The following is a 141824-nucleotide window of genomic DNA, read 5'->3' on the forward strand; positions in this document are numbered from 1 at the left end:
TCCTGTCATAGTAATCAGTGCGATGCAATGAAAGGGAAATTACCAGCATATGTGTAAGAATTTAAGTATAAGAATCTCATTTACCTCCTTAACATCTGCTTAAATGTAACCTGTTCTATGAATGATTTTTCGAAGAATACAATGGAAGCTCCATTTAAAGGAGTAACTATCCCACACTACATTATTATTTCATGTAGACAGTCATAAACTTTATATGGGATCTTTACATGGGATAATAAGCTTGGCAGTATTTACATTATAGTGCAAATATGTTACTTGGTAAAAAAACAGTTTGATGAAGCTTCTGTATCTTAGCCCAACATATTAACAAAAAGCGCTCCAGTCCTTCTTATCCACTAGGTGGCATCCAAACTCCTCATTTCATTTTTTGCATTTCCTATAATTAAACTTAGTTCTGGTCATTCGTCTTAGTAAACACATATAATTTGCAGCACATTTAACTAAATCCATAAACTCTGACACTACAATTTCTGTGGTAAATGAATAATTTATGTACTTGTATTTCTAAAGATCACCTCTTTTGCATTCATTACGTTGTTTATACACAATGTGTAAGTGCATGCTGAGTGATAACATTATAATGCACCCTTATGTCATTATGATATAATATATAAAGATTATTAAAACATAATACATATAATACATAGAAATTAACCAATTACAATATTGGAATAAATCATTCACATTATTATGACACTTGAAATACATTTTATTGTATATTGTTTTGAGCTATTTTGCATTTCCCTTCCAACAGTGAAATAGGTCTGTAGAATGTTATGAAACCACTGCTACACAACTTTATATACATATGGACATTTCCATGTTTATGGAACACTTCCTGTCTCTCATTCAGTGCCAGGTCCCTTCAGGTCATTATTTTTAACTTCTTAATGGGATTTTCCCACAAGGAATAACCCAAGTGCAGAGAGCATGTCATTGGTGGACTGTAAAGTGAAAGTGAATGATGTATTTCTATAAAAAATAAAGCCCTATCCTACTTACTACCCTCTTCAACTGAGTGTACTTTGTCCTCCTCGTTAGCAGCTGAACTCCACAATGAAAAGTACCACTCTCATACTGCTTTTTTTGGTCATCTTTGGAATGACTGCCACACTGTGTGCAGGTAAGATCATATGTACCTGTATCAACATGCTTGTGTATACTAGCTGTGCACATTTAAAACATTGTTTATGATTTTCTAAGATGGGAGGCTGGTCAAGTAAAAAAAAAAGTAAATGCTTTTTTTCTGGAATTCACTTCATGCACTAATCTGGGAATCTGGGGTTTAAACAAAGTTATTTATCCACTGAGCTACTTATTAACTCACTACATTTTGGCCGTTCGGCTCTGCAGGGCGGGTAGGGGGACAAGGAGAGCGCTGTTTGTGCAGAGGGAAGATCCAGAAACGTGTGAGACTTCAAAGTGTCAAGACGATTGAGCGATTCTACCCAACTGCCTCTTGTTCAAAGACCGAGATATTGTGAGTTTGCACCATTTGTTTTCTTTTGTTTTTTTCATGCAGAAATTACCTCAGTGATAAAGAAAACAATGAGAATATACAGTAAATATAAAGTAATGTGCTTGTTTACTCACTATTGCTATTTCTTAAGTAAGCTGATGCTCTAATGTATGTTAATAGTTGAAGTATATTGTCATGTTATTGCAGCTACCCATTAGTTATGGGAGTACAGTTGGATAAATGGTGATATTAAGTATCCACAAAAAGGAGGTTTTGGGGCCCAGTCACCAGTGCAAAAATCAAAGTAGGAACACACTTCGTCAGATTACAGTTAAATTAAGAATGGGTTTTTTAATTTGTCAGCATCAATGTACATAAAAATATATGTATTTAGTTACTTGAATTCTACTTAGCTTTCCTATAAACAGCTGAGCTGTGTCACGATGAATGATAAACCACAGTTACGTGTGCATTTAGCAGAAAGAAGAAGAAGTTGTAGAAGTCAGACAGACTGCTCAGCATTTGAACCAAAAACCAGAAGTAGTCCAGAATAATCCAAAAGTACTGATATTAGATTACAAATTTCAGTCTCCTCAGCGATTACCTGACAGATCACCCTGTTCTCAACCAAAAATGAAATGTTATGTCACTGTCTGAGATCATAAACTGAACACAATCATCTTTTCTACTTTTTCCAGAATCTCACTGAAGAGAGGAAGGAGAGTCTGTCTGGATCCAGATGCAAAACAAGGAAAGAATATTCTAAAGGGCAAAATGTGAGCACCAGCCACCACTTGTAACATCACTGGATTTTAGCTCGCCTGACAACTTTCACCTTCAGCTTACTCCTCTCCTTCTCTGAATGTGGAAAGTGTGATAAGCACATAATTGGCATTAACCTTTTTCCCCTCTGTTTCCAGGCAAATGAAGCTCAAATCGCAAGGAGGTGGGAAGAAGCAGTGAGACCATAATACACATGCAGGGGCATTCCACCAACAGGGTACTGTTTAGTCCCTCATCCAGTTTCAAAGAACATATACACAGATTATATGTTTTTACGCATTTAAAATAAATCTAAAATATGGGTGTTTCAAATTTCTTTACACTGTGAAAACATTCATGCATTATTTTAAGTAGCAATAACAACTGCACAGGTTTTGACATGTAATGTGCGACCATGTTAGCACCACCTACTAATCTGCTAAATGAGGAGGAAAACCTATAAGTCACATGATAAACAGCAAATCATCAAGACCTTTCATAGCAACACAATCCACCCCACTCCTCAGGGTATAAGGATCAGTAACAGGACTGAACACACATTAAAACATTATAGGCAAAAAAGTACTCTATTTGTGGAATGTCTCAGCATTCAGGCCTACCCTGCATTGTTACAACAAATGTCAAAAGCCCATTGTTTGCTCTCTGTAATCTGGGGTTAATGCGCATTTTGATCTTTTGTTTTCTCACTGCTGTATCACATGGGGTTACTTAGCCTTTGCCCAATAACTGCTTCATGTATGATCATTCAATCAACTGACATTAAGGTTTAGCTTTGTTGCACAGGACTTTTTGTCTGTGTGACAACATTTACAGCTTGATTGTTGCACTATTTAATCAACTTTTTTCTCATTTCTTCAATAACAATCACCAATAGTGTGAACTGAATGAGAAAATAAAATGAACTTCATATATTTCAGCCAGCATGCATAAAAAGTCTCCCTCCTCTTTTTTTGTAGGTTATGCAAGTGGTGTTTCTGTATTCAGTTTTCCACAAAAAATAAATCTGGGCTATAATTAGACTTGCTTATTCTATCCCATCTCAACCCAACCCATAATGCACATTTACTAGTAGGACGTTTGGTTGCTTTGATTATCTTAATAAGTAATTGAACGTTCAGCCATCAACATGTAAACAGAAGAAATACTTCATGTACCTATGATATAATTGTTGCTATTAAATGAACATGAGCCAATTAAAGGGAAATTTCACCTTTATAAAAATGTTTGTATAATTATTTGTTAAGGTTAAAAGCTTTTAGTCAAGTCTGCTGTATGAAGGAGAGGTCTCAACAGATTTCTTTCAAGTTATCAGATGCCTTAGCCAACCAGTTAAGGGCTTTGTAACATGGGGCGATGAGGAAGTGGACGTATGTGTGGAGAAAAACCAAGATTTATTCGGGGCAAATCCAGGGTCATAATCAAGACAGTCCAAGTTCAACGAGCCAACAAGGACAGCAGGAGGGACAGAAATAACAAAACAAACACAGAAGTTAAACAATACTCTTAGAACTGATCAAACATCCAACAGATCAAATGTACAAAGACCAACAAGAAACGCAGGAAAACACAGGGCTTAAATACAAACAGGGATAATGAGGGACAGGTGGAAAACAGGTGGAAACAATCAGGGGCGGAGTCACGAAACAAGGGGCAGGACAGTGAAGTAAACATAACATGAGCACATGGACAGGACTGGGAGGGGCCAATCGTTACAGGCTTAAACAGTTAAAGGGGAATTCCACCACCTTAATATCATCATATGTATATATATATATATATATATATATATATATATATATATATATATATAGCCAAAAATATTCACTCACCCATTCAAATAATTGAATTTAGGTGTTCCAATCACTTCCAAGTCCAGTCATGAAATTTCCTTGTTACTAAATATTCCTCAGTCAACTGTCAGTTGTATTATAAAAAAGTGGAATCGTTTGGGAGTGACAGCAACTTGGCCACAAAGTGGTAAGCCCTGTAAAATGACAGAGCGGGGTCAGCAGATGTTGAGGTGCATAGTGTGCAGAGGTCGCCAACTTTCTGCAGAGTCAATCACTACAGACCTGCAAACTTCATGTGACGTTCAGATTAGCTAAAGAACAGCATAGAGAGCTTCATGGACTGAGTGTCCATGACTGAGCTGCTGCATCCAAGCCTGCAATGCAAAGCGTCGAATGCAGTGGTGTAAAGCACCGCCACTGGACTCTAGAGCAGTGGCAACATGTTCGCTGGAGTGACAAATCATGCTTCTCTGATGGACGAGTCTGGGTTTGGCAGTTGCCAGGAGAACAGTACTTGTCTGACGGCATTGTGCCAAGGGTAAAGTTTGGTGGAGGCGGGACTATAGTGTAGGTTGTTTTCAGGAGTTGGGCTCGGCCCTTTAGTTCCAGTCAAAGAACTCTTAATGCTTCAGCAGACCAAGAGATTTTGGACAATGTCATGCTCCCAACTTTGTGGGAACAGTTTGGGGACGGCCCCTTCCTGTTCCAACAGGACTGCGCACCAGTGCACAAAGCAAGGTCCATAAAGACATGGATGAGCCAGTTTGGTGTGGAAGAACTTGACTGGCCTGCACAGAGTCCTGACCTCAACCCGATAGAACAGCTTGTGGATGAATTAGAGTGGAGACTGCGAGCCAGGCCTTCTCATCCAACATCAGTGTCTGACCTCGCAAACGTGTTTCTGGAAGAATGGTTAAAAAAATCCCATAAATACGCTCCTAAACCTTGTGTAAAGCCTTCCCAGAAGAGCAGCAAAGGGCCGACTTCATATTAAACCCTATGGATTAAGAATTGGATGTCGCTCAAATTCATATGCGTGTGAAGGCAGACGATCGGATACTTTTGGAAATACAGTTCATGCTCTAAATCCACTCTTAGAGAACAAGCACAAGCAGGGCTTTACTATTCATTATCATTGTTATATACAAAATGAATCATTTACTGCAGAGATGTTTAATACCTTTAAAAGCTACCCTTTAGAAAAGGCATTTATGATTAAAAATATTCTTTTAACCCATTATGGTGAAGGGGAACATGAAGGCAAATATATTCCTCGAAAGAAAACTTTGTTTTAGTTTCTCAATATTTGCCATATAAACATTACGTGTAACAACTCAGAACAAGTGTAGGTTCACTTTTTAAATAAGAAATAGAATGGCTATATTTGTGACTTTACAACCCCTGTTTTCTACCATCACCACTGTAAAAAAGCACAAAAAAATATGAATTTTCATATAATTTCATATAAAAACGTAAATCCATAAACCAGTCACAAGAGTAAATAATGTAATGTACTTTAAAAGTAATGATTAAATAAAATGTAGCAATAAATGACAGAAATTAGGCTTTTTAACTATTTTCAAACCTCTCCTCGAGGAAGCCCAGTATTACATGTAAAACCAACTCCTGGTTTGACCAATCAGTGCCTCATTAAATTGTGCTCATGATGTAATTGATGATGTTAATAAGGCTCTGTGGTGTCTGTGAAGGTGTCAAGGAAAAATATGGACCCAAGAAATCCTTGCTAATTTTTTATTGTTTTTATGTTTATTTGGCCGTCCGCCCGATAACTGCTGGGATAGGCTCCAGCACCCCCCCGTGACCCTGAGGGAGAAGCGGCTTAGAAAATGGATGGATGGATGGATGAATATGACTGAGCCAGAAGGCTATTGGAAGAATGTTTTGTGGATGGATGAGACCAAAATAGAACTTTTTGGTTTAAATGAAAAGCATTATGTTTGGAGAAAGGAAAACACTGCATTCCTGCATAAGAACCTTATCCCTTCTGTGAAACATGGTGGTGGTAGTACCACGGTTTGGGCCTGTTTTGCTGTATCTGGGTGAGGACGGCTTGCCATCACTGATGGAAAAATCATTTCTAAATTATATCAGAAAATTCTAAAGGAAACTGTCAGGACATCTGTCCATGAACTGAATCTCAAGAGAAGGTAAGTCATGCAGCAAGACAACGGCCCTAAGCACACAAGTCGTTCTACCAAAGAATGGTTAAGGAAAAATAAAGTTAATGTTTTGGAATGGCCAAGTCAAAGTCCTGATCCCATCGAAATGTTGTGGAAGTGACCTGAAGCGAGCAGTTAATGTGAGGAAACCCACCAACATCCCAGAGTTGAAACTGTTCTGTACGGAGGAATGAGCTAAAATTCCTCCAAGCCGGTGTGCAGGACTGATCAACAGTTACCGGAAACGTTTAGTTGCAGTTATTGCTGCACAGAGGGGTCATACCAGATACTGAAAGCAAAGGTTCACGTTCTTTTGCCACTCACAAAATCACAAATATGTAATATTGGATAATTTTCCCCCATAAACAAATGACCAAGTATAATATGTTTGTGTCATTTGTTTAACTGGGATCTCTTTATCTACTTTTAGGACTTGCTTGAAAATTTGATGATGTTTTAGGTCATATTTATGCAAAAATATAGAAAATTCTAAAGGGTTCACAAACTTTCAAGCGTCACTGTATGTGTGTGTGTGTGTGTGTGTATAATATATATATATATATATATATATATATATCCTTTGGGAGATGCTAATAAACTCACCAAACTTAACAGATTCAGGTTTTAATGTGATCTTCTTGTGTGTACTTTCTGAGCACAAGGTACACATGAAGGTGCTCTATATTTCATATGACTTTCTGCCAACTTTGTAATTTTCCATTACTGGCTTTTATCCAAGGGGGGGAAACACTTTGAGGAACAGTATCATGCGACAACTTTCAGTATAACTAAGTCACATCACAAACAGCACCAAAAAAGCAGCAATGTTTGGGTTTTCACCTTTAGATCCTCATCCTTGCAACTCTGTGGCAGATCATGTTAGCTGATGTAGCAGTGTTTTGTTTCACTATTGCAATTCATCAAAATACAAACACTGGTGTTTCCAAACTTGAAGGATCTTGACATGTAATATCTTTTACCTGAACTGATCTGAACTACATCAGACAGATTGTCTTTGTTTTTTTTTTTCTAATAAAATTACAAGTAAGCAATAAGTGATAAAATTGGTAAATAAGTAAATAAATAAACAAACAAATAAATATTAAGAATCAGACATAACTGTAACTTTGTGCATGGCATCCATTGTTTGAGGAGAATCCAGAACAGTGCACTACTGTCAAACATCCTTCAGTACCTATACCTTCACTGCCTTGATCCTACAGTTCCAGTAAATAGAAAGAAAATGAGAAAACAAAGTTTGAGCTCAGAAAATGTCCATAAAAATCCCACTCCTGCATGCATTTCGTAGAGCTGTTGAAAAGTGTGTATACAAAGTGGTGTTTCCTTCTGTAGTCTGTCAGTGATATGCACATTGTCACCACAAGGAGGCAATATCATATGGGTGCAAAGTTATGCAAAGTTAATGTCAATTTTAATCTAAAGTTGTGCAAGAAAATGGGGTAAGCCTGCACTAGTATCCTATTTGTTATAATACAATGTATTATAACTCTATTAAAATTCTGTGAAATAAGTTTGAATTAAAATATGTGTCATTTTTTATTATACATTAAATCAAAATGATTACAAATCTCTTCAGTTTCACAGGAAATGACTGCGAGACCACACAGTGAAGACAGTAAGAGTTCAACGATACGCTGGTGAATGAATGACAAAAGATTTGAGGGGAAGTATGCAGGTAGAGTTTACATTGTCTGCTGGTCTGCGTGCTGTATGCCTCCTGTTTGTGGCTAAAACTGATATGAGTTGTCATGGACCTTTGCCTGGAGTGAACAGTGGGAATCGTCTGAACAGCTGAATTCTGCAGGAGTTGGAGTGTGGTCTTCAGTAGCACATAGCCTTAAGTATGTTTATTAGGTATAAATGTCATGTGCACCCTAAATGCAAGAAATCACAAATAAATCGACCATCCATTCTGTCTGACAGATAGACACACGGTACTTTCACATGTGCAATCCAAAGGCTGAGCCTTACAAACAGGAGCAGCATTTGTAATCAAACTGCAGGCAGACATCATCCAAGACTTTAGTCAATGACAACCCAAACAGAGTGACATAATATGACCCTGGGTATATTATGACTGACTATAAGGAAAAGTGTTTCTGAGAAATCAAACGAGACACGAGAGGAAGCTGTATGGTGAAACTGAAAGCGCCTAACAAAAAAGGTCATTTCCACCACAGGCTAAATTGGGGAATATATAGTGAAACATGCAAAGCCTTTTTGTGTTGGTCTTTTAGTTTGCATGATTATTTCCTTTCATTTAAACCTAAAAAACTGAATGGATTGTGCCTACAGACTAGAGAAAAACAACCATCTCTTATTGTGAAAGAATCCTTGCCTTGCACCTTTTTATTTAGTCATTTTTAAACATAGGTTCATATTTCACTCTCAGATTTCAGGTAAATACATGTTAGTGGTAACTCACTTTGAAAGTTAAACATGAAACCAAATAACATTTCTATAGTGTTATAGCTGGAACACTGAAACACTAGGTGACAAACATTTTACAGCAGCAGCCTTTGTGGTTGTACATTAATCGACTCCATTATGTAGTGTTACATAACAATGCCACATCTGTGGAAGCTATAACAAAAGCACTTTGCTTTCACTAATACAGGAAAAAGTAACACAATGAACACAGAACAATACAATGCAAGGGCAGCATGAACCTTTGAGCATGAATTTTGAACTTTGCACTGATAACAATCCAGACAGTCCTTTTCCTCTTTGGCCCGGAGGACACGACGTCCATGATTTCCAAAAACAATTTGAAATGTGGACTCGTCAGACCACAGGACACTTTTCCACTTTGCGTCAGTCCGTCTCAGATGAGCTCGGCCCAGAGAAGCTGGTGGCGTTTCTGGGTGTTGTTGATATCTGGCTTTCGCTTTGCATGGCAGAGTTTTAACTTGCACTTGTAGATGGAGCGACGAACTGTGTTCACTGACAGTGGTTTTCTGAAGTGTTCCTGAGCCCATGTGGTAATATCCATTACAGAATGATGTCGGTTTTTAATGCAGTGCCGCCTGAGGGATCGAAGGTCACGGGCATTCAGTGTTGGTTTTCTGCCTTGCCGCTTACTTGCAGAGATTTCTCCAGATTCTCTGAATCCTTTGATGATATTATGGACTGTAGATGATGAAATCCCTAAATTCCTTGCAATTGCACATTGAAAAACATTGTTCTTAAACTGTTGGACTATTTGCTCATGCAGTTGTTCACAAAGTGGTGAACCTCACCACATCCTTGCTTGTGAATGACTGAGCCTTTCAGGGATGCTCCCTTTATACCCAATCATAACACTCACCTGTTTCCAGTTAACCTGTTCACCTGTGGAATGTTCCAAACAGGTGTTTCTGGAGCATTCCTTAACTTTCCCCAGTCTTTGTTGCCCCTGTCCCAACTTCTTTAGAAGGTGTTGCAGGCATCAAATTCAAAATGAGTGAATATTTGCAAAATATGCCCCCAAAGTTGGGAGCATGAAGTCGTCAATAATCTCTTGGTCTGCTAAAGCACTAAGAGTTCCTTTCACTGGAACTAAGGTGCTGAGCCCAACTCCTGAAAACAACCTACACTATAGTCCCACCTCCACCAAACTTTACACTTGGCACAATGCCGTCAGACAAGTACCGTTCTCCTGGAATGCGCCAAACCCAGGGTCATCCATCAGATTGCCTGGCAGAGAAGCGTGTTTCATCACTCCAGAGAACACGTCTCCACTGCTCTAGAGTCCAGTGGTGGCGCTTTACACCACTGCATTCAACGCTTTGTATTGCGCTTGATGATGTAAAGCTTGGATGCAGCTGTTCGGCCATGGAACTTATTCCATGAAGCTCTCTGTGCTGTTCTTGAGCTAATCTGAAGGCCACATGAAGTTTGGAGGTCTGTAGTGATTGACTCTGCAGAAAGTTGGTGACCTCTGTGCACTATGCACTTCAGCATCCACTGATCCCGTACTGTCATTTTATGTGGCCTACCACTTTGTGGCTGAGTTGCTGTCATTTCCAATTGCTTCCACTTCGTTATAGTACCGCTGACAGTTGACTTTTTAGAATACTTAACAGGGAGGAAATTTCATGACTGGACTTGTTGCACAGGTCGTGTCCTATCATGGTACCATGCTGGAATTCACTGAGCTCCTGAGAGCGACACATTCTTTCACTATTGTTTGTAGAAGCAGTCTGCAGGCCTAGGTACTTTGTTTTATACACCTGTGGCCATGGAAGTGATTGGAACACCTGAATTCAATGATTTGGATGGGTGAGTGAATATTTTTAAAATATAGTGTGTATATATATATATATATATATATATATATATATATATATGCTGAAATATAAATCTTAACATGGATGACACATACGTTTTAAATTGTCCAACTAGTTTTAAACTGTCCCAACATTTTTGGACAATAAAAAACAATAAAAATGATGAGAAAAAATGTTAAAAACTTGTCTGTGTACTATTTTCTTTTAAATACAGGTCAAAGTGGATTTATAAATCACTCCTTTCTACTCTTATTTGTATTTCACACAATGTCTCAGCGTCGTTTTAAATGAAGGTTTGTACAATAGCACAGCAGGAAGGAACTTTTACCTTGAATAAACATAGTTTTGACTATTAAATAAATGATCTATCAGAAGACCTGTTAGAATTATCTGAAATGAGTGCCATGCCAATAACTCAGAAAGTCTTCTTCATAGTTATTTCTGTCCATGGATCAAAAAACCTTATGGAAACCGCCCAGTATTGCTTTTTAAATTGTTCTTCTAGTGTTTAAAACTAAAATAAAATTTACAAAGGACCGTTGGGTGAATTCTCTTCTTTCTCTCATAGTGCAAAATTTGTAACTTTTTTACATTCCTGTTTTTCTAATGCTTATGGAGCTTAGCGACTGCAGTGGCCGCTATTACAAGTGAATCTTCTTTTCTTTTTCTTTCTTTCTGCGTGCAAACAGAGCAGGCAAGAGACAAAGACGTGGAAGGTCTAGTTCAGAGGTCTCAGAGGGAATTTCCCACACTGTGTCTTCCACCATCTCTTCCGTCGTACAGTGGTCTTCAAGTACATGAATACAGTTGTTTTGGTGCCTGCAACATATGCTGGTCATGCCCATGGAATCTGGTCTACCCTTAAGATTTTTTTATTTCTTAATAAATGTTCAGTTCATATTTTTAAAAACTCAAAATTCAAAATGTTATCTTTATTAGCAGTAGCCTTTATGCATATTTTGTTGGTTGTACTAAACAAAAGTAATATGTCATCAGGTTAAGCACAAAGGAGAAATTTTTTTGTTTTATTTTGCGCCTAGTAGGGTGGGTAGCACTGTCTCCTCACAGCGAGGAGGGCCTGGGTTCGACGCCCCAGCTGGGTGACCAGGGTCCTCTCTGTGTGGAGTTTGTATGTTTTCTTTGTGTCTGCATGGGCTTCTTCCGAGTTCTCCAGTTTCCTCCCACGGTCCAAAGACATGCAGTTAGGTCAACTGGACATGCTACATTGCCCCTAGATGTGTATGTGATTGTGTCTGTCTGTCTGCCCTACGATGGGCTGCCAATCTGTCCAGGGTGTATCCTGCCTTCCGCCCAATGACCGCTGGGATAGGGTCCAGTGCCCCCCCCCCCCTCTGAACTTTCTTTCTTGCTACCATATAAAAATCATTAATGACGCAGGCTTATAGACATTCAAAACGTTTGGAAAATTCAGGATCACTGCTATTGCTGTTAACATAATTTTGTCCACTTTTATACATAGTTGTTCCTTTCTATTTCCTTGTATATTAAAAGGATACAAATGGAACACATGCCTAATCAACACACTGTGGATGATGCTTGATTGTGTCCATTGTTTCCATTATTTCTCTTCCCCCCATGGTCAAAAATAGTTTTTGAAGAGTGCATAGGAACTTTAGTTTCAGTTTCATTTGTCCCTTTGATGAGAATCATGTCATGACATTCCCCTACTCTACATAAACTCCTGAACTAGCCTAAAGGCTTCTTCTTTCTTTGAAACCCTAATATTACAGAGAATACGCAAGAGACTGACCTTTTGCACAGTGTAATATGTGAGACCAAATGGACTTGCAGCCGACTGCAGAGAATTACTCTGGAAAATGATCTAAAAAAATTCTAGGAAACAGCATGGCTGTTCACTTATTCAAGTACTCATTTGTTGCATTGGTATTCATTTGTCCATTTAGTATTCAGAAAGTTTGTTTTTGTTTTTTTAAACCACAAAAACTGTAGCAAAGGCCACTAGATAGAACAGTTATTTTTATATATGGAATATATGTTGAAAATAGCTGATTTAATTCATTGCATTATTAATTTGCATGGGCTGTGGGACGACGTGGGACGAGGTGGGACTCGTAGTACAACGTAGGAGTTGTGGCCTGGGGGCAGTCATGGGCTGGAGGTAGCTAAGGAACCAGTGTTGTGACAGAGGGCCCCCCAGCTGCTCCCCAGGCACCATGGATAGGGCTGCCCATCGCTCCTGGCAATTGTCCTCACTGCCCCCTAGTGTGTGTTCACTAGTTCACTAGTGTGCATGTTGTGTGTTTCATTGCACAAATGGATAAAATGCAGAGGTTCAAGCACACATGGTCAGTGGTTCTAAATTCATTGAAAAATGATAGTGCAACAAACTACACCGCTGTCCATATACCGAGAAGTAATTGCTGTCTCAGATAAGAGGCCCCGTCCACTCCTCCTACTCCCCTATTTACTGTTAATACAGCACAGGAGTTGCTCTGCAACTACTACACCAACAAGATCATCATATTTTAGTAAACTATTTTAAGTATTGTTGAGAACACTATAGAAAGTGTTAATGTGTGATGTTACTGGATGTATACTTTACACAATAACAACACAATAGGTCAGAAGGGCTTGTGTTTGAACGGAAGTAAGTGTGAAAACACTGAAACATTGATTTAAAGCTGCACTATGTAACATTTGGGGATTTGCCGACCTCAAAGTGGAAGTCTGTTATTGCACACAACATGTAGAGGAACATTTTGTTTTATTGGTTATCCTTTGGACCCCTTCCCCAAGTGGATGAATCTGATGGTCGCGAGCACATAGGAAGAGTATTCATAGAGATCTCAGTCAAAACTTGGTGCAGGACGTATCTTCTGAGAATCTGAGTGAATGATCTACCGTTGTCATCATATCATTTTAATCTGTATAATGTTGCTTTGGAATTTGAGACCTAAATATTATACCAGACCTTCTTTTTGAGTCTGTGTGTGACGTTAATTCGTAAAGACGTATGACTTGGTTTGACAAACTCCTGCAAAACTCCTGTGAAATCCAGCCTGAAACCTTTACCACTATATTTTAACGTGGTTTGTCTCCTGACTACTTCTTTCAGTTTTACCAAAAAAAACCCAACAATAAACAGACACAAGATTAAACTTTATTTAGTTTACTTTTACATTACTAATCACAGAACCTAATATGGTACCAGGTTTAACTGGTTAAAAAAAGCCATTTCACACTAAATACTTTTTAGGATCTTCTTTGTCTTTGTCTTCAAACATTTGTCATGCCCAGCATTTTGCTAAGTCATCCGTGTCAGAATACAGTTTACCCAACTACATTATGTACAGTTTGCTAGAGCTTGTGATGTGATACCAATAATGACCACACTCTCTGAGAATCCAAAGCAATATAATGAAATCAGACCTCAGCCACTACTCTCTACAAAGCTGGGTAATTTCCACGAAAGAAGGAAGCTGGATGGTGAGTAGGCTGTGCTACGTAAAGTGAAAGTTTCTCAAGCAAAAGCTGGGAAAGCGGAAAACCCCAGCTTGAGCATTTAAAAGCACTGAAGCACTGGCTCTTTCTCAAAGCTTCTTGAGCAGCCTGAAGAGCATCACCAAGAACATCTTGAAGAACAAGAGCAAAATGAAGTCTACAGCAGCTTTTGTTGTGGTTGCCTGTGTCCTTATGGTGCACGTACAAGGTACAGTTCCTTCTTCCACTGGTCAGATCTTACTGGTTTGGACTGTAGCTCATTTATTGTTTGTACACCATTAAATGGAAGTACAATAATGTAACAAACTATGCAATTTTCTTCTACTTGCAGGTCAGGCCAGGCCTAGCATGAGGAGGTGCTTATGTCAAGGTTCTGGGGCGAACATGGTTCGTCTACAACGTGTTGAGAAGATTGAAGTTTATCCTCCCAGTCCGTCTTGTGAAAATGTGGAGATTATGTAAGTCCACTTTCAATTAAATGTTAATTTACAGTGCTGCATAAATGACTTCCATTCAACCATCTAACAAGTTTATTTTCCTTTTTCAGTGTCACATTGAAGAATAATGCAGGGCTAAAGTGCTTGAATCCAGAGTCCAGATTTGCTCAGAATTACATCAAGAAGGCCATTCAAAAGAGGTGAGAACATCTGCCTGAGCACAGTAGTACTGACTGTTATGTATTATTCAGAGCTTTTGTTCAATCAAAAGGCACAAAAGATGAACATTCATTTCTGTTTGGATGAAAATATTGAACAAATCTGAATTAAAAATCTATTTTTATAGGAACGCGAGAGAAACAAAACATCAGTGAAGATAACGAGAGAAGGCTGTGAACACCGTCCGCTCATCCATTTCAAAATCCTGCACCGAGACAGTTTGTCTTGCTACTTGAACTGCATATTTGCATGATTATTATTGTTTTTTATCATAAAATTGTAAATATGTAATTCACCTGTGTTTTTTAATTTATGAAAGAGGGATTTGTAAGTCGCCAGTGATTTTTAGATTTTTAAACCTTCCTGAACATTATTTTTTCTTTTTATATATTTTTATGGTTTTCATGTTTTAACTTATGTACCTATTTAAAATACAATAAACTGTGCACATACAATACTTGATATAAATCAAACTCCAGAAATGTTCCTTATTTCATGGCAAATACATTTTCTCAGTAAAGCATACCCACTTTTAAGCTTCCTGGCAGCATTTGCAGGTGTGATATGAGACATTTGCCTTTTTGAATGATGTTGGACAAATAGTAGCCCTTTCAGTCAGACACTATCTGAAGTAAACTACAAGGGTCACTAAATTCCTGACCTATTACTGTGAATGTACAAGTAGTTGAGTGCAGTTTTGGACCAGATTACTGGAATACAACATTTAGAAGCAATAAGAATCAAGAAGATCTTTCATTAGGAGGGAAAACATTAACAAAACTTTTAGAAAGATACTAAATATCAGCTGGCATGTCAAATTAAAGATGCATGCACATCAACTCTGCATATTGTTCTCTACCAAAGTGAAAACAGAACACATAAAACAGATTTTCACACTAATTTATGCCAACTAGAGGCTTGCATTCCTGTAGGACACCCACAGGACACAATAGCTTGGCACAGGGCTGATTTTCAGTGTTGTGCATTGGAGCAGGCAGGTAATCAGTGACTGATAACAAAGTTTTTCAATTGTGGCAAAAATATTCTTTTTTTTTTGGCCATAATTAAACAGCCCTAAGTTCCACAATTCCTGTGAAGTAAATGAGTAATATTGTATTAAACAATACAGTATTCTTCTGCATGCAGAACATAGGGGAAATATAGCCAAAAATAAGCCTAGTGTAAAAAGGTGCCTATGTCAAGGTCCTGGGCTGTACATGGTTCATCAAAAAAGTTGAAAAGTTGAAGGTTGAAATTTATCTTCTGCGTCCATGTCGTGAAAATGTGGAAATTATATGAGAATTTCCATTTATAATCAGAGTGAAACAGCACAGTTCAATTCTATTCAGCCATCTCTTTGATTTAATTTAGCCTTCTAGAGTTACTTTGAAGAATGCTGGAAGAACAGAATGCTGGACCTCAGATTACACATATGGCCTAGAATTACATCACTTTGGCATTTCCAAAGAGGTAAGAACACCAGTGTTATGTACTATTCTGAAAAGTGTAAAACTTAAAAAAAAATTAACAACCAAAATGATTTGTCTTTTACTTCGTAAAACAATATAAATAGGACTTTGATTTACATTGTTTTGTTTTTTAAGGAATGCCCAGCATGTTCATGTGGAATAGAAGCCTATGAAGTAAGGTTATCAGTTGCCATGGTGATTGATAAATATCATTCTCTTCAGAATTACCGGTACCTTTAATGAAAACATCAATTAAAATGTCTTTGTGGTTTATCAGCTTCATCTTTATTAGTTGTGTTTTTTTTACTTAAATATAGTGTTGCACTTCTTTATAGAGGGCGCTGAGAATGTGAAACTCGCCATGTTATTGATGTTAAAATGAGGGAGAGCTGCCCCTTCTGGATGTTTACAGACATAAGGAATGAATTATAGCTATATAAGTCCTAAAATCAAAAGGCAGACCCATGTGGGCTTTCTCGTAGAATTTTCTTATGTAAGAATATAGTTTTATAGAATATTTCCATCTCCAAAGAAAAGAGAAAAACAATGGAAAACATTTTTCCAAGTAATTCTGGTCCATTTCTATTCATCTATTAATCACAAAATTTTCACACAATCTGAAGGTAGTGTTTTTTTTTTTCAAATTACATAAAAAAGTGAAAAACAACAAATGCATTGCTGTACATTTCTATAGAAATACTAAAGTAGTTTTGGAAGATTTCATTTCAGATAATCATGAGATGCAGTGTGGCATCAGTGATGTCCTGAAAACTGGAAGCCTACTACGTAAAAAATCCTGCATCCCAAAATTACCCAATCAGCACTGACGCAACTGATTCTCAGCTGGAGGCTATTAGCACACCAAGAAGAATTTTGAAAATGGTTCCAGTGAGAGGTTTGAAAATGTTAACTAAATAGAATCATTTTTAAAAAGGAGAATGATATACAACACTTTCTCTGTCGGTCTGAAGAATTTAGCCATTTCATCACATTTCACCATGCAATGAATCATTTACGCATACAAGCATGGTTCTTTAAGTGTTTATAGTTCTATATAGAACCATTGTCTTCTTTAAAGAACCCTTAAAGAACCATCTTTTTAAGAGTGAGCACAGAGAGAGGTAAATGTAAATGTATTTACTTAAATTAAAGCCATTTTGCATTAAAAACAATGATAAACTTCATCAGTTGATTCAGTATATAGGCTTCAACATGTATGTTCAGCTAAATAAATAAGCTATTATTATTATTATTAATAATACGAATAATAAAAAAAATAATAATAATGAAGTGTATTCAGCCCCCCACATAGCATGCTGCATAGCATAGCACAAACAGCTCGCTTTTCACTGAAAGTCTATTCCATGTGTAACCCCCGTAAAGACTGACTGAGTGGAATTTACAATTTAATGGAACTCTAAAGCTAACCGCAGAAAAATACCATGTGTTTACTGTAGTCCAGGGTAGCAACAAGCCACACAAAGTCATACGCACCCCCCAGTGAAATCAGCTGATCTGATGAAGTGAAAATAAGTACATATCATCTATAGATCATACTTCTGCACATTTTAATACACAGTTACTGTTGTGTAATTGCTGAAAATTTTAGCAGACATTTTATATTATGTTTCAGTCTTTTTCAACATGATAAATAAAGTTTGCACTCAAATTAGCAAAAAATTGCTTGTTTAAGTTTGATTCCTGTAAAGGATGTTTTCACATATTTTCACTTAGAAAAATTACATCCAAAGGGCATCAATAACAAAATAAATAAATAAATAAATATATAAAGTGCAGGCAGCATTCACATAGCAAATAAACAAAATAACAGGCAAACTAACAGATCAAACAATCACTCAGAAAGCTAAATGCTACCCAAAGACTAAAGCTAAGACAAGAAACATAGAGGAAACAAGACACAGGTGAAGACACTGACAACTGGATGATGCTAGAAGCTACACACTTACATCAAGTCAAGTCAAGCCAAGAGGCTTTTATTGTCCATCCATCTATGTACAAGAACACAGTGGAGTGAAATTACGTTCCTCCAGGAACATCACGGAACAACAAGGAACAAAAAGTACAAAGTGCGAACGTGCAGACGTAGTGTGCAAACAAAAAATTGAACTAGAAACAGTAAATACGATAAATTAAACAGACATTAGACACAGTTCTCTCTTTGGCTCTCAACGAAGGCGGTCGCACTTTCTCCCTCTCCTCTCCCTTATCTCTCCTGCTTTGCTTCTGCGTCTAGTCTACTGTCTGAGCTCTTTACTGAGAGATGCTCTCCACGCTGTTCTTCAAACCTAAAAAATGGATTTGATCAAATGGTCTCTCAACGCAATTGACACCATCTTCTCGACGAGAAGTCTTGGTTCGGGGGAACCAACCTGTCCTGCCGGAACAGGTGCAGCTGGCTACACGATGGACGCATGGGGAGGTGGCGTGTCGTGTGCCTGGCGGCTCTCTCTGTGGAGGATATTGAGGATGTCTACCTATTCGGAACCATGATCACAGGTGTTTTTGCTGATTGGATTAGGCATTGCCCTGGTGTATCGAAAAATTCACAGAATGGGGGCAGCTGTCCACGGCCCCTTGAAGCTGCCCGACATGATTGACGTGGTGGGCAGAGCTGTCAACACTCAGACTTTGACTGTAAGTCATACCCTGGATAACATCGTGGAGAAGTTGGCGGCTTTGCAAAGGAAAATGGATCGTTGGAGTGACCATAATGGACTTGGTGAGCTACCGTAAAAAATACGGCTACTCGCTCGAAGCCTGCAACACCTTCTTATCTGCTTTCAGCTTCCCGTATCAGCGCGGGCCTTGGCCTTGGCTGGTACATCACATCTCCCCCAGATGAACACTGCTGCGAGACGCTCTTCATCCTCCTCCACTTCCCTGGATTCCTGCTGATTGTTGACTCTGCCTGGGCCTGATCAAGGTTGTCTCCATGGCAATTTTGCTGTGTTATCGTCATTCCACCCTGCGAACTGAGATACCTGGACTTAGATGCCGAGCAGGGCGCCTTCTTCAGGATTAAAAAGCAACTGCAAACAAATAGACTACACATACAATTATTTTTAAAAAGCATGATAGACAGCTGGGTTTAACTTTAATAAAGTTAATCATTGAAAATGACAAAATCAGAGAAGTTTTACAATCTTCTGTAGCTGTATGCAGGGCCATAACTAGGATCAACATTTTAGAGAAGTCCATTTTGCTTGTTTTTCTGGACAATGCCTTCCTGCTTTCCTCACTCATCAGCATGGATTACTGTCCGCTTGTATACTAACCCCTCTGATTTCTAGAGATCCACATTTAACATCTGCTTCAGGCTCTGTGAGATGAAAGGCCTGAAAGAAAGCAGACTGGCCATTTAAAATAGACCATTTAGCTGTTGGTACTGTGCCCACCTTTAGTGAATACCTGGCTACCTCACCAATCCAGCTCATTCCACATTTGATATGAAGGGTTTCATACCAAAACATGTTTACCTTTCATGAATTTTCTATTGTTTCTTGATATAAAGTCACACCCATATATTTGGTAAGTGACACATTTTTTGAAATTTTGCCTCTGTACACCACCACACTGGATTTAAAACTGAAGCAGTTAAGATGCGATTGAAGTGTAGACTTTTAGCTTGAATTCAAAAGGTTTACCAAAAGTTTTACATTAACTGTTTAGGAATTACAGCCATTTTTTACATAGTCTCTCCATTTTTTTCACAGTCCCTGAAGTAGTTGGACAGTTGACTTATAAGAAGTTTCAAGGCCAAGTGTGGCCTGTTTCCTCATTATTTGATGACAAATTGAGGAGATAAAGGGTCTGGAGTTGATTAAAAGAGTTAAATATGCATTTATGGGAATTAATTAATTAACTAATTAAATTATGGGAATTAAACTCCATATGTGGTCTGAAGAGATGTCAGTGCAAAATGCAGCTCAGCCATCCCATTTCATTAGCTAGGCCTATGACACCCTTGGCTGCACCTCTACCATTATCAAAATGCTGCTGTTTCTATGCTAAATTTCACCAAAAGAGATCTGTGAAATCCCTTCTGGAACTAATGAGGTCTGGACTTTGGTGTCCTCATGGCTAGTTATGGCCATGGCGTCAAATTTTCAGTCAGAGCATGATTTGGACTGCCAGTAAATTTGCTTTGCGCCAGTGCTTAAAATAAAGCTGCAGACATTACTCAGAGCCCCATTCTGCAACTCAAACAATGTGATGAAAATAGACTTTCAATATTGCTGACCAGGCAAAGAACTTTCAAAGAATAAGGAATCTGAAATGTGGAAAGTGGAAAGTGAAAGCAGTTTGATCATAAGACTGGAAAGTGAAAGTAGTTTGATCATAAGACTGGAAAGTGAAAGTAGTTCAGTTAAAGGCTGGCAGAACCCCAGTCTGAGCACCTAAAGCTTGAGTAAGCCCTGATTCATTCTCAAAACATCTTGAGCAGTCACAATAGTGTCTTCAAAATCATCACCAACAGAAACAGCATCTTAAAAACCATGAAGTCTGTTGTCCTTGTTTGTCTGATTATTGTGCAGGGTCTGATTCTTTCTTTCACTTGACAGATCGACTACGTTTGACTCCGGCTCTATTATTGTTTCCACAACACCAAATCTAAATATAATAATCCAGAAAATACATTTTACTTATTTGCAGATCAGGCCAGGCCAAGCATAAAAAGGTGCTCGTGTCCAGGTCCAGAGCTAAACGTGGTTCGTCTGCAAGGTGTTGTGAAGTTCATCCTGCTGGCCCGTTTAAGTCTAATAACAATAAGAAAGTAAAGACACATAATTAAATTTCATTCAACTACCTTGATTTGGCCCTTTTAGTGTCACTTTCAAAATGATGCATGCTTGATATTTCCTGTACACATAAAAACAACCCCCAACAATGTACAGCTGGGTACATAGGTATTTGGACAGGGACACAATTTTTGTAATTAAGTTTTGTCTCCAAACAACAACACAGTGTATAAAGCAGTCAAAAGGTGATTAAAGTGTAGACTTTTAGCTTCAATTCACAGAGCTTAACAAAAATATTGGAGTAACCATTTAGCCATTTTTACATAGCCCCTCCATTTTTACACGTTTAAACATAGTTAAGCAAAGTAACAACTGTAAATACAAGCATTGTTTTTAGTACTTGGATGCAAATCCTTTGCAGTCAATGACTGCCTGAAGTCGCCCTTGAGATGCTTTGATAGGCCTGCACTGCAGCAGCCTTCAGTTGCTGCTTTCTTCTTCAGTAAGTGAAAATCATGCTCAGTTAAGTTGAATTCAAGTAAATGACTCTGCCATTTAAGAAATTAAGGCCTTTCTTTGCCTCAAGAAGCTCTAGGGCTGCTTTAATGGCATGTTTTTTGTCATTACTCATCTGTGCTGTTAACAATGTCTTAGCAGTTTTGTGGTCATTTGACTGAATCTGAGCAGAAAACACAGCTTCATACACTTCATAATTCATCCTGCTACTTCTTTCAGCAGCTGCATCATCAATAAACAACAGTGACCCAGTTCCAGTAACAGCCATACATGCCTGTGCCATAACACTACCTCCACCATGTTTCACAGATGATGCTGTATGCTTTGGATCATGAGCCCTTCCTTTGCTTCTCTATACTCTTCTCTTCCCACCATTCTATTACAAGTTAATCTTGGTTTAATCTGTCCAAAGAATTTTGTTTCAATAATAGGCAGTTTTTAGATGTTTTCTAGCAAAGAGAGCATTATCAGTGGTTTGCATCTTGAGGTGAACTCTCTGTAGTTACATTCATAAAGGTGTCTCTCGATTGTAGATGTATCAAATTGTTGATTTGGCCACTCCTAAAGTTTCTGCTATTTCTATTGTAGGTTTGTTTTGTTTCTTCAGTCTAACAATGGCTGCTTGCACTGACATCTCTTCAGACCACATATGGAGAATTCCCATAAATGCATATTCAACTCTTTTAATCAACTCCAGACCCTTTATCTCCCCAATTTGTCATCAAATAATGAGGAAACAGGCCACACTTGGCCTTGAAACTTCTTATAAGTCAACTGTCCAACTACTTCAGGGACTGTGAAAAAAATGGAGAGACTATGTAAAAAATGGCTGTAATTCCTAAACAGTTAATGTAAAACTTTTGGTAAACCTTTTGAATTCAAGCTAAAAGTCTACACTTCAATCGCATCTTAACTGCTTCAGTTTTAAATCCATTGTGGTGGTGTACAGAGGCAAAATTACAAAGAATGTGTCACTTACCAAATATATGGGTGTGACTTTATATCAAGAAACAATAGAAAATTCATGAAAGGTAAACATGTTTTGGTATGAAACCCTTCATATCAAATGTGGAATGATATTTGCCTTTCAGCAGGAAAATCTCATCAGCTGGATTGGTGAGGTAATGGAAGCCAGGTATTCACTAAAGGTGGGCACAGTACCAACAGCTAAATGGTCTATTTTAAATGGCCAGTCTGCTTTCTTTCAGGCCTTTCATCTCACAGAGCCTGAAGCAGATGTTAAATGTGGATCTCTAGAAATCAGAGGGGTTAGTATACAAGCGGACAGTAATCCATGCTGATGAGTGAGGAAAACAGGAAGGCATTGTTCAGAAAAACAAGCAAAATCCATGACATGCAGGTACAAGCATGCACGCAAAACCTCACAAAGACAAATCATAGGCTATTGACTGACTAGACACAGCTGCAAGATAAAGTGGCTAGAAAGTACCAAAACAGAATATCAGGATGGGGGGACAGATAGTGTAACAAATAATGTAAGTCAGAGACTCACTAAGGGAAATGACCACTAACAGCAAAAATATTCGATTTTATTTGGTCAGATTATTGGAACTCAAAATTTAAAGTGTACATCAAATTAATTAATTCATTATGTTACATGTGAGGAATCATCGTTATCAATTTAAGTGCTGACTACAGTGAAGATCTGTATGAACATCATGAACATCTCCTGTAAACTAATGATGTTAATTAGTAAATTAGCTAATTACCGTAATTAGTACATTAATTAATCAAATCGAATTTATTTGGAGCGCTTTTTTACAACTGATGTTGTCACAAAGCAGCTTCAAAGAATTCACAGAAAAAGATTTAACAAGAATGTAAGCAAGCCAGGGGTGACAGTGGCAAGGAAAAACTCCCTCAGAGCTGAGGAAGAAACCTTGGGAGGAACCAGGCTCACCAGGGGGGGACTGATACTCCTCTGGTCAGACTACCTACAAGTGATTATACTTCTAATAGCTGTAGTATTAGTAGTAGTAATAGCTAGGAGTCTATGAAAACATCAATGTAGTTTTCCGGGCAGCTAGTCCAACTTAGCTGGTGGTAGCTGGGGCGTGGGTAGCTAGTCTGAAGCGGGTAGCAGGAGGGCTCGACAGTCAGTCGTCCTTCAGTGTCCAGCCAGACATGTGTGCGATCGTATACTCGGAAAAAAGGCAGGGAGAGGGAATTAGTTTTATTCTGTCTATTTGAGAGAACCAGAAGGACACACAGACACAGGGGCACTCTGAAACAGTTTGGCATCCTTCCGCTCCACCGTCCACAAACCTGAGTGATTGCATGTGAGCGGTGGGACGACGTCTCAGTTTAGTACATTTAGTACATTGCTCCTGCATTAAGACACACATGACACATGGTTAACTTATCCATATTCATAGTGGCATATATGAATGAATAATTCTTCGTACAACATAACACGAGTTACCATGAATTATCACTATAATTGGTCCACACTAAGCACATAAGGAACCTGACCGTTTCTACTGCCCAAAGTAGCTGGTTTTATTACATTGTGACAACTGTTCTGTGCTGGTCTGAAGAATGATGCAACACAATGGAAAAAAAGGAAAAGACATCCAAATCAGTGTGAAAAAATCTGACTGACTAAAACCCAAACATTTCAAATAAATTAGAAAGCAAGATTAAGAGGAAGTCGACTTTAGGAAGTGAAAGCAGCTCCAAAAAGACCAATTCCACCCAAATGGAAAAGGGAAAGGCCAATCTAAGCATATAAAAGCTCGGAGATTCCTCATTCAATGACTGCTTCACTGTGACAGCTGTCAGAGCAGAAACAGGCAAATCCAAATCATCACCAAGAACTTCTTCACAAATAAGATCAAAATGAGATCTGCTGCTGCTTTTATTGTTCTTGCTTGTCTGCTTATGGTGCATGTACAAGGTAGGATTGTGTCCTTCATTTGTCATCTACAGCCTTAAAAAAGGATGGTTCTACAAAGGTTCTTTTGTAAGGGGAGTGTTTCTATGTAGAACCATGAGTTCTATATAGAACCATTTCATGCTTAAATGATGGACATTGTGATGTATATGGTTCTATACAGAACCTTTTTGAAAATGGCTCCATATGGCACCAAAAAGGATTCTTCTATTGTTACTCAAGCCCTAAACTTTTGACCACTTTATTATGAAACATTGAAAACTGAGCACCGAGCACAGTTCTTTTATTGTTACACCATCAAGCTTGTAATAATAGAAAGTCCCTTTTTTGGTGCTATAAACCATTTTTAAAAAGATTCTATATAATATCATATACAACATATTGTCCATTAGTCTGAAGAACCATTTTATCAGTCCGAAGAACCGACCCATAGTTCTAAATAGAACCATTCCCATTACTAAAGAATCCATAAAAAATGTAGTAGCCTATTGCCGTTTATTAAACATTAAATAGATGTATCATACTTTATTAAGTGATATATAACTTTATTTGTTTGCAGGACAGGCCAGGTCTGGCATAAAGAGATGCTTATGTCAAGGTCCTGGGGTGAACATGGTTCGTCGACAACGTGTTGAGAAGATTGAAATTCATCCTGCTGGTCCATCTTGTGAAAACATGGAAATTATGTGAGTTTAGTAACATCTCATATAAAGAACTGTGGGTATAGCAGAACTCTACTCCATTCAGGAATCTAACCTGATTGATTTGTTATTATTCTTTTTAGTGTCACTTTGAAGAACGGCGCAGGGCAAAAATGCCTCAACCAAGAATCCAATTTTGCCCAGAATTACATCAAGAGGGCCATTCCAGACAGGTGAGAACATCCATCGATGTAATTATTATGTATTTTCTGAGTTAGTGGTAGTAGAAGAAGAACAATTGCAAAGAAGTTTAACAAAATGTTTATGGTTTTAGGAGTGATCAGTAAAGCAAGTTGGAAAACACCAGCGACGATATGGAAGACGAGGCTGTGAATCATCTTTTTTTTCCACTCTGATAGTGTGCCCTGCTATCTAGTTAACTGACATAAGTATATGAAATGTTTTTCAATATTGTAAAATTTTAAATACTGTTGATTCATTCATGAGAGTGATACCACTGTGTATTTCCAGATATATAATGTACAATCTAATCATTTTATTAGATTATTTTGCTTTTTGTATATGTTATCAGTTTTGATGTCTTAACTGCTTTACCTCTATATATTATGTGCTGTATCTAGAATACAATATATTGTGCATATAAAGATGCTGGACAGAGAAATATCTAATAAAACATACATTGGAAACTTTAGATGAAAATATAATATACTACTCGTTAGCAACATGCCAATGACCTGTTTTTAATCATGTCTGCCCACCATCAAATTTCAGCATTTGTAGATGTGAAGTATCACATTTGCAAGGTCAAATATTAGATAAACAATCGCAACTAGATTAAAGAGACAATTTAGGTCAGGGATTTACTGAAGCAACACAACCAACAACAGCAAAATGTTTTATTTAACCCTTGTGTGGTGTTGATGGGTTTGTTACTCAGAGGTCTGGTGGGCCCACCGCATTATACTTGTTTTAAATCAATACAGTCATAACAATTTAGGAAAAATACCACATGTTTAAAATATCACCAGTGGCCAGTGTATGGTTCTCCTTTAGCAGCTGTAGACAATCAGCATCCTCACACACACGCACACATATGGAAACACACACACACACACAAACACACACACACACACACACACTAACAACAGGCCATGTAGGAGGAGAACAGAGTGAAGCACTTCCCCACTTTTATACCCCGCAGGTTCACCCCAACACCACAGGTGTAATGTGTAGAGGCTTTACAGTGTGAAGTCATTTTATTGTTCTTTATATGTTCTTCACAGAAAATGAGCAAAGGCCAAGGAATCTGGGGTTGAAATAATAATAAGTCAATTTTTTTTTTTTGGTAAGCATTGAAAATGGGTCCCACAGACCTGAACACTAAAATTTGGTGCACACAAGAAACTCTCAGGTGTTCTATGAGATACTATTAGGTGAGCACTAGATACTATCAAAAAAAAAAACATACCATGTCCATACCTTAGGCTCACCACATAATATCTGATACTCACCTGATGTTATCTGGTGCTCACCTGATGGTCCCTGATGGTTTTTGTCTGGTATTGTCTGGTACACAACAGATTTTTACCTAAAAAGTGCACGGCATCCTTTAGGGGCTCTGTAAACTATATATACTTTACTGTTGTGCTATATAGAACAATTTTCAGTCTAATGTTAAGTCTGATTTTCAAAATTTGTCAGTGTTAGTATGTCTTTCAGTACAACAACAAAAAAAAAACAAACAAAAAAAAATGTATGGGTTAAAAAAGCCTTACATTAATGTGCCAATATTGCTATTTTCTGTTTCTTAGATGAACATTTGAGTCTGATCATTTTTAAAATCAAAGTTTATTGTGTCCCAATCAAATGCTCTAGTCACCAGCTAATGTTAGCCCCAAGCTAACACACCTGTCACAAGCAAGTCATGATACAACAACATAACCTAATAAGACAATACGCTGCAACACAATGTGGTACAATGCTATATGTTATACTGTTTCATCCATAACAAATATTTGTATCATTCCTCTTTTATAAATGTTTTTTAATAAAGCATTGTTATATTAACCAGAAAAATGGTGATGCTGATGTTTACAGAAATGTCATTTTTCATCTCATCTCCATAGCTGCTTTCTTATGATTCTTATTTAATTCCTTTTATATTTAGAAAGGACAGAAATTGAATGCAAACAAATAGTTTAGTTTCAGTTTCATATGTCCCTTTGAAGAGAGGTCTGTCATTAACCATGCTGTTAAAATAGAAAAAGGAAAAGGAAAAAGTCTGAACTACCTCAGAAAGTTCTCTTTTCTCTGAAATCCTACTAATACAGTGAAATATGCTATTTAAAACAACACATTGAGTTCAAAATCAACCAAAGAGATTTCTTACAAAAGTCATGAAATAAGAAACAAGTTTATTGTTTATTGTTCCTGGGAATTTTCTCCACCTTGTAAGAGCAGGTGTAAACACAAACAGTGCAGGTGGTGTCACAGAAGTGTGCTCTTCAAAGACTTCTTTCAAGATGTATGCAGACACAGATACAATCTGAAAAAAACTGATTTATGCCATTCGAAACATTAAGCAAATATTTTACATAAAACTTAAAAAAAACATAAAAATATATTTTCTTATTAATTCGAATTAATTCTTATTCATTAGAAGCAACCCAATTTGGATACATCAAACACTGATTGAATTGAATTGTATAAGACCTTTTAGGTTTTTCCACTAAATCTTTTAGGAGGCAGAGCACATGAAATTGCATCAACCACAAAATTGCATCAGCTGGCATGGTGGACATGAAATGGCTCTTATTTTATCTCCTGCCTTCCTTTGTTATTCAGTGCAACTGCAATGAAACAGTGATGCACATTAACTTAATTTGCATTTTTAAGGTTTTTGACCACATACAGTGGGTTGCAAAAGTATTCAGCCCCCTTGAACTTTTCAAACTTTTGCCACATTTCAGGCTTCAAACATAAAGATATGAAATTGACATTTTTTGTGAAGAGTCAACAACAAGTGGGACACAATCGTGAAGTGGAACGAAATTTGTTGGATATTTTAAACTTTTTTTAGAAATAAAAAACTGAAAAGTGGGGCGTGCAATATTATTCAGCCCCCTTGCTTTAATACTTTGTAGCGCCACCTTTTGCTGTGATTACAGCTGCAAGTGGCTTGGGGTACGTCTCTGTCAGTCTTGCACATCGAGAGACTGAAATTTTTGCCCATTCTTCCTTGCAAAACAGCTCGAGCTCAGTGAAGTTGGATGGAGAGCGTTTGTGAACAGCAGTTTTCAGCTCTTTCCACAGATTCTCGATTGGATTCAGGTCTGGACTTTGACTTGGCCATTCTAACACCTGGATACGTTTATTTGTGAACCATTCCATTGTAGATGTTGCTTTATGTTTTGGATCATTGTCTTGTTGGAAGATAAATCTCCGTCCCAGTCTCAGGTCTTTTGCAGACTCCAACAGGTTTTCTTCCAGAATGGTCCTGTATTTGGCTCCATCCATCTTCCCATCAATATTAACCATCTTCCCTGTCCCTGCTGAAGAAAAGCAGGCCCAAACCATGATGCTGCCACCACCATGTTTGACAGTGGGGATGGTGTGTTCAGGGTGATGAGCTGTATTGCTTTTACGCCAAACATAAGTTCGATTTTGGTTTCATCTGACCAGAGCACCTTCTTCCACATGTTTGGTGTGTCTCCCAGGTGGCTTGTGGCAAACATTAAATGAGACTTTTTATGGATATCTTTGAGAAATGGCTTTTTCTTGCCACTCTTCCATAAAGCCCAGATTTGTGCAGTGTACCACTGATCGTTGTCCTATGGACAAAGTCTCCCACCTCAGCTGTAGATCTCTGCAGTTCATCCAGAGTGATCATGGGCCTCTTGGCTGCATCTATGATCAGTCTTCTCCTTGTTTGAGCTGAAAGTTTAGAGGGACGGCCGGGTCTTGGTAGATTTGCAATGGTCTGATGCTCCTTCCATTTCAATATGATCGCTTGCACAGTGCTCCTTGAGATGTTTAAAGCTTGGGAAATCTTTTTCTATCCAAATCCGGCTTTAAACCTCTCCACAACAGTATCTCGGACCTGCCTGGTGTGTTCCTTGGTCTTCATGATGCTCTCTGCGCTTTAAACAGAACTCTGAGACTATCACAGAGCAGGTGCATTTATACGGAGACTTGATTACACACAGGTGGATTCTATTTATCATCATCAGTCATTTAGGTCAACATTGGATCATTCAGAGATCCTCACTGAACTTCTGGAGTGAGTTTGCTGCACTGAAAGTAAAGGGGCCGAATAATATTGCACGCCCCACTTTTCAGTTTTTTATTTCTAAAAAAAGTTTAAAATATCCAATAAATTTCGTTCCACTTCACAATTGTGTCCCACTTGTTGTTGATTCTTCACAAAAAATTACAATTTCATATCTTTATGTTTGAAGCCTGAAATGTGGCAAAAGGTTGAAAAGTTCAAGAGGGCTGAATACTTTTGCAACCCACTGTATGTTTCATTCTGCTTACTTTGAGAGATACTCTAGACAACACCAGCAAACTAGCTAGCTAGCATCCTTGCCAGGTCTGCTGTCATGTTAACGGCTGCAAAAGGTAGATTAAATAAACAATGGCAGTGATTTATTGTGATATGTATAATATATAAAGATATATTATATTAATATTCAAATCAACAGCTCATGGTTTTTGTAACTGTAGGTGACCTCATCATATTATCATGGCATGAAGTGACTGATAGCATTAGCTAACTAGCTAACTTGCATGATGGGAATCATGAGAGCAGCACCTCAAAAGGGACTTAAAAATACAGAAAAATCTAAAATATAAAAAGTCATGTTTATTTCTTTCACATTAGACTTTAATGTTTACATGTGACTTGTAATGAGCCTCAGCAAATACTCTTTAATACAGTTTGGACTACAATAAATGTTTGTGAATTTAACATGAATTGTCATTTACTACATTTACACAGTCATTGTGCTGTGAATACAGAATGTACTATTAACTCTTTAGAAATACATTAATGTTATGGTAAAGAATTGCATACATCCTACAAGCACTTCTAATTTATATGTTCAATTCATTCAGGTTTATTGAACATAAATTATAATACCATTTTACACTGGATTTATGTATTTAAATTGAATGGAAAAATGACATGTTATTAAAATAGGTAAGTTTGAACTTTTTGGCTTAAATATTTTTTGAGTGTACCCAGGCTGAAAGATGAGCCAAAGGAATATCTACCAACAGAATATCTACAATAATATCTACACTAGGAATCAGATTTATAAAATACATAAAGTGTAAAGTCTCTGTAATTGTATCATAAACTACTTTTTTCTAATGTAGTAAAATAAGTGGCATTCAGGCAACAGCTTTTCAAACTTTCCAAAGCATGCTTCATTTCATTGCAGCCTATGGAATAATGCACATCACAAGCAAAAAATGCTCCTCTAGACTGCACAGCATGACTCACACTTTTAAACAGTGGACAAAATGCGTTTTTCACTGGGTGCCATTGAAAAGGGCTATGCGTCATCACAGCTGACCAGTCAATATGTAGGATGCCTACTTGCTGGTCACCTATAGAAGAAAAGCTACCTGGTTCTGTTTTCGAACAACCGGAGCCGAACAACACTCAGGACAAACACAAATGTATTTTTTACAACCTAGTTTCAGAATGTTTATGCTTGTCTCAATCTTTCTCTCAAATTATTGTCCTGTGTTTACCTACTTGTCAATCCTCAATCGGTGGCTCGGTCCTGCCTCTTTGCGCTGTACAACATCAGACAGATACGGCCGTTTCTAACACAACAAACCACCCAACTCTTGGTACAAGCAGTGGTCATCTCACGCCTTGACTACTGGAATGCCATACTGACGGGCCTCCCGGCCTGTGTTGTAAAACCACTGAAGATGGTTCAGAACGCTGCAGCGCGTCTGGTCTTTAACCAACCAAAACGGGCGCATGTCACCCCACTGCTCATTGAGCTCCACTGGTTACCGGTTGCTGCTCGTATCAAATTTAAAACTCTTACGATTGCCTACAAGGTGTTAACAGAGCAGGCTCCTTCCTACCTGCACTCGCTCCTAAAGGCGTACAGCACCGCCCGGCCGCTGCGATCCTCCAATGAACGTCGCTTAGCTTTGCCAAACATTCACACAAAGCAATCGAGACTGTTCTCATACTTGATTCCCCAATGGTGGAACAAGCTACCTTCCGCTGTCAGAGCAGGGGCGGCCCTCGCTATTTTTAAGAAACTCCTGAAGACAGAGCTCTTCAGGGAGCACTTACTCTAATCGCCTTTTGCAATCTAACCACTACCAACCTCATCGCCTTCTTGCCCTCCTTCCCTTCTCTACCCCGCTATTACCCTTTGGCCTCCTTTAAGGCCTGACTATGTTTGTTCTATGTACCTCATTATTTGTAAGTCGCTTTGGATAAAAGCGTCTGCTAAATGTAATGCAATGTAATGTCCTCTTGCTTCATTTTAGCACTAAATGTGGCATTAGCTGAATCTGCATGCAAAATCTGGATTCCAAATATTTGTACTGCATTTGTAATAAAACAATTTGGTCACAGTAGATCATCACAGCCGTGATGTTATCCGCTATAACACACCTCGAGTGTTCTATTGCTTTTATACAACAGTTAAATAAATAAAGTAAGTATGTAGTAAATTGGGCCGTGAACGTGTCATTAAATATGTTTTAACGTTTGCAGTTCCTGGCAGCTGTGACAGAAGAACACCTAAACAACCTGGAATTAGCCAGAAATGAACCGAATACCATTTGCCCAATGTGTAGTCTCATCTTCAGAGTCTGACCGAATGGGACTGAGCCATAAAAACCCTGCAATATCAAGTTTAGCTCAGTTTTGTCAATTTGTGCTAGATCAATATTAATATTGTTTTGTTCCAGCCAGTCTGTTAAGCATCTTACAGCCCATTTTGTTTGGCGAATGGTACTGCATTCATTATTGGCTAATTCCTGGTTGTTGAGGTGTTCTTCTGTCACAGCTGCTGACTGAAAAGCTTACTCAGTGGTAATGGCAATTTGGGAATTTAGTGTAATCTGACTAAGTAGATTGTAGGTCAAATGTGATTTTCTGTTTGTGCGCAAAGTAAGAAGTAAAAATGTTCAAATGTTCAAATGTTCAAAACAGTATACAGTACTTATTCTAAGGTATATTGTAATAAACTCACTGCTGAGGTAAATTGTTTGAAAATTTGCTTAGATGCCTAAAACTTTCGCACAGTACTGTATATTTTTTAGCAGACATGAAAATTCATGAGCAGTGAAAAGTGTTCAGAAACTAAAACCCCTATTGCAGAAAATTTTGACATGAAATTCTGATGCACTTTGAGAATAAAACATGGAGGTGGGTGAAAATTGTTGCAGAATTATTTACTTCATTTAGCTCAACAACACAATGCAAACTGCAAAACAAATACTATTTAATACCAAGTTCATACCAAGGCCAAGGTATATAAAGTTTGGCAGATGTTGGCTTTTGAGACTCCTCATCTATTCAAAATCTATTAAATATTCTAAAATGTTTGCCCTTTATTTGTGTTGCCCTTGCTCCATATGGTTCTTAGACTTGTGATGTAATTTGTTAATGGCTGTTTCCTCTCACAGTCCACAGAAATCAACCTGTTCTATGTCAATTCCAGACTGAAACTGAATGAAAGCTGATTCACACTTTTTTTTAAACTATTTAATCTCATGTAATGTTGCTTCAGGTGAAGATCTCTTGTTTTTTACCAGGTGCCTCTCCTTGGCTGTGGTTCTTAAATAAACACATTACTTGGGAAATTCAATTGTAACACAACCATTTTGTCCCTGCCAGGCACTCGCTCTCTAAAATGCCACCAGTATTTAAGGGTAAACATGAAAACTGTTCCACTGAAAGTGGCTTGGAACAGCACCAACTTTAAAATGTAAACTGTTGAGTGTAACGCAAGTCCATAGCAGTGAAATGCTGACACTTCCAAAGGGCAAAAAGTATTTTTTCATCTGCCCATCATCAGCTAGGAAGCCATCAATAGTGAGGTAAGCTTGTTATTCCGCCACAGGTATATGTAGAGAAGGTTCGCGAGATAAGCTGTAGTCTCCGTATATAAGCTAATGGCAGATAGCAGAACTCGCATAAACATTCATTCCCGATGTTCAAGCTTCCATGAAGATAGATGCATGAAGAACGTTCTAGGTACTTTATTTGTCATACCTTGAGAGAAGAGATGTTGTAATAACGCGGTCAAAACAGAATGCCTTTCTAAGCTGAGGGAGAAAGAGTAATCGCTCCTCGCACACACAGGCAGAAAACCAAAAACCGAAGGCGGATGATGCAAGAAGAAGGGCGGAGTTACAGAAGCAGAGCGTCGAGGGGAAGAATTTTAAAGAGCCCTGCACACAATAACAATGTCTGGGAATCAGCACGGCAGAACATAAGAAAAACACTGCAAGAATCATGAACAATTATGCATAAGTGATAAACAAACAAGACAGGAATAGTTCTTTTAGCAAATGTCCCTGCTGTAACAGCATACTCCCCGTCTGAAATCCTTGGATTTCACTACTAAAACATGAATGTCCATCTGGTGTATTCTAGAACCTGAAAGACAAATGCAAACAAGAAAACAACAATAACTGCAAAACAGTATTCAGGGACAGTTCAAGTTGGATATGTCCAGTCCGCTGTAATCGCCGTTCCTGGAGTAGTCCAATGACGAGTCAACTGAGTCAATATACTGCAATGTTCCTTTGCTGACTCATTCCTTGACAGGTAGCAGGAGAACAGTCTCAGATACGGGTCTGACGAACGTCTTGGAATCTCCTTGTCGTGTGATAGTTACTTCCACCTAACGGACTTTTCCATCCTCGCTGGGGAGAGTTTTTGAAATGAGTCCCATAGGCCAAGCATTTCTTTCCACTTTCTGGTCCTTCATCAGAACAACGTCTCCCACCTGTAAGTTAGGTTTAACCTGCTGCCACTTTCTTCGTCCTTGAAGAAGAGCCAAATACTCCTTTTTCCATCTGCTCCAGAAGCAATTGGCCAGATGCTGAACGTATTTCCACTGCTTCCGATAGATGTTTCCAGATGAAAGCTCTTCAGGTGGACTAGGAACAGATCCGAGAATCCGGGTCCACGGATACAGGAACAAGAGGTCTGGAATTGACAATAGCGGAGACCTCAGCTAGGAAGGTGGTTAAAGTCTCATGGGTGAGCCTAGAGGAGTTTGAGTCCATAAGCATACAGTCCAGTATTTTACGGGTGATGCCTATCATCCTTTCCCATGATCCACCCATATGCGATGCATGAGGAGGGTTAAAGATCCACGTACAACCATTGTCGGCCAAGTAGTCCTGAACTGGCTTAGAGTCGATTTGCAGTTCTCTGCAGGCTCCTGTGAAGTTGGTTCCACAGTCGGATCTCAATTGCTTTACTGGTCCTCTGGTGGCAAGAAAACGTCTTAAAGCATTGATAAAACTTGAAGTGTCCATGGATTCTATAACTTAAATGTGTATGGCACGTACACTCATGCATGTGAACAACACTGCCCATCGCTTGCTTTCCGCATGACCACCTCTGGTTCTGCGTGCAGAGACAGTCCATGGCCCAAAAACGTCCAGACCAACGTAGGTAAACGGTGGTTCAGTGCAAGTCCTGTCGGCTGGCAAGTCAGACATTTGCTGTTGCTGCAATTTTCCTCTTGACTTGCGACATGGCACACAGTAGTGAATTAATTGAGCAATCTGTCTTTTTGCACCTAGTATCCACAGGCCTGCAGCTCTTAAAGCACCCTCAGTGAAATGTCTGCCCTGATGCTTGACTTTCTCATGATAGTGTCGTATGAGCAATGTAGTAGCGTGGTGGCGAGCAGGAATAATGAGAGGATTCTTTTCAAATGTCTCTAACTCGGCCTTGTTCAGGCGACCACCAACCCTCAGCATACCATGTTCATCAACCACTGGCTTCAGGTTGACAATAGGGCTGCTTTTAGGAATGTCCAGTTTGTCACGAAGACATTTCAGTTCCATGTGAAAGCCACTCTGCTGTACATTACGTATCACTAACATCTCACTTAGTATAATGTCTTCCGCAGAGAGGGCCTTGTGACAGATGTGCCAACCGTGGCATTCAGTGCTGTCGTTCTTGGTGTGAAAACACTGTGCAATGTGGACTAACCTCGCGATGGTGCGTACAAGCTTTAGCCATCCGGAAAAGCGTTCAAAGCGGTGACAGTTCAGGCTGGACCTCCTTTCAGACTTGGTGATGAGGGTTCTCACTTCAGGACGAATCTCAGGATCGTTGTCAGGATCTTGAAGACTGAAGTAGTCTTGATGAGATGTTCCCCTTCCCTCGTTCAGCAAGAACTCTGGGCCTGTAAACCAAGAAGATTTGGCAAAGGCACTGACAGATGATGGTCTGGTGGCACAGTCTGCAGGATTGAGATGAGATGGGACATAACGCCACTGCTCAGGGTTAGAGGATTTCCTAATCCTTTCAATGCGGTTACTGACGTAGACATAAAAGCGTTTCGTCTGGTTGTTTATGTAACCGAGGATGACTTTGCTGTCTGTGTAGAATTGAACGTCGTCCACATGAATGTCCAGCTCAGTCTGTATAAAGTCTGCGATCTCTGCAGCCAGTACAGCGCCACAAAGTTCAAGCCTAGGGATGGTGTGTTCGGGTTTAGGAGCTAGTTTAGCTTTTCCAAACAGAAATCCAACATGAACTTTGGAGTGGTTGTCGGTTACCTTCAGGTAGGCAACAGCTGCGATGGCCTCGGTCGATGCATCTGAGAATATGTGGACTTCTCTTCTTTGGCTTGTGGTGAGAGATGCTGGAGTGTAGCAACGTGGTATTTGAATCCCGTCCAAGGCATGTAGGGATTTTTTCCAGGACTCCCACTTAGGCTGCCTGTCATGTGGCAGCGGAGCATCCCAGTCCTCAATGGTCTCTGAGAGCTGTCTCAGTAGGAATTTGCCCTGTACAGTCAATGGTGCTACAAATCCCAGTGGATCATATAAGCTGTTCACCACTGAGAGGACTCCACGCTTAGTGAACGGCTTGTCTGCACAATTAACCTGGAAGCCAAGAGAATCATGTAACAAATCCCATCTCAAACCCAGACTTCTCTGTACTGGAGGATCGTCTATGCCTAGGTTCAAGTCTCTGAATTCTGTGGCATGATCGCTGGGTTGGAAAGCTTTCATGACAGCAGTACTGTTGGAGGCTATTTTATGCAACCTCAGACAGGCTTTAGACAGCATACCTTGAGTCCTTTTCAGCAAGTCTATGGCTTCCTCAGCAGTGGGCAAGGACTTGAGTGCGTCGTCCACGTAGAAGTCTCTTTCGACAAAGTGACGAGCGTCCTTTCCAAACTCTGATTCGCCATCAGAAGCAGTCCTTCGTAGGCCATATGTTGCAACCGCAGGTGAAGGACTGTTGCCGAACACGTGCACTCTCATGCGGTATTCAATCATTTCCTTGCTGGTATCATTGTCTCTGTGCCACAGAAACCTTAGGTAATTACGGTGGTCTTCTCTTACTACAAAACAATGGAACATTTGCTCAATGTCAGCCGTAATGGCAACTGGATCCTTCCTGAATCTCATTAGCACTCCTACCAGGTTGTTGGTCAGGTTTGGGCCTGTGAGGAGGATGTCATTCAGAGATACGCCATGGTGTTTGGCACTTGAGTCGAATACCACCCTGATCTGCTTGGGTTTTCGTGGGTGATACACTCCAAAGGAAGGAAGATACCAGCGTTCTTCATGCTCTTCCAAAGGTGGAGCTGGCTCGGCGTGGTTGTTGCGGAATATCCTTTCCATGAATGCCACAAAGTGATCTTTCATCTCAGGCTTGTTTCTCAGCGTACGTTGCAAAGAGATGAACCTAGATAATGCTTGTTCCCGGTTGTCAGGAAGTTTGGCTCTTTCCGTCCGAAAGGGTAAGGGTGCAACCCAATGGTTAGATTGATCCTTGAGGCATTCACTGTCCATTATTTTGATAAAGTCCTTATCTTCCATGGACAAGGCTACTCTGTTGTCGTCTTGTGTTGTACGGAACACTGTGGCTCCTAAGTCATCATGAGGCATGGGAATGATGTCTGGTGCCCTTTTGAAGTTAAGAAGATGCTCCTTTACCTCGTAGTGATGAAGGCATGGCTCAAAGTAGGTTGTACGTCCATTGTTGAGCACAAAGGTTTTGAAGGAGTTCACTTGAGATGACATGAGACTCTTATCTAGACAGACATTGCCAATGATTACCCAGCCTAAGTCAAGTCTTTGCGCATATGGGGCATCATGTGGAACGTTGCATTGTTGACGTACCTTATGTACTCTGAGAATGTCTCTCCCGAGCAAGAGCAGGATGTCAGCAGTCTTGTCCATAGGAGGAATCTCCTTAGTCAGGTGTCTCAAGTGAGGATGATGATACGCAGCCTCCGGCGTAGGAATTTCTTCCCTATCATCAGGCATCTGGTCACATTCAATCAACGTTGGTAGGGATATGTGAATATTCCTGTTAATTGGAGAGATGAGGTATCCAGCGGCTCTTCTGCCAGAAGTCTCTATGCGACCAGAACAAGTGTTAAGAGTGTACGGTATTGCTTCTCCCTTTATACCGAAGATCTCAAAGAACTTAGGCTTTGCTAGAGACCTGTTGCTTTGTTCATCTATTATGGCATACATCCTGATGGCCTTTTCTGGTTGCCCCTCTGGGTAGACATTCACCAAGCACACCTTGGCACAGCACTTGGGACCATTCTCTTTGCCACATACCTCCATGCAGGAGGAGGAGACTGTGGTGGTTGCTGTGGTTTGAGCTGATGGCTCCCCGCCATGCGCTGTGACGGCTTTAGATGCTGCTTGAGGTTGTGAGTTGTCAGATGAAGAGGTAGGATGCATGGCCGCAACATGTTTGTCGCTACTGCATTCAGTACATTTGATGACAGCTTTACAGTCTTTAGCAAAATGTTTTGAAGCACAACACTTGTAACACACTCCTAGCTCCTTGAGCATGTCTCTGCGTTCTTGCAAAGTCTTTGCCCTAAGTCCTCTACACTCTTTCAGGGGATGAGGCCTTTTGTGGATAGGGCACATACGATTAGGGTCTTTGTCTTTGAGGACAGGAGTATCCTGTTTAGTGGTGTAGGATGCAGACATTGGGACATCTGTCTTCCTTACAGATACTGTTCCCTTTACGTCTCTACGTTTGCTTGTTTCATACCTTGAGCATGATGATGAAGCTGGTAGAGCAGATTCTGTGAAGTCGAAGCTGGGATCATTTTTCTTCCGAGCTTGGTCACTGATGAATCTGGAGAAATAAGAGAAAGGGGGGAAGGACACGTTGTGGTCTCTTTTGTATCTGGAGCCCAGGTCGGCCCATTTTTCTTGCATGCCATATGGTAGTTTGGACACCACTGGATTAACGCCATGAGATGTGTCAAGGTAACTCAGTCCTGACAGACGTGGATCCATTTTGGCTAACTCCAGTTCCTTTAGCAGATCGCTCAGATCTTGCAGCTTGCGGTTGTCCTTGTTGGTGATTTTTGGGAACATATGAAGTCTCTTGAATAAGGCACTTTCAATAGCTTCAGAACTGCCATAAGTCTGTTCAAGTCTCTCCCATGCTGCAGCAAGACCTTCCTCTGAGTGACCCGCATGAACCGCTCTCAATGTCTTTACACGTTCTGCAGAATCTGGTCCTAACCAGTTAACAAGCAAGTCCAGTTCTTCCTTGGCAGTGAGGTTAAGATCACTGATTACTGCTTCAAAGGTGGATTTCCAGGCTCTATAATTCTCAGCATGGTCATCGAACTTTGAGAGACTAATGTTTATCAGCTCCCTGCGTATCATATATCTGGCAAAGTCTGACATGTCTGACCTCCCATCTCGTGTCACCAGATTACCTTGTGATACCCTTGGGGCGTACAGATTCTCTGGCTTATTGGGCTGAGATAAATCAGGATGAAATGATGTAGCATAAGGGTTAAGCTGTGGTTTAGTCTCTGGAGGATCTGCTGGTATAATGCTGGAAATTACCTTGCTCTGGGTAGGTGGCATCATCTGATGCTTCACAGGTACAGCCGTGTAGTCAGTCTGACGTGGTGCTGGCGCATGCCGCTTAGCAGATGGTTCAGGAGATGATTGCTTCAGCACATAGTTGGCAGTGCGGTCAGCTGGGTCTTCCACTTCTGCAGGGATGGAGCAGTCTAGGTCTGAGTCTTGGTCTAGTGCTTGTTCAAGAACTTTTAGCTTGGCTAAGGCAGCTGCTTCCTCCTTTTCCATTTGGAGAATTTTTAGTCGGGCTTCTGTCTCTGCTTCCAACTGCGCTACCTCTGCTTGTTTTTTCGCCATGTCGGCCTTTGCTTCTGCTTGCCTTTGCGCCATTTCTGCTTCCTTCTCAGCAAAGGACCTTCTGACACTGGCTTCCTCTGCATCAGCACGGATCTCAATGAGCTTATCCTGTAATGCTGACCTTCTGGAACGAGAGGATCTGGAAGATGACAGCGTATGCTTGGTTGAGGCTGATCGATGGGACCTCACCTCTTGCAGGTGTGCGATGCGGAGTTCTGCCTTATCTTTGGCGTTTTTCACTGCAGCATCTTTCGCTTGAAGTAGGTTCTCTCTTTCAGCTAGCTCTGCTGTGGCATCTTCAAAATCAGCGTTGTTCAGAAATGTGACGTATTTTGCAGACAGTCGCTAATAGCGTTCATAGGCGGCAGATAAGCGGTTTAATTCAGTAGTTAATTTTGCTGCGTCACTGTCATGGCGTGAGAGCGCCGCTATATAATGCTCAGTTCTTTGCCATAAATCATCAAGGTTATCACAGAATTCTTCTTTAGTTATGTCAAAGTTCTCTTTAATCTTTTGCGTGGGTTTGCTGACACGTTTTAATCGCCCAGTTTGTAAAACCTGAAACATGGGGTCTTTTTCCTGCATGTCCGTGTCGCTGATAGCAGGATACACTGTTCCAGATGCAGCGATTGGAGGATCCACAGAGTCTGTGGACATACTGGCTTTGTGAGGTAATGTCCTTTTTCACTAGACACGCGCTCAAAATGGAGGACGGCTGAGCTCCCCTCGGGCTGTGTGGAGGCTTGCAGATACACTGTGCCCTGACTGTGCTTGGTTGCAGGCTGTCTGTCTATCTTGCAGGAGACTGCAGGTAGCTGGTTTTCAACTAGAAAGCTCTGTTTTGACTATTCCGCCACAGGTATATGTAGAGAAGGTTCGCGAGATAAGCTGTAGTCTCCGTATATAAGCTAATGGCAGATAGCAGAACTCGCATAAACATTCATTCCCGATGTTCAAGCTTCCATGAAGATAGATGCATGAAGAACGTTCTAGGTACTTTATTTGTCATACCTTGAGAGAAGAGATGTTGTAATAACGCGGTCAAAACAGAATGCCTTTCTAAGCTGAGGGAGAAAGAGTAATCGCTCCTCGCACACACAGGCAGAAAACCAAAAACCGAAGGCGGATGATGCAAGAAGAAGGGCGGAGTTACAGAAGCAGAGCGTCGAGGGGAAGAATTTTAAAGAGCCCTGCACACAATAACAATGTCTGGGAATCAGCACGGCAGAACATAAGAAAAACACTGCAAGAATCATGAACAATTATGCATAAGTGATAAACAAACAAGACAGGAATAGTTCTTTTAGCAAATGTCCCTGCTGTAACAGCATACTTGTTTTTACTTTGGGCTCAAACACTTGGGTGAACTGTATAATTATTCTTATAACAGAATAATTTCACAACAAGAAGATAAATAAATTGACCAGTTGACGGCATGGCCATTTCCCACCAGGTAAAATCTGACCACAGAACACAGCAACTCTAAACACTTTTGCAAAGACCTCAGTAGCAATCAGAGAAAGAGCTTCCAAGAAATGAAAAAGCAAAAGGAAAGGAACCCAAACAACTGTGAAACAAAAAGTAAATATTTCACATGGGAAAGTCTGCCATCTTTCCCCTTAAGACTTTTTCAGATTTCTGGAGAAAATTATTTACCAAATTGGTTCACTTTTTTTTACAATGTCAAGCTTGTAATGACAGAAGAACTTGCTTTGGTGCTTTATAGAACCATTTTCAAAAAGGTTCTATGTACACCAACACCAAATACAACAATATACAACACATTCCCCATCAGTCTGAAGATTCCACCATACAAAGACCCATTTAAGCATGAAATGGCTCTATATAGAACTCATGGTTCCAAATAGAGCCACTGCCTTTACTAAAGAACCCTTTTTAAGTGTGTAGTCCCACCTTAGTCATTTGTGGTTTTAAACCAAATAAACCAAATGCACTTTATTTGGAAAAATATACAGTGATTATGGTAGTCGCACAACTGGTAAACAGCAACAGGTAAACAGCATCCTCCTCTCATACGGAGTGCAGCAGAGGACTCACCAGCACAGTATCAATATTGTGAGCGGATAGAAAACTTTAATGAAATATCACTCTTAAACATACATCATCCAAAATATAGACCTGTCTTTCTTTTCCTCTTGAGAATCGCTCCTACATCTGCTGCAGTGTTTTCTCTGAAAGAAGTGTTCTATGGCCACATCAACGAGAAATATTTTAGCAATAAACATTTACTCTGTGATTATTTCACGTCTACAGCTGAAAATGAATTATTTTCCGATTTTTCCTGCTGCATCATTATGATTCCAAGTCAATTCCATTCTTATTCAGAAAGGAAAGAAGTGCATGAAGTAATTAATTAAGTAATTAATGCATTTTCTATCAGAACACTAAAGACCATATGCTGCACATGTTTGTTATTTTGGATACCGGATGCTTGGTTTCCTTTGGAAAAGAGCAGAAGGTTCAGTTCCAGTTTTATTTGTACTTCTGAAGAGAAGCATGTCCTTCACATCCTCCAAAAAAAGAAACAAATAAACCGATATTGAACACCCCACAAGTAGTTCCTTTTTCTCTAAAGTTTTACTATTACAAAGAATCCCAAATCCTGCTCTTACGGTGGAATATTTGAAAAAGCACATGACATTCAATGCAACTAGAGATACTTACTTTTACAAAAGCATGAAGTATGATTTTATTCAAATGCACAAATATTTAGACCCTAACCCTAAAAAATGTAAGACTCTAACACACAAAGCATTTTATAAGAGTTTTAAGTGCAAATTAAGACCAGTTGGAGCTGGATTAGTTTTATCTGGGGAGATGCTGTAATCTGAGAGGTTACTGACGAGATCTATGATTTTAATCCAGTATGACTCTGCAATTTCCACAAGTTGCAATCTGCAATTTAAAGTCTGGGAAGTCATATTTCTAGAACACATTTTCCTCTATAATTTGGTTCTTTAGGCTTATACTTTAATAGTTGCATTCAATGAACAATACAATTCAATTTTCATCACAATTATTTATATGACAACTAATCAGCAATTCAAATTCTATGATTGTGACAGCCACAGTCCAACCTCTGGTAATCCAGCTTGAACAGGGCTTTATATGCATTATATCCGCATGTTGTTTATGAACCTGCACAGGTTGTAGATGCGCAGTTAATGAACCAAGAGCATGGAAAACGCAAAACATGTTTCGTCTTCATGCATTTGCAGTTCAGGAAAAATTGGACAGAACATTGGAGGGTCATGCAGCAAATGGGTGGACATATTAGAAGCTGATTGCATATTGCGCACAATAAACTATTGCCATGTACAGTATCTCAAAGCTGTCATTCAACAATGACAGCAGACTCAGTATGAAGACAGAGGCAGAGGCTGGACGAGAAGCAAAAAGAATATTTACCAACAGAATAACACTTTTAACTCTAGGAATCAGACGCATGTATGTAATTACAATCTGCAGCTGCATCAAATAATTTGCTTCCAGAACCAGCATTGAGTAACCAAACTGCTGACAGCATTCATGACTCCATTTCGAAACAAGCAGTGATGAAATTGGAATTTTATTGCTGACTACAAGGCAAAGTGCCTCTTCCGAGGAAGAAGGAAGCTGAAATTGAGAGGAGGCTATGCTATGGAAACCGAAAGTAGCCTATCAAGAGTTGGGAGAGGGGGAAGCCCAATCGGAGCATATAAAATTGAACAAGCACTGGCTCATCTTCAAAGCGTCTGGAGCATCTTCAAGAGCATCACCAACAGACCCCTCAAGAACATCACCGAGAACTTCTTAAAGAACAAGAGCAAAATGAAGACTGCTGCAGCTTTTGTTTTCCTTGTCTGTCTGTCAGTTGTGCAAGGTATGATTCTTTCATTTGTCACATCCTGGTAAACATGACACTGAACACCGATTGAATTTGTAATCGTACAGCAAATTCTATATCGATCTTTTTATTTGCAGGTCAGGCCAGGCTGAGCGTAAAGAGGTGCTTATGTCAAGGTTCTGGGGTGAACATGGTTCGTCTACAACGTGTTGAGAAGGTTGAAGTTTATCCTCCTAGTCCATCTTGTGAAAATGTGGAAATTATGTAAGTTTCCATCAATTCATAATCAAATGATGTGAAATACCAAACAGTTCAAATCCTTTCAGTCGTCTAACTGGTGTGTCTTTGCTCTTTTAGTGTCACTTTCAAGAACAGTGCAGGACAAAAATGCTTGAACCCAGAATCCAGTTTTGCCCAGAATTACATCAAGACAGCCATTAAAAAGAGGTGAGACCAGCAGCTTGAATACACAAAGTTAATTATACATTATTTTGAGCTATCATTCAGTAAAAGGTAGAAAATATGTGTTGTATTATATAACATTTGTGTATAAATGTAAATAATAAAAAATACTTGGCCAATAACAATTCTAAACTTGTTTTTCAGGAGTGCCCAGTAAAGCATGTGTCCAAACATCAGTGAAGAAGTGAAAGAGATGACTGTGAACATCACTAATTTAAAAATCATATGTTATGATATTGTAAAAACTGTACATATACATTAGGTTTGTAATTTAATTTATGAGAAGGATATAACGGTGTACTTGCAGCTGTTTAATACACAAAATTATACCTGGTAATACTTTCTTTTGATGTTTTAACTGCTGTTCCTGTCTGACCTACAATAAACTGTATGCATAATGAAAAGAAATTGTAATGTGTTACTCATTTTCAAAATGCCAAATAAGTGCTCACAATAACGTGTGTCCAATACCAACTTTCCTATGCATCTGTAAATGCGGGATGAAATGACATGATGTTGCTAGAAAAATGGCAGAGGCTGGGCTTGGTAAGGTAATGTATGTTAGGAATTCAGCACATCTAGTAACAAAATAACCACGCCAAAAGGAAGCAAGGAGTATCTAGGTCTTAGTAGCACTAGAAATGTTGAAATCAAAACGGTTCCAGCTAGAGCTGGACAGTGTGACAATATTTATCATTACTGATAAATTACATTACAATAAGTCTCACCATGCTATCATCAGTACTTTAAAAATCACTTCCCAACTGATTGTCACATTACAAAGCGAGTGTAATTACATACACACACACACACACACACACACACACACAAATTTTCTAAACCACTTATGGGTTGCGGGGACGAGCTGGAGCCTATCCCAGCTGTCAAGGAAACACCCTGGACAGGCATAATTAGTTATGCCATATTGGATTTAGTGCACTGTCTGTATTTGAATGCATTTAATTGAGTTCATAGCTTTTGATAATATTTTGGTGTCAGTGCAGAAGAAGATAACATAACTCTTTTATTGAACACAGCAACAGTAAATAAGCCCTGAATGGCCAGGATAGCAGGCGGGTCACTTCTAGCCACTCATTCCACGTTGATGGTGGACAGTAAACCCACACCAACCAACCAAACTCAGATTATGCACAAATAACATCATTAACACAACACCTTATTTACACAAATAGTCTCTCTTACTGCGAGTTATCTGAATCTACACTCTGCATGTCCACGTCTCCTGCACACCCATGGCTGAATAAGTCAGTAATGGGAGACTACAGTATTTTTTAAATGTGGCACTATATCTTATCAGATTTCAGAAAAAATAAATACAGTCCCTCTAGTTTTAGCACAGTTAGATCTATGAATACTCATAGCTGTTTTGGCTCCACCCTCTCAAAGTCAATTTCAAAGCCAAAGTCAAGTTCAACCTCATTGTCATTTTTTCTTAACACAGATATGTTGAATAAGGTTTGAAAGCAGCCATGACAGGTTGCACATTCAACACAGTAGAGCAGCAGCCCACAGTGAATTAAAATATAGCCAGTAAACAATACAAACACTACACAAAACAAGAGCTTCTCCTCCTAAGCACAGGACAGAAGTGACTGGACAGTGTACAATGGGGTTGGGGAAAGAAATAGACCAGCTATTGGCCAATAGCAGTAATATTATCAGTCAACAGATAACTACTATTAATTCTTAGTAGCATGAACAAGAAAAACTGGGCAAACTTTCTGAATGTCACATTTGTAAGCATCTATAGACACATTCATAACATGTTATTATGCATTCAAAAGGCATTATAAACATGCTTATAAATATTTCTAAATATGAATTCCACTGAATTGCACTTTATAGCAATGTTTATAATACATTATGAATTGTTAACATAATGCATTATAAGTAGTGTAAATAACATGCTGTCAATGACAAAAAAAGTCAGTCCCAGCTTGGAGAGCATAAAGTAAAGACAAATACAACATTTATTTACACCCTGAGATTTCCAGTATTTTATTTCTCACCTCTGGTGCTGTTAGAGCTGCAGCTTTGGGGCTTCAGTCTTGAATATTCAGATGCTCCAAACAGGCTGTCCAGTCTAGAATTATTACTTCAATGTGCTTTTCTTAACTAGCGATCTCACTTTAAATGTTACACAGCAAACCAAACTCATCAGGCCCTTCCCCTGAACCCCCTCTGACATCACACTGAGTGTGAAGTTACTGTGGAGTGAAGGGCTGGAGATGGAGAGGCGATAGAGTCAAGTGCTGTCAATGTCAAGCCTTCACTCTGTAACACCACTACACTACAGTATAGTAATGCTAATTTCTGCAAGCATCCTATTGGATATGCAGTGCCAAGCTAACGATGGTGGACATTGACTTTCCCACATTGAATAAACACTGATGGCAGCACTAGTTTAAAATGACATCTGAAACCTGTAATGTGCTTTACTGTGTGTGTTTCAGTGTTTCAGTAAATTCTTCAGTAAATACTTAAACGTGAAGCCTGACTCTTAAGTGAGAGTTAAGAGTGGACAAGAGTGGCTCTTATGATTTGTTATGAAAAGAACTTCTAATGCACTATGTTAACAATTTATAATGCATAATAAGCATGACTATAACATGTAATGCATTTTTATAAATATCTATAACTATGTTTATGATGCCCTATGAATACATTATAACATGTTATGAATGTGTTTATAGATGCTTACAAACATGACATTCATAGAAAGTGTTACCAAAAACTGCAGTCAGTGTGTACATATAAAGTGAGTGAAATATACTGTATCAGATGTAAAGTGTCTGGGTGCAGTAGGTGTAGTAGAGCAGATAAAGTGAGGAGTAGCTCAGTTCAGTCTGAACGTGCTGTGGTAAGAACCTTGTCTTCAGTGTTTTCAACTGGAATTTATTTTCCTTTATGTGTGAAAGTATTTTTCATTTTTTGCCAGACACAAATCAGAGGAAATATTTTAGGAATACTTTTAATGCCTAATAATATTTCTTAAAGAAGCTTGAACTGCTAAATTGAATCGCTGCTGGGTGTCCTGAATCAAACCAAATCCTTTTTAATATATATTCAAAAATAGTTTTTAAATAACATTGAAATGAATTGTGAATCTAATTTGTATAGTGTCAGCTAAATGACTCCTGAAGGTAAATGAGACTGAAGGTATGCTCCCGTTTCTACAGAGTGATGTAGTATGATAAAAAAATAAGACAAACAAATCAGCATGACAAAGTCTAGCCTTCTGAACTGCTACCTAAAAGCCAGGGCTTTTCCAAGAAATAAGAAATTCAAGAGGAAGCAAATTTCAGGAAGTGAAAGTTGCTACAAAACAGCAGGGAAAGGCCAATCTGAGCATATAAAAGAGGACAAATGTAAATCAGTCACTGCTTCACTCTGACAGCTGCCTGAGCAAAAACCTTCAAATTCCAAATCATCACAGAGAGCTACTTCAAGAGCAAGAGCAAAATGAAATCTGCTGCAGCTTTTGTTCTTTGTCTGCTTGTGGTGCACGTACAAGGTAGGAGACTTTCTTTCATTGATTCGATTTTTCTAAATATAACTGTAGCTCATTGTTTTATAAAACATGAAACAGATGTGTAACATTACAATAAATGGTATATAACTGTATTTCTTTGCAGGTCAGGCCAGGTCTGGTGTAAAGAGGTGCTTATGTCAAGGTTCTCAGGTGAACATGGTTCGTCTACAGCGTGTTGAGAAGATTGAAATTCATCCTGCTGGTCCAGCTTGTGAAAACATGGAAATTATGTGAGTTCAGTAACTTCTCATATAAAGACCTGCTAGTGCAACATAAGGCTATTACATTCAGGGATCTAACACTGAATTACTTTTTAGTGTCACTTTGAAGAACGGGGCAGGGCAAAAATGCTTGAACCCAGAATCCAATTTTGCCCAGAATTACATCAAGAAGGCCATTACAGACAGGTGAGAACAGCTACTGGACTAAATTCATAGTAATTATCATTCTAAGTTATCAGTCAATGAAAAGGCATGGAAAACCAACAGAAAACAACAAAATATTTGTTTATGTCTGTTTAGGAGCACCCAGTAAAACACAATGACAATGAAGATGGAAGAGGAGACTGTGAACATCCTGCATTAAGACAGTGTTAAGCCCTTTTAACCATAAATACTGTATATATGTACATTCAATATGTATATGTATGTATTTATTTTATAATATATAATGGCATTACAGAATATTTTTGTATTTTTTATGTTTTAACTGCTGTCTGTGTATGAAATATAAAAAAAGTTGTTCATGATGCTTCCTGAAACTGTTAAAAATGTACAGTGCTCTTTTTTTGGCAACATGCCATGTAAGTGTTTAAATAAACATCTGCCCAGTAGCGCCTTTCAGTATGGACATCAATATTTGTTCATGTGCAATAAGATTTCACTTTCAGTGATGATACTAGGAAAATTTCAGCAACTAGACCAGTGACGTAAGGGAAAGTATGGAATCACTGAAAGAAACCAGCAAAAAAACTGTCACTCAGGAGTGTCCACCTCTGATCCTGGGGATCTACCATCCTGAAGAGTTTAGTTTCAGTTGTATATTCCATCTGATTCACTTCAGTATAATGACCTCTTTTCTACAACTATGCATAGATTCCACAGACAAGCACAGACTTCTTCTCCTGTGGACTCAGCAACCACAACTGTGTAAATAGCTCCAGCATCTAGTCAATGAGATAATAGGTCAGTGCAACAGGCAGGAATGAGGGGAGCTTCCCCGGATAGGCCACTTAGCTTAGCCCCTTAATATCCCAGGCATATTAGAGACCAAGGCTTACAATCCAGTAACTACAACGATTCAATGCAAACTGGCTGAGTTATTCTTGGGTTATAAGTGTGCAATGAAACTTTGGGCCCTGGCCTTATGGAGAGTGGGCCCTGGCCTTATAAATGGTTATCCGTTGTAAGCCTCATATTAGCATCAGACATAATATGACCACTGAGTAAAAATGCTTTTGATGAGGCAAATTCATTCTTACTTGGCACCTGTATTGTAATTGTAGCTGCTTAACACTATTAGAGATTTATTTCAAATCTATTTTCATTCAGCATATTTTAGCTCTAGAAGCACTTCTGCACTGCTTGTTTTGTCTTTTACCTCCACTGCTGTACCTGTTTTGCTGTTCTCACTTCTTTGTCCAGCACTAGTTCCTCTCTCACTTCTTCTCCCTGTGCTGCTCTGAGTCTGGCTCCAGCTATCGGTTGTCATTACTAAAAATAGAATTAAAAGCAAGTTCATTTTGTAACTGTTTAATTATTTAATTATTCCATCCTCATTGCTTCACACTACCCAAACTCTCGTCATCATTTTAAATTAAACAGGCTGTTCCTGTTACTGTGCCTTTATGACAGATATATTTAAACGAGTTCTGTTCTAACTGGCTGTCAAAAAAACATCCAACACTGATACCCACAAGATCTCTTTTAAAGGTTCAAAAAGAATTTTACAGTGTCAAAAAGAGTTTCCAGGTTGAGTGCAGACCAATTTCAGATGTCCTTAACTGGTAATAAAAGAAGTACGAGTCAGTCATGAAGAATAGCATCTAGCCAGTTAACAATGGCATTATTTTAGCTATTGTGGTTATTATTCCTCTGCAAAAAGCATGCTGTATAACCTCTTAAGATGATAGCTGATGTTACATAACAGTTTAAACAGAATCATTATTTTCACATTTCGGTTGATATTACTAGTTGTCCTATTAGTAGCAGTTTTATAGCTAGATAAACAGCTTTTAATTGGGCACCTTAATCTTCAAACGTACTTTGAAAAGTGGTCTGTGGTGAAAAAGACTTCCTTTTTCATTTTCTCACACCAACTTTCCGATTGGTAACTGCCACACTGTGGAGGCTTTCATTCAGCTTAGAATTACTATATTTCTGGAAGGACTTAAGGGCAGCAAAATTTCACACGTAAAAACTGACGTATATACTTTTGTAAATAAAGCATTTAAAAAAGACACTTTGTGTCCACTCACCTTCTTCTCAAACCACTGCAGTAACAGCCTCTACTGATAAGGCTTTGCACTGGATGTTGTAACATTGCTGTGAGGAGTTGACTGCATTCGGCAACTTGTGAGTGTCAGCGTTACTGGAATAAGCAATATTGCACAGTTGCAGACCTTCTAAATGTGAACCTGAGGTGTATTTAAAAGTTTTCACAGTATATTTTGTACAACTCCAATTCCAATGAAGTTGGGACGTTGTGTAAAACATAAATAAAAACAGAATATGATGATTTGCAAATCCTTTTCAACCTATATTCAACTGTATACACTACAAAGACAAGATATTTAATGTTCAAACAGATAAACAAATATTTTTTTCAATTCTTTCTCATTCTTGCTTGATGTACAGCTTCAGTTGCTGAACAGTCTCCGTTGTTGTATTTTGTGCTTCATAATGCGCCACACATTTTCAATGGGAGACAGGTCTGGACTGCAGGCAGGCCAGTCTAGTACCCACAATCTTTTACTATGAAGCCACGCTGTTGTAACACGTGCAGAATGTGGCTTGGCATTGTCTTGCTGAAATAAGCAGGACGTCCCTGAAAAAGACGTTGCTTGGATGGCAGCACATGTTGCTCCAAAACCTGTATGTACCTTTCAGCATTAATGGTGCCTTCACAGATGTGCAAGTTACCCATGCCATGGGCACTAACACACCCCCATACCATCAGAGATGCTGGCTTTTGAACTTGGCGCTGATAACAATCCAGATAGACATTTTCCTCTCTGGCCCGGAGGACATGACGTCCGTGATTTCCAAAAACAATTTGAAATGTGGACTCAAATGTGGTCAGATCACAGGACACTTTTCCAATTTGCGTCAGTCCGTCTCAGATGAGCTTGGGCCCAGAGAAGCCAGCGGCGTTTCTGGGTATTGTTGATATCTGGCTTTCACTTTGCATGGCAGAGTTTTAACTTGCACTTGTAGATGGAGCGACGAACTGTGTTCACTGACAGTGGTTTTCTGAAGTGTTCCTGAGCCCATGTGGTAATATCCATTACAGAATGATGTCGGTTTTTAATGCAGTGCCGCCTAAGGGATCAAAGGTCACGGGCATTCAATGTTGGTTTTCTGCCTTGCTGTTTACTTGCAGAGATTTCTCCAGATTCTCTGAATCTTTTGATGATATTATGGACTGTAGATGACGAAATCCCTAAATTCCTTGCAATTGCAGGGATGCTCCCTTTATACCCAATCATGACACTTTCCAATTAACCTGTTCACCTGTGGAATGTTCCAAACAGGTGTTTTTTGAGCATTCCTCAACTTTCCCAGTCTTTTGTTGCCCCGGTCCCAACTTCTTTGGAACGTGTTGCAGGCATCAAATTCGAAATGAGTGAATATTTGCAAAAAACTATTTTTATCTGCAAAAAAAGTTTATCATTAAATATCTTGTCTTTGTAGTGTATTCAATTGAATATAGATTGAAAAGGATTTGCAAATCATCGTATTCTGTTTTTATTTATGTTTTATGCAACGCCCCAACTTCATTGGAATTGGGATTGTATTTCATTGTTTTATGGGCCTGAGATGGTTAACAGGAAAGACAGTGACTAAATTAACGCAACTGAGGATGCCTGTGTATTGTAGTCTGACTGGTCAACCTTTTAAATTGTATAAGGAGCTGATGAAAGGAGAAAAGGACCATCCAGACTGTTACCAGTGTAAAGTTAAAAAACCAGGGTCTGTCATAATACAGGGTGTTGGGGGGGGGGGGGGGGGTTATAGTGGCTAACTTGTACATCTATGAAAGCACATTAAACACATTATAGAGATACATATGCTGCACCCTATGTTTTTAAAAACATCTATGTTCATTTCAGTGTGACAACACCAAATTACATTCTGCATGATACATACAATAAAAGAATGGCAATTCAATTCAGTCCCCAAATGATGATTAAGTCCCGTTATGATGTCACACAGTTGTAAACTCAGCGTACACCTCACTGATGACCTCACCTGGTCCCTCCACACCAACACCATTGTGAGATCTGCCCATCAGCATCTCTTCTTCATGCATAGGCTCAGGAAGTTTGGTATGCCTCCTCAGAGCCTCACCAACTTCTACAGATGCACCATAGAGAGCATCCTCACAGGCTGCATCACTGTCTGGTACAGCAGCTGCACTGCCTATGATCGCAAAGCCCTTAAAGGAGTGGTGAGGATGACAGAAGCCATCATAGGCAACAAACTACCAGCCTTACAGACATGTACCAGTCCCACTGCCTCAGCAAGATCAAAAAAATCCGGTCAGATAACATCACCCAGCACACAGCCTGCTCAATGTCACGATTGGCCCCTCCCAGTCCTGTCCATGTGTTCATGTTGTGTTTTTGTTTTGGTTGTTAGTCCAGCTCTTGTTTTGTGACTCCACCCCTGATTGTCTCCACCTGTTTCCACCTGTCCCTTGTTTACCCTGTGTTATTTAAGCCCTGTGTTTTCCCCTGTCTGGTTGCTGGTCTTTGTTCTGGTTGTACTGTTTGTATGTTTGATTCTGGTTTCTGTCATGCCCCCCCCCCCCCCCCCGATCAATCCGAGTTGGCTCTATGACCGTTTAGACTAAGACCCTGGATTTGCCCATAATAAAAGTCACTTATCTCTGCATATGCGTCCACCTCCTCGCTCCCCGTTCACTCACCATCCTGGCATTAGGCAAGAGATTTCACAGCAGACAACCTGCTTAATGAACAGTTTCTACTAACAGGCTGTCAGGCTTCTGAAAAACTGTGAAGCCTGTGGGTCCTTCCTCAACAACCATTTCACTCAGTAAGTCTGTCAGTATTATTATTATATGCATATCATATCATCTCTGCTCTGGACATTAACACCTTCACTTCTTCTTCTTCTTTCGGCTGCTCCCTTTAGGGGTCGCCACAGCGGATCATCTGCCTCCATCTTGCCCTATCCATTGCCTCCTCTACTTTCACACCAACCATCTCCATGTCCACCTTCACTACATCCATAAACCTTCTCTGAGGTCTACCTCTTCTCCTTCTGCCCGGCAGCTCCATCTCCAACATTCTTTGCCCAATATATCCACTATTCCTCCTCAACACATGTCCAAACCATCTCAACCTGGCCTCTCTGGCTTTATCTCCAAACTGCTCTACCTTCACTGTCCCTCTGATCTGCTCATTTCTAATCTTGTCCATCCTTGTCACTCCCAATGAAAATCTCAGCATCCTCATCTCCGCCACCTCCAGCTCAGCCTCCTGTCTTTTGGACAGAGCCACAGTCTCCAAACCGTACATCATAGCAGGACGCACTACTGTCTTGTAAACCTTCCCTTTCACTCTTGCTGCTATCCTTCTGTCACACATCAGCCCTGACACCCGTCTCCACCCACTCCATCCTGTCTGCACCCTCTTCTTCACCTCTTTTCTACACTGTCCATTGCCCCTAATGGTTGACCCAAGATATTTGAAGTCATCCACCATTACAACCTCTACTCCTTGCATCTTCACCTTTCCACCTGCCTCCCTCTCATTCACACACATGTATTCTGTCTTGTCTCTACTGACCTTCATTCCTCTCCTCTCCAGTGCAAACCTCCACCTCTCCAGATTCTCTTCCACCTGCTCTCTACTCTCACCACAGATTACAATGTCATCTGCAAACATCATGGTCCATGGAGCCTCCTGCCTGACCTCATCTGTCAACCTTTCCATCACTATTGCAAACAAGAAGGGGCTCAAAGCTGATCCCTGATGTAACCCTACCTTCACCTTGAAACCATCTGTCACTCCAACTGCACACCTCACCACTGTCTCACTATCCTCATACATGTCCTGCACCACCCTAACATACTTTTCAGCTACACCTGACTTCCTCATACAGTCCCACAGTTCCTCTCTTGGCACCCTATCATATGCCTTCTCTAGATCCACAAAGACACAATGTAGCTCCTTCTGACCTTCTCTGTACTTCTCTACCAACACTCTCAACACAAAAATTGCAACTGTGGTACTCTTTCTGGGCATGAAACCCAACTGCTGCTCACTGATCTGGACCTCTCGCCTTAGCCTTGCTTCAACAACTCTTTCCCATACCTTCATGGTGTGGCTCATCAACTTTATACCTCTGTAGTTACTGCAGCTCTGCACATCACCCTTTTTCTTAAAAATGGGGACCAGTACACTGCTTCTCCACTCATCAGGCATCTTCTCACTCTCCAGGATTTTGTTAAACAACCTAATATATACTAATTTTTTTTTTATATTTTACTTATTTACTTTCTGTAGAGTGATTATCAACATCACAAGCATTTCAATGCATAAATGTCCTGGGAAGTGCAAATGACAAATAAACTTGAAACTTTATCAGCTTTTCCTTTCCAAACTTGAGTTTGCACGATATCCATACTTGGGCCTCTGCATATCCATATTATTTTTAAAGTCAATGTGAATCAGAAATCATAATGTATGTTTCTTCTGTACTGTGACATATTTCCAAGAGAAACACAGAAATATGATATGATATATGAGAGAAATAAATAAACAATGATCATACTCTTTAGTATAGACTAAGTTTAGTGTTTTGTCAGAACGGCTAATTAGCATTTGGCAGCCATAATGTTTGCAAATATCAATATTTTTTGATAATTACTGATAAACAGACTCTTCTGAGTTTTCTGATACCAGAAAATTGAGGATTGAGTGAAAATTGTAGGACTAGTTCACAAAAGTAGGTTTTGCATATTTAGCAAATTAGCAAAAAATCGAAGTGGGCGGAGCTAAATGGCACCCGTGCCAAAGTTGTTTCTCAACTGTTGACTCAAGGAATGACGCACAAAAGGAATTTTATCTGTGCACGTCTCGGTTTAGGAGTTATGAAACAAAATGTGTTTTGGTGCTCTATAGCGCCCCCATTCGGCCAGTCATTGTCATTTTTTCTGTCTGGCGAGATGCACACAAACTACACACTACCCACCAAGTTTGGTGTCTGGATGCCTTACGGTCTCTTCTCCACAACACGTTTTTCAGGAGAAGGAGAAGGAGAAGGAGAAGGTCCTATGCACTGCGTGCTTGGACCCCGATAATGTTCCCAGTCGTGAACTAGACTGATGCCCCACGCTTCTTCCCTCCGTGAGTTTAATGTCCGGGGTAGACTTGGTGGCACATGCAGAGCTGCTGCGCATCTCTGGTAACAGTCATCTATTCATATTCCATAACAACTAATTCGTCACATGCTAATAATCTGAGCTCTGCTGAAACGGATCAGAAGAACTCGAACTCACAGGTGGTCTTTATTAAACCGGCACGTCTCCTTTTTATCCAGTAGGTGGCGCCAGTGTACGAGTTCGCTTAGCGTTCAGCTCCTCTCTGCAGGAGAGCCGTTTAAAGGGGAACTTTTCAAAGTTTGAGCATCATTAGTTCAGTTGAGATGTAAAACAAATGCTATGTTTTTGAGATTTGAATTGGATTAGTGAGACATACAGTCAGCCCACTCTTACACTCATGAAGCCCCTATATGTGTGAAAAGGTGCTGCGAAACCCAAAACTTTGTACTGGATTTACTGTAAAATGAGCCTTGTGGTTTCTATTCGTGGCTCTGAGTTCTCAGCCCAGCGTGGAGCGTCTGTGACTGTGCCTAACACCTACTGTGAGGGTACCTGTGTTGCTCGTGCTTTGTGGATTATTTCGGGCTCAGCTGATCACATAAATAACCCATGTTATGTATCTACAACATCTCTGCACGCCCCGAGCACTGATCTTACTCTTCAATGTGCTCTGTTCAATGATCGTTCCTTAAATAATAAGGCAACGTTTGTCGCTGATACTATCCTGGAACATGACATTGACCTGCTCTGTCTCACGGAAACCTGGCAGTATTTCTCGCTCAATCAGACTCTGCCTGCACATGATCAGTATAAACCTCGTTTAACTGGACGAGGTGGAGGACTTGCAGTGGTGTACAGATCTGGCCTTAAAGTTAAAACAGTGTTAATCCCAAATATGACCTCGTTTGAGTGTTTGGCACTGGTGGTCTCTACTGGTAAACCTGTATTGCTTTTGCTTATCTATCGCCCCCCAAACACTTCATCATTTTCTGAGCTCATCTCCACTCTTATTCCTGTTTATTCTGATCTGTTGCTGCTTGGTGACTTTAATATTCATATCAATTCTGGTAACTGTCTGTTTGCTAAAGAATTTCTTAATGCTTTACAGAGCTTTGGTATATCTCAGCATGTTGATGTTCCTACTCATAACAAGGGCCACACCTTGGACATTGTTTGCTCTCTGGGTAAAACCCCTTGTAATGTGAAAGGCATTGATCTGTGCGTATCTGACCATAAAGCTGTGTTCTTTGATTTTTCGCTATCATGTCAACAGCGAGGGGAGCGTCAATCACGCCAGTTTACATTCCGGGGCCTTAAAACTATCAGTCCTCCTGCTGTTAAGGAGATGCTCAGTCAGAGTCCGGTACCTGATTGTTTAGATCCTGATCTGCTAGTGACCCATTATGACGAAACCCTGTCGCATATTTTAAATCACCTGGCACCTCTAAGAACTTGGTTGCATTTTCTCAGCCTGCTCCCTGGTGTACTGCTGAGCTGCGCAAGCTGAAAGCTGTTGGTCGTCGGCTTGAACGCCTTGCTAACAGAACTGGCCTGACTGTGCATGCCCTTGCTTACAGTGATCATGTTTTGTTTTATAAGGAAAAACTACAGGAAACTAAAACACTATATTATTCTAATGTTATTCATGGTGCCCACGGTAACCCTAGAGCTCTCTTTTCAACGGTCAATAAGTTATTGAGCCCTGTGAAAAGTTTCCCTATGGTTCCCTCGGCTGAACTCTGCTCTCGGTTCATGAACCGAGTTCTTTTCAACCGAGCAGGTGAAAGCCTGTTCTCCATTTATCTCCATTAGTCTGAGTCAATCTGTCAGTCTGAGTCTCTGTAGGTCAGTGAGCACTAGATCTTTAATGACCTGTGTTTCACCGTCTGTGGCCACCACCTCAAGCATCTCGTCTCCTGCTTTACTACGAATAAGTATCAACAATTTGTGATGATTTGTTTGGCTGTAGCGTAGAAGTGGAGCTATAGTCTGTGTCAGTCTGTAGAGTCAGGATTAAAGTGTCCTCCAGCAGTGAATGTTTAATGACAGTAGAATGTGCTGTTTCTATGGGCTTGTTTTCTGGTGATGTTTGGCTGCTCTAAAGGTTTTTTACTGGTCAATATGAGGCATCAGGTCTTCTTCCACTCTTCCACTGCCTGTTTCCATTTGACCATTTCTTTTTCTGGTTTCTCTCTCTGGTCTCTCTTTTGTCAGGTTTTGAGCGGTCATCATGCTGCCACCAGTTCGGTTTTCTTACAGTCCGTTCATTTCTCTCAGTGCGCGCAGGAGTACACTGAGCGGGATTTCCTCTCATTCCTCTTTCGCTCACACGTCCTCTGTTGTTTGGAGTTCGTGGAGCATCCCTTCTCTGGAAACTGGACTCACTCTGCCAGCACTGGGCAGCTCCTCTCCCATATTCACCCATTCTGCATCTTCTGTCTCTCAGCTTGTTTTCTGGTCTGGGTTGGGTCTTCTGCCTGATTTCAGCTGTTTTGACTCTGAGACACTCTCTGCAGTCCCTCTGTGGAGCACTCTTTTCCTTGGGAGGGGCTTGTAGGGTCTTCAGAACATGTTTTATTGTCCAATGATGCGTCTCCCCCCTATCCTCCTTTCTCTGTGTCCTCCTCTGCTGATGAGGATCGGTTATAGGTGCTCTTTCACAGATTGTTGAGTTCTCAGGCTGTGTTCTTGTCTATCCATATGTTTGTTCTCCGTTCCTTCTGCAGTCTCTCTGTGGAGCACTCTTTTCCTCGGGAGGGGCTTGTAGGGTCTTCAGAACATTTTTCACTGTCCAGTGACACGACTCTGTGCCCTCCTCTGCTGCTGAGGATCAGGTGCCCTTTCACAGGTCCCTGAGTTCTCTGACAGAGTTGTTGTCTTTCCAAATGCTTGCTGGTGCCTCCACTGATCTACAGCTCCCACTTGGATGCCTCTGTCTCCTGATGTTCTGGTACTGTTCTCTTCTTGGTCTGCTTCAATCTTCTTGCATGTTTCTCTGCTGGTGTTTCTCTCTTGTTCATCTGCTTTGACTTTATTCACAGGAACGTCGTTCTTCAATTCTTCTATTTCAGCTGGTAGAAAAAAAATCACAGAAATCAGCAACAAAGCTCATCTCCAATAATCTCACTCAGAACAAATACTTTATAACTAATATCGAAATGATTAAAGTTGTTGAAATGTTTATTTAATCACAAATACAGATGCCCAGAATCAGATCAGTGTCATCTCTACAATGTACTCACCAGACTGGTCGATGGTTCCTTCAGTCTCCTCCATGAAATCTGCCCAACTTTTAATGGCCTCGTAATCGAACATCCAGTCTGATTCAGCATCCGACTTCTCTTCCACATCTGTTCATACAGTAGACAGAATCATTCATTAAAATCCTGGTGTAAATCAGATTTTTTTAACAGTTCAACTGTTATTTTAGTGGTCACTTGCACTACTCACCCAGAAGGTGGTCATTAGGTGTGTCATTTTCTTCCATATGAGCCGTCATGCTGTCTGTAGAGGCTTCATCCTCTTTATCTGCAGAGGATGAAGTTCATCACTTTAAAGGCACAGTAAAAGGAAGTTCCGTAAACATTTGATTTAACATTACAGATGATTGTTTAGTTCTGTAGTCATGAGTATTAATGAAGTAAGTAATGAAGGACTGAATGAATCTACAGGCTGTGACGAGAGAACAGGCCTTTCTTTGCTACTGTGGTTGAAGTGACACTTATTATTTACTTATTATTTATAATATTTTTTCATCAGGACAAACAGGTGAATAGCCTTATTTAAGAAAATTAATTAAGACATTTAAGCATTTTAAAGTGAGGTCTCTGTGATTGTTCGCTTGTCATGGTGGACGATTCTTACCCAGACGTTCGGTCTCTGTGTCCTGAAGGTCAGTGAGCACTAGATCTTTAATGACCTGTGCTTCACCTTCTGTGGCCATAACCTCAAGCATGTCATCTCCTGTTTTAACATGAATAAATATCAACAATTATTGAAGTCAACAACCTTTTCCCAAGCAGTGATTTGTATTTCTTTGATACTTAGATACCATAGCAAGCTTTTAGCAACACCTTAGCAACCACCTGGAATTTCACAACAACTACCTATCAACACCCTAGCAGTCATATAAAATACCATAGCCTGGCAACTCTTTAGCAACTATTCACAAACTGCTTAAGCAGCTCAATCACTCTGCATTTTCTTCAGGAAATGCTCTATTCTAGTTAAGTAATGATTCTACATGATCTGGTATCAGCAGTTCTTCAGCTGTGTCATCATCATTCCATTCGTTCAGTTCCTGTACTTACCAAGATGTTTCTCCACCGTTTCCTCTGTTTCATCCAAATGTCCATGAGCTCCTGGATGACCTCGGCCTCGGCTTCAGCTGCCGTCTTCTTCAGCTTCTCATTCTCTGTTTTCACATGAATAGATACTGTCAGTCCAGCTGTGTCATTTACATGATGTTAATTATATAATTAATATAAATACAGTTATTCATTTTCTTTACTCACTCAGAGCGGCGCTGTGTGCAACAACCTCCTGCAGTAAGGCTTCCATCAGTTCTTCAATGGCGTCTGTTTTAGTGCTCATCGTCTGATTTTCTGCAAAGTTTTCAATAACACTATTTAATAATTATACATACAAAAATACATTTTTAAAGAGCTGCTTTATGAAATATATTGTTGATAGTTGAGAAACGTTTTTTATTGATATTGATAACTGAATGGTCATATGGATGTTTGGTGGTCAGTACTGGACTAATTCATCTTAGCATTGCTTTTTTATTTTGGCAGATATTAATTTCCATTCTTACCCAAAGGTTGGTTGTTATCCGCCTCCTCATCCAGGTCAGCGGACATTATCGGTTTAATGGCCTCGGCCTCGGCTTCAGCCTTAATCTGATCCGGCAAAATTCCTGCTAGATCATTGCTGGCTTCAGGAATGTCTTTGGTGGAATGGAAGTCCTTGTGTAGAGGAGGTTCCATCTTCTCTGGTGACCCAGCAGATTTTCTCCAAGCTAACAGACACAATACCTGCTTGGAGGTGTGGAACATTGCTCCCCTCCTCTCCCGCTGCTGGCTGTTGGGCTGCTTGGATTTCTTCTGCTCTTTCTAAGTCCACTGTTGGCTCTTTTTCCTGTTGTCCCTTCCTTTTTCTTACTCTCCACTTTTTCTTTCTCTTGATTTTACCTCCATCTCTGCTCAGTTGCTCTTCACTTGCGTGAAAAACAATAAAGTTTATCTGTTTGAACATTAAATATCTTGTCTTTGTAGTGTATTCAATTGAATACAGGTTGAAAAGGATTTGCAAATCATCGTATTCTGTTTTTATTTATGTTTTACACAACGTCCCAACTTCATTGGAATTGGGGTTGTAATAATAATAATAATAATAATAACAATCTGTGGGTTTCCTCCGGGTTCTCCAGTTTCCTCCCACAGTCAGGCTAATTGGACATGCTAAATTGCCCCTGTGAGTGTGTGTGTGTGTGTGTGTGTGTGTGTGTGTGTGTGTGTGTGTGTGTGTGTGTGTGTCTGCCTGCCCTGTGATGGACTGGTGACCTGTCCAGTCAGGTAGGTGTGTCCTGCCTTCCACCCAATGACTTCTGGGATGGGCTCCAGCTCCCCCTTTGACCCAGATGGATAAGCGGCTTAGAAGATGTGTGTGTGTGTGTGTGTGTGTGTGTGTGTGTGTGTGTGTGTGTGTGTGTTTGTGGATATGTCTGTCTCCCTGCCCTGTAATGGACTAGTGGCCTGTCCAGGATGTGTGCTGCCTTCAACCCAATGACTTCTGGGATAGGCTCCAGCTCCCCCTGTGACCCAGATGGATCAGCGGCTTAGAATATATATGTGTGTGTTTTTACACATCCTGGCTAGTCTTGCGTTGGAGCCTAACGGTGTTGATGGTGTCTGGGAATGGAGAAATGACAATGTGTACATAGAAACAAATGTTAAACAAGAAGATCATTTCAAAAGCAGGTCATCCAATTTCTGCACTGAATTAGCCACATTGTAAGCAAATCAACAAACCGTTTTAAGACTGTCCTCACTTCTGATTGCTGTTCCGCCAAAGCCCCACCCTCCACTATAAGAGCTGTGGAGTTTCAGGCGCTGTGGTCGACCACGGCAGCACCGGCTGAGGGAGCGGCAGAAGGAGTCACTGAGAAACAAACATTTGAGGTTTTTTTTTATTTCAGACTAGTTTCTTTTGACAAGTACACTTTAAATGTTGGAATAAAGTTTACGGATATACACAAATATATGACGACCAGCGACGGGAGAACTGCGGGCAGCAGCAGCTGTCGTAACAAGTTAGAACACAGCTAGAAGGACAGTGGTAATTTGGCAGGACTTGGGTCAGTTAACGATATTTGAAATGTGCTGGGTTACCATAGTTTTGGTGCAAGTAACCCATAACGTGCTCATTTGTTTCAGTACCCAGGACTATGAAAATGAAAACTGACCACAGACAGTGTCAGGTAGCTGCTCAGCTGTCCTATTCCCCCACCTGTAGCCTGTAGTATCAGGTGCAGTGTTGAATATTTCAGGGCAGCCGGTGACTGTTCGCTTTTTCCTTTCACAGCTTTCAGCCAAAGTTGTATATATCTGCCATTTGTGGCCGTTTGAGCCTGTCTGAGGCTTGGTCCGGTCATTCTGAGCAGGTTTACGGTCATAGCAGTGTAATGTCTTCACCTGGGCGGCCTTCAGTCATGAGATCAGGGAGATCAGGTAGCTGATCAAATGCATATACAGTAGTCTGAATGTAGGCTGTTTCTGCCTCCAGAGCTGGGTGCAATCTAGCCATTTTGCTCACTAAGGTATACTTGAGTACAGTGTAAGTACAATTTTGATAGGTTTACTCTTGACTACTCTTGAGTGATTTAATATGGTAAGAAACTTAATTTTACTTTTACTTCATTTGCCTTGCAAATGCATGCTTAACTATATTTGTAAGGAAAGGAATCTGTTTCTTCCCACTTCCATTTTAGTCCTCATGTTTAGGCCTCTAGAGTAATTCCTCTTCTTAATAGGTGTGATGTCATTCTGTTCAGCTTCTTCTGCTCCTCATCTGCTTTGCTGTTGCTTACACAGCTTGATCACTTTATTCCGGCCCAAAGGGATTAAAAAAAACAGACATCTAACAGACTTCAACTCCTGTTCCGGTAGATGCTGGGTGTATGAAGCACCTCTGCAGTGCTTGGAGTGGTGGGACCTGATGGGCTACATGTTGTTTTTTTCTGTGTGTACTTAATTGAAATGGCAGTTCTTTCACCAGTGACCATGGAGCGACGGTCAGGAGTCCAACAGAGCACACTTGGCTTCGCTCTCAGGGTGGGTAGGGTGCCCCGACTCCATCTCCCAGATTACTCAGCATGATGCTAGTCAGTGCAGGCATCTGTTAGCTGACATATCAGAACTGGCGATTGGTGCCGAGTGTGTTTGGCTGTCCAATGACATTGTGTTAGTAGCAGTTTGCAAACATGTGATGGTGCTTAACAAGTCTCTGAGGAAGCCTGTGTTAGCCTTCGCCCTCCTAGTACTGGTGGTATTGTGTGACTGGGGGAGTCCTGACTAGTGGATAGAATTAGAGATGACTAAATCGGGGAGAAAGCTGGGGGAAAAAAGTATAATTGATTTTGTTGAATGTTGTTGCTGACACTGTTCTAGGTTGGTTACAGCTGTATAACTGGCCTTATTTATAATATTACTGTTAAATTTATTAGCTAACAAAGGATAAAAACAAAGAAATTGGATTGTAAGTTAAAAATATGTGATGAAAAGTGGCAGTCTGACACTCTACTTGACCACTGGTGGACCACTCAGAAAATGTTGAGCAAAAGCAGGCAGCTTTGCCATTAGTGGGCCAACAGTGGCTCGCTACCCTCTTGCAATCTAGGATGCTTAATATGATCAAGTAAAAAAATATGTATATGTTTTGTTTTTTAGGTGATTTAAACCCAAAATATTGTTAAAATATGCTGTATTGCTCTTTGTCTCACACCTACTGAACACTTCATTAAATCAGAAACCCAACATTCCATTACACATACCCTTCATAGGAACTGGTTCCTGTTACTGTGCAGTCATAAACTCTTAATGGTCAGCATTTTCTAGCTCTAAATCTGGATTGGATGGAGAAATTGAGAGTTTGGGAGTGAATTGAACTTCTTCCCTCTAAAACAGAACCACACAATTTTGCTTCAGTTTCACAAGTGTGCTGCTGGAAGTAGAAACTGAACTAAAGCTACTCCTACTTTCTATCTGTCATCAGCTTCCATGTGTGATGTAAGAAATTGCTATTGTAAATATGCTATTAATGTCCAATACATTGAAGATGGTCAAATGAGACTGTGTTGATTTTCTAAGTGAATAAAAGTGAACACATCCTCTACAGAGAGCATACTTCTGTACATTTAACTGGGTCATTTATGTTTATTTGAGGAATCAAGCAAATGGAGAATAAAACATAAAGCGTGACTTGTGCAAAAGTTATGGCGCATGTAAACTAAAATGTGTAGAAACATGCTATATTTAAGTTTGTTCCTTCAGTACAGAGGTTATATTAACTTACTCTCACTTAGAAAATCTTTTTTTTTTTTTCGCATATGACTATGTAAAAATTTACCACTGGATCACCTTCGCTTACTAGTTGAGCTTTAAGCTGTCTCTGCACCTGACCAGACCTAAACCTAGACTGAAATCAATACAGCTGCATGCTTTGCTCGCTTTTGTCTCCTTGTGATAGACATCATTTTCATTTGAATTGTATTGGCCTCAAATTTGTGATTTTCATGAATTTGATTTCTGTTTCTACAGACAAAAATATGTTACATCTGATTTTACTACGTTTGGAATATTATTCTGTGCTGTTGTAAATTATGCAGTGTTGGTCTGAAGAATGATCACAGGTGGATCCTAATCATCATAGTGGAATTTGCCATTATTAACTGCTGACTAAAAATCAAACATTTCCAAGAAACAAGAAACTCGAGAAACTTCAGGAAGTGAAAGCAGCTCCAAAAAAGGCCACGTCCGCCAAAACAGCAGGGAAAGTCCTACCTCAGTGTATAAAAGCAGAGTGCCAGTCCTCATTCAGTCACCGCTTCACTCTGACAGCTCCCTGAGCAGAAACCAACAAATCCTCACTGAGAGCTTCTTCAAGAACAAGAGCAAAATGAAATCTGCTGTAGCTTTTGTTGTTCTTTGTCTGCTTATGCTGCATGTACAAGGTAGGATTCCGTCTTTCATTGAGCAAATCTAAATTTAATTGTAGCTTATTGTATTTTGTACAAACAAACAAATATAATACTGTAGTTAATAATATGTATGATGTATAACTGTTTGCAGGTCAGGCCAGGATGAGCGTAAAGAGGTGCTTATGTCAAGGTTCTGGGGTGAACATGGTTCGTCTACAACGTGTTGAGAAGGTTGAAGTTTATCCTCCTAGTCCATCTTGTGAAAATGTGGAAATTATGTAAGTTTCTATCAATTCATAATCAAATGATGTGAAATAGCAAACAGTTCAAATCCTTTCAGTCGTCTAACTGGTGTGTCTTTGCTCTTTTAGTGTCACTTTGAAGAACAGTGCAGGACAAAAATGCTTGAACCCAGAATCCAGTTTTGCCCAGAATTACATCAAGGCAGCCATTAAAAAGAGGTGAGACCAGCAGCTTGAATACAGTAAGACTGATAGATACACATTATTCTGAGCTGTTATTCAGGGAAAAAGCACTAAAGACCAAATTATGTTGTAAGTAAAAGGGGGTTCAATTAAAATGAGTATTTTTATGTTTGTTTTTCAGGAGTCTGCAGTGAAGCCTGTGACACAATAACGGTGAAGATGTGGAGATTGACTGAGACAGTGAATCCTGCTGGCTGTATATAGCTACCTCAAATATTTAAGCTACTTCAAATATATATATATATATACACACACACATATGTGTGTGTGTGCTTAAACTACTTGTGTATTGTAAATACTGTAAATATGTCTGATGTTTAATTTATAACTATAAAGTGTTTCATATTTAATGTACAGACTTTTCAGAAACACTTTCTTTTTATCTACTTTGGTTTTGATGTTGATGTCTTAAATATAATAAAATGTGCCTGAAATCCACAGAAACAAATGTGATGTGCTTCTCATTAACAACATACATGATAATGTTTGCTCATAACTTTCTTGTCAGTATCTGTAAATGAACTAACAACAAACTTTTCAGTTATAATAGACAATCTTAGTGATTGTGATTAGTGGAGTGATGGAAATCAATGATGGGAAACAACAGCAGATTAAACAGTTGTACTATGGCCTCAATGGAGAGCAACATTTAGGAGTAAAAGTGTGAACTGTGGGTCCACCAATACACTGTCACCCTCAGTAAACAAAGCCACCAAAAATGATTGAGGCATTTTTCTTAATTCTAATCTGTCTTTTAAAAATACTAGTTAAAGTTGTAACAATGATTCTAACACGTATTATTGGAATTTTAAACGTATTAAAACAGTCTAGCTACAGAAACTGCAAAAGAAATTTTTTTGGCAATGATTCACTTATTGTCTGATTAGTTGGGCACACAGCCCAAGTTCAGGAGTTTATAAACATGCTTATTAAACGAAAACCTAAGACCTCTCACTACTGTATATGTGACTTGATTCTCTGGGAAAATATAATACATTTTGAAGATGACTGTCTTGGTTGCAAGATCGTTCACGGTTTAGCCCACTTGCTGAGCTCATTGAACAGAAGTGATAGTGTTACTAGATCCGTCTCCAGAGCTGAGTGTGTTACTCACTACCCCACATGTGGCAGTCTCCAGTCCTCACGGGCATAAACATTGCAGACTTCAGCACGCTGCCTCATTAAACACACCTGAATTAGCTCATCAGCTAATTAGAAGGCCTTCTGTCTGAATTCAGAGTGTTAAATTAGAATAAATGCTAATATCCGCAGCCCTTCGGACTTGAAGGTCCCCAGTTTGACATGCCTGAACTAAACCAACGATTTATTGGCTTTATAAGCACAAAAGAAAAAAGTTAAGGTTACTGTATTATGCATTGTGCTAGTCAGCTTGGTAGCATACTGCCTAGCTAACAGTGACATTTCCAGCACTTGCTTTCTAATTAGTTAGCTGGTTGACCTACTCTGCTTTTACATGTGACAAATGTCCACACAGTAATAACAACTTGATGTACAGTATGTTCGTATAGGTAAATAAATGTTAACAGTAGTGTATGAAACCAATATGAACATTTTGATTAGCGCAAGCATCTTAAACATACTTCTTCATTGCTATTTGCCTTAATTTGCCACTGAACATATAGAATTAATTTCGGCTGCAACCATCAGTGTAGGGTAATATTCAGAATTCTGCTCTCTATGATGGCTATTCAATTAGTGAATGTGAATGGGAATTAATGACTAACAAAGGCAATAGTTCAGCTTGAAACAATCAGCCTGCTGACCTCTCACCTAAATCTCATGTCTGCATTGTACACACTTCTACAAATTTATTTGAAGTTCAGCCCTGATCCCCTGCACGAGACCTTAGCAGCATTCAGAGAAAGTTTCAGAGAAAAGACTACAAGAAAAAGGAACCTACAGCACTGTGAAACAAAAAGTACAATTGGATTTAAATCAATACAACCACAAAGACACAATCTCAGGTGGGGAAGCCCCAGTTTAGAGCATAAATTAAAGCACTAGATCAGCTTCACTCACTAGTAGAACTTCAAGAGGTGGTTGGGATAGTGTAGTGGTTAACACTTTTACCTTCTATGCTGTAGACTGGGGTTCAATCCCCTGCCTGGGTAAGCACCCTACACTAGTCCTTGGACAAGACTCCCAACACTACCTTCACCTACCTGTGTAAAACAATCAAATTGTAAGTCGCTCTGGATAAGAGCGTCAGCCAAATGCCACAAATGTAAATGTAAGCCATCTCTGAACCTGAGCAGATGTTCAAGACCGATGCTGAAATGAAGACAGTTACAGCTTTGGCTCTCATCTGTCTGCTCGTGGTCGACATCTGGGGTAAGAAAGTCTGTAGCTTTTCATGTAAACATTAGAATCCTCGACCACTGATTGCAGACCTGCTTGTTTATATGCCGTGCTACTCTGGTCTGCAAGGACGGTGCAGGAAAGAAATGCTTGAACACAGAATCCAACTTTGTCCAGGAGCTCATCAAGAAGATGATGGAAAGCAGGTTAGTTTATGTCTGTCTGTCATAACTTGAAGCTTCATCTTCATACTAATAAGGAATTTCCACATTTAAAGCTGCATGATGGTATACAGAATCTGCTTTACTCACTGAATCTGTATTCATGGAGCTTTTGCTGTTTTGTAGGCGCAAACAGTAGAAGAAGCTCCAGAGAACCGTTTCTGCTCCAGTTTCACTCCAAAGACGCCCTGAGGTCAACAGAGAGAAGCTGTTCATCAGTCATGGACTTTCAGTGTGATGATATTTTCAAACAAACTGTCATTGATCACCCTTTTTCAGTGCAAATAGTTGTGCTGCATTTAAAGTATGGAAAGACATCCACACACTGTGATGTACAAGGTGTTTTCCTCATTGTGTCTGTACTTTTCACTTTTTTCTCTTTAACTTTTAGAAATGTTGAAAATAGTTGAGAATAATAGAAAAAAAATGAAATAATCACTATAGGGTTGGTTTGATTTTAGGTCATATTTCACATTGGATAATAACACAGAATGACTGATGTTGTTATATTACAACTGACATGTAAGTGAAGGGTGGCTGAAACAAGGCATAACTGAAGACAAGCACCATCAAATTACAGAAAATGACTGATATTGTAACTTCAGCTCATTCACTGATGCATGAATCATCACCAGTGCATGTATATGGATATCAGCACCACTGCTCAGAACACTAGTGCTGTATCAGAAACTGTGTATAATTACACATTACACCCCCCTCCTATTGTCAGTGGTCCTGGAAGTCTGCTTAATAACATATATTTACATTAAATGTAATTGACTGCAATAATCATGTATGATCTGTGTCATATGATGGCTACATCTTGAAAAATGATGCACGGTCTTACATTGTTAATCAAGACCAGAAAAAACAGTCAACAAAACAGAAAACACTAGAAATATTAAGGAAACTGGGATTAGGGAAACTGCAAAGTCAAACAGGGGCTATATGAGAGTATTAATGAGTGCATGAACTTACTGCAGATGTGATGATGAAAGGGTGGAGCCAGGAGCTGAAGCTTAAGTAAAGGCTCTCCATCAACATGGAAATATTATGTAAATTTACACTACATGGATTATAGTGTACACTTGTTTTAAAATACAGAAATGTGCATCTGTTCTCTGCTGATTCTTTCAGTTTTCTTGCTTTCACGCAATACAATGAACAAACCCAGCTGTGTTAGTGCAGAGAGTAAACTGTCATATTTGTAGAAGGCCTTCAGAATTTCATGTTGAACACTACACAAAGCCTGACATTTGTGCTCTGAGCCATTCAGGGATTTGATTTCTGTTTTTACAGCCAAAAATATGTGACTGATTTTACTGTATTTGGAAGATTATTCTGTTCTCTCTGGAGAAAGACATAGTACAGTTACATGAGACGTCCAAACCATCATGGCCTAATGACCTCCTCGCTGAAAGTAAAACATTTCCAAGAAATAAGAAGTTTAAGAGGACTTTAGGAAGTGAAAGCTCCTCCAAAAAAGGCCATGTCCGCCAAAACAGCAGGGAAATGCCCATTTGAGCGTATAAAAGCAGAGTGCCAGTCCTCATTCAGTCACCGCTTCACTCTGACAGCTGTCTGAGCAGAAACCAACAAATCCTCACTGAGAGCTTCTTCAAGAACAAGAGCAAAATGAAATCTGCTGTAGCTTTTGTTGTTCTTTGTCTGCTTATGCTGCATGTACAAGGTAGGATTCCGTCTTTCATTGATTAGATCCAAATTTAAGTGTAGCTCATTGCATTCTGTACGAACAAACAGATGTAACACCAGCTAAAATGTATATAACTGTATTTGTTTGCAGGTCAGGCCAGGCTGAGCGCAAAGAGGTGCTTATGTCAAGGTTCTGGGGTGAACATGGTTCGTCTACAACGTGTTGAGAAGGTTGAAGTTTATCCTCCTGGTCCATCTTGTGAAAATGTGGAAATTATGTAAGTTTCCATCAATTCATAATCAAATGATGTGAAATACCAAACAGTTCAAATCCTTTCAGTCGTCTAACTGGTGTGTCTTTGCTCTTTTAGTGTCACTTTGAAGAACAGTGCAGGACAAAAATGCTTGAACCCAGAATCCAGTTTTGCCCAGAATTACATCAAGGCAGCCATTAAAAAGAGGTGAGACCAGCAGCTTGAATACAGTAAGACTGATAGATACACATTATTCTGAGCTGTTATTCAGGGAAAAAGCACTAAAGACCAAATTATGCAGTAAGTAAAAGGGGGTTCAATTAAAATGAGTATTTTTATGTTTGTTTTTCAGGAGTCTGTCGTGAAGCCTGTGACACACAACAGTGACTATGTGGAAGAGGAGATTGTGAACACTGATCACTGAGACAGTCAACCCTGCTGACTGTATATATAGTTACCTCAAATATTTAAGCTTCTTCAAATATACATATAAATGTGCTTAAACTACTTGTATATTGTAAATACTGTAAATATGTCTAAAGTTTAATTTATACAAGTGATGCTGTTATATAACTATATACTGTGAGAGCTTTAATATACAGACTTTTCTGAAACACTCAGTAAATTTATTTTTTATCTACTTTGTTGGGTTTGTTGTTGATGTCTGAAACATAATAAACTGCGCACATGAAGGTGCCTGAAATCTACAGATACAAATGTGATGTGTGATTTATTAACAACATGTATATCAATGTTTGCTCAATATCAACTTTACTATCACTGTTTTCAGTCAGGATGCGAGGGATTCACTGAAAGACGCTGCAACCCCAGCAGACAGAATAGTTTAGTTCATGTGGCCACAATGGTGTGTAAAATTAGTTGGGTATAAACCAGTTCCTCTTTTAGCCCCAAACACACTTACTGAGTTCAGTAAGCAGAAGTGATAGTGTTATTAGATCTGTCTCCAAAGCTGATTCTCTTTCTCACTTTAAGAAAAGATCATTCAGTCAGTCAACTTTTTCAGATAGCAGCACATTTTTAGAACACTTTGTCCAAATACAATCCCAACTAAAAACTACAGTATGTTCAAGTGTAGTTTAAGGGAATGGCCTATTGTCAGAAAGGAGTTTGTACATGAATTTGAAGTTTTCAGGTAATGATTCAGAGGTGGACGAAGTACAAAAATCATGTACTTGAGTTAAAGTAGAGATACCTAAGGTAAAATATTACTCCAGTCAAAGTAGAAGTGCTTACTCTAGACCTCAACTTGAGTAAAAGTATAAAAGTATTTACCTTCAAAAGTACTTAAGTATCAAAAGTAAAAGTACTAAAAGATTAATTATGGCTCTGATGTCCTGTTATCATTTTTATATCAAGACTCGCTTCCTGAACTCATTGTAGGTGAAAATCCTCCAGCGTCTCTCTTGGTAAACCAGTCTTTTAATAGAACGTCATTAATTAGTGACGCTGACGTCTATTAAAATGATCATAAGCACAAAACACTGAAGGTAAACAGTTTCCATCAGGGAGAACCGAGTGGCTCTGAAATCACTTTTACAAACACGCAAAGTTTCATTTTAAGATTACTTTGTAAATTAATTACAAGTTTAATAAAAACTGGCTTTAAACTCAGGATCACAAATGAGTTTCCTTTACTGTGTTGATCTGTAGGCGTCTGTTCATAAACATAAACTAACCCAAACTAATTTACTATAAAATGAAAGTGTTTGTATGAATTCAGAAAAAAAGAAACAGGCCAGTCTCGACTGCATATGTGGACATATTTCTATATTGTGGTCTATTTACCCAAAGTTAGGTTAGTTCATCATTTAGGAAGACGTATGTGCTCCCAAATCTTTACGCTGCTGCATTGACATTGAACTGTGTGCTGCACTGGGTCGGTATGACCAACAGGTCAAAACAAGCTCAGAACAAAGTGACCGCTGTGCTCTGATTGGTGTTCTGGCTTATTTTGTTTTGACATGTTACGTTTTTATACACACAAAAACCAAAAGGAACGACAGATTTCTCAAAATGTAGTGGAGTAAAAAGTAAAATATTTGACTTTGAAATGTAGTGGAGTGAAAGTAAAAAGTCGCCCAAAATGGAAAAACTTAAATAAAGTACAGATACATGAAAAAACTACGTACGTACAGTAACAAATTATATTTACTTAGCTACTGCCCCCTCTCCATGGATCACCACCTTATCGTGGTGGAGAGGTTTGTGTGCTTGAAGGACCCTAGGAGCTATGTTGTCTGGAGCAAAAGCTCCTGGTAGGGTCTCCCATGGCAAACTGGTCCTAGGTGACAGGCCAGACAAAGTGTGATCCATAACCACCCCTATGAGGACAACAAAGCAGGACTCGTGTACCCTGCCCGGATCAGGGTTACCGGGGCCCCACCCTGGAGCCAGGCCTGGGGGAGGGGCTCGCCAGCGAGCGTCTGGTGGCCGGGCATTCACTCATGGTGCCCGGCCGGGCCCAGCCCGAAGGAGCTACATGAGTCCCCCCTCCCATCGACCCACCACCGATGGGAGGGGCAGTAGTAGGGGTGCGGTGCATTGTGGATCGGGCAGTGTCCGAAGGCGTGGGCCTTGGCGTTCTGATCCTCGGTTGCTGAAACTGGCTTTTGGAACTTGGAACGTTACCTCACTGGCGGGGAAGGAGCCTGAGTTGGTGCGCGAGGTCGAGAGATACCGGCTAGATATAGTCGGGCTCACCTCAACACACAGCTTGGGCTCTGGGTCCAATCTCCTTGAGAGGGGCTGGACTTTTTTCTTTTCTGGAGTTGCCCATGGTGAGAGGCGGCGGGCAGGTGTGGGCTTTCTCATAGCCCCTCGACTCGGCGCCTGTATGTTGGGGTTTTCCCCGGTGGACGAGAGGGTAGCTTCCCTACGCCTTCGGGTTGGGGAACGGGTCCTGACTGTTGTCTGTGCTTATGCACCGAACAGCAGTTCAGAATACCCAGCCTTCATAGAGTCCTTGGAAGGGGTGCTTGAAAGTGCTCCTCCTGGAGACTCGATTGTCCTACTGGGGGACTTCAACGCTCACGTGGGCAATGACAGTAAGACCTGGAGGGGTGTGATTGGGAGGAATGGCCTCTCTGATCTGAACCCGAGTGGTGTTCAGTTTTTGGACTTCTGTGCAAACCACAGTTTGTCCATAACGAACACCATGTTTGAACACAAGGATGGCCATAAGTGCACATGGCACCAGGACACCCTAGGCCGCAGTTCAATGATTGACTTTGTAGTCGTGTCAGCGGACTTGCGGCCATGTGTACTGGACACTCGGGTAAAGAGAGGAGCTGAGCTGTCAACTGATCACCACCTGGTGGTGAGTTGGATCAGGTGGTGGGGGAAGATGCCAGTCAGACCAGGCAAACCCAAACGTATAGTGAGGGTTTGCTGGGAACGTCTGGCAGAAGAACCTGTCAGATTGATCTTCAACTCACACCTCCGTCAGAACTTTGACCAGATATCGGGGGAGGTGGGGGACATTGACTCAGAATGGGCCATGTTCCGCTCCTCCATTGTTGAAGCGGCTGACTATAGCTGTGGTCGCAAGGTAGTTGGTGCCTGTCGGGGCGGTAATCCTCGAACCCGGTGGTGGACACCCCAGGTGAGAGATGCCGTCAAGCTGAAGAAGGAGTCCTACCGGACATGGTTGGCCTGTAGGACACCAGAGGCAGCTGGCAGGTATCGACAGGCCAAGCGATCTGCGGCTTCAGTCGTTGCCAAGGCAAAAACCCGGGTGTGGGAAGAGTTCGGTGAGGCCTTGGAAAGTGACTTTAAGTCGGCTCCAAAAAGATTCTGGCAAACCGTCAGGCGACTCAGAAGGGGAAAGCAGTGTGCCACTAGCACTGTATATAGTGGAGATGGTGTGCTGCTGACTTCGACTGAAGACGTCATTGGGCGGTGGAAGGAATACTTTGAGGACCTTCTCAATCCCACCGACACATTCTCCAGTGAGGAGGCAGAGTCTGGGGACACGGGAATAGGCTTGTCCATTACTGAGGCCGAAGTCGCTAAGGTAGTTAAAAAGCTCCTTGGCGGCAGGGCTGCAGGGGTGGATGAGATCCGTCCCGAGTTCCTCAAGGCTCTGGATGTTGTGGGGCTGTCTTGGCTGACACGCCTTTTCAACATTGCGTGGACATCGGGGGTGGTGCCACTTGATTGGCAGACTGGGGTGGTGGTGCCTCTTTTTAAAAAGGGGGACCGGAGGGTGTGTTCCAACTACAGGGGAATCACACTCCTCAGCCTCCCTGGTAAGGTCTATGCAAGGGTACTGGAGAAGAGAGTCCGGCTTATAGTCGAACCTCAGATCCAGGAGGAGCAGTGCGGGTTCCGCCCTGGTCGTGGAACACTGGACCAACTCTTTACCCTCTCCAGGATTCTCGAGGGTTCATGGGAGTTTGCCCAACCAGTCCACATGTGCTTTGTGGATTTGGAGAAGGCATTCGACTGTGTTCCCCGGGGTATTCTGTGGGAGGTGCTTCGGGAGTACGGGGTACATGGCTCTTTGCTACGAGCCATTCAGGCCCTGTACAAACAAAGCAGGAGCTTGGTTCGCATGGCCGGCAGTAAGTCAGACTTTTTCCCAGTGAGAGTTGGACTCCGTCAGGGCTGCCCTTTGTCACCGATTCTATTCATAATTTTTATGGATAGAATTTCTAGGCGCAGTCAGGGGATGGAGGGTGTCCGGTTTGGTGACCTCAGGGTCACATCGCTGCTGTTCGCAGATGATGTGGTCCTATTGGGGACATCAGGCCGTGAACTTCAGCTTTCACTTGATCGGTTTGCAGCCGAGTGTGAAGCGGCCGGGATGAGGATCAGTACCTCCAAATCCGAGGCCATGGTTCTCACGCGGGAAAGGGTGGAGAGCCCTCTCTGGGTCGGGGATGAGCTCTTGCCTCAAGTGGAGGAGTTTAAGTATCTCGGGGTCTTGTTCACGAGTGATGGTACAAGGGAGCGGGAGATTGACAGGCGGATTGGTGCTGGGTCAGCAGTGATGCGGGCTCTTTACCGGTCTGTTGTGGTAAAGAAAGAGCTGAGCCATAAGGCTAGGCTCTCGATTTACTGGTCGATCTATGTTCCCACCCTCACCTATGGTCATGAGCTTTGGGTAATGACCGAAAGAACGAGATCGCGAATACAAGCGGCTGAAATGAGTTTCCTCCGCAGGGTGGCTGGACTCTCCCTTAGAGATAGGGTGAGAAGTTCGGTCATCCGAGAGGGACTCGGAGTAGAGCCGCTGCTTCTTCACGTCGAGAGGAGCCAGTTGAGGTGGTTCGGGCATCTTGTTAGGATGCCTCCTGGACGCCTCCCTTGGGAGGTGTCACAGGCAAGTCCACCGGGGAGGAGACCCCGGGGAAGACCCAGGACACGCTGGCGTGACTATATCGCCCAGCTGGCCTGGGAGCGCCTCGGAATCCCTCCCAGGGAGCTAGTGGAAGTGGCTGGGGAAAGGGAGGTCTGGGCTTCATTGCTCAGGATGCTGCCCCCGCGACCCGAACCCCGGAGAAGCGGAAGATAATGGATGGATGGATGGATGGATGGAAATTAAGAAAACTTAATTTCCTTTCCTGGTGTCATTGTGTGGTGGAGTTTTTATGACAGTGTTTATGCTGCTTCTTTACTAAGAGAGAGAGAGAGAGAGAGAGAGAGAGAGAGAGAGAGAGAGAGAGAGAGAAAGAGAAAGAGAGAGAGAGAGAGAGAGAAAGAGAAAGAGAGAGAGAGAGAGAGAGAGAGAGAGAGAGAGAGAGAGAGAGAAATTACTGGAGTAGAGCACAAACAGGATTTGATTTGAATAAACTATGCCTGATTAAAAGAGCTGTTAATTTTTTTACTTGGGCAAGTGGGAATGATATATTTTTTTAAAATCAGAAATCTGTTTTGCACCACCACATACGTTGTGCAGTATTATAGTGTCTAGAAGTAGAAGAACCAGAGGAAAACAATTTACATGTGAGCAAATGCTCTTTTATTGAACAGGCAACGAGAGACCCCAACACAGCACTTCTGAATACAGCAGGAGAGCAGGCAGGCCACTTCGAGGCATATGATTCCACTCTGTGTTAAACACCAACACCCACTCCAACTCTCTCACAGGCCAGCACAATAAAGCTCAACATATGAATACATCTCCAACCAATAACCAGCAACATTATCAAGAAGTCCAGTTCTTACCAGAATCATGGCACCTCCCGAGAGTCTCTCCACACAGCCACTTTGCATGGTCACGCCTCCCGAGATCTAGTGCCAGTGCAGCATATGATAGGATGCCCCAATATCAAGTAAAAGATTGCATACAAATATACACACACAGCACTTCTGAATACAGCAGGATAGCAGGCAGGTCACTTTGAGGCATATGATTCTACTCTGTGTTAAACACCAACACCCACTCCAATTCTCTCACAGGCCAGCACAACAAAGCACAAACAACACAAATACATCTCCAACCAATAACTGGCAACATTTTGAAGAAGCCAAGTTCTTACTGGGATCATGGTAGGATGCCCAATTTTAAATAAAGGTTTGTATGAAAAATAAAGATATGTGAACTCCTTCCCACTCAAAAAGAGCTACACAGTTTTGTTTCAATCCCCACCTGGGCAAACACCCTACACTATACCAATAAGAGTCCTTGGGCAAGACTTCTAACACCGCCTTGGCCTGCCTGTGTAAAATGATCAAATTGTAAGTCGCTCTGGATAAGAGCGTCAGCCAAATGCCATAAATGTAAATGTAAATGTTTCAGTTTCACAGATGTGCAGGTGGAAGTACTGCACTTTCAGAAACTAATACCCTCCTACTGCACATCAGTTTCAAAGCAGGAGTGTCGTTTCCCACTTTCATGTGTGATGCAAGAAATCCTACAGATTAAATTGTAAAACACTGACTAGCATTACTGTAACAACATGAGTAAAAGTATAAATTCAGTTACAAATAATATTAATGACGGCTAATGTGTCTAATTTTCAGGGTCAGTTGCAGTTTTGATAAGTTCAAACATCCTGTAGTTACTGCTTGACTGTGTTGATGGGTACATCATAAGTGTATAACGAAATGTATTGTTATTTGCTTTAATTTAGAACAAATTTCGCTTGTAATTGTCAGTGTAAGTTAATACTCAGTTATTTCCTCTCTATCATGACTATCCAATTAGGATCTGAATGGGAATTAATGGCAATAATTCAGCCTGATACAAGAAACAAGTCAGCCTGCTGATCGCTCACCTAAATCTCATCTCTGCATTCCACACACTTTTATGAATGAATCTGAAATTCAGCCCTGATGCTTCCTTGCACAAGACCTTAACAGCATTCAGAGAAAGTTTCTGAGAAATGAAAAGGCTAGAAGAAAAAGGAACACTTGTACAGCACTGTGAAACAAAAAGGAAAATGGACTCTCAGTCAAAACAACCACAAAGACAGAATTTCAGGTGGGGAATCCCCAGTTTAGAGTATAAATAAAAGCACTGGATCACCTTCAGTTACAAGTTAGAAATTACGGAGAACAACTGAGATTGTTATTGCTACTGGTATGTAAGGGAGGGTGGCTAGAAAGAAGCTATTTCTGAAGAAAAGCCCCAAAAAAATTGTAATGAAACCACATCTAAAACTTAAATCTAAAAGAAATGCATGATTAATCAGACCACACAATGATCAAATCCAAACAACTCATTGTCTTTAAAAACTCAAAGGCAAAAAAAAGATTGAGGCCACTGCATTAGATACTGTAGGCACAGTGTCAGTGACTTGAGCAGCTAACTAGCCAGCTAACAGCAACATGTCTAGCATTAGCTCACTAGTAAAGAGGTTTAATCACTAGGCTTATATGTGAAAATGTTAATACAGTGCTAATAACTGTATTTAGGCTGCTTCTTTACTAAGAGAGAGAGAGAGAGAGAGAGAGAGAGAGAGAGATTACTGGAGAGCACATGATTTCACTCTGTGGTAAACACTAACACCCATTAATCTCACAGTCCGGCACATAAAGCTCAACGCATGAGTACATCTCCAGCCAATAACCAGTAACATTATCAAGAAGTTCAGTTCATCATGGCACCTACCGAGAGTCTCTCCACACGGCCACTTTGCAACGCCGCGCCTCCTGAGTTCCGAGATCTGTGTCATGTGATGGGTACATAAAATTAATCAATGATGCACAGTCTTACACTAATAATTACAACCAGAAAAAAGGGTAAACAAAACAGAAAACACTAGAAATATTAAGGAAACTGGGATTAGGGAAACTGCAAAGTCAAACAGGGGCTATATGAGAGTATTAATGAGTGCATGAACTTACTGCAGATGTGATGATGAAAGGGTGGAGCCAGGAGCTGAAGCTGAAGTAAAGGCTCTCCAACAACATGGAAATATTATGTAAATTTACACTACATGGATTATAGTGTACACTTGTTTTAAAATACAGAAATGTGCATCAGTTCTCTGCTGATTCTTTCAGTTTTCTTGCTTCACGCAATACAATGAACAAACCCAGCTGTGTTAGTGCAGAGAGTAAACTGTCATATTTGTAGAAGGCCTTCAGAATTTCATGTTGAACACTACACAAAGCCTGACATTTGTGCTCTGAGCCATGCAGGGATTTGATTTCTGTTTTTACAGCCAAAAATATGTGACTGATTTTACTGTATTTGGAAGATTATTCTATTCTCTCTGGAGAAAGACATAGTACAGTTACATGAGACGTCCAGACCATCATGGCCTAATGACCTCCTCGCTGAAAGTAAAACATTTCCAAGAAATAAGAAGTTTAAGAGGACTTTAGGAAGTGAAAGCTCCTCCAAAAAAGGCCATGTCCGCCAAAACAGCAGGGAAATGCCCATTTGAGCGTATAAAAGCAGAGTGCCAGTCCTCATTCAGTCACCGCTTCACTCTGACAGCTGTCTGAGCAGAAACCAACAAATCCTCACTGAGAGCTTCTTCAAGAACAAGAGCAAAATGAAATCTGCTGTAGCTTTTGTTGTTCTTTGTCTGCTTATGCTGCATGTACAAGGTAGGATTCCGTCTTTCATTGATTAGATCCAAATTTAACTGTAGCTCATTGCATTCTGTACGAACAAACAGATGTAACACCAGCTAAAATGTATATAACTGTATTTGTTTGCAGGTCAGGCCAGGCTGAGCGCAAAGAGGTGCTTATGTCAAGGTTCTGGGGTGAACATGGTTCGTCTACAACGTGTTGAGAAGGTTGAAGTTTATCCTCCTGGTCCATCTTGTGAAAATGTGGAAATTATGTAAGTTTCCATCAATTCATAATCAAATGATGTGAAATACCAAACAGTTCAAATCCTTTCAGTCGTCTAACTGGTGTGTCTTTGCTCTTTTAGTGTCACTTTGAAGAACAGTGCAGGACAAAAATGCTTGAACCCAGAATCCAGTTTTGCCCAGAATTACATCAAGACAGCCATTAAAAAGAGGTGAGACCAGCAGCTTGAATACAGTAAGACTGATAGATACACATTATTCTGAGCTGTTATTCAGGGAAAAAGCACTAAAGACCAAATTATGTTGTAAGTAAAAGGGGGTTCAATTAAAATGAGTATTTTTATGTTTGTTTTTCAGGAGTCTGTCGTGAAGCCTGTGACACAACAACAGTGACTATGTGGAAGAGAAGATTGTGAACACTGATCACTGAGACAGTCAACCCTGCTGACTGTATATATAGTTACCTCACATATTTAAGCTTCTTCAAATATACATATAAATGTGCTTAAACTACTTGTATATTGTAAATACTGTAAATATGTCTAAAGTTTAATTTATACAAGTGATGCTGTTATATAACTATATACTGTGAGAGCTTTAATATACAGACTTTTCTGAAACACTCAGTAAATTTATTTTTTATCTACTTTGTTGGGTTTGTTGTTGATGTCTGAAACATAATAAACTGCGCACATGAAGGTGCCTGAAATCTACAGATACAAATGTGATGTGTGATTTATTAACAACATGTATATCAATGTTTGCTCAATATCAACTTTACTATCACTGTTTTCAGTCAGGATGCGAGGGATTCACTGAAAGACGCTGCAACCCCAGCAGACAGAATAGTTTAGTTCATGTGGCCACAATGGTGTGTAAAATTAGTTGGGTATAAACCAGTTCCTCTTTTAGCCCCAAACACACTTACTAAGTTCAACATTTTGTAGTTACCACTTGACTGTGGTGATTAGTGTGTGTGTGTGTGTGTGTGTGTGTATAATTTAATTTGTTATTTGCTTTAATTTGTCACTGAACATGTAGATTTTAATTTTTTCGTTGCAATGGTCAGTGTAGGTTGATATTCTGATTTTTCCTCTCTATCATGGCTATCCAATTAGGAAATTAATGGGAATTAATGACTAACAATGGCAATAATTCAGCCTGATATAAGAAGCAAGTCAGCCTGCTGACCTCTCACCTAAATGACCTGTCACCTAAGTACCCCTTTACAAGCTCCCACTGACTAGATTATCTCATTTTCCAAGCAAAAGCACAGAACAAAGTGTTTAGTCTGCCTTCACAATAAGAGTCCTTACAGAATAAACTCTGAGAAATATGTACTAGAACACACCTGCCCAAAACTAGCATGTTATAATACTAAAGCCCAACAGATGTAGCTTCATGATCAGCTGCCTCCCTCCCCATCCCCCTACCAATGAACAAGCCCTGTCTCCCAGCTGAAGAAAGACGAGCAGCTTTGTGTTGAATGACATATAAGTTAGTATAAATGTAGAATGTCTGTTGTAATTTTGTTATTATGTGTTTTAAGTTTATTAATGTTAAGAGAAACTTCTTTTCAATGATTTTATCATTATAATTGCATTTAAACTGTAAAATAGGGCCTTTAGCACATTTCTTATACAGGGTATCAGACTTGCTTCAAGTAGTGAATTCCACTGTATGCAGAATGTTGAATACATGTCTGCACAGTGTTATATTTTAAGGTTGGTGTGGCTTGTTGTGGTGGGACCCAAAGTAATATCTTTTCATGGGACCCCAAATCCCTGGGGGCATCTCTAAATGTTGAATGAAAACACACCTCATGTTTCTTATATCAAAAATGTATCAAATCAAGACACCACTAAATCGATACTGCCATGATAGTCAGATAGAGCATGGAGAATATCAGCACTACTGCACAACTGAAACACCACTGCTGTACAAAAAACTGCACCTAAAAAAGCAGAATCTGCTGCAGCTTTTGTTGTTCTTTGTCTGCTTATGCTGCATGTACAAGGTAGGATTCCGTCTTTCATTGAGCAGATCTAAATATAATTGTAGCTTATTGTACTTTGTACAAACAAACAAAGTTAATAATATGTATGATGCATAACTGTATTTGTTTGCAGGTCAGGCCAGGCTGAGCGTAAAGAGGTGCTTATGTCAAGGTTCTGGGGTGAACATGGTTCGTCTACAACGTGTTGAGAAGGCTGAAGTTTATCCTGCTGGTCCATCTTGTGAAAATGTGGAAATTATGTAAGTTTCCAGCAATTCATAATCAAATGATGTGAAATACCAAACAGTTCAAATCCTTTCAGTCGTCTAACTGGTGTGTCTTTGCTCTTTTAGTGTCACTTTGAAGAACAGTGCAGCACAAAAATGCTTGAACCCAGAATCCAGTTTTGCCCAGAATTACATCAAGAGAGCCATTAAAAAGAGGTGAGACCAGCAGCTTGAATACAGTAAGATTGATGCACTATATTTCAAAAAGTATTCACTCACTCATCCAAATCATTGAATTCTGGTGTTCCAATAACTTCCATGGGCTCACGTGCATAAAACCAAGTACCTAAGCATGCAGACTGCTTCTACAAACATTTGTGAAAGAATGAGTCGCTCTGAGGAACTCAGAATTGAATTCCAGCGTGGTACTATGACAGGATGCCACTTGTCCAGTAGTGAAATTTCCTCACTACTAAATATTCCACAGTCAACTGTCAGTGATATTATAACAAAGTGGAAGCGATTGGGAAGCAACTCAGCCACGAAGTGGTAGGCCACGTAAAATGACCGAGCAGGGTCAGCGGATGCTGAGGCACATAGTGGGCAGAGGTCGGCAACTTTCTGCAGAGTCAATCACTACAGACCTTCAAACTTCATGTGGCCTTCAGATTAGCTCAAGAACAGCGTAGAGATTCATGGCCTGGGTTTCCAAGGCCGAGCAGCTACATCCATGCTTTACATCACCAAGTGCAATGTAAGAATGCAGTGGTGTAAAACGCTGCCACTTGACTCTAGAGCAATGGAGATTTGTCAATCTGATGGATGAGTCTGGGTTTGGCGGTTGCCAGGAGAACGGTACTTGTCTGACTGCATTGTACCAAGGAGCTCTTAATGCTTCTGCAGACCAAGAGATTTTGGACAATTTCATACTCCCAACTTTGTGAAAACAGTTTGGGGACGGCCCCTTCATGTTCCAACACGACTGCACACCAATGCACAAGGCAAGGTCCATAAAGACATGGATGAGCGAGTTTCATGTAGAAGAACTTGACTGGCTTGCAACCTGATAGAACACCTTTGGGATGAATTAGAGCGGAGACTGTGAGCCACAAATGCTCACAAATGCTCTTCTGGAAGAATGGTCAAAAATTCCCATGAACACATTCTTGACCCTTGTGAAAAGCCTTCTCAGAGGAGTTATAGCTGCAAAGCGTGGGCCAACATATTAAACCCTATGGATTAAGAATGGGATGTCACTCAAGTTTAGTTGTGCGTGAAGGCAGATGGCCAAATACTTTTGGCGATATAGTATAAGCTAATTCAGATTTTTCTTCTTTATCATGGCTGTCCAATTAGGATGTGAATAGGAATTAATTATTAATTCACAAAGAAAAACTGAAAAGTGGTTGATTTTGTTATAACTCTGCAACGTAGCCTGATACATGAAACAAGTCAGCCTGCAAACTTTTAGAATATTTGTTTTCACAAGTAACTGTCCGCACACTTTTATAAATTCATCTGAAGTTCAGCCCTGATACTCCCCTGCACGAGAGCTTAGCAGTACTCAGAGAAAGTTTCCGAGAAATTAAAAGACTGCAAGAAAAAGGAACCTACAGCACTGTGAAACAAAAAGTAAAATTGGATTTAAATCAAAACAACCACAAAGACACAATCTCAGGTGGGGAAGCCCCAGTTTAGAGCATAAATTAAAGCACTAGATCAGCTTCACTCACTAGTAGAACTTCAAGCCGTCTCTGAAACTGAGCAGATCTTCAAGACCGACACTGAAATGAAGACGGTTGCAGCTTTGGCTCTCATCTGTCTGCTCGTGGTCGACGTCAGGGGTAAGAAAGTCTGGAGCTTTTCATGAAAACATTAGAATCGCCAACCAGTGATCACAGACCTGCTTGCATTGATTCTAAGTGTTTTAGATGATCTTCATGAGAGACACTTTGTGTTCCAGGACAGGCAAGAGACCCCAGAGGAAGGTGTTTATGTGCTGATGGTGGCCTCAAAATGCTTCGTCTAAATCGGGTTGAGAAACTTGATATTTTGCCTGCAAGCCCCTCCTGTGGAAAACAAGAGATCATGTAAGGACCACAACTAAATTCATAAAAATAAAGATGCCAAAAAGTCATTTTTGGAGTGATTCCACAAAAAAGATTTTGTTTCACTAAAATCGGATTTCTTGCAGAAACGTTCACTGAAATGTTCTTTAGGGAACCAAAAGTGGTTCTTTTATGGCATCACTCTAAAAAAAACATAATATTTAAGCAGTGCCATTCAGTACACATGTGGATTGATTCAATCACTCAGTCCATCCTCATCCTTGTGTTGACGTGCAGTGCTACTCTGAAGGACGGTGCAGGGAAGAAATGCTTGAACCCAGAGTCCAAGTTTATCCAGGAGCTCATCAAGAAGATGATGGAAAGCAGGTTGGTTTAAGTATTTTTAGCATAACTTGAAGCTTCAGCCTCATTCTAAAGGAAGTGGTACTTTTAAAGCTGCATGTTGGTATATAGAACATGCTTTACCAGCAGGGTCCCTATTAACAGAAGTGCTTTTGGTTTTTTGTAGACGCTCAAAGTAGAAGAATCTGCTGAGGAACTGTTCCTGCTCCAGTTTCACTCCAGACGCCCTGAGATCAACAGAGAGAAGGCAGCGGGTAATCGGTCATGGACTTTCACTGCGCTGAAACTAACTGACACCTTTCCACCTTCTTTTTCAATGTAAATAGTTTTGTTATTTTAAATTATGGAAAGACTAAACTAGTGCTAAACACTGTGATGTACAAAGGTTTCTTTTCTTCATTGTGTCTGTTATTTTGACTTTTGTCTGTCGATTCTTAGAGTTATGAAGAATTCTTGAGCTAGAACCTCAATAAACCAACTTTTTTTAAACTAAACATTAAAGTGCTGGATGATTTGGGGTCAGTGAGAAATGGTAGAGGGGGAAATTACTGTGGGTGCATATAGGCCTTTAAGATGCTTGCGTCAGTTTGTCATAATCAGTGTGTAATTCATTTGATCACAGGGCAAAATCCTGTAAAATCCCATAAAAGTTTTTATTAAATTTTATAAAAATTCCGCATCTTTCTCGCGCTCACTAGGAATGTTTTGATGTTGCTGTTTAGTGGAGAGTTAACCACAGAGCAACGGCAGCATCCAGGACAGAATCCTCAAAAGTGTGAGAGCTAAACTCTGAAAAAAGGTAGTCGGCTGTGCTGTTTTTAAGGCCGGCCTTAACTGGCACAGGAGCACGTCCTCCACGATGAAGCATCTTCAGAGGAAACTCGTTGGTCCGCTGAATGAAGAAGATATGCCACGTCCCAAACCGCTTATTAGCACACTAAATAGTGTGTAAAACCAAAGCCACCATATATAAACCATACACCATTAGAAGTGCACTCATTAGTGTGTGTGAAGTACAGAAGTGTGTGGTTTACAGGGCACATACAGGGCAGCTGGGCGAAGGGTTACCGTTGAAATAAAATGTTTCAAAATCGTTCAACATTTAACTGTTCATAGAGAAGTCTCTCACAAACCTTCACCACTTTCCCCTCCGCTGCGGCGAGGAGTGAGTATCCACTCTCAGAGGAGAGCGAGACCCTCACAGGAGCACAGCGGGATGCGGACCTTCTGTTTCACTAAAGCCCTGTTATTGTAGTTTAGTTTCAGCAGATAGCAGGTCAGAATTTAGACTCATTTGCTTATTTATTAATTAAAGGGAAACTCATTTAGTTTTCTTATTGCTTGTATTTTATGGCTGCTACTTTGCACACCTTGATTTTAAATTTTGACAGGAAAAATATATCAGAGATTTATATGTCTATTGTATTAGGAAAGTTCATTACAACAGAAAATTTCTGAATAAATTATGAATTTTTCATTGTCTTCATTGTTAGTTAGCACAGGCATAAAACAGCCTCGAGCGAAATTTTAAAGCCAGTGGCTACAAAAGAGTCGTAATGTAACGATTTACAATCCGAATAATCGATTATTGGTTACAGTAATAGATTATTCGACTATCAAATCAGTTGTTTGTTGCAATCCTTATTGAATGGAAACATTGTATTACATTATATTACATTGCATAATATAACATATTTTAGCCACTCTCTGATTGCTTTGTATTGCACAACAACAAATCAAATCAAATCAAGATGCCACTGTAGTGTATCAAATAATGATACAATGACTCCCTGTCATTGATTGGCAAAACAATAAAAACCTTTCATTTTCACACACACACACACACACACACACACACACACTCACACACACACTCTCACACACACACACACACACACAAACACACAAACACTTATTACACAGACTTTTGATATGAATGCATGTGAAGTACAAATACTTTGCACACCTTGAGAGAGAACAAGCACAATCCAGGAATTCATAGGAGTGCATCAAATATCAGCTACCAATATATTATTCATATATAAAAGAGAAAAATCTGTCCAGTTTCATATTGGATAGTAACAGGAAACAACAGGTATTGTGACTTCAGCTCATGCACTGATGTGTGGATCGCACACCTGGAACAGCCCTGCTGTACCAATAACTGGGCCTAAATCACATTACATTCTCCTACTAGTGTCAGTGGCTCTGGAAGTCTGTACAATATAAATGTAATTGATTGCAATGATGATCATGTCTGATTTACCTCTGTCATGTGAGGGCTTTGGAAAAATCTATCAATTATGCATGGTCTTACACTGATAATGAAAAAACATTAAAAAAGAAAGAATAAAAACACTTGAAATCACAAAGAAACTAAGAACAAGTGAATGGCCCAAAAACGCACAGAGAAATATGGCAAATGGGGTCAATATATAAGAGTGTTAATGAGTCTATGAACTAGCTGCAGCTGTGATGATGAATACGAAGCCAGGCTCCACCTGCAGTTGAGGTGACTGAACAAACCCAAGTGAAGACACCATGACAATTACAGTGTACGTATGTGTGTGCCGATGCTTCGCCGAACCCCATGAGGAGACACAAAGTCACCGGGTAAGTTGTGACTGAATGGGTGCTTAAAATGAAGATGCAGGCTGGAGGTCTCTGGGTGGTTCTTTGCAAATGGTGAGTGATTTATTTACAACATGCAAAACATACAAAAGAAAAACTGTGCAAACCCAAGATAAACGTGGTTAAAATGTTGGCCCCACTTGATAGCAATAGACGTAAGTATAAATAACCATAGGCCGCAAGGCCATAGAACTATACTTTTAGCTCGGCTTTACTCCCTTTCCTTCAGCTTCCTCTCAATCTGAGGTGAGTCTCCTGAGCTAGCCTCCCCCTTACTGAACCTTTCCACTACCTCTTATAGGCCTAGCCCCACCCCTGCATCACCTGAGCTAAACCATTCCACTCTGCAGGGGTGATGCTGTCCTATACCAGTAAATTAAAACAAGGGTAAATAAAATCATAACGCCTTAACATATTATAGTACAGGTAAGGTGTTTAATTACAGTGCACACATTTATAAACCTGTCTCACTCTTTCACTGTTTCCTGTGACCTAGATTGGAGACATCATCCCTCTCATGAGCTAGCCGCGGGCCCTCAGGCACACTCATGGGTGAGCTCCATCTGGTCTGCCTCCCTTTTACTGACTGTACTAGGAAACAGACAACAGGTGAGTATTACAAGTAGGTATTAAGGTAAGTATTACACGCGCACACACACACACACACACCCACACACGCACACACACAGTACAGTTACAAGAGACATAACATCCGAATCGTCATGATGACATTTGGCCTTTTGAACTGCTGACTAAAACATTTCCAAGAAGTAGGAAACTCAAGAGGAAGCAAGATTCAGGAAGTGAAAGCAGCTCCAAAAAAGGCCATGTCCGCCAAAGCAGCAGGGAAAGGCTAAACTTAGGAAATAAAAGAGGAGGAATATTTCTCATTGTCACTGCTGCAATCTGACAGCTAAGGTCAGAGTAGAAACCAGCAAATTCATCCTCACTGAGAGCTTCTTCAAGAACAAGAGCAAAATGAAATCTGCTGTAGCTTTTGTTGTTCTTTGTCTGCTTATGCTGCATGTACAAGGTAGGATTCCGTCTTTCATTGAGCAGATCTAAATTTAATTGTAGCTTACTGTATTTTGTACAAGCAAACAAATATAATACTGTAGTTAATAATATGTATGATGTATAACTGTTTGCAGGTCAGGCCAGGATGAGCGTAAAGAGGTGCTTATGTCAAGGTTCTGGGGTGAACATGGTTCGTCTACAACGTGTTGAGAAGGTTGAAGTTTATCCTCCTAGTCCATCTTGTGAAAATGTGGAAATTATGTAAGTTTCCAGCAATTCATAATCAAATGATGTGAAATACCAAACAGTTCAAATCCTTTCAGTCGTCTAACTGGTGTGTCTTTGCTCTTTTAGTGTCACTTTGAAGAACAGTGCAGGACAAAAATGCTTGAACCCAGAATCCAGTTTTGCCCAGAATTACATCAAGAGAGCCATTAAAAAGAGGTGAGACCAGCAGCTTGAATACAGTAAGACTGATAGATACACATTATTCTGAGCTGTTATTCAGGGAAAAAGCACTAAAGACCAAATTATGTTTTTAGCAAAAGGGGATCAAATTGAAATGAATATTTTTATGTTTGTTTTTTTAGGAGTCTGCAGTGAAGCCTGTGACACAACAGTGACGATGTGGAAGAGAAGATTGTGAACGCTATTGACTGTATTTATTGTTACCGCAAATGCATAAACTACATTGTAAATACTGTAAATATGTCATGTTTAATTTATAAAAGTGATGCTGTCATATAATTGTGTATTGTGAGATGTTGAATACATTTGTCTTTTCTGAAACACCTTGTAAGTTTTTTTTTATTGTACTTTTATTGTTAGTTTTGATATTGATATCAGAAATAAATTAAGCACATGAATGTGCCTGAAATCTACAAATACAAATGTGATGTGTTACTCATTAGCAACATGCAGAACAACGTTTATATCAGCTTTCATGTCAGTACCTGCTGACATTTGACAGCTGATATTTGATTTTTCACTTATATTAGACAATCTCAGCAGCTGGATTAGTGAGGTAATGGAAGTCAGGGATTCACAGACGAAAGCCACAACTCCAGCAGCTAAAATATTTTAGTGTATGTCACCACACTGTCCAAAATTTAAGAGTAAAAGTGAATCAGCCTCCAGCACTGCAACCCTCACTGCCACTCTGCAAACCCCCACGAAGCAACAGAACAGTGGGTTTCTCACTATGAAGGTGCACCATGCACACTGAAGTAAAGTCTGAACATAACTTTAAGAAACCAAACCTTAAATATACCAGACCTAAAATGTAAGTCTTAATGACCATCACCCAGACTAATGACCAGAACAAACCTAAAAGACATAAAAGTTAAGGTTACTGCCAGGGAATATAGCCAGCTATAGCGAAAATGTTTGCTACAATTTCGTTACAGGCTTCAGTCAATCCGTGCAAAATTAACCACAGAGCGCAGTCGTTCACTGGGCTGGTGGCAACTGTGCAAACCTGACTGAGCTGAAGACAATTCGAGCAAACAGGTACGTGTGCCGTTCACCCCTTACCAATAGGCTTAACTCAGGGGCCGCAACCAAAATGTCAAGAAGAGCCGTTTTGTCCATTCAGCAATAGAGAAACCACCTTGGAGGCCCAACATTTTCTGTCCGTTTTACCGTCTCGGCTGTAAGTATGTCTCAGTTGTGCTGATGTGCTGATACAGGCTGAACATATAAACACAGACTCGCTTCTCAGGAAACTTCTCCACAAGTTTCTTGTAAAATGTCTCTCAATGTTTGACTTTTTATGAGGTTGAAGTCGCTTCTCATTCTCCAGCTTCTCGTTCGAATTGTCCCATTCCACCTTAAATGGTGCCTGAGGTGCCAAATTCCCCTGCTGCGCCATTTAAGTTGGACCGGGAGAAGTCGAACGAGAAGCAGGAGAAAGAGAAGCGACTTCAGTTTCATGAGTTGTTGCAGGTTAAAGGTCCATTAATCTCCAAATTATCGATGTTTGTCTTCTCTCTCTTTGCTGTTTCGTTCTCTGCGTTGCTATGGTGACCATCAGTCTGTGCATTTTATTGTGCAAACTGTGTTATAACGTATAATGTTGTGTGTTATAATGATTTTACAGCAAAGGATGATGATTATGTTATTTTACCTAAAAATAGTTCTGCTGTGGAGCCGCAGCAGCCAGTGTTGCCAACTCCTCAGTAAGTAGCTATTGGCTGTGCTAAAAACCGCTAGAAGTCGCTGAATGATGCCATCACCTAATTTGCATAATTGTTTTTTGCGTGTTTTTGAAGCTGTAGAATAAAGGAATAACATTGTGGGAGAGAAAAAAGTGAATAAAAAACACCTTAAATATGTTAGAACTATATAAAATAATAAGGTAGGAGGTTGCCTGGGACCCTGAGTCCATTATTCATTCCACCTCATTTATTACATGTGATGCGAATGACAATAAAGCCTTATCTTATCTTATCTTATCTTATCTTATCTTATCTTATCTTATCTTATCTTATCTTATCTTATCTTAACCTGCTCTGTAAATAGGGGGCGGGGTCAGCGGCGGCTGTGGGCATGCTCAGTTCATTTGCAGTGCGGACGTGGAGCGGTGTGGGTCTGCTCTGACTGTGAGACTGAGCACTGTGCGTGTTGTGGGACAGGGCTCACGGCAGCACCCGCTGCTCGCTGAGGAGAGTAACTGAAGAACATGTGTGTTCACCTCAGAGTCTCCAAAAGTCTCCAATAACACCAGAAAAAGACGCTAGAGGCGTCAGAAAAGTCACTAAATATAGCGACAAAGTTGCTAAGTTGGCAACACGGGCAGCAGCTCTGCAACAGTGGAGAGACTATTCAGGCCTGACTCTCACCCCAAACAGAGCCAGAGTCACTGATGAGGATTTTGAAGCTAAAGTGTTGCTGAAGTTTAATAAAGACTCTGAATGTGAATGTCTGTACACACACCAATCAGACATAACATTATAACTACCTCCTTGTTTCTACACTCATTGTCCACTTTATCAGCTCCACTTACTATATAGGTGCACTTTATAGTTCTACAGTTACAGACTGTAGTCCATCTGTTTCTCTGCGTACTTTGTTAGCCCCTTTTTACCCTGTTCTTCAGTGGTCAGGAGCCCCATGGATAGAGCATGTACTATTTGGGTGATGGATCCTTCTCAGCACTGCAGTAACACTGAAGTGGTGGTGGTATGTGTGTGTTTGTGCTGGTATGAGTGGATCAGACACAGCAGTTCACAGCCTAATAGCCTTGATTTCTGTTGAAAGAGAGCTACAATGGAATCAATTTTCAGTTTCACAGGTGTGCAGGTGGAAATATTGAACTCACCTAATTTAACTAACCTGATGCGCATCTGCTTACTGTGCATCAGTTTCAAAGCAGGAATGCCTTTTTTTCACTTTCATCTACTAAGGATGTGAATGGGGATTAATAGTTCACAAAAAGTGGTTGATTTTGTTATAACTCTGCAACGTAGCCTGATACATGAAACAAGTCAGCCTGCAAACTTTTATAATATTTGTTTTCACAAGTAACTGTCTGCACACTTTTATAAATTCATCTGAAGTTCAGCCCTGATACTCCCCTGCACGAGAGCTTAGCAGTATTCAGAGAAAGTTTCCGAGAAATTAAAAGACTGCAAGAAAAAGGAACCTACAGCACTGTGAAACAAAAAGTAAAATTGGATTTAAATCAAAACAACCACAAAGACACAATCTCAGGTGGGGAAGCCCCAGTTTAGAGCATAAATTAAAGCACTAGATCAGCTTCACTCACTAGTAGAACTTCAAGCCATCTCTGAACCTGAGCAGATCTTCAAGACCGACACTGAAATGAAGACGTTTGCAGCTTTGGCTCTCATCTGTCTGCTCGTGGTCGACGTCAGGGGTAAGAAAGTCTGGAGCTTTTCATGAAAACATTAGAATCGCCAACCAGTGATCACAGACCTGCTTGCATTGATTCTAAGTGTTTTAGATGATCTTCATGAGAGACACTTTGTGTTCCAGGACAGGCAAGAGACCCCAGAGGAAGGTGTTTATGTGCTGATGGCGGCCTCAAAATGCTTCGTCTAAATCGGGTTGAGAAACTTGATATTTTGCCTGCAAGCCCCTCCTGTGGAAAACAAGAGATCATGTAAGGACCACAACTAAATTCATAAAAATAAAGATGCCAAAAAGTCATTTTTGAGGTGATTCCACAGAAGAACCACTTTCTTCAGTACACTTGCTGGTTGATTCAGTCTCTTAACCCATGCTCATCCTTGTGTTGACGTGCAGTGCTACTCTGAAGGACGGTGCAGGGAAGAAATGCTTGAACCCAGAGTCCAAGTTTATCCAGGAGCTCATCAAGAAGATGATGGAAAGCAGGTTGGTTTAAGTATTTTTAGCAAAAATTAAAGCTCCAACTTCACACTCATAAGCATTTTTATAGTTATTTGTTGGTAAACAGGACACACTTTCCCCACTGAATCTATATTCAAAGAAGTGCTTTTGCTGTTTTGTAGGCGCTCACAGTAGAAGAACCTCCAGAGTGTCATTTGTCTTCAAGGTTCTTTCTGTAGACACCCTGAGGACAACAGAAAGAAGGCAGCTGTTCATCAGTCATGGACTTTCACTATGCAGATATTTTCTTTTATATCTATATAAATATAGATATTTATTTTACATCTGACATTTCTCCACTGAATGTACGTTTTTCAATGTGAATACTTTTGTTCAGCTGAGCACTAAACACTGTGATGTACAAAGATTTCTTATTTCGCTTTGTGTCTGCACTTTTTACTTTTTGTTCTGTGGAGAGTGACTTTAAGTTTTGAAATAGTTGAGAGTGGAACTCAATAAACAAACTTCTCAAAAGAGCACCGAGTTGGTTTGATTGACTTTAATTATCCATCCATCCATCCATCCATTTTCTAAGCCGCTTCTCCGTCAGGGTCGCGGGGGACTTTAATTATATTCCAGTGAAAAATGAAAACTACAAAAATAAATATCAGAATTTGCTTTTCAGATTTGTAATAAGAAACTTCTGAGTAATGTAGGGCAGAAATATCTACTCTTAGTAGTCTATACAGTAGCTATTGTATTTGCTTTGAAGGATTGTGCTGTATTCATTATAGTTTGGAAGGAAGCTTGTTTGAGATAGTAAAAGAATACCACATACACTATATGTCCAAAAGCATTCAGACAATCTTTGTAATTAGTGAGTGCAGCTACTTTAACATGCACCCATTGCTGACACATGGGGTTCAGTTGTGCACATTCAATTTGTATCATCTCCATAAGAGAGCATAATCAATAGAACCGGATGCTCTGAGGTACAAAGCTCCCCAACAGTGCACAGTGGGGCAGTGGAACTGCATTCTCCATCAATACCTTTGCAATGAGTTGGAGTGATGTTTGTGATCCAAAACTAATCATCCAACATCAGTACCTGACTTCATTAATGCTCCTGTGGCTGAATGCAATCACATCCTCACAGCAACATTCCAAAATCAAGTGTACAGCCTTTACAGAAGAGTATAGGGATGATGTAAACAAAGTCATTCAGAGTGGTTTGATGTAAAATGGTGCAGGGAAACTTACTCTGATTTCTTTACAATGGTGGTGTTGGAAACCAGAGGTTGCAATGGATAGAACACAAATATAGCCATATTATATTCTATGTTATTCACAGCTAGTGAACCTACATGTATCTACCTACATGCCTACATGCCTGCATGTATTTCTCTCCCATAAATTTATTTTAGAAGTAGATTTTAGGCCAAACGCTTATAGCTAAACACTCATTAAACAATATCATAGACATCAGGTAATGTATTTATAACCATTTAAGGATTTCTTTGCAGTAGCCTTTAGATGTTTGCTTACTATCACCACCACTGTCAACACTTCTGAACAAATCCACATTGATACATCTTCAAAGAAACTCTGGATGAGCAGGTGTCTACAAACTTTTGGACATAGTGTATTTTAAACGGAAATGCCTATAACCATTCCTATGTGCCTTATTCTGTGTCTGGATTACAGGTGTTTCCAGTCATGACAGGCCACAGCATTGCAAAGTTAAGAATGTGACATTATAAAACATGCCTGACTCAACTCATCAGCCAATTAGCATGACCTTGTGTTAGAAGAGGGGAAAATGCAAACTACTTCAGAGTTTTGGGCTTTGGGGATGTGAGTTTGACCCCCTGACCTCTCATAATACTGGAATGACCATACCATATGTGAACAGGGAAGGTTTTTTATAAATAGCACAATGTATGTTTGTCCCATTTTGATGCACAATGCATAAATATCATGTTACTGTTTCAGCTCACAGTGACATTAAAGAAGCACACCATGTACAGTATTTACCATAAACAAACTTCTATGCTGTATTCAGAACTTTAATTCATGATATCAGTGGTACTTATGTCATGTGAGTGAAACACTGCATGCTTGCTAATCTGCACTGCACATTGTACATATACACATATTCTATGTACATTATTGGATGTTTTCCTAAAAACAACACAGATTTCTGCCACAGCAAACTGGTTTCATTATGAGCATGAGTTCAGAACGTAAAGTTTTGGGAATTTCCATTATCAACCATTTTAAAAGAAGCTACAGCCAATTTAGATTTGCAGTAGTGCACTGTAAATAATTTAGTACATCACTCAGCAGTTTAAGAGCAAAAGGAATGATCATTATGTGCATGTGCTGCATCTTGTGCTACTATCCTTTGTGCAGCTTGTTTTACTATCACGCTGAGCATTTCTGAGAAACAGTAAGTGAGAATGAGGAAGTCTAGGTTTCACCAGGCCAAAATTTCTCTTTGCGCATGATTGAGATGACTTGTGGAATTTACAATGCTAGTTTAGTGAAAATACCCTATTTGAGAGAAACTATTTTCTTATATACTCAGTTTCATCACTGGGCATTAATTCCTCTCAGCTGAATCAGGTGGTAAAGAGGAATTCTACCAATGCACAGCAATTTTCATATAATTAAATGGTTGCAGCTTAACAAAGTTTGGTTTGATGTGAAACGCTCAATTGCAGAGAAACTTTCAGAATTGTTCCCAGCGGCGGTAATAGGAACCAAATATCTGAAGAGTTTAATGCAGAAGTATTTAAGCATTTTCCTCCTGGGGCATGCTTGCAAGTTTTTTGAGAACTTGGGTTTCCCTCAGCTAAAACCAACTTGTCAATATACAAACTTCTGCAAGTTATGATTAAAGAAAATCAGGTCAAATCATCCCATCTGTCTATTATTAACTGGCTAAGAAAAGAAAATAAAATAAAAAGCAGCACATGACATTAAGTACAGTTTAATGACAAAACAGTTTAATGACAAAGTCCCCCCTGCAATTTCCCACACAACACAGTTTGAATACCTCTGGTTTAATGAAAGCTACATCACATAAATGTATTACATGAAATAAGTATTGAATACGCAGCCTGATAGACCAAAACTTTATCTCAAAACTACTATTTTACTACTATTTGACCTGTCCGGGATGTATCCTGCCTTCCGTACGATGACCACTGGGATAGAATCCAGTACCCCACCCTTGCGACCCTGAGGGAGAAGCAGCTTAGAAAATGTGTGTGTGTGTGTGTGTGTGTGTGTGCTATTTTACATACGTTTTGAGATAAAGGTTTGGCCTTAAACACACTTTTAGAATTCTTACAAGTCAATTTCATCCCTCTAAAAACTTTTTTTTTTTTTCATTTTTCTCACTATTTTACCATCATCAACACCACATAAAAGAACTCAGAAGACACATGTACATTCACTGGTGGTTTTAGATGGCACTTTACATGAGCAGAGTTCGTTTTATGCCTTAAACTACTTTTTCTTCAGTGATTTATCAACTCAGAGTAAGTGCTTAACTTTCATAAAATTTCCCCACCCCAGGCTGTCAAATCAGACACTATATGATTTATTTTTTTATGTTTTAATCAAACTATTTTCATTAAAATCTTAGTTCCAACCCATTTTTCTGTAGTTGGATTTACATGTGACTCATGTGACCAGAGTGCACATGTCGCATGCTAACTACTAATAACCACATAGTTTGCATAAATTACATAAATACAATTTTGTGTGTGTGTGTGTGTGTGTGTGTGTGTAAATTACTGACATAGAATAAGAATACTTACTTGCCTGATGCTCATTCTGCAGAAAACAAGAACATGAGGCAAACTCCTGTATATATCATCATCATGGAATGTTCCATTTTTTCTAAAAGGGGGAACAGGTTTGGGGAACAGGGTTAAGCATGGACACAAGATAAAATTATTTTTGGTTAAATTAAGTAAATTAATGGGGGAAAAAAAACTTTCTTTTGACATTAAATTGCTTGGAACCAGATAACAGCGTAATTATGATGTTACTGGAAGAAAAGCTGTATGTTATATTGCTTGGCTCTTAAGCGGGAAAATATGGAGCCCTGCTGGTGACTTCCTGTAGAAATAAAAAATAATGCGTGGCCACGTTTTATTAATGCGTGGGAACGTGGGGTTTTCACTTTATTTCATGAACAAAATACGGCCTGCTAACACGCTAACAGCTAACAGCCTAACTAGGACCCTTCAGTTACAGACTTTATATCTTTACTGACAGAGTCAGATGAAGTGTTGCTGAAATGTTACCGAACGTCTGGTCAATCATGAGTTAGCTGTGTTTTAGCTACAGCTGCTATGAACTGCTTAGGTGAATCATGGTTAGCTTGGCACTAGCGATGCTAACAGAAATTAGCATTTGTGCTAGCAATGATAAGTGCATGAAGTTAAATGCATTAGACACGGCTGTGTAACTGACACACGGCTGTATCTGTGTCTCTGTGTCTCAGTGTAAACAAAATGAGAATGAAGTAAGTTGAACATTCCATTTTAAAAATGACAGCATGGCTACATATAAATACAGCAAAATGAATGAGCTCTTTGATGTTGTTGGTACTTTGTCACTGCGTACTGTTTTTGCATCTGTGTCCCGGATAGCGCACACATATCGGTCCGCTGGCTTGCTAAGGTCAGCACCCCACTTGCTGTTTGCCACTACTTGTCCACCCTCAGACCACCCAGATTATTCTCCTGAATACAAGCTCTAACTAATTTTAAATCTCCCCAAACAGATTTTAAATGCACTTATACTTCATTTAATTTACTAAACTAATTTCCAAAGTATAACTAAACAAAAGAAGGAAGCAAAAACAAGTAAAACTGCACTGTAAGTGGGAAATGAGCGATCACAAGTGGAAATAACGTAACTACTGGTGGGCCGCCCAGAAAACGCTGAACAAAATGCCAGTGCACCACCAGCTCTGCCATCAGTGGGCTAAAACAGGTCCACTATCCTCTTGCTATCAGGGATATGTAAACTGGCTATGCTGTTTTGCAAAGACACGTTGATAGTGGGCAGCATCTGCAATGCTGAGTTCTCCCTGCTGAAAAAAATCATAGAAACCATTAAAAGGTCCCATTAGTTCCTGCCAGTGTTGGTTGATGTCACAGTATAAAAGAGTCTAATTATTTAACAGGTGCTCTAGGACTGACTCTAGATGCAACTGATGTCCTAAAGGGATCTTAAGATGTCCTACAGAAAGTTAGTGGTCTCTTGTGGTAACCTTTCAGACAATTGGGCAGCAAAGCAATCGGTTTAATCCTAAAGGTTTTGATGGTCTTTTATGAGCAGGACTGGCTGACAGCCATGTCAATCCTGGGAAAAGAATTTGTGTGACGTTCAACAAGGCATGTGACCGGATCAAAACTGACCATAAAAGCAGATATTTGTCATATTCCATTATTTGCCTGACATTATGAGCTGGACACAGTCGCATGCAATAACAGAATATGCATAAAAGGGTGAATAAGACTGCTTTGTCAGTCTTCATACCAAAGGCCATGAAGCCCCCAGTAGGAAGTATGTGAAAAGCTCTGATCTGCCACTGCAGCGTAGGACATGCCATGAAATTAAACAGTACAGAACAGATTACTTTGAAGAGAAATTAGAGGAGAAAATGATTTCATTTTAACAGGAATAACCAGTTCTGTGCTCTGACTTCACCAAAATATGTTTTTACTGATGGTTTTGCTCTGGTCAGCGTCCAGATTTGAACCCTATAGAGAGTATTTGGTCTCATATTAAACACAATATGTCTGGGCAAAGTTTTTCAGTTGTTTTGACTCTTGACAATATTGACTCTTCTTTCTATAAAGGCTGTCTGCAAGTTCAACAGATATCAAAGACGAAACTCATCCCATTGCTTTATCTGTTTGTTTAATGGTTTGTTTTTAAGACCATTGTCTTGCCATTTTGGGTTTGGCCCATGTTTCTGCATGGGAGTGTACACTGACATTTAAATGTTAGGCCTACTACAGTTCCCATTCACTTTCTCCATTGCCCCTGTCAGAAGGCCAGCTTGAAATATGTGCAGTGGTAAAGCTAAATGTTGAATGAAGTTGTTGATTGATGTGTCAGGTATGGTTTATTGTGTAATGTGTCATTACTCTAAAGCTGTCTGTGTAAAATACCCATGTTTACAAAGCTAATCTCTTCATTTAAATCTTACATATTTGTATAAATAAGTAGACATTGCATTACAACTGAAAGATTAATGGATATTAACCCTAGAAAGTCTAGAGGTACGTTACTAGAGATTACTTTCATTTTGCTTTCATTACTATTCAAATGTAATTGCATCATTATATATTTACTTACACCCAATGCTGTGCATATATATTTCTATATACACATAAATGCTCAGTAAGTCTTTAATATTTAGTGTCTCCACCCTTGTTTTATTACAACTTCTGTTCTTTTAAGCAGGCCTTTGAGTTTGTAATTAAATCTAGGGTATTTTTTCTCACACCTCCAAAGTTCAGTTTTAGAAGCTGTTAGCATTTTCTGCTTTTGAGGTCTGGACTCTGGGGTGGTCAGTCCATGGATCTGGGAACACCAGCAGCTTCTTTTTTTTTTATATGCACATTTTAATGCCTATTTTCTTTCTCAGTCATGGCTTCTTGACAGCTACATATCCTTTTAGACCCATAGTGTTGTCTTCTCACAATGGAAGGATGGACAGAAACACCTGTGGATTTTTTCCGATCTGAAGCAAAAGTGGAGCTACACTTTCTTCTGTCTCTGAAAGACAAAAGCTTTAAGTGCTGTTTGTCTGATGGTAATTTAGTTTTGGTGGTCTACCATGTCTTGCATGATTGTTAGGAGTCCCAGGAGAACTTGTATATGATTTTTTCCAGTTTTGGAAACTCAATTTTTTTTTTTATATTTTATATATAATATCTCTTGTTAAATTAATTATTCAGCAATTGCTTTTGTTTTGTTATATAAATAAAATTTAGTCTCTGTCTTTTTCAATAATATTGTGAATTACTCAATTAGTTTCATTTACATTATGTATTGACAAGTTACTAAGTATGCAGTGTTTCTGTTCGGTTTGATGCTAAAAAAACAAACAAAAAACACAAAAATGTTAAGGATGGTTTTCTTTGTACACAAACAACCATCATATTCAAAGCGTAATCAAATATCTCTTCATCTACCTACAAACACAAATATGGTGTCGATTAGAAGTTCAGAATTTGCACTTTCTACAGAATTTCAGTGAGGAATAAGTGAGAAAAAAATGAATACTGAACCATACCACATGTTTGGTTATTGCCAGTGATAGGGCTTAGGTTTATCAGTCAAATACTATTCATATAAGGCACAACAGCTTTTAAAACTTTATTAATTATATTCAATTGAGGCAGCTTTTCTCAGGGGAAAAGGAGTCTTGGATAGGCCACTGTAATATCTATTATTTGGCATGGGAAGATAGAACTTTTAGGGGTTGGGGTAAACCAATCAATGCAAGAAATAGCTTTTCAAGCCATGAGTAACAATCATACAGGTATTCTGGACATTCTGTGACTCAAGATAAAGAATTATTTGTAGAACCCTCAGGAAAGCTGCAGATCATAATGTGCATCTTGTAATGGCTGTTCTGAAATACCTGAAAGAGGACCTTTCACTAAAATCTTCCTAAGATCTGTTTTTGAAAAAGGTCCTAAGAAAAAGTCTACATCAGATTCATGATGTGTTCTCAAACTGGAGGATTGTTTACGCCTTTCTGCTTTAGTGTGTGTAGATTCTGTTCTTACCTAAGAACAAATCCCAAACAAGAAAACATTGGGGGCGGCATGGTGGCGTGGTGGGTAGCGCTGTCGCCTCACAGCGAGGAGGGCCTGGGTTCGATTCCCCGGCCGGGTGACCAGGGTCCTCTCTGTGTGGAGTTTGCATGTTCTCCCAGTGTCTGCGTGGGTTTCCTCCGGGTTCTCCGGTTTCCTCCCACAGTCCAAAGACATGCAGTCAGACCAATTGGACATGCTAAATTGCCCCTAGGTGTGAGTGACTGTCTGTGTCTGTCTGTCTGCCCTGCGATGGACTGGCGACCTGTCCAGGGTGTATCCTGCCTTCCGCCCGAAGACTGCTGGGATAGGCTGCAACCCTGCAACCCTGACGGAGAAGCGGCTTAGAAAATGGATGGATGGAAAACATTGGTGAACATCAGAATCTTCGTAAAAACTGCATAAGTGGGTTTTAAGAAGATATTTCTTCCTAGGATCGGCTGGTGAATGAGGCCCATTGTCCTGTGTGCTGTTATTAACCAGTTCGCAGTGCTTCATTACCAGCTACTACAAATTTAATAAAACACCACACTACATTAACACCTACTGAACGCAGATCACAATAAAAGTGTGTCAAAACCAGATCTGAAGGAAATGAGATCTTTTTACTTTTAAGCTCACATAGCATATTGTTTTTCATCCAATATGATTATAAACCTTGAGTGCCCCCTGCAGGAAACTCGATGTCATTCAGCTCAGACATTTACTGAACCTCAGAGACTTCCATTGATTTCCTGCAGAGTGATAAGACAAATGCTGGGACAATGCAGTTTAACCCCTTCAACTCTACACTCTTAAAAAAGACGGTTCTTCAAAAGTTCTGTAGCAAAGACAAAAGAACTGAGCTGTATATACAACCATTTATACACAGATAGTCATTTGCATAGTCTTACTTAAGACTGATGGAGTTGGATGTGTTGTATACAGTTCTATATAGAACTTAAAAAGAGTTCTATTGTTACAATATCAAGCCTTAACCAAAACTGGTCCTTTGCTCCATTTTTGGTATGTTTATTTTAAGAGTATGAGTTGGTGTTGTGGTTTCTTCAACACAGGCTCCAGGTGGAAATTACACAGATCCAGGACAAGCTTCCCCAGTCCAGAATGAGCATTGATCATTAGATAGGAAATTCCAAAGCTGACCTCAGATCAGCATAAAGATATTCTTCTGGAATTTGGTACCACTTTGGCAAAAGAAAATGGTAAGAGCCATTTTGCGCAATATTTAATGTCTGTTTTACCATCTTGGCTATAAATATGTCAGTATGTACTGATGTATAGGATAAAAATATAATGTAAGTGAAAACACAGAATTACTTAGCTCTGCTTTAACCTCTAGCTCAGCTATAGCCACTTTTCACTGATTAAACTTCTCTGTGAGCGTCTTGTAATATGTCTCTCAAGGTTAGACTTTTTAGGAGGTTGAAGTCGCTTCTCATTCTCCAGCTTTTCGTTCAAACGGTCCCATTCGACCTTAAATGGTGCCTGAGGTGCCAGATTTTACTGCTGCGCCATTTAAGGAACAGCAGTACAATCTGGCACCTCAGGCACCATTTAAGGTTGAACGGGACAATTCAAACGAGAAGCAGGAGAATGGTAAGCTGACTTCAGCCTTGCAGATCCATTCATCTCCAAATTATCGATGTTCGTCTTAATTGTTTCTCTTTACATTTTTGTTATCTGCATTGCTGTCTCCAGCAGTCTTCAAGGTTAAAGGTTGGTGAATTATCAGTTAACTCCAGAGACCTTAACAGTTTTACAGCAAAGGAGGATTATGTTAGGAGGATTTTACCTAAAAATCTAGTTCTGCTGAGGAGCCGCAGCAGCTCTGCAGCAGTGGAGGGATTATTCAGGCCAGATTCTAACCCTAAACAGAGCCAGGGTCATTGATGAGGCCTTTGAGGCTAAACTGTTGCTAAAGTTTAACAAAGGACTCTGAATGTATTGTCTGTCTGTATTTTGTTGAAATGTGTAAATTGGAACAGTTTTATTTCAACAGTTGACAGTGCTAATTTGCTGACAATGCTAATTCTAAATTGTTTGCTCTGTATTCAGTTATTTTTGTTGATTTTTTTAAGAAAAACCTGGAATGATTGACTTTTCCTTTACTTAGTCTACATTTTTGTTGGATATCACGCCTTTGGTTGTGTAAGTTTGATTGTTGGTTACACTTAAACCTACATTTGGTGATCTTTTTGTTTATTGGCAGCTTTTCAATTGTATGTTTCTTTATGGCACATGATTATGCAGTTTCTTATCTACACAACCATTCTGGCAATCGCGCTCTTAAAGTAGCTAAAATGTAGTGCACTACTTTTCAAAAAGTAGCTAAAAAGTAGCCACTACTTTTTTCTGAAAAAGTGGCTAAATTGTAGCTAGCTACAAACAGTGGAAAAGTAGCTACAAAGTAGCTAACTACTAATTTTTCAGCAGCTATCCCAACCCTGCCTATAACCACAGAAGTGCTCAACCAGTTTGCATTGATGTCTCTGTAGTTACTGAATAATAAGCCCAATGTGTCATATGCCTTTGATAGCACCTGTAAAAACTCCCTTGTAATAAGTTATTACATTAAAATGGCTATAAATACACTGCCTGATGCTTCAAACACTTATGACAGCTTTGACATTAACATTTGGGCTAAAATGCATTTTTTTAAAACCTATTCATGACAAAGATGTGCCTGAAAGGAGTTAAAAAGCAAAATAATACCTAAAGAAAACATTTATTTTCATTGTTGTCAACATTACACAGGCTTTAAAAACTCAAGACAGGTGAAGGTTCATTCCCAAACTTGTCCATTCCCAACAACATACAGTCATGTGAAGAAATAAGTACACCCCATGAAATGTTTCTCTTTCTTTTATATATGAAAACATGTCAGTATTAGATCTCCAATTAAATGGCGTATTTAGAAAAACATTAATAAATGTAATAAAAATAATGGAAATTTAACTTCATAATAATTTATTTAAAAATACTGATATGTCATTTTTGTCTTTTGAAATAGTCTGCACCCCTGGGTTCAGTAACTGGTACGGCCTCTTTGGCAGAAACAGCTTTATGTAGGCGTTTCCTATAACTGTCTACCAGTTTCAGTCATCTACTGGGAGAAATTGTTGCCCTCTGCTTCATGCAGAATGGAACAATGTTTGATGGGCTTCTTGCATAAACAGCTTTAAATCCACCCACAGCACCCACCCCATCAGATCTGGGCTTTGACTAGGCCATTCCACAGCTGTCCATTTCTACTTTTTGAGACATCTGTTTGTGAATTTACTTGTATGTTTGGGGTTTTTGTCCTGTTGGAAGGTCCACTTCTTCACCTTCAACTTCTTTACAAATTCTTGGCAGATGGCCTTGCATTCTCCTCAAGCACTCTTTGGTATGAAAGACAATTCATACTTGATTCAATCACTATTCTATTCTATTTGGCCAAGGTGGCCAAGACACGAGGCAGCACCAAACTTTACCCCATCATGCTTTATAGTTGATTTGAGGTTCTTCTGATCAAGTGCTATCTTTGGTTTTTGCCAAACATGGCTGTGGCCTAGAACAACATCTGTTGCCCAGATAATCATTAGCAAACTTTAGTCTTTCTCTGATGATTTTTTTTTTTTTTTTTCCTTTTTCTTAGATAGCAAAGGCTTCCTCCTGGTACATGTCCCATGTAGGTCAAAGTGTAGGTCAAATTTGTGTGTTTTACTTTTTCCAAATAAGAAACTTGCATTAATTAAAAAAAAATTGTTTCAATTATATAAAGGATGGTAAACATGATAATTCTAAGTCTCACCTTTATCTATCAACACTATTTTATAGAAGATTTGATAAAGTAGTAACTAGTAGTTAGTAACTAACAAAAAGGCAAAGAGAGAGATTTAACACAAACATTTGGAGATGAATGGACTTCGCATTTATAAGCAGCGCAGTTGGTTTCCTGCAATGTTAAACCTGCAATGAACCTGTCATACACAAAAAATTGCAAAGATGAAGTCAGCTTCTCTTTTGAATTTTCCTTTTCCACCTTAAATGGTGCCGCATTTATATTCTGGAACCTCAGGCAGAATTTAAAGTGGAAAGGGAAAATTCGAACAAGAAGCTGGCAAATAAGGACATAAAAGGACATTAAATGTTGTGGCTCCCAAAGTGCTTTGATTTTTGCTGAAAGGAACAGAGTGTAGAACCATTTGTCACTGTGTTTGCACACTGTGAAATTAGACCTCTGCATTTAACCCATCTGTGCAATGAAACACCCACATACATGCACACTAGTGAACACACACACACTAGGGGGCAGTGAGCACACTTGTCCGGAGCAGTGGGCAGCCCTGTCCATGGCGCCCAGGGGGCAATTGGGGGTTAGGTGCCTTGCTCAAGAGTGCTTTAGACATAGACATGCACTGTCAGCCGAGGGGATCAAACCGGCAACCTTCCAGTCACAGGGCTGGTTCCGTAGCCTCCAGCCCACAACTGCTCCACTACGGACAAAATGGCTCTTCTTAAAATTTGGGTTGTGACTCCTGACCTAACCTAGCTTTTAATGCACAGTGTGTCGGTCAGATTTCTCGCTCATCCAGTAGTGTTTTTGTTATGTGCCGTCACAGACAGTCCAGTCACTGCACTTCCACAATTCTAAGGTCCACCTTTTGTGTTCTGTCAACCTTACACTATCAATTCAAATTTAGAAAATCAATTTCTGACATTTGTGAAACTATTGCTATGGCTATTAGGGGTGTACTTTGTGTACTTCTGGTGCCGGCCCCAAGCCCTTATAAATGGTGAGGGTTGCGTCAGGAAGGGCATCTGGCGTAAAACTTGAGCCAAAACTATCATGCGGATCACAAATATGATGCCATACCAGATCGGTCGAGGCCCGGGTTAACAACGACCGCCTCCGGTGCTGTTGACCAGCAGGGTGCCGGTGGAAATTGGACTAAATTTGAAGATGCAAGGAGTAGAGGTTGTAAAGGTGGATGACTTCAAATATCTTGGGTCAACCATCCAGAGCAATGGACAGTGTAGAAAAGAGGTGAAGAAGAGGGTGCAGGCAGGATGGAGTGGGTGCAGACGGGTGTCAGGGCTGATGTGTGACAGAAGGATAGCAGCAAGAGTGAAAGGGAAGGTTTACAAGACAGTAGTGCGTCCTGCTATGATGTATGGTTTGGAGACTGTGGCTCTGTCTAAAATACAGGAGGCTGAGCTGGAGGTGGCGGAGATGAAGATGCTGAGATTTCCGTTGGGAGTGACAAGGATGGACAAGATTAGAAATGAGCAGATCAGAGGGACAGTGAAGGTGGAGCAGTTTGGAGATAAAGCCAGAGAGGCCAGGTTGAGATGGTTTGGACATGTGTTGAGGAGGAATAGTGGATATATTGGGCAAAGAATGTTAGAGATGGAGCTGCCGGGTAGAAGGAGAAGAGGTAGACCTCAGAGAAGGTTTATGGATGTAATGAAGGTGGACATGGAGATGGTTGGTGTGAAAGTAGAGGAGGCAATGGATAGGGCAAGATGGAGGCAGATGATCCGCTGTGGCGACCCCTAAAGGGAGCAGCCGAAAGAAGAAGAATAATTTCTGACATTTGTGAATCAATTCAGAATTGTTCACGTCCGCATCGCGATGCATCTAAGAATTCATATTCCCCCAACCCTATCTGCCATCATCTTCACTGACTCCCAGATGCTCACAACAAAGCCTGCTTTGAATGGTGACTGAACAAGTAGGCGTGTGGCTACTTTGAATTTTCTTACTGTTTGCCAAATAAAACTCTGCAGCAGATATTCAGATCCACCCCTGCTTTTCCCTAAAAAATTCCAAGCCATAATTGGACGAACAAAGGCTACTTACAAATGACAATGTTAGCACTCTATTAACCTGCCTCTCACTTTCCATGCCTTCGCTCCACATCAGTGTAATGTCAGAGGGGGTTTCAGGGGAGGGTCCTGATGGTTACTTGGTTTGTTGTGATGTAATGTTAAGTGAGAGTGGTGATTAAGGCAACCACATTTTAGTAATAACTGTTTTGGACAACTTGTTTGGGGCTGATGAGATGAGAAATAAAATATTGGAAATGCCATGTCCGAACATTATTTGTCTCACTTTGCTGACTGACGTCTTTGGCACTGACAATATAGTGTTATTAAGGTTACTTATAATGCACTATGTTAACAATTCATAATGCATAATAAAATTAGCTATAAAGTGGAATTATTTTTTGTAAATATTTACAGCCATCTTTATAATGCATTATCAATGCATTACAACAGTTTTAACAGTTCTGTGTCAAAATCTTACTCAATTAAAAGTGAAAGTATGAAGCCACATACATTTATCTACATCTCCATTCCGTGGAGATAAAGCTGAAGATGTGCTGCACTGGTACAATCAGCACTAACCCCAAGACTTATTTACATAATATATTGGAACAGAAAGTGATCCTGTGATGAAATATCAAAATACTCAGTTTTGTGTGACCTCTAAATGTTTGTCACACTAGATGTTATTTTTTTCTGCCATATAATCACAAACATCTAATTGTACATTCTGTTGTATTCTTTAACAGAATACAACAGAAGCCATGATTTTACAAGCTGCTGACCTTAATTAGCATAGCGACGTCTTTTCACCTACAAACGCTATGTTCTTTTAGAATTTGGCTCCACTTTGGCCAAACTTTGTTGAATGAACTGGAATAACAATCAAGAAATAAGACTCAGTAGATGTTTCTTGGGTGACTGGAGAACCTGTGTGATCAGCAATGAGGAAAAAGGTCCACCTGCAACCACATTTAACTCTTTAACCACTTTGCAACCATCAGTTCCAAAACGCACTTCGTCATATTCTTCATAACTTTCATATATCATAGGCTACATTCAAAAAGTGGGCTCTTCTTTCCAGTCAAACAGATGGGCAACCAAGTTTTAAAACTTTATAATAAAAGAAGCTGAACTCAATTTTTTTTTCTACTGAAAGTTTACCACTTTTTCACAAATGTTTGCTATAAACTGGATCTCAGATGGTGTCTTTCACTGATATACTCTGTAAAAAAAAATCTTTATAAAAAAATACAAAGAGCATCTAAGATTTTTGGCTTTCAGCAGTAAATTGTAAACTTTATGGTTATGATCAAAAAACACATTTCCTGTTAATTTGAGGGGAGTTTTTACGAAGAAAAAAAAAACATTTATTTTATGCAGTTACTGAATAATTTGCCTTACGATTTAGACATGTAAATTCACATGGAAAAACAATATATACCTACTCCAAACAATAGGAGGCAACATACATTGCCAACAGTATTCACACACCCATCCAAATCACTGAATTCAGGTGTTCCAATCACTTCCACGGCCACAGTTGTATAAAACCAAGCACCTAGGCCTGCAGACTGCTTCTACAAACATTTGTAAAAGAATGGCTCACTCTCAGGAGCTCAGTGAATTCCAGCATGGTACCATGATAGGACAACTGCAACAAGTCCAGTCAGTGGTATTTTAACAAAGTGGAAGTGATTGGGAACGACAGCAACCCAGCCACAAAGAGGTAGGCCATATAAAATGACAGAGTGGGGTCAGCGGATTCTGAGGCGCATAGTGCGCAGAGGTCACCAACTTTCTGCAGAGTCAATCACTACAGACCTCCAAACTTCATGTGGCCTTTAGATCAGCTCAAGAACAGTGTAGAGAGCTTCATGGAGTGGGTTTCCATGGCTGAACAGCTACATACAAGCCTTACATCATCAAGTGCAATGCAAAGCGCCGCCACTGGACTCTAGAGCAGTGGAGATGTGTTCTCTGGAGTGACGAATCACGCATCTCCGTCTGGCAATCCGATGGACGAGTCTGGGTTTGGCAGTTGCCAGGAGAACGGTTCTTTTCTAACTGCACTGTGCCAAGTGTAAAGTTTGGTGGAGGGGGGATTATGCTGTGGGTTTGCTTTTCAGGAGTTGGGCTCGGCCCCTTAGTTCCAGTTAAAGGAACTCAATGCTTTAGCAGACCAAGAGATTATGGACAAATTCATGCTCCCAACTTTGTGGGAACAGTTTGGGGATGGCCCCTTCCTGTTGCAACATGACTGCGCACCAGTGCACAAAGCAGGGTTCATAAAGACATGGATGAGTGAGTTTGGTGTGGAAGAACTTGACTGGCCTGCACAGAGTCCTGACCTCAACCCAACAGAACACCTTTGGGTCTGACCTCACAAATGCTCTTCTCGAAGAACGGTCAAAAATTCCCATAAACACACTCCTAACCCTTGTGGAAAGCCTTCCCAGAAGAGTTGAAGCTGTTATAGCTGAAAAGGGTGGGCCGACATCATATTAAACCCTATAGATTAAGAATGGGATGTCCCTCAAGTTCATACGCGTGTGAAGGCAGACAAGCGAATGCTTTTGGCAATATAGTGTATCACCAGAATGTTGTGGTGTCCCTCCCTATTGTAAGAAACAAAGAATATGCACAGCCCGCCTCCATCTTCACTCCTTACCAGTCTAGAAGAAATGTTGTCAGTTCTCCATCTTCACCAACAGTGGAAAGCAATGCCAATGTCAAATCTTGTTTTACTTCTATTTATATTGCTTATTTTCCTTGCTGCTGAATGTAGTTTCTTGCCAAGAGCAGGAGGTGGTGGTGATAATTGTCGCTTGCCAATAGTTTCAGCCTTCATCACATTTAACATTCCATTCATTGACTACCTGTCCTAAATCTAACTGGAGCGACACCTTCAACATGATTGACAAGAGATTGTAATACAGTATCAGGACAGTGTTACTTCTTCATACTCTCATGTTGGATTGATGGCAGACTTGACGTTACAGTGACTGTTACGACCCCACGGGTAAGCCTAGGGGAAAAGGGGGCCAGTAACATACGGTTTAAATGAAAGAAATAATCAAAACAAACAAACAAAAACTACCCTAGCCCTTTGATTTGATTCCTCACCTAGCAGCACAAGAAGAAGAAGAACTAACTACACTAGTGTTCCCCATCGCATAACACAAATACACCCCTTACGTAATGTGTCTATACATTGGGCTGCTACGTGATGTGATATGCATGAGCATGCCCATCTACCCTGTCCAGAACCCCAAGAAAACACAGCAGCGTGAGAGAAAGAGAGAGAGAGAGAGAGAGAGAGAGAGAGAGAGAGAGAGAGAGAGAGAGCTGTAATGCAGGAAAGCCAGCAGGACTAACAGTGCGAGGCACTTAAACTTCAGCTATCCTAAATTGGGCCACTTGACTAACGCAGACACACACAAAACAGCACCAACGAAAGTAACACCCAGTTTGTGTGTCCGCTACAGCAACTAGGAACATGTGAAAACAGCTTGAAGCACAGGGGTAACGCCAGCCTCCTCACGAGCTTTGCCGGTCTTCCTTTAAAGTCCAAGTCCCTCCTCCAGAGCCAGAACTCTGCTTGGCAATTGGCCGCTGTGTGGTACGCGTCCTCTAATCACGACTGACACCGCAGCCAACCTGTAGTGGAGATAGGGAGCAAACGAGGGAGGAGACATACTGACACCGGCCAGAAGAGCCCCCTTTTCCAGTCCAGACACGTAACAGTGACACACTACCACAATTGCTTCATGGTTCAATGAGACACTATGGGTCATGGCTAGCTAGTTAGCATGCAAGCTTGAGGATATATATATATATATATATATATATATATATATATATATATATATATATATATATATATATATCGGCAACACAATATGACGTCAACATTTTTTTTCTTACATTCTGTTGAGTAGTTCATTTTGGAATGTTGTGAGCTAAAAGTCTTACATATTGCACCTTTCAACTTAAAAGTTCACACTTCAGTTCCCCGTTCCTTTAAATACAAAGCTAGTATATTAGCAGTTAATGAATTAATCTAAATATTAATACCTGAATAGTATAATCCAACTATAATTCAACTTTGTTGAATAAACTGGAATGACAGTCAAGAAGCAGGACTCTATAAATGTTTTGTGGGTGACTGGAGGAACTGTGACTGTGAAAATAAAGTATGTACTTCGGTACACTAGACTCTGTAGCTTCACACAACATGACTTTTCCATTATTTCCAATGTTTCGTCTGATGTTCTTGTTTAGAGACTAGGAAACCCCCCTTCAGATGATGTCATCTTAAAGGCTATAAGTGCTTTGAAGCAGATAAACAGAGGTGGGCTGTTTTTTTCATGTTAAATGGCTAATGCTGAAGGAGTCCAGATATCGAACATTAAAAGCTGTAAGCTAAAAATCTGTATCTGTATTTATTATTCTTACACCCATGATTATTATTTTTTTCATTACAGTGGGGGATTCTCAGTGGTCATATGACATACTTTGCGCAATACATAAAAGAACTTTAATGGATGAAATCAAGAGCAGAAAATCATAAATGGTGTCAAACCGAAGCCAAGAATACTGCGCTAAAGAATATTACATAGTATGAAAATAATATGGCATATTACATGTTTGTTTAGGCCAAAATGTCCTGGTTCCCAACCCAACATTTTTCCTGCGTACTTATGTGTTGTGAGTTGGATTGGAGCAAACGTGTTGACTCTCTGGGTGTAGATGAGAACCTCTGATTTATAGTAATGTAAGTACAAACCTTTTGCTTCTTTCCAGCCTTTAAGTTCCTTACAATAGTGTAAATATTGTAAATATTAACTAGACAGAAAACAGACTGGCAAAAAGAAAAGTTACTATTTATTTAGATTTAATATTCATTTTAACTGTTATTTCTAAGCAATTAATAAAATAGCATTCATTACAAATAAACAGCTTTCAACAATATTGTTGAGTAACGCCAAAAGGGGCTAGTCTGACTACTGCTGGATAGATGTAAATGATTAATTTAGCCCAGCGGCTACTCAGAGTGATGCAATGCAGGCAAACCCTTGAACTGTTTTAAGCTTTCTAAAGCCTGGAGCAGGTTTAGCAGGTTTTCTAAAAGAAGGAGGGGAAGCTAACAGCGTCGTCTTCGACGGAGAGGATTTATTTCAGGATGCAAATTGCTTTCTTTGGTCCGGTTCTTGCGTAAGACTGCCCTTTCCACTTCTGAGTGACATCATCCTGTGCTACAGATCATTCACTGTTTCTTAAGATCACTTTGGAATATTTTGATGCATTACCATTGTTACAGATAAAAACTATTACAGATAAAAACCATTGTTCAGTGGAATGTCTTGTATATTCATTCATAGCTAAAACAATTGACCAATTTTTCCTCTTGGCAAATGGACACTAACTAAAGAACCCTTGAAGAACTTTTTTAAGAATGTGTTCATCACAGAGAAGAACCAAATGACCATGCAAAGAACTATTTATGCATTCAAATGAATGTTTGAGTGATCATGGTTGTATCTAGTATTTTTGCCTACTAAAGAACCCTTGAAGAAACATTCTGTAAGAAGTGTATTTGATCAATTAAGCCATGTTTGGTATGTGAAATCTGGTCTTTTGTTTTGCACTGCAGCTACTGGGCTAACATAGCTAAGCAAAGGAATGCTTAATGTTGGCAATAGCTCTGTTCTTCATAGGTGAGATCAGAAACGGAAGTTGGAGATTTAAAGGGTGTCCGGCTCGCCACCTTTACAAAAGGAAAAATCAGAATAGAAGGCTCTTTTGTAGTGATTCTGTGATATCTCCACTTACCCAGCAGTAGCTGATTTAAACATGGGCCTAGATTTGTATAAAGGCTGGCTATTTGATCTACTGGACTCCTAATAGAAAAGAATTGAGTGTGTTAAAATCTTTTTGATCACTCTTATTTTTCTTCAATGACTATTAAAATAGTCTCTTTTAGTTAGAATGCAGTAACTAAAAGTAAGGTACAGTAAATCTCATGTACACTGTCATGTACAGTCTCAAATCTAAGCTGTAGTTATTAAGAAGGCTGTACCACACAGTTACTGTGTTGAATGATGTGCTTTCACAGTGTACAGATCTGCAACAAAGAATGAGAAACTAAAAGTGAGGGAAAAAGCAATATAAGAATGATAGAAAACATCACAAAATGCTTTTCTGGTCTAATCAACTGGACTCAGTGAGGTTTAGTATGAGAAATTCTGAATTTAGTCATTTGTACTCAGTTTTTTTATAGACACATGCCTAGGGGCCCAAGCCTGCTCCCCCTCAGGTATGCAATTTATCTAAAAAACTAAACTGTCTTTACAAGCAGCACAACGAAGAAACTTTAGCCTTAAAGCCTAGACTGTGCATCACTGTGCAGACATAATGTGCACAAACACCACACGGCTCCCATGGTTAGCAAAACTAGCTCTCTGTTAGCCACATATGGCCAGGAAATGCAGTTTTAACTGACTCACATATCATCAACAACCATCTCAATGTATGAGGTCTTAGGATAAGGGTATACATTTTTATGTGTGTTGTCATTCTAGTGAAAATGTGATGGAATTCCAAACGTACTCATCATCACTTTCTATATCATTACATCATTGCATCAGCAGTCACCCAAGAGGGTAATGGAAAAGCATGACTGCTGATGCAATGAGGCATTGGAAAAACCCCTGTGTGGGCATCCCCAAAAGAGCTCTATAAATTCATTCCTTTAGTTTCTGTTTTAGCCAGTCCATCACATCCTCTGCTAGAGAGCGGTCAAGCAGCTGAAGACTCAACCATGAGCCGACCCATCCTCCTTCTGCTCCTCGTGTCTCTGGTGTGTGCAACTGTTTGCACAGGTATGTGGGGATTGTTTATTAGTTCTGACTGAGGCAGGCCAAGTATAGAGGCTGATAATTCTGACATATGCTTACATAGTAAATGATATTTTGCTGATATACTGTACTAGTTCAGTTTTGGCTAATGAGAATTGAAAATGAGTTTTGTCTCATCAGCAGCTCTGTATCATTTGGCATGTAGCCACCATTCAAAGTTCAATCCATTTGTTATCCACTCATTCCAGTTTTACTCAGTATAATGAGTAATTAATAAGACACTGGAAATGGATAAAAACTTTTCTAATTCACATTCTTCAAGGAAACAATGGCAAAACCGTTCTTGGTGCGAGTCCAATGAAGAACCACTTTTGCTTCCCCGAGGAACCCTACATTGGAACCCTTTTAAAAATTAGATGTACAACCGAGAAGAACCTTTCAAAAAGACTTCTACATAACGTAAAGGTTCTCTATAACCTTTAAAAGCTTCCATGGATGTGTGGTTCTTTGAAAATCTTTAACTGGCATAAAAAATATTATATTTACAGTACTGTGCAAAAGTTTTAGGCATCTAAGCAATTTTTAAAAACAATTTACCTCAGCAGTGAGTTTATCACAATATACACTAGAATAAAGTCACATTCAAAAAAAAAAAAAAACGTGAAAACAATCAAAGTAACAAGAATTTCTTGGGTCCATATTTTTCCTTAAACAAACATCCATAAAATCACTATTTATTATATATATTATATATCAGCAAATAAACACATACTACACAAATAAAAAGATTTTGAAAATGTGTCTTGGGTGCCTAAGACTTTCGCACAGTACTGTATATAATATAGAGTTTCCTTAAACTTTCAAAATGTTCTTCACACATCCACTGAAGCCTTTTTCAGGGAACCGAAAGTGGTTCTAAGTTTTGGTACTTATATCTTCTATTCTTCTATTAAGTCTATGACCGGCACAAATGCAGAATAATGTCTGATGGCAAATCTGTCACATCACTTCAAGGCAATGTTCTTGTCTGTTTAGTAATGATCTCTCTCTATGCTGCAGCATTCCGACTGGACAGTCGACAGCGTTGCCTCTGTATGACTGCCCATAAAGTCAAGCCCTCGACCATCAAGGACTGGAAAGTTCATCGTCCTAGTGCGTACTGTCGCAACACTGAGATTGTGTAAGTCTGTCCAAATATAAATCCAGGAACATTTTATGCTACATGTGGTACTACAGGACATTACTGATGACTTCAGTCATGCACATGTCACTTATATATAAACTTTATCTAGGTTCTCCTTTATATAGTTATTTAATAAATGCTAAAGGTAAGAAGAACAAGACGACATTTTACTTACAGAGCAATTTTCAGAGAGATAGCAATTGGTAGAAATTGGGTTATAGACAGATGATAAAGTTCAGTTAGTATGTATGAGAGTATGAGAGCATAAATACATTCAGAGTGTAACTAAAAATAAACTGAAACATATCACATACAGTACTGTGCGAAAGTCTTAGGCACCAAAGATACATTTTCAAAATCTATTTATTTGTGTAGTTTGTGTTTATTTGCTGAGAAAAGTGTTAATATTTGAATAAACTAAATGTATAGAATATTAATTAATAATGATTTTATGGATGTTAGTGTGTTTGTTTTACTATTTTTATATGTAGTATTATATGTAGTTAAAAAGCAACTCCTGGTTTGACCAATCAGTGCTTCATTAAATTGTGCTCATGATGTAATTGATGATATTAACAAGTCTCTGTGGAGGCTGTGAAGATGTCAAGGAAAAATATGGACCTAAGAAATTCTTGTTACTTTTTATTGTTTTTATGTTTATTTGAATTATGAATATGACTTTATTCTAATGCATGTTGTGATAAACTCACTGCTGACGTAAATTTTTTAAAAGTTTGCTTAGATGCCTAAAACTTTCACACAGTACTGTAGATAAAATTTCAATATTTTTAATTTGATATATTTTGAGCACAGCTAAAAAAATGCATCTTTTTTCATGAAATTACCTAGAAATAACATATCAAGAGAAGAACAGGAGACATAAAATTGAACCTTATGGGACACCACAAGAAATGTTATAGTACACAGTTTTATTGCATTGTGCTTACATTTTTGTCTGATCATAACGAATTAAATGTTGATACTTTTTAGTAACTGCAAAGAAAATAATATGGTTGATTTAAGTAGCACCCCCTAAGTAAGGGCCACCAATTGTTCAAAAATGGCCCTGAAAAACTGGAGCTTTGTGCATTGCATTACTGCTGTGGTTCAGATTAAGCTAAAAATTTGCCTTTGTTTAATGTTTTCAGGGTGACGCTGAGGAACCAGAAGAAAGTCTGCTTACATCGAAACACAAAAATATGGCAACTCATAATGCAAAAAGAGCTGGGGTCAGTGTAAACACTAATACTGTCAGAAACCAGCCTCTGATCCATAAAGCCGAGGGAGTCGCATTAAACTAAGACCCTTATGAAATCTTAGGGGATGGAGGGTTGTACAATACACAAGAGCATTTCCTGCATTTTGCATTATAACCTTTCAATCATGATACTGTTGAAGTGTGTGTGTGTGTGTGAGAGAGAGAGAGAGAGAGAGAGAGAGAGAGAGAGACCAAAACCTCAAACTTCGTGGCAGCCACCCAGAGCTCTAAGGCCAGTAGCCAGGGCAAGCTGATCGGACAGCTATACCTTCTGTTATAAATGGTCAAAGCAGAGATTATATAAGCAGCTGATAGAAATTGTGATGTTTTCCTCAGGTTTGGCAGGGGATATGAGTTTCTTGGTCTTAAGATTAGGGTAGAGACACAACGAAGAATTCAAATGAACCCCTGAAAGCTATGGACACAGGACAAATGAATCTGTGACTGTCAATGTTATGATTTTAAATCTTATGTAAGTACTTTCTTTTTCTTTTGTGCTGGCATATATGTGTCTATATTTAATATTGATATTAAGGTGTTTGTTGAGTGTCATACTTTTATTACGGAATATTCACAATGTGCCTTTTTATAAACAATTCTGTTGCTTTAAATGATATGTTAGTTTATTTTTGGCAATAAATACTGTACACACAGTATAACACCAGTATAATATATACATAATATATATATTTATATATATATATATATATATATATATATATATATATATATGTGTGTGTGTGTGTAAGCATAGTATTGACAAGGTGACACTTAAGTGACACATAAGTGGTGAACTGTGAATGTTACAGTTAGGCCATAAATGTGAAAAACCTCTAAAAGAATGCTCATTTCTGCTAGTACACTTGTGGTATTTTAGTGGTACATTAGCACTAAGCTAACAGCGATTCACATTAACTTTTTTGGTTGTTCTTAATTAAACTTGGGCATAGAGTGGCATTTTTTCCCTCACAAAATCGGTTCCACCCACTGTAAATCAAAACACGACTGGTTGATTCCACTGGTTGATTTCATTTCCGCATTTTGTCGATAATCAGACCTATTAGGCCTTTATTTCCACTATTCACTATTAAAGTCCTAACCAATGGAGGAGCTTGCTTGGCTGGATCTTCCCAGACACCACAGAGAAGAAAACTCCTGTTTGGATCACTTTTGTTGGGCGTTTCAAGAGTCTAACCATTTTGTTTCCAACCAAAACTTAACAATGAAATGTGTTACTACAGTAATACAGAGTATTACTACAAAACTTAAGTAAGCAGTTGAAGAGTTCAACAGATATAATTTTATTACACAAAAAACAACAAAAAAAAAACAGGATTTCTCTGAAAGCCTTAATGGCCTTAAAGTTTCACCATTCATAAATACTTCACTTAGCTAAGTGTTTTGGTTTACTTCTTTCTTTTTGCAAATTTGCTATCATTTATTATCGGCAGTATTTGATTAGTATCATGTATAACTTTGTTTAAAAATACTTGTGAAAACAGGGTGTTGTGAGTGTTATTCATAAGCTACTGTAAGTGTGACAACATCTTAGTTTATAAATATCACAATATCACGTCCCCCATTGGACTGTGGGCTGGTTTCCTTTAGAAGTCTGATTGATGAGAAATCATGTGACTTGCAGATCTATGTATATAATATATGATCACACCAAATTTCTGAATATGACTTTGTGAACTGTGGGGAATCCCATGTACCCATTCTGATGCCACACACATACTAGTCACAAAATACACAGATCTGGAAAAATCCACAGGTGTTTTTGTCCATCCTTTCACTGTGAGAAGACGCTATGGATCTGAAAAGATGTGTAGCTGTCGAAGTTGTTCTTGAAAAAAGAGCATAGGCAAAAAAGTAAAAAATCTTCAACTCAAACAAAGAAGCTACTTGTGATCTCAGATCAATGGCTTGACCACCCTACATTGAATGTATTTGGGATGACTTGGACAATAAGAAGCAGAAAATGCAAACAGCCTCTAAAAGTTGTCTCAAATGATGTACTCTGAATGGCACTGTAGGTATTAGATAGTAACTGTAAATACTGAGTTTCCTTAAGAAGAGATCTAGAAATGGTTAGGCTAAGACACACACACACACACACACACAATCACACAATCACAATGTATCATCATTTATGTGAATTTAATCTAATTAATTTTTTTATAAAAGCTTACGGCCCTGAAAAATAGCTTTATATTTCATTTTCACAGATTTTTGTGACTTCCACATAGTGCTGTAAAGATCGTTAGACAATGCATTGCTAGTTAACAGACTTGACTGACTACAACGAAAAAAGACACACACACACACACACACACACACACACACACACACACACACACACTAGACTATTAGGAAACTCCATTCTGATGTTTCCTTCCTCCTCTTTCCTGCTCCAATAATCAGGAAAGGGAAAACAAACAGCATTGTTGTGTTCCTAAGAGACTTCTTGTAACCACGCAATGATCATACCACCAATGTTTGCATACACATTATTAGTGTGACTATAGGTTCTTATTTTGAACATCACTGAAACCCGTTCAGAGCATAGTGTGACAAGGGCGTTGTGATGTCAGACTGGATTTTGTCCCGTCAAAGAAAGTCATTTAGCTCAGTGCCTTTGCATTTTGGTGACTGATCCATTTATGCATGACCTTCAGTGTCCTTTGCTCTAATAAGAATAATTGTGTCATTGTTGAGCAGAACAGGAAACACAGAGCTATCCCCAGGCACTTCCCCAGTGTTTCGCGTGAGTGTTTGCTGATTTGAATAGAGGTCTAATTAACCCTGAGAGATTTATGACTTTTCAGATTTTCATGAACTTTCAAGACCTAAACAGTTGGGTCATAGAGTTTTGATTTGAGAGGACCGGTGACTGAAACTTTAATGTAAGTTACGCCCTCCACTGGCAGAACTAATTAATTACAGCAAGCTTTGTATTTCGAGCAATCTTTTGTAATGTTCTATGACTGTGAATAATTACTATTTGTCGTAATACTAAAGAAAATAACATTAGATAATTACCGAAAAAGTAAATTTATGAATTGGAGTGAAATTTGTGGTCCAGAACTAATACTCCTAACATCTGTACATGACCCCATGCATGTTCTTGTGGCTGAATACATTCAAATCCTTCAGACGTATAGCGTTCAAGTGATGCAAACCACACTTCTGCCTAATGTCAGAATGTCTGGTGTGTTTTGTCACTTAATTTACAAGATCCACTTACTCAGCCCACAGATGGTCTAATATTTATAGTATACTAAGCTCATTTGTACATTAATAACTCCACTCAATCGTATGTAGATACTTGTGTCCAGTGGTTTTATCCATCCACACTTTCACAAGCATTGAGCCATTTGGAGCAAGATATAATGACTGGACTAAAAAAGCTTAAAAAAAAGAAAAAAGGTTACTTTGAAGCATTTAGATGATAAGAAATGAGAGATTCTTGTGTGATTTTAAACACATATTTCACACAAGTCTGTTTTTTCTGTTGCATAGTTTTTCTGCTCATATGATATAATTGCCTCCAGTACAGCATACAATATAGTACACTACTGAACAAGAATATGAGTCTTTTTAAAACTGTAGCTTTCACCACAATTAAAAGACACACAGCTTTCACATAAGTTGTGGTGCTTTATTCACCAGCTGTTGTTGGTCACATGTCGGTACATAAGCAGAGTTTTCACTTTACTAACAGGTTGTTCAATATCCAGCCAATGCCTCTCTCTCTGCACACACACATACATCATGCATGTCCTCGCCCCAACATCCACAATAAAAGTCCTAACCTAACCTACACATAAGCTAAACAAAATTGTGTGTGTGCGTATACAGTGTATCACAAAATTGAGTACACCCCTCACATTTCTTCAGATATTTAAGTATATCTTTTCATGGGACAACACTGACAAAATGACACTTTGACACAATGAAAAGTCGTCTGTGTGCAGCTTATATAACAGTGTAAATTTATTCTTCCCTCAAAATAACTCAATATACAGCCATTACTGTCTAAACCACTGGCAACAAAAGTGAGTACACCCCTTAGAGACAGTTCCTGAAGTGTCAATATTTTGTGTGGCCACCATTATTTTCCAGAACTGCCTTAACTCTCCTGGGCATGGAGTTTACCAGAGCTTCACAGGTTGCCACTGGAATGCTTTTCCTTTCCTCCATGACGACATCATGGAGCTGGTGGATATTCGAGACTTTGCGCTGCTCCATCTTCCGCTTGAGGATGCCCCAAAGATGTTCTATTGGGTTTAGGTCTGGAGACATGCTTCGCCAGTCCATCACCTTTACCCTCAGCCTCTTCAATAAAGCAGTGGTCATCTTAGAGGTGTGTTTGGGGTCATTATCATGTTGAAACACTGCCCTGCAACCCAGTTTCCGGAGGGAGGGGATCATGCTCCGCTTCAGTATTTCACAGTACATATTGGAGTTCATGTGTCCCTCAATGAAATGTAACTCCCCAACACCTGCTTCACTCACGCAGCCCCAGACCATGACATTCCCACCACCATGCTTGACTGTAGGCATGACACACTTATCTCTTTGTACACCTAACCTGATTGCCGCCACACATGCTTGAGACCATCTGAACCAAACAAATTAATCTTGGTCTCATCAGACCATAGGACATGGTTCCAGAAATCCATGTCCTTTGTTGACATGTCTTCAGCAAACTGTTTGCAGGCTTTGTTGTGTACAGACTTCAGAAGAGGCTTTCTTCTGATGTGACAGCCATGCAGACCAATATGACGTAGTGTGCGGCGTATGGTCTGAGCACAGACAGGCTGACCCCCCACCTCTTCAATCTCTGCAGCAATGCTGACAGCTCTCCTGCCCCATATCTTTCAAAGATAGCACTTGGATGTGACGCTGAGCACGTGCACTCAGCTTCTTTGGACGACCAACACAAGGTCTGTTCTGAGTGGACCCTGCTCTTTTAAAACGCTGGATGATCTTGATACTGTGCTGCAGCTCAGTTTCAGGGTGTTGGCAATCTTCTTGTAGCCTTGGCCATCTTCATGTAGCGCAACAATTCATCTTTTAAGATCCCCAGAGAGTTCTTTGCCATCAGGTGCCATGTTGGAACTTTCAGTGACCAGTATGAGAGAGTGTGAGAGCTGTACTACAAATTTGAACACACCTGCTCCCTCTGCACCCCTGAGACCTAGTAACACTAACGAGTCACATGACATTTTGGAGGGAAAATACCATGTAGGTTTAGTCTTAATCTTTGTCAAAGAGTTGGCCACTCTGAAGCCACCTCATCTAAGCCCTGTATGAAATGACGAAACCTGAGACATGTTTTTACTTATGTGCTTTTCCGAGAACAGTTATTTTCAGTCTAAAACCCGACACTGAGGATGTCCTAAAATGTACACCACAAAAAAGAGAGCGTTTTGAACAGGCATGATATTTGCCTGCAGAATAGAACATGTTTTTAGCCAACATGATTAACAATTTCTAGAGCAATCTCAACTATATTAGGTTTGATAAATGTGGTGTTTAGGATATGTCAGATAATTCAATGTTTCAAAGATATGTTTACACGTGGGAGTACTGATGTTTTGCTACAGTTAAAATATGGCATAAAATAAATCAATAAATGAACAAGGTTTTTAATGGCCAGTAAATTAGTTTTTACTGTCACTGGGCACAGGCCTACTTAATGACATGTTTGCCTTATGCTGATGTTGTGTTTTAACTTTAACATTGTGGCTATAACCTTTAATCCAGTCACTGTATTTCTTGAAGGTATTTTTTCAGATCCACTTTTCATTTTTCAAATGTTTCAAAATTTGTATCTGTAACTCTCCTTTGCACTGGAAGAATAGGCATCTTCTTAATGCAGGTGAGACTGTAGCTAGAGCCAAGGATGTGTTCAAGATGCCAGTGAAGTTGACATATTGACATATTAGATGTTAGAGGCAAGGTGTGCTGTCAGGTCCAGAAGCTTTGTTCCTGTTTACTTTCATCAGAGTTTTCCTCGCACATGTGATCTTTGGACAATGAGAGCATCTGGCCATCAGAGGGAGCTGTGAGCCTGTTGACCAAGCAAGCATAGATATTCAGCTCATCTGGCCTCTGTAATCAACTGTAATTCAAGTTAATACTTTTTATAAAAAATTGACAAGGTTTAGGGAATGTTAGTATCTTAAAACTCCAGATACATTTGTATTGTATCTATATGATATAAAAGCTCAACTGTAAGATGTTGCTTTAGTTCTAGTGGTCTTCAAGTTATTTCCATTATGTGAAAACGTGATCTAAAATCAGTTTAGGGAAATGGAAGTGTTGTGTAATAAAATACAGTATTTCACTTACAGCATAATACAAAAAAGTCAGAACTAAACTCTGCAGGAAAGTAGATTGAGATTTGGGTTAATCTGCCAAGTACTGAATCAGCTAGACTGAAACTAATATTTCCACAGTGTTTTGACTCTTTCTGAAACATAGAAGGCGACTACTTTTTTGGCAAAAGAAATTGCCAGTTTTAAAGCACATTTGAGACAATGTTTGTTTTCTTCATTTTACAGAATTTGTATAAAAACAATACAACACTCAAGCTTGTGTGTTATCATGAATAGCATCATGGCTGTGATTATCTACAATACTCAGGGGTAATTTAACCTGCACTGTATAAAAAGTGGGATTTAACTAAAAAATACTGACCTACTTCAAATAGTAACTTAATGTGAATCTGTGTTTTATGCCCTCTCAGCTTAATATTTGAAGTTCAAATAACAAATACATTTAAGGCCCAACAACCAAATTTAAGTTGAAATTACCTTTTTCTTAGTGTCCATGTGGCCCTTGGGGCTACAGATGATAATTTGTAATTGGAGAGTTACACACAGTATCCAAAAACTAAAAAAAAAAAAAAACAGTAATGATTTCCAGCACTGCCACTCATCATCTCTTCATAACTGCACCAGATCCAACCTTTAATTACACACTGCTGTCACCTAATAATAGCAGCGAAGATCCTGTATTTACTGAATAATAAGCCTTAGTATGTAGTAAGCCTGGGATTTTAAGGGGTTAATTTATACCCAGTACCAAACCATATATAGTCGGTCAAAGTTTGAAATTTGCACTGAAAAGGCAGTCAATTCCCAAACAAAGCTAAATGGTGCAGCAGTTCTAGCACCTTTAACTGCTGCACCATTTAAGGTGGAATGGACAACTGAATTATGAAGCTGACAAATAGGAAGCCAGTTAGCTCAAAAACAGAGTTTGAAAAGACTTTGTTAGCTGATAGTAAATGTGATAAATTCACTAAAATGATCAAAGATAATGATTGAAAGATTTATTCCATTAAACCCATACCAATACACTAAGTTGGTATATAAAAATGTAAACATCTGAACTTGAGATAAATTCAAACTTGAGCTCATATGTGCTATAGCTGCACTTCATCCAATCTGCCACTTCTCCAAAGGTGTCTGGTACAGCTCAGTCAGAAAAACACCCATCCACTGCTGTAAAACATGCTTTTGCTCAACCCAGGCACATTTGTCCAGTGAAAGCAACATTACTAAGATAAAATCAAACTGCTGTGATGCACAACGGCAAGGTAAAAACAACACAGCAAACTTAAAAACCTAAACCTAAACATTGAGAGCAAAATTATGCTGCCACAGCAGGCTTGTAATATGTTTGGGGTACATTCATGTCTTATCTGTGATGAATACTTACATGTTACATATTTGCTTTGACATTTTCCCAAAGCTAATTTCAATCTTTATTGTAAAAGAGTATTATAGGTACCAGAACAAAAATTGACAATAACAAGCATTTTCGGCTTCAATGGGACAGATTCCTCTATGGGACAGAATTTCACTTTAAATGTCTTTTAAATACAGCTGGAGCTTCAAATACACTGGTACTCTGAAATGGCCTGAAAGTTTGAGGCAACGGCGATTAACAACAGGTGCTGGGCTGAGAAAAGAAGGCAGAGCTTGGCGGAAGGTGGAAGGATTTCATTTGCTATAATACAGTGATAGCACTCATAGAAAACAAATCAAATTTCAAACGGCTTATGAAATATTCTGTCCACAGTTGATTGGTTGGGCCTGTTTTCATTCCGTGCAGGCCCAGGCAGTGGAGGACTGTGATACGGACTTAAATTAAATGTTTCTTTTTTCTATAAGTAATGGTACTACACAAAGTTTATTATTTCAGCAGGCCAAGAAAGGTTGAACTCCACAATAACCCATCAAGAGCCCGGGGTTGGCAGTTACCATGCTTGCTGCATCTAACATAAAATTTAGGCCAGCAAAGCCAATTTGGAAACAACACGAAAAGCTCTGAGGTTCATGACACTTGTTTATCACATGGAGCTATCTTTCATGAAAGTCGTATAAATAAAGAAAAAAAATGGTACAGGTTGTTCTATTAACGACAGGACTGCGTCAAACAACAGACACTGCTTATGAAAGTGAAAGTTGTGAAACAAGGAGAATTAGCAAATCTGATGACTTGACAGTATGCATGCTTGCTATGTAAGCGCTATCTAACAGTATACAGGCCACATTTATCATCTTACAGGACCACTTGCAGTGCGTAAGACACCAACATTAAACAACAAATCTGCATTTGCAGATTTGCAGTAAACCCTATCAGATAGAAGCAGGTTGGATAACACTGGTTATAATGTATGGTCAGAAGTTACTGTGACCTTTATAAGCACATCTGTGGTTCCTTAAAAACCAACACTGACAAAAGAAAACTTAAACAGCTGTCAACCATTCCTTCTGTATATAGTGGAACTACATAATTTAGTGAGCAAATATTGATCAATACTATAAATTCCAAATTAAAATTTTAAGATTAAAATGTATTTATGTACATTCATTTATTAAATATCAATCAGCATTTGATCCCAAATTATTACCATATATTTTAATAGTAACTTATACTGTGTAAAAGTCAGAGAACACCTTTAAGTTTTTTTTCATTTCCAGTCAAAATGGCCATTTAGTAAATTTATTATGTATTTTCCAGCAGATATTTCTGTACAATATGTGAAAAATTTGAAAGTTGCAAAACTGGAGTTCAAAACAGACATAAAGAAACAGGAAGCTTGCATCATTGATATATAGTAGAAATTCAAGCTTCACTCTTGTATGAGATCTAAAAAATCCATGGGGGTTTCTGTCCATCCTTCTCCACTGTGAGAAGATAATTCAATGCTTTGAGCCTGAAGGGTTGTTTAGGCCTAGCTGTCAAAAAGTTGTAGAAGAGAAAACAGAAAAAAGAAGTAAATCTGCAATAGAACACCGAAACTGGACATCTCCAATGTGGAATAAGGTATTACGGACTAAAGATGTAGAAAACACAAAGAATTTGTGTTTTGGGATTAACTGGGTCATGTGAGAAGCAGAAAATGCAACTAACTTCAAAGACTGAACTTTAGAGGTGTGAAAAACATCCCTGCAGATTTCTTTGAAGAACGTAATACAAGTCTGCCAAAAACAAAATAATAAAAGCACATAGTGGACACACTAAATACCGAAAAGTATGATTATCTTTAGTTGTTGAGGCTTCTGTGTAATACATGTTTTCTTTCTTTTCTGATGCTGAAAAAGGAATACTAGAAAAGACACTCTGGAGCAGATAAAACCAATATTTCAGCAATAGTACATGAGAGGGAGTGTCGCAATATAACATCAAGGCTGTGTTATAGTGATAACGCACGACCTCAATAATAGTTATATAATATATAAATTATAGTTCCTTTACAATCAGCTTGTTGCTACGTCAGAGTAACGAACTCCGCCTTTCGAAGTACAGACTGAGCCATAAAACTACTGCAGTATCAGGTTTAGCTCAGGGTTGTCTTTTTTGCTAGATCAATATTAATGTTGTTTTGTTCCAGTCTGTACAGCATCTTACAGCCCATTTTGTTTGGCAAACGGTACTGGATTCATTTCTGGCTCATTCCAGGTTGTTTAGGTGTTCTCCTGTCACAGCTGGAGACTGAAAAGCTGCTCAGTGGTGATGATAGTTTGGGAATTCTTCTGTCTGACCAAATCGACTGTTGGTCAAATTTTATTCACAAAAATGTTTTTAGTCTAAAGTTCAAGTTAGTTACATATACACAGTGTGTACACTGTATACAGTGTTTGGAGTCTACATTGTCTGTATTGTATGTAGGTCACACTTTCGGTTATTCATTTACATTTAATTTTAGAATTTATTTATATTTTGGGGATGTTCCAGATGTTCTAGTGAGCTAAAATAGTTCCTTACACATGACCACAATGTAGTTTTGCTCTTTCCCGCTACACATGGCTGACAAAACCACCAAAAAACCCTTATTGGTTGTTGACGTAGATGTAAAGTCATGTTCTTAATAATGCTAATGACGGCATTTCATTAGACCTATCAACCTACTGCTAACTACAGGGAGGCCTGAAACATGACAGAGTCGATAGAATTGGCTTTGCTGGCCAAATTATAGGTACCTCAAGACATTAATAAGACATAATACTTAGAAATAAGATCCAAGATGCTAGGCAGAATGAACTCTACTGTAGCTATTCATTATTCATCAGAGCAATTATTGAGGTCACTGAATCTGTTTTCAGTGTAGCTCGATAGTGGTCCTTTAGGTGAAGGAGGTTTCTGCTCATAGCATGTGGTGGGCTTAAAATTTAGAATCCTATGGTTTGCGCACCCACAGTGGTGAGGCCTAGGCCTATGAAGGCATGTGTTTTTTCCTTCAACATAGAAACAAACACCTCACCATTCACCACCTGCGATGGTGCGCCCTTTTCATTGTACATCCACCTACTGCTTTCCTCTCTGAACTTTGTTTGCCATCCCTTCCTATGAGTTACTGTTTCCAAATGTAGTGTTATTTCCAGTGTGCATTTATAAATACTGTATTTGCCCACGATTAATAACAGGAGGAAATTTCATATAGACAAAAACATGACGAATATGCCATTTATTCACTGTGCATTAACCTCTTAATCTCTACTGTATGTGGCCCACACTTTAAATCCTTAAACATACATATTACTTTCATGGTAGTTAGCAAATTATTTATATTACTTTAAGATTAATATCTGACTAATGATCATGACATAAGGGTTTGATGACAAAATTATACCTACAGCAGTTAATCTGCAGTGACCTTTTTTCACTGTGCTCATCATATTGTTCAGCTAATAAGATTCTTGTCAGCAACCTTGCAGAGTTTCATTTAGTTTGTCAACTTTCTGTTCTAAGAAAAGAGAAAAGCAGTTTCTCTTTTCAACTTTTTTTCACAGGTTTTCTGCACTGTGCTGCAAATAGGCAGAAAAAACAAGTGACCAGAAATATCAAAGCGTGTTTGGGCACGGAAATGGCATGATGCCTAATGCACCATAACCACATACAATTGCTTTAATGTGCAAGGATTGCATCTGGTAATATAGTGAAGCATCACACTTACCATAACTGAGATGCAGAATGAATAACTGTGAATCATATGTGCCAAGGAACCCACAAAACAAAATGTGAGTTAAATATGACAAAGAGCAATATAAAATATTGATGTTATACTAGTAATAGCAGAAGTGCTACTACTACTACTAATAATAATGTTAAGACATTAAAGAAGCACACTTTATTTTGTTTGTTCGCATTTTTACAGTGAATCCTTCAGTAAATACTAAAGATGAAACTCTGAAAATTGTCGGAGGAGCCTGTTAGTTGATTAGATATATGTGTCAAATTAGTTGTTTAGGAAAGTTGACAGCCCCTTGGTTTAAACAAGCCTGAGTTAAACATATGGTATGTTTAGTATGGTATCATTTGTTTCATGGACATTCTGATACTTGGTTTCATTAACCATCAATGGTCAAAGATTATTTTTCATCAGTGGTTTTAGTCTTGGTGCATTACTGATAAATTCAGTAGTTTTGAGGTGGTTATAAGTGTGTGTGTGTGTGTGTGTGTGTGTGTATATATCAGTAGATAACCCTCAGGGCCTTCTGGAGAAGGCCTAATCATTTCAAATGAAAAAAGTCTTTAATTATTAGTTCACTTACATTTAATAAAATCATTATGCTTGTTGTATTTACATTTTGTAAGTATTGAGGCACTATTATTTAATTGCTAAATTCTGGAAACAAAAGAGTTACATACTTGAAACAGCCCCCAGAAAATTATTCAGTAAGGATCCCCACTATCCCCCCACCTGGTCATCAAGGAAGACACACCCAAGTGAGCTCTCCCCTTGGTTAGGACTTCAGAAGCTGAACAAGGTTGTAAACATTACATTAGCTATCAGCATAATTACAGACTGATGGTGAAATCAACCAATCACTGCCAGAAGGCCTAGACTAATTTTTCTCTCAAGAATTTAGGTCCAGTTTCTTCTAATTTCTTATAGTTCTAGATACATCACTTGACTGTGATTAGGAGATGTAGTCTACCCAGTCAGGTGTCAGAAAAAGGAAGCAGGGCTCATTACTGTATTGTACTGTTCTACTAAAGTAGAACACAATGTATTTTACAAAATTCGAATAAAACATAATTTAATAAAAATACAAGCTTCAAATGTTCATATTTAATCTTGAATGGCCAACAAATATTATTATAATAGCTTAGTGCTAAAACACCACTACAACCCCATAGGGATCAGGTTCTGATATGTATGGCCTGAATTGAGGGTCTAGCTCAATCAAAGTTCACAGCTGGTGTATATAAAGTATTTTATCAAGCATTGAGTTAAACTGCTTCAGACATGGCTCAGTCAAGCTTTTAAAACTATATCCATTTTTATAAACCTTAGTATTTAATAGTTCACTTACAACATTATATATATATATATATATATATATATATATATATATATATATATATATATATACACAGATATTAATTTATAAAGCAACTTCAGGCTCTGTTCAGTTTTCCAACCCATGCATAGTACCACATTTAGCTAGCTGAATTTACGGCAACCAAATTTCTTAGTATTTCTTAGTAATACTGCATTATTTGATTCAGAGAAAAATCTTGTGTCTAAAGAGGATGTCTAATCAGCATTTACAAAAAGACCACAGGTCTTAAGACTACTTTATCAGGGTTGTTTAAAAATAGACAGGAATGCCTAGCTCTCTAGTTAGCATTTTCTGTTCCTTATTCCCCCTGAGCTCCACTAACTGTCTGCCAGTATTAAGTGCTATAAAGAGGAGAGGGAGTTTTAAACTTAAAAGTGAAAAACATCCCTTTGAAAACTGCTGAATGCATATTTGACTAGTCTATACAGAATATTACAAACTAATCATGCCTTAGCTTATGACTTTTTTCTTAACAAATGACAATAAGATAAGCTGAGGCTTTGTCATTCGCATCACACGTGGTACATGAGGTAGAACGAAAGGACCCAGTTAACTCCCAAAAGTAACAACAAACAATAAACAATAAGTAGTCAGGTGCAAATAACAGCATCATGCAACACAACAGCATAAGTACGAGGTAGAAAGTGTACAGCTTAATGCTGGTAATGTATAAAGTGACGTATAAAGTGACATGTGTAGGGGTGATATAGTAGAGGCACTGATTCAGGACAGCAGCAGAGATAAATAAGTGGACAAGAAGTGCCATTGCAGTGATTGTCTAACTGGAATTTAACAGTCTTATGGTTTCAGGGAAGAAGCTGTTTCTCAGTCTGGTTGTATTACTCTTAATGCTCCTCAACCTCCTACCTGAGGGGAGCAAGACAAAAAGTGTGTATGCTGGATGAGTGGGGTCCTTCTTGATGCCAGTGGCCGTTTTCCTGCATCTGGAGGTGTAAATGTCCATGGTGGTGGGAAGGCTGACTCCAACAGTCCACTGTGCAGCCTTCACCACCCTCTGCAGAGCGTTCCTTTCTGCCGCAGAGCAGCTTCCATGCCACACGGTGATGCTGGAGCACAGAACGCTCTCCACCACACATCTGTAAAATGAGGTGGGGACTGGGCTCCCGAGTCCAGCACGCCTCAACCTTCTGAGGAAGTAGAGGCGCTGATGTACCTTCCTGATCAGGCTGGAACTGTTATTACTCCAGGTAAGGTTGTTACTTAGGTGTATACCCAAGTACCTACATAACTGGAGACCACTTCCACTGCAGATCCTCTGATGTGTAGGGGGAGGGGAGGGATGGTGTTGCCCCTTCTGAAATCCACAATCATCTCCTTTGTTTTCTTCACATTGATGCAGAGATTGTTCTCACTGCACCAACTCTCCAGGTGTTCCACCTCCTGCCTATAGCCAGACTAGTCACTATTTGTGACGCATCCGTACGCAAACTTTACAATATGACAGCCTGGATGGATAGATGAGCAGTGACATGTGGATAGATGGATAGATGAGCAGTGAATTTGAGCAGTCACATGTGAGCAGTGTAAACAGGAAGGGGCTCAGCACACAGCCCTCACAGACTGCGGCCTGTTAATCAGGAAGTCCAGGACCCAATTACAGAGAGAGGTGCTCAGTCCAAGTGCATGGAGTTTGTAAGCCAGGGTCTGGGGAATCATGGTGTTAAAGGCCAATGTGAAATCCACAAAGAGCATACGGTCGTAAGAATCCTTGCTCTCCAGGTGGGTGATGGCAGTGTGGACCACAGAGGAGATGGCATCCTCTGTGGATGTAGTATTTATTAGTAATGATAATGATTGAAAAAGGCAGAACCATTGGAGCACTGGATGGAATTTGACTATTCTACAGTGCAGCAGGTGTAATAACACCAAGTAAGCAGAGAAAGATATCTGATCAGTTGAGTGGTGCCAGTGAGCAGGAGCTTCTGACTTCCTAGGGCCTAAGGAGCCCTTTAGACCACAAGGCCAAAGGGGCTCAAATATGTGAGACAATCCACTGAAAAAATTTACAACCAACTAAATGTAATAAATTAATAAATCTTCTCTGATCTCAGGCCCACAAATTTTGTATTATTATCAACGCTGAGGCTATTCAAATGGGTTGTTTTAGACAGTGTGGGTTAGTTTTTATGCTATGTAGAACTACTTCTGTTTTTTTGTTGTTTTTTTGCATTGCATTGCAACTCGACTTTGGCTTAAGAGAAAAGAGAAGAAATCATGATTGAAGCTTGGCTTTAAACTTCAAAGTGAAAAGTCTCCCTCAGAATGCATGTTTGAGTAGTCTATACAAAATATCACAAACAAAGAATTGAAATCTCACATGTCTAACTATATCTATCTATATATACATATGTTATTGTCAGACTACCAAAGATTCTTGTCCCCATCGGTCTCTAAGGATCACAACCTGTCCATGTAGTTTTCTATCTGCTAACATACATTCAGCATGCAGTGTAAGTAAGGAAGCCCATCATTGGAAGATGGCAAGTCCAACCCCTGGCAATGCCACAGCCATCTGCGACTAAGAGTCCAAAAGAGCTTAAGTGATCTCACAATCTCTAGGCAGGTAGGATGGCACTTCCTCTCCTCCCAGGGCTCATATGGAAACTAATGGAAAATAACATATAAAAAAACATATGGAAAATAATTCAGCAGTCTCCAACCCTGGTCCTGGAGGGCTACCTTCCTGCCGAGTTTTGTTCCAATCTGCATCCATAAAGCTGCCCTACTACTTACTTGACTCTAATACATCTAATCCATCCAATCAGGGACTTGGGAAGAGGCTGATTAGCTGGAGCAGGTGTAGCAAACTGTGGTTCGGACTAGGCTCTGCAGGAAGGTAGCTCTCTCCAGGATCACTGCAATAATGTAATAGATTTGGCTGTTATTGTTCTTCCCCAAGCGCATTCAGCTATCAAACGAGACTGCCTTAGCTTCAGTTTAAAAGATGCGGTGGCTTCACATGACTCGGAGGAAGCACACGCTGGCCTTAACCCTCCAAGCTTGGTAGCATCGGGGGGACCTAGCTAGCAGGTGATTTTTTTGGTCAATTACAAAACGTGTTTATTATCATCTAGTTTAACAATCATTGTTTGTTAACATTGAGAATGTTTTAATACTGCGAAAAGTTCTAATTTATCACTAATTCAGTTCATCAGCCCTTCAGGAGCATCTGAACAGAGGTGAGTAGTAACAAGTTACATGTACTCAAGTGCAATGTTGATGGATCTGTACATTTCTTGCATATTTTTCTCATAATACTATTACTTCTACTCAAGTGTCTTTCTGAGGATCGAGTCTAGTCTTTTAACTAGTTTGAGCTACTTTCACCTTTAGTAAGTAGTTACTAAGTTCTTTTTTTAGGTTTAATGTCATTATGTTACATTTGTGACAGCATCTGTACTGATATATAACTGGTTACAACTCTGATTTAATCTAACTCTAAACCCTGGTTTATTAATTTATTTTGTATGCTGATAGATGCTGGATTTACTAATAAGTGACTCAGTACTTAAACAGTCTATTAACCTGCTACTTTTTATGTATGTTTACCCAAGCTGGTTTTAGGAAGGTATTTAGATTTTTACTTAAATCATCACTTCACCAAAGTTACACTTACTTGAGTATACTGATACAAGTACCAATGTTTTGGCTACTCCTTTAGATCTGTGTTAATAAAGACCCTACTGTCCTACTGTTCTAATGATGTATTTTTACAAAGTTAGTTTTACTCCCTGCACATTTGACCTACACTTTGTTTTAACAGCTTTTCTGTAGCATGCTTCTGAGAGTTTGAAGCGGACTCCCAAACTTCCGCAGCTATCTGATGATAAGAAAAAACTGCAAGTGCTGCAACAGGAAACCAGCCTTAACACAAGCCACGAAACGAGAGCATGAAAGCCAGTTGCCTCCTGAAAGCGCAGCTCCATACCACAGAAATGAAATGAAAACTTACAGCATTCGCAGCTCACGCTTGTCATCTGCGGATGGAAACTTGTCAGAGGAGTGCAGAGACGTAGATTTGTAGCTGTAAGGCAGGAACAGCATAAACAAGGGGTGCAATGAGATAAAACTGCAAAAAATGATCTGTTTTCAAAGAGCAATTTCCATTAGAAGATACTGTGTCAGATAAATCTTATCATAATTCTCGTATTAGTTCTAATAACAGCAGATTTTCCATTATCCTTAATGTCACCTTGCAATAAATCTTACTGAACATCCATGTTCATTAGATTTGATGATCACTTAAATACCTTATATAAACTTTTATAAAAGTTGTCATGACATTTACTGAGGTGAAATATCACATACAAATGTCAAAAAAATTGACAAAAGCAGCATTTGAGAACTGACACTTGGAATAAACCTTTACAAACATCTATGTAGGTTTAGGTTGGCCACTAATGTAGTTGTACTTATGAATGCTGCCCCCCAGTAAAATGTTACCTCAATTATGCTAGATATTTCAACTTAATCAAATCCTACTACGATGTTCACATGTTTAATGTTCACATATTTTCAGTTTGTACAAAGTGAAATAACCCTATTAGTTTATTGGACAGTGGCTCAGGTTCATTTTTCACAGTATGTTCAATTCTACAATTTATTTGATTTGATATTTGATTTTTTAATCCAGTGCGATCCAAGTGAACTTGGTGCTAGAACAGAACCAAAACACAGACTTTTTTGAGTAGAGAACACTGAGGTGTAAAAAATCAAAATCTTCAACAGCCACCCCCAGAGGGAATATCACAAAATAAACAGAATAAGCTGAAACTGTACATTACACCTCCTCTGCAAAGGGCCATCACAAAGCTTTCCTGTAACAGCCCTATGTTCATATCCTCCCACTCTTTCCCCATGCATTAGCATATGCGATGTTTCCATGACTTCCCTTTTTGAGCATCCTTAAATACCCAGCAATGCACATCACTCGTCCCAGACTGACCACCACCATCACAAGTCCTCCACCACCACCATGATGCTCAGTGCCCGTCTGTTGCTGGCAGCCACCGCTCTCTGCTGCTTTGCCACCACGTTTGGTAAGAGACTATTTTATACTGACAGATCACAACAATTTAAACATGGAGGTTTCTTTGGAGTGGTTCACTCATGGTTTAAGTACTTAAAACTTTCACCCACTTTCAATGGACGTGTAGTGTGAATGGCATTTTATAGAACCTTTAAATAGTGTAATTAATGTACCAGTTAAAATATTTTTCTAGAACTGTACATCTAAGCCAAACACCAGCTATTAACCTTCCTCAGGAGTTCAGTAAAGCTATGACTATTTGATGCTGGACTTTTTCTGAGGCATCTTTGTGGTTTAGGTCATTGTTTATGTGGCATAATTTATTTAAAAATGTAAATATTTCTGCTAAGAAAACTGGCGTCCTAGAATCCACAGAAGATGTATTTTAATTTGCTATTAGTGACATTTTGGATATAATGTTGAGTGGATTGGTGTTTTCTGGGTCATGAAGTAGTAACAAGACTTTGAAACCATTCGGTAACACACTTGACCAGTGTAATCTAAATATGCAGGACACTTAACACATAACATACTAGGTCATATGACCAGATGTCGGACTCTGACCATCAGTAATGTTCTCTTTTGGTTTCTTCATCTTCAGAATGGAAGGTGATGTTGTGATGGTGTTGATTCATTATAACTTGTAGCAACTCTCTAAATTTCCAGCTATTTCCATGGATGGCTTTGCTACTGGCCATAAATGCCGCTGCCTGACCACCACCTCTGAGGTCATCCCTACCCGGCTCTTCCGGAGGATCGAGATCCTGGCTCCTGGTCCACACTGCGGCAATATTGAAATCCTGTGAGTCATTATATAGGCCTGAGCTTCGTTTTAGGGGTAAATAGGGCCACAACCATTCAACTGTTAATCTGAAGAAAAAAGGTTTTAAATCTTAAAACTCAGATATCTTATAAGTATCACGTCCAAAAACTCCTCTAGTTGTGAGTTCCTTATAGAACTGCAGTGGACCTTCTTAGTACGTCCAGCATCATCAGCATAGGAACTGAAATTTGGATTTTTGTATAAAGATTTTTGTAAAAAAATAAATAATACAGCAGTTGAGCAGCTAAATGTGAATAAATACAATGAAGCTGAGTAAAGAATTGGTTGCTTTGGCTAATTACCTTTTAACTGTTTGTATTATGTTTAATTTTGAGATTTAAGTGGCAACAATGCTAACTCATCTCGTTTCTCCAGGGTCACCTTGAAGAGCAACAACGTAGTGTGTGTGTCCCCTGATGAGAAGTGGATCATAGAGCTCATCGCTAGAATCTCACGTAATAGGTAGATATCAACACTTAAAGCATTAACACATCAAAATAATGCAAGACTGCTGGGATTTTAATCTCTGTGGTCAGTAATGTTGGATGTATTTCTTCAATATTTACTGCTATACTTATAAATGTTCGTCTTTTTTCCAAGACAGCAAAAGAAGCCTGAAGTCTTCAGCGCCGACCAGCATGTCTTAAAATGAACAATGCACCTGTCCATCTTCAGAAAAAAAATCACTGCCTAGATTTGGGCCTTTTTAAATGTTTTCTGTCCAATCATTGCTATAAGCTAATGTTGCCTTCATGATCAGTTCAGACTTTAAGTGAAAAACGAAATACAATAAAAGCTTTCTGAAATAAAACCAGCTCTCTTTTCTTATTAGTTCACATTATAGAAAATGTTTTGTAGTGTATAAACACTGTTAGGCTTCAGAAAAGTACAGTCCACTCCACAGCCCACACTGTCCATATACAAAACCTTTTTAAGTCATCATGGTCATGTCACAAACATGGAAACATCTACATATGATCAACCATTCACACTGAGGTTATAAGGAGTGCTGTTACTGCAGATAGTGCAGCAGGTATTGTCTAGGAGTGGACGTTTTATGAAAAGTGAATAAACGTTGTGCTGTTAGGGCGCACTCGTGGGCTGGGGGTTAGGGAACCAGCTCTGCGACCGGAAGGTTGCTGGTTCGATCTGAGCTGACAGTCCATGACTGAAGTGCCCTTGAGCAATGCACCTAAGCCCCAATTGCTCCCCGGGCGCTGTGGAGAGGGCTGCCCTCTGCTCTGGGCAAGTGTGCTCACTGCTCCCTAGTGTGTGTGTTCACTAGTGTGCATGCATGTGGGTGTTTCACTGCATGGATGGGTTAAATGCACAGGTCTAATTTCAGTGTGCAAACACAGTGACAAAAAGGCTCTAGATTCTGTTCTTGGCTGTGAGGAAGCTAATGCATCACTGCAACCACTCTATACATTCAAAAAGAGCAGATGAAGTTCATTTTTTCCATTGTTCCTGAGGATTTCTGTATAAATTTAATCAAGGCTGTTTCTATACATTTAGAGGCCCTTAAGAAAGCATCCTACTTGTGGGCCACCTACATATATTTATATTTTGTATGAAAGAATGAAAAAGAATTCATACTAATTTTGATTTTTAAAAATTGATAAACATATGTGAAATTGTCTATATAAATAAAATAAATAATACATGCAAATAAATACAAATAAAATAAATTACAGTGTATGATGAAGTCACATGTGCATGTCTGCTTCTGTGATTTATTGGAAGCATAACCATAATATGCATTTACTTTGCTAATATCATGATATATAGATACAAAATACTTGCCTTAAGCAGCTGCTTGTGTCATTGTAGCTTGTATGAACAGCCCTGAATTTAATAGTTTGTACTGCACATTTCAGTCTGGATTGTTTTGGTGTTAATAGTGTAAAACAAACAAATTAGTTGTTTTTATACACAGCCCACCTCAAGTGATCAACAGTTTCTGTACGGTTACATTATACATTATCAGAAGTGATTGGATAAATTAATATGCTCTCTTTTTTTTAATTGGCATGTTTAATGCTGAGATTAAAATTGTTTGTGATTGGTGACCGCTTGACCTGCTACCTTACCAGACACTCATCAATTTGTTAATTAACAACACACTTGGGTTGCCTGTTTTAAGACATTTTCTATCAAGTTATTTTCTACTCTAACACATTCTGTGTTAAAAGGTAACATAAAATGTGTTTTTCATAACTGGCACAGAGAGTAACACACAGATGTGTCTAACTGGAAACAGAATATGCTGTTTTAACATATCTGTTGGAAGAATGCACCGGACCCAACATTACCAGTCCCTTCAATGGTGAGGTTCTTCCATTCCTGTAGTGTAACACTGTATGTCCCAAAGTTTGTAGATAACCTGCTCTTTCAGTGGTTCTTCTAAAATCAAGGGTATTAATAATGGGTTTTCCCTGCCATTTGCTGTAGTAACAGAAAAGAATAGCCATAGTGACACCTACAGTCAGGTCCATAAATATTTGGATGTCAGCAAAGTTACTTTTGCCATCTACCACAGCAAATTGGAGTTTAAAGTAAATAATGAATATGAGCTCAAAGTGCAGACTTTCTTATTTTATTTGAAGGTATTTACATCCAAAATCTCCTGTGACAAACACACACACATTGTAGGCACACAAAAGTAGCTGGAGAGTTGGCTGCTCAGCTGTTTCATGACCAGATGTGGGTATTTCCCTCACTGTTCCACTAGTACGCAGATAAAGATCTTGTTTTGATTTGGACTGTTTTGCTATTAACTCCTAATATGACATCCAAAGTCTTGTGCTTGTCAGTAAACTCACCAAAGCAAAAAGACTAGATGTGTCCAATGCAATTATTTGGTGCATTTTAAAAAAGAAAGAACATACTGGTGAGCTCAAAAACACCAAAAAGCCCAGAAAACACAGAAGGCACCGAAAACAAGTGTGGTAGACTAAAGAAAAATCCCTTTACAACAGTTGGTCAGATCGAGAACACCTTCCAGGTGGTAGAAATATCTGTGTCAAAGTCAACAACTGACAGAAGACATCACCAGAGAGTTTACCACAAGATTTAAACCAAGGATACTCAATCTTTGTCCTTGAAATCTACCACATCACAGAGTTTAATGCACCTGAGTCAGAATCTGAATATCAATCCATCCCTGCACCTGAGTGAGCATGTATTTCATTTACTGAAGGGAAAACACCAGAAAAAGAAGCAGGAATTAAAGACAGCTGCAGTAAAGGCCTGACAGAGCATCATCAATGATGAAACCACAGCATCTGGTAATGTCTATGAGTTCCAGCCTTCAGGCAATCAATGACTGCAAATGATTTACAGCCAAGTATTTAAAAATGACAATTTCAGCTATGATTGTTAGTTTACTTTTGAGGCCCTAAAAATTGTTTTCAATGTCCTGGGTTATATAAAAACGGTTGTATTTTCTACACCATTTACCTTATTTGCATTCCAACTCCAGTATGATGTGGTTGACAGCTGAAATAATGGACCTAACTGTAACTTCGTGTGGCCTTAGAAAGTTATTCAAGTGCTGTGTGTTTTTGGTGCTTTTATATGGGGCTACAGAGGAACATTAGATGTGGTCCTTTTCCACTTGGAAAAACTTAATTGACTGTTTTTTTGCTCATTTGTTTGTTAGTATCTGTCTGTGATAGTGTGGGTAATCTCTCTGCCTGCCCATAATAAAACGTTATGGTACTAACTTTATTGGTCCTACAAGGGAAATTCATTATTTTGATGCCTAATGTCCACTCTGGGACCATCACAGCATCACCGCCTGGGGTGGAGGGGGCTTAATTGCTTTGCCCAAAGGAAACAACCAAGTTTACCTTGCCAGTCACAGGATTTGAAACCACAACCTTTTGGTTAATGGCTCTCCACTCCTGCCACTAGGCCACCAGCCACCTGATGTGAACAGCATTTCCAGAAAACTGAAGTTGGATATTCATGTCTTCTGTGGTATTGGCTAATATGTGGTTTACCACTGCCATCCCATGCAGAAGTGTAAAAATGCTCTACATAAAATATCCTGGATTTGCCAATACCGTCGGTGGAGGCGCTGAGATTGTGTAATACACAAATTACTTAGGACGTGCAGGCATGCCCCAAGTAATTTTATTGTAACCAGGATTCATCAATATTTGTGTTACACCAAACTTGTGATCTTACCTAAATCATCTGTATTCAAAAACAGTGAATAAGACACTTAGTCCTGGAACTCTGTAGTGATTTTATGTACTTCTTAGCAAACTGTAACCTGGACTTTCACCAAGGCTGGGTAGTAACGGAATAAATGTAATGGTGTTTTGTAAGCAGGACACAACAAAAAAAAAACCTAACTTAATCTGTTACAGTTGCAGTGAATGAGATAGTAATCTGACCACAGGTACAGTCTAAAGCAGGATTACATTCAAGCCACATACATGCAGACTCATCGCCTTTTGTCTAAATTCTGTTTTCCATGATAAATCCTGTGAACAGTGTAGATTTGAAGAGACTTGTGACTTGAGAAGGACAGGGATGCTTGTTTTTGCTGCCAGGAGAGATAAATCCCCCTCCTCAGCCGCAGTTCCCATCTTTTATTCAGCCAATTAAAAGAGCTTAAGTAATTTATTTTCATTGTCAGAACTGAGATCTGCAGCATTTTCCTAAAATATTTAATCTAGGGGGCAAATTACAGCAATTGTGTATCTGTTTGTCTTATGATCTGTCAGATCAAGATTTTGCACAAATTCATATTAAGTAAATATTATTTATTTAGGAATCTTATCTTACAGCATCTTATCTGATCTTAACTGACTCGAGTAAAGTCAACAAATAACTGTCATGATTGCTAATTAGCAACCAGCTATATGTGCATAGCTGAAACATAAAAATACGTAATCAAAATAATCAAGTTAGTGAACGAGACAGCTAACGTTAGCTACTGTCACTGATGTAAAAAGGTCAGACAAAACTAGTTTGATAAACTTCAGGTTAAGAATGTTACATATCTAAATATAAATGTACTTTTTGCAAAGGTAAATTTGCCAAATTTAATAATAATGAAGTGAACTAGCATTAACAAACAGTTACGGAACAGAGAGCAAGGAGGTAAGTTTCATTTTTATATGTATGATTTCTTTCTTCAACTGTTTTTGAATGATGGGTGCAAAATGTGAATATCTGTATAAGATCATTACTTGTAACTAAAACCATCAGCTCACTCTTATTTTTGGTGTAAAAATTAATGCCTTTTAACCTTATAGTATATGTTTATCTCTTTGAACTCAAACAGCTAAGAGCTCATCAGGGAGCATCTACAGATTACAGTCTACAAAGTCAGAGCACGACTCTCCAATATAAAACCAATATATAAGTTCAGGCTTTTTTGTAGACAGAACACCCGTTAGCCACTTAGTTTTTAGATGGGCCTCTATTTGTAGATGAGGGGGGTCTCAAAGAAAGGTTTCTACCTGACTGATCTGTTGACTTTAGTATGGTAAGCAAAAGATTTTTAACAAAAAGGGCAAAATCCCAGAAGAACAGTCTAGTTTTAAACTATACTGCACTGACATGCTGAACTCAATGAATTTGATTATTCCTCAGCGCTTGTTACCTTGAGTTCCCTTTTAGTCTTCATTTCTGAATTTTGGAGCCTTTTTCATCACTCGTGAATGGACATGTACCACATTTTTAGTTTTACACACAGATTGAAAGTGTGAGTCTCTGCTTGAGACTAATCAGTAATCTCCATCTTGTGGTGAGTTTCAGTTCATGAGTCTTCTGTTTATGGTTTCCAACACATGCATTCCAGCAGTCTTAAGCTCTGTAATCTCTACATACACTGTGTGCACAATTATTAAGCAAGTCTGATTTTTGAGGATTATTTTTATTAATGACCAACTACAGTGCTCTCGGTTAATCCAAAATGTTAATAAACCTCAAACATGAATGTTTAAGAAAGTAAAAGTGAAGTTTTGTTTTTCTTAGGAGAATATCTATATGTTCACATTTATTGGGAAACTATAATGGTGCAGAATAATTTCGCAGCTAAATGAAAAACACACATTTTCCCTTCTCACTTTTTTATTTTCATCTGTTCGAGTGAGAATTATAAACAAACAACTCAAAACTTTCCAATAAACATTTCTGACATATAATAAATAAATAAATAAATAAATAAATAAATAAATAAATCAGTGACCAGTATAGCCACCCTTCTTTCTTAGTAACAGTGATAAGCCTTCCATTCATAGTCGGTCAGTTTCTTGATCTGTTGACAATCAACTTTTTGTGCAGCAGCAACCACAGCCTCCCAGACACTGTTCAGAGAGGTGTACGGTTTTCCTTCACTGTAAATCTCCTGTTTAAGAATTGCCCACAAGTTCTCAACTGGGTTCAGGTCAGGTGAGGAAGGGGGCCATGTCATAAGTTTTTCATCTTTAACGCCTTTACTGGCTAGCCATGCAGAGGAGTAGTTGGATGCATGTGATGGAGCTTTGTCCTGCATAAAAATCCTCGTCTTTTTGAAAGATGCAGATTCTTCCTGTATCACTGCTTAAAGAAAGTCTTTAAAAACTGTCCGTAGGCTTGGGAGTTGATTTTGAGCCCATTTTCAACCCGAAAAGGTCCAACCAGCTCATCTTTAATAATACCAGCCCATACCCCACCTCCACCTTGCTGGTGTCTGACTCAAAGTGGAGCTCTGTCCCGTTACTGATCCAGCCACGGGCCCATCAAGAGTCACTCTCATTTAATCAGTCCATAAAACCTTCTTCTTGGACCAGTCTAGACGCTTCAGCTTATGTGTCTTGTTCAGTGGTGGTCGGGTTTCAGCCTTCCTAACCTTGGCCATGTCTCTGAGCACTGAACATCTTGTACTTCTTGGTACTCCAGCTAGGTTGCAGTTCTGGAATATGACAGAACGGAAGATAATGGGTTCCTGGTAGCTTCACACTTGATTCTTCTCAAATCCTTGGCAGTTAATTTGCATCTTTTTTTCTCTCAACACGTTTCTTGCAACCCTGTTGACTATTTGCAACAAAACGTTTGATGGTTCTGTGATAACGCCCCAATATCTTAGCAATTTCAAGAGTGCTGCATCCCTCTGAGAGACTTTTGGTAATTTTTGACTTTTCAGAGTCAGTTAAATCTCTTTTTGGCCCAAAAAAAGCTGCCTAATAATTACGCACACCTTGATATAGGGTGTTGACCTCCTTAGGCCACACCCTCCCTCATTACACAGATACACATCACCTGCTATGCTTAAATCCATTAAGCATTCAAGTTTATCCAGTGAAAATATGCCTAAAAATTATTTGAATTCTTCAACTCTTTGAACCAGTGCACCATGAAATCATGCCTGTTAAAACTGAACATACAGTTTATTCTGGCTAACAGCTAATGGTTTGTCCATGGCTCTGACTACAAATAACTGTGAGCTTCGTTATGTTGTGGCATTTTATTTGTCATGTCAGTAGATAACAGGTTTAAGAGATTATATGTAAACTAAAAGCAAAAAGCCATGAGAGGACATGCATTACTGCCATTTTATCATAGGGAGCGTCTAAAACTTCCTTCACCATGATAAAATCACAGTAACACACGACCTCAAGTGGCTTACTGCTTTTATAAAATGGCAGCCAACAAAAAATATGACAAATCACACAATTTTCCAAAAAATTATTTAAGCTATAATTAATAATAATTTACATTAACAAGTATTTTGCCAAGAAATTTTGCCAAGCAACCATGGTCTGCTAAATGAAGAGAGCAATGTTTGATTGCAAATCAGTTTATATTCCAGTCATTTCATGAACTTTTTAACTTTTTGTCATACGACTATGAACATATGATAACACAGCACTGTTCAATGCAAAAAAACCTTCACTTTATATAAGTACTTTATAAGTATCCAATGGTGCCCCTCTTCTCACTTCAAATATCAAATGGCTCTCTTCTCCTTGTTATGTAAACTGTTCTTACCTGTGGAGGGTGTTCCAGTTCTTGGACACACTCCTTGCACTCTGTAGAAAGAACCTGAAAAAGAAGTGAATTGAGAAACTCCTCAAAAATCAAGGCCTCTGCCCTAAAGAGACAATACATTACACTCCCTACATAGTGCACTACGTAGGAATTTAAATACTGGATCCTGCACCCCAACAGCACATATTATGTGCACTAAATATAATGAATATAGTCATATTCATGGTCCAATACAGTCAACTGGGAGTCAGTCACATTCATAGTCGACAAATAGTGCACTACTTGGCTGTAGAGGCTAGAATGTCTAAACTTCTAAAGCTAGCACACTATTATGATGGAGTTCATTTAGCTTGTTTGCTATCTTTTAGCCTGTTAGCTAGCTGACCAACCTAGTTCTAATTAAGAAAAGAAGTTGTCAGTCCATCGGTTTAAGAAAAAGTCTTACTTCATCAGTACATTCAGTGACCCATGCGAGCAGCATTAGGGTCAAAAATTATTTCATTAATAGCACAAGAATCTTCATGGCATGGCAGTAATTAATAAATAAATAAATAAATAAATAAGAGTTAAGTTGCTGTGAGGCCGTCAGTCTACATTTATCATGTATTACAACAGCTTCAAATGCAGCTCAGCCAATCAGATTTTAGGATCCGTTTTATAAAACTGGTCTATAATCAACTCTAGACCTCTCGTGTGAATGACCTAATGATAGGGGGGCAAATCTCCCCCCGACGCACCCACCATCTTCACAACAGGATTGAACACAAAATGCAGCTTTTAACTGATTTGCATTCGTTGAAGAGAAAGATTTATTTAAACCTATATGTCTCATGTGAAAAAGAAATTGCCCCCTAAAGCTAATAACTGGCCATGCCACCTTTGTAGGTAACAACTGCTTTCAAACGTTTGGAATAACTTGTGATATGTCTTACGGCATCACTGTGGAGGAATTCTGGCCTACTCTTCTTTGCAGAATTGTTTTAATTTGGCTTTACACTGGAGGGTTACAGAGTGTGAACTAACCGTTTACGGTCTTGCCACAGCATCACAAAGAAATTCAGGTCAGGACTTTGACTCGGCCACTCCAAAACCTTAATTTTGTTTCTACAGTGTCATTCAGAGTTGGGCTTGCTTAAGTGCTTCGGTTCACTGATCTGCTGCGTAACCCAACTGTGCTTGGAGAGATGCAGCACAGAATCAAAAGCAGCCCCAGACCATCACACTACCACCACCACCCAGATCCTTAGCAATCAAGATTTTGCAACCTTTTCCAGAATGGTAGTGTTCAATGACTTTATTTTGCATTTGTATTTGAATCTCTTTAGAATGTGCTGCTTTTTAAGACCTTC

The 141824-nt window shown here is 39.4% G+C and overlaps 13 protein-coding genes across 14 annotated transcripts; all 13 read left to right on the top strand.

The window, feature by feature from the left end:
• Positions 1 to 1024: 1024 nt before the first annotated feature.
• On the top strand, positions 1025 to 3478 carry cxcl20 (chemokine (C-X-C motif) ligand 20). Its single transcript, XM_017695482.1, has 4 exons — positions 1025 to 1144; positions 1375 to 1501; positions 2179 to 2256; positions 2401 to 3478. The coding sequence occupies exons 1-4, from the start codon at positions 1078 to 1080 to the stop codon at positions 2441 to 2443; spliced, it is 315 nt and encodes a 104-aa protein (XP_017550971.1). The 5' UTR covers positions 1025 to 1077; the 3' UTR covers positions 2444 to 3478.
• A 10639-nt stretch (positions 3479 to 14117) lies between these two features.
• Positions 14118 to 15024, top strand: LOC108426176 (C-X-C motif chemokine 11-6-like). Its single transcript, XM_017695481.2, has 4 exons — positions 14118 to 14213; positions 14337 to 14463; positions 14553 to 14642; positions 14789 to 15024. The coding sequence occupies exons 1-4, from the start codon at positions 14156 to 14158 to the stop codon at positions 14814 to 14816; spliced, it is 303 nt and encodes a 100-aa protein (XP_017550970.1). The 5' UTR covers positions 14118 to 14155; the 3' UTR covers positions 14817 to 15024.
• Positions 15025 to 24200: 9176 nt separating this feature from the next.
• On the top strand, positions 24201 to 25980 carry LOC108426175 (C-X-C motif chemokine 11-6-like). The gene is made up of 4 exons (XM_017695480.2): positions 24201 to 24323; positions 24880 to 25006; positions 25105 to 25194; positions 25296 to 25980. Exons 1-4 carry the CDS (start codon positions 24266 to 24268, stop codon positions 25306 to 25308), a joined length of 288 nt encoding a protein of 95 aa, XP_017550969.1. The 5' UTR covers positions 24201 to 24265; the 3' UTR covers positions 25309 to 25980.
• A 17165-nt stretch (positions 25981 to 43145) lies between these two features.
• LOC108412461 (C-X-C motif chemokine 11-6-like) lies at positions 43146 to 44082 on the top strand. The gene is made up of 4 exons (XM_017684484.2): positions 43146 to 43265; positions 43367 to 43493; positions 43587 to 43676; positions 43836 to 44082. Exons 1-4 carry the CDS (start codon positions 43214 to 43216, stop codon positions 43846 to 43848), a joined length of 282 nt encoding a protein of 93 aa, XP_017539973.1. The 5' UTR covers positions 43146 to 43213; the 3' UTR covers positions 43849 to 44082.
• Positions 44083 to 47078: 2996 nt separating this feature from the next.
• Positions 47079 to 48081, top strand: LOC108412459 (C-X-C motif chemokine 11-6-like). The gene is made up of 4 exons (XM_017684483.2): positions 47079 to 47226; positions 47348 to 47474; positions 47562 to 47651; positions 47766 to 48081. Exons 1-4 carry the CDS (start codon positions 47175 to 47177, stop codon positions 47776 to 47778), a joined length of 282 nt encoding a protein of 93 aa, XP_017539972.1. The 5' UTR covers positions 47079 to 47174; the 3' UTR covers positions 47779 to 48081.
• Positions 48082 to 63924: 15843 nt separating this feature from the next.
• LOC108412458 (C-X-C motif chemokine 11-6-like) lies at positions 63925 to 64908 on the top strand. The gene is made up of 4 exons (XM_017684482.2): positions 63925 to 64045; positions 64164 to 64290; positions 64384 to 64473; positions 64619 to 64908. Exons 1-4 carry the CDS (start codon positions 63991 to 63993, stop codon positions 64629 to 64631), a joined length of 285 nt encoding a protein of 94 aa, XP_017539971.1. The 5' UTR covers positions 63925 to 63990; the 3' UTR covers positions 64632 to 64908.
• A 3686-nt stretch (positions 64909 to 68594) lies between these two features.
• LOC108431780 (C-X-C motif chemokine 11-6-like) lies at positions 68595 to 69653 on the top strand. Its single transcript, XM_017705139.2, has 4 exons — positions 68595 to 68727; positions 68842 to 68968; positions 69062 to 69151; positions 69297 to 69653. The coding sequence occupies exons 1-4, from the start codon at positions 68673 to 68675 to the stop codon at positions 69307 to 69309; spliced, it is 285 nt and encodes a 94-aa protein (XP_017560628.1). The 5' UTR covers positions 68595 to 68672; the 3' UTR covers positions 69310 to 69653.
• On the top strand, positions 68628 to 87469 carry LOC119261897 (C-X-C motif chemokine 11-6-like). The gene is made up of 5 exons (XM_037531952.1): positions 68628 to 68672; positions 86424 to 86478; positions 86597 to 86723; positions 86817 to 86906; positions 87053 to 87469. Exons 2-5 carry the CDS (start codon positions 86424 to 86426, stop codon positions 87063 to 87065), a joined length of 285 nt encoding a protein of 94 aa, XP_037387849.1. The 5' UTR covers positions 68628 to 68672; the 3' UTR covers positions 87066 to 87469.
• Positions 77836 to 78895, top strand: LOC119261896 (C-X-C motif chemokine 11-6-like). The gene is made up of 4 exons (XM_037531951.1): positions 77836 to 77968; positions 78083 to 78209; positions 78303 to 78392; positions 78538 to 78895. Exons 1-4 carry the CDS (start codon positions 77914 to 77916, stop codon positions 78548 to 78550), a joined length of 285 nt encoding a protein of 94 aa, XP_037387848.1. The 5' UTR covers positions 77836 to 77913; the 3' UTR covers positions 78551 to 78895.
• LOC108431781 (C-X-C motif chemokine 11-1-like) lies at positions 82092 to 83308 on the top strand. The gene is made up of 4 exons (XM_017705141.2): positions 82092 to 82247; positions 82367 to 82493; positions 82749 to 82838; positions 82981 to 83308. Exons 1-4 carry the CDS (start codon positions 82193 to 82195, stop codon positions 82991 to 82993), a joined length of 285 nt encoding a protein of 94 aa, XP_017560630.1. The 5' UTR covers positions 82092 to 82192; the 3' UTR covers positions 82994 to 83308.
• A 2660-nt stretch (positions 87470 to 90129) lies between the features above and the next one.
• Positions 90130 to 91309, top strand: LOC108431782 (C-X-C motif chemokine 11-6-like). The gene is made up of 4 exons (XM_017705142.2): positions 90130 to 90339; positions 90459 to 90585; positions 90729 to 90818; positions 90956 to 91309. The coding sequence occupies exons 1-4, from the start codon at positions 90285 to 90287 to the stop codon at positions 90966 to 90968; spliced, it is 285 nt and encodes a 94-aa protein (XP_017560631.1). The 5' UTR covers positions 90130 to 90284; the 3' UTR covers positions 90969 to 91309.
• Positions 91310 to 111223: 19914 nt separating this feature from the next.
• On the top strand, positions 111224 to 114347 carry LOC108431758 (platelet basic protein). Its single transcript, XM_017705111.2, has 3 exons — positions 111224 to 111324; positions 112360 to 112480; positions 113632 to 114347. Exons 1-3 carry the CDS (start codon positions 111264 to 111266, stop codon positions 113720 to 113722), a joined length of 273 nt encoding a protein of 90 aa, XP_017560600.1. The 5' UTR covers positions 111224 to 111263; the 3' UTR covers positions 113723 to 114347.
• Positions 114348 to 131514: 17167 nt separating this feature from the next.
• Positions 131515 to 133297, top strand: LOC108431757 (alveolar macrophage chemotactic factor). 2 transcript variants are annotated; one of them, XM_037531912.1, is made up of 4 exons: positions 131515 to 131673; positions 132330 to 132465; positions 132862 to 132948; positions 133087 to 133297. In XM_037531912.1, the coding sequence occupies exons 1-4, from the start codon at positions 131610 to 131612 to the stop codon at positions 133136 to 133138; spliced, it is 339 nt and encodes a 112-aa protein (XP_037387809.1). In that variant the 5' UTR covers positions 131515 to 131609; the 3' UTR covers positions 133139 to 133297. The 2 variants fall into 2 exon arrangements, with proteins under 2 accessions (XP_037387809.1, XP_037387810.1); XM_037531913.1 differs by lacking the exon at positions 133087 to 133297 and having other exon boundaries at positions 132862 to 132952.
• The last annotated feature ends 8527 nt before the right edge of the window (positions 133298 to 141824 follow it).

The sequence above is a fragment of the Pygocentrus nattereri genome, chromosome 20 (assembly GCF_015220715.1).
Source record: "Pygocentrus nattereri isolate fPygNat1 chromosome 20, fPygNat1.pri, whole genome shotgun sequence".
Lineage (NCBI taxonomy): Eukaryota > Metazoa > Chordata > Actinopteri > Characiformes > Serrasalmidae > Pygocentrus > Pygocentrus nattereri.

Coding starts and splice junctions, on each gene's coding strand:
- LOC108431782 (XM_017705142.2), top strand. CDS start 90,285: ATGAAGACGTTTGCAGCTTTGGCTCTCATCTGTCTGCTCGTGGTCGAC. Junction 90,340..90,458: donor GCTCGTGGTCGACGTCAGGG/GTAAGAAAGTCT, acceptor TTTGTGTTCCAG/GACAGGCAAGAGACCCCAGA. Junction 90,586..90,728: donor TGTGGAAAACAAGAGATCAT/GTAAGGACCACA, acceptor GTTGACGTGCAG/TGCTACTCTGAAGGACGGTG.
- LOC108426176 (XM_017695481.2), top strand. CDS start 14,156: ATGAAGTCTACAGCAGCTTTTGTTGTGGTTGCCTGTGTCCTTATGGTG. Junction 14,214..14,336: donor CCTTATGGTGCACGTACAAG/GTACAGTTCCTT, acceptor TTCTACTTGCAG/GTCAGGCCAGGCCTAGCATG. Junction 14,643..14,788: donor AAGAAGGCCATTCAAAAGAG/GTGAGAACATCT, acceptor CTATTTTTATAG/GAACGCGAGAGAAACAAAAC.
- cxcl20 (XM_017695482.1), top strand. CDS start 1,078: ATGAAAAGTACCACTCTCATACTGCTTTTTTTGGTCATCTTTGGAATG. Junction 1,145..1,374: donor GACTGCCACACTGTGTGCAG/GTAAGATCATAT, acceptor TCGGCTCTGCAG/GGCGGGTAGGGGGACAAGGA. Junction 1,502..2,178: donor TGTTCAAAGACCGAGATATT/GTGAGTTTGCAC, acceptor TACTTTTTCCAG/AATCTCACTGAAGAGAGGAA.
- LOC108431758 (XM_017705111.2), top strand. CDS start 111,264: ATGAGCCGACCCATCCTCCTTCTGCTCCTCGTGTCTCTGGTGTGTGCA. Junction 111,325..112,359: donor GTGTGCAACTGTTTGCACAG/GTATGTGGGGAT, acceptor TCTATGCTGCAG/CATTCCGACTGGACAGTCGA. Junction 112,481..113,631: donor TGTCGCAACACTGAGATTGT/GTAAGTCTGTCC, acceptor TAATGTTTTCAG/GGTGACGCTGAGGAACCAGA.
- LOC108412459 (XM_017684483.2), top strand. CDS start 47,175: ATGAAATCTGCTGCAGCTTTTGTTCTTTGTCTGCTTGTGGTGCACGTA. Junction 47,227..47,347: donor GCTTGTGGTGCACGTACAAG/GTAGGAGACTTT, acceptor ATTTCTTTGCAG/GTCAGGCCAGGTCTGGTGTA. Junction 47,475..47,561: donor TGTGAAAACATGGAAATTAT/GTGAGTTCAGTA, acceptor ATTACTTTTTAG/TGTCACTTTGAAGAACGGGG.
- LOC108426175 (XM_017695480.2), top strand. CDS start 24,266: ATGAGATCTGCTGCTGCTTTTATTGTTCTTGCTTGTCTGCTTATGGTG. Junction 24,324..24,879: donor GCTTATGGTGCATGTACAAG/GTAGGATTGTGT, acceptor ATTTGTTTGCAG/GACAGGCCAGGTCTGGCATA. Junction 25,007..25,104: donor TGTGAAAACATGGAAATTAT/GTGAGTTTAGTA, acceptor TATTCTTTTTAG/TGTCACTTTGAAGAACGGCG.
- LOC119261897 (XM_037531952.1), top strand. CDS start 86,424: ATGAAATCTGCTGTAGCTTTTGTTGTTCTTTGTCTGCTTATGCTGCAT. Junction 86,479..86,596: donor GCTTATGCTGCATGTACAAG/GTAGGATTCCGT, acceptor AACTGTTTGCAG/GTCAGGCCAGGATGAGCGTA. Junction 86,724..86,816: donor TGTGAAAATGTGGAAATTAT/GTAAGTTTCCAG, acceptor TTGCTCTTTTAG/TGTCACTTTGAAGAACAGTG.
- LOC108431781 (XM_017705141.2), top strand. CDS start 82,193: ATGAAGACGGTTGCAGCTTTGGCTCTCATCTGTCTGCTCGTGGTCGAC. Junction 82,248..82,366: donor GCTCGTGGTCGACGTCAGGG/GTAAGAAAGTCT, acceptor TTTGTGTTCCAG/GACAGGCAAGAGACCCCAGA. Junction 82,494..82,748: donor TGTGGAAAACAAGAGATCAT/GTAAGGACCACA, acceptor GTTGACGTGCAG/TGCTACTCTGAAGGACGGTG.
- LOC108412461 (XM_017684484.2), top strand. CDS start 43,214: ATGAAGACTGCTGCAGCTTTTGTTTTCCTTGTCTGTCTGTCAGTTGTG. Junction 43,266..43,366: donor CTGTCTGTCAGTTGTGCAAG/GTATGATTCTTT, acceptor TTTTATTTGCAG/GTCAGGCCAGGCTGAGCGTA. Junction 43,494..43,586: donor TGTGAAAATGTGGAAATTAT/GTAAGTTTCCAT, acceptor TTGCTCTTTTAG/TGTCACTTTCAAGAACAGTG.
- LOC108431757 (XM_037531912.1), top strand. CDS start 131,610: ATGATGCTCAGTGCCCGTCTGTTGCTGGCAGCCACCGCTCTCTGCTGC. Junction 131,674..132,329: donor CTGCTTTGCCACCACGTTTG/GTAAGAGACTAT, acceptor CTAAATTTCCAG/CTATTTCCATGGATGGCTTT. Junction 132,466..132,861: donor TGCGGCAATATTGAAATCCT/GTGAGTCATTAT, acceptor TCGTTTCTCCAG/GGTCACCTTGAAGAGCAACA.
- LOC108412458 (XM_017684482.2), top strand. CDS start 63,991: ATGAAATCTGCTGTAGCTTTTGTTGTTCTTTGTCTGCTTATGCTGCAT. Junction 64,046..64,163: donor GCTTATGCTGCATGTACAAG/GTAGGATTCCGT, acceptor AACTGTTTGCAG/GTCAGGCCAGGATGAGCGTA. Junction 64,291..64,383: donor TGTGAAAATGTGGAAATTAT/GTAAGTTTCTAT, acceptor TTGCTCTTTTAG/TGTCACTTTGAAGAACAGTG.
- LOC108431780 (XM_017705139.2), top strand. CDS start 68,673: ATGAAATCTGCTGTAGCTTTTGTTGTTCTTTGTCTGCTTATGCTGCAT. Junction 68,728..68,841: donor GCTTATGCTGCATGTACAAG/GTAGGATTCCGT, acceptor ATTTGTTTGCAG/GTCAGGCCAGGCTGAGCGCA. Junction 68,969..69,061: donor TGTGAAAATGTGGAAATTAT/GTAAGTTTCCAT, acceptor TTGCTCTTTTAG/TGTCACTTTGAAGAACAGTG.
- LOC119261896 (XM_037531951.1), top strand. CDS start 77,914: ATGAAATCTGCTGTAGCTTTTGTTGTTCTTTGTCTGCTTATGCTGCAT. Junction 77,969..78,082: donor GCTTATGCTGCATGTACAAG/GTAGGATTCCGT, acceptor ATTTGTTTGCAG/GTCAGGCCAGGCTGAGCGCA. Junction 78,210..78,302: donor TGTGAAAATGTGGAAATTAT/GTAAGTTTCCAT, acceptor TTGCTCTTTTAG/TGTCACTTTGAAGAACAGTG.